Here is a 142,977-nt window from a genome sequence, read left to right as displayed (position 1 = left end):
TCTGCAAAACCACCTCTGCATTTCTGCTCCCATTTAACTCACTGAACAGCTTTAAGTGTTAATACATGTTCTGTGGAAAAGTAGAACATAGTCGGAGCATTTCTAAACAAAAAGGGGCCAAACTGCTTGGATTAATTGCCATTTCAATTCATTTATGTCACCCCTGTGAATACTTTGAAAGCAGCCTGTGTGAGGTTTCATGCAGTTAGACTAAACTTACTGTAATTCATTTTCTAAGATACATATCACAAGATTTCCTTTTCTTAGATTAGAAAGGGTTTTTTAGAGAGGTATGTTTCTGAGGTAGAGCCCAGCCTTGATTTGCCCTCAAAATAATAAACCAAGCCATTTTTGTGAAGGACACACTCTTCTTGCTCAGGTTTGTACATACAGCTAAGCTTTTGGTCTGCTTTCAAAAATTGTTCCACAGCAGCTTGCCAGCTACAACACACACCTGGGTAAACACATGCTCTTGTCCTGTTCGCTCTCTGTCTCTCAGTGTAACCAATGAAGATCACTGGCTGATGCAGGGGCCTTTATTTGTCTTCATTCTTCATTCTGCTCACTGTCAGGCTCACAGGGCTCGGCTCCAACCGCAGATCAATCTGACTTCACCAGCACTGTCCATCTAGACAGCAGAGGGACGCCACAACGAAAGGCCCACCCAAAATCCCTCCAAATCCTCCTCGTGCAGAGCAAGCAGGACTCGCAGCGCTGCGTATTACCTCAGGAGGCTGACATAGCCCAGCCCCTCCGCTCTGGACTGGAGGGCTCGTTTACAACCAGAACTTTGATTGTATCAGCTCTGGTGATGTCAGCCTGCTCTGGTGCTAACAGCTTTTTGCCACTTTCTTTCTCCCAACTCTCCCTCTCACTCTGTATGGAAGTCCTGCCAGCAGATTAATCCATGGCTCCCCACCACACACTCATCACTTTCCCAACAACAGGCACAGACTCGCACTGCCAAGAGCAGGATATAGCCTATTAATGTCACACCTGACTGAAATTTACTTTGTGTAAGCTGCCCTCACCCACTCCAACGTTACTCTTTGGTTTTAGCTATTTATTTCACAGTATTGAAAAAGCCTGCTCCTGCGCTGACCTTCCCTCAATTGCAGCATGGGCCTCCAGATGCTGGTGACTTAACCCCTTGCCTGTAAAACAAGAGTAAGAAAAACACCCTGGTTATGATGACTATATTGGTGGCCTCGTTCTCCCGGGAGCAGAGGCTTGGCTGAGGCTCTGTGCGACTACACAGGGCCAGTGGGTATTAGTGGTTAGTGTAAAGTTTTTTTGAGTCTCATTTAGTTTGGTATTAGACCAGCATGCCTTCACTGACCCTTCCCTCTCTGTTGTACCCCATGCGTTCCCCCCGTGCTATTGCCCCTCAGAGTGGGAAACTCCATGTTAGGGGTTTGTAGATCTCACCGTTATTTATTTATGAGTGTTTAAATGCCACAGCACCCTGGCAAGGACTTTAATGGAGGTGAGACACTCCCATGTCGCACTACTCCCCTCAGTAAAGTTTTACAGCGTCCCACCACACTCTCCAGAGAGGCCAGGGGAAAGTGACGCCATAGCCTAGGAAAATACTCTGTACTCATGCCTGGGCTGACACTCTGGCGTGGTAGAGTCGGGGGCTGTGAGGTATCTTGAAGCTGTGAAAGTGTGGCTTTCAATTGTCGCTTTTCTTTGAAACAACTCCAAATGTAAGCGTTGTCAAATGTCACACCTTAAAAGAAGATGTAAGCTGCTAAAATACAGTCAAAACAAAGGACTGTGGCCCGATAGCAATTATCACAACATAATGTCCCTCATGTAATGCCACCCTCTTGACTTGTGCTAATCAACCCACAAGCCAGTTGTATCTGTCAGGCTTCACCACCACTGCGGCTAATGGATCCGTACTTTATCACATTGATTCTCCTTGTAAAGCCAGCCCCCCTGTCAACCCACCCACCTTTCTCCCTTCCCTCATATGGCCTTGATGAGATCCAGACCCTGTGTGGAAGCATATTAAAGTGGCCCAACAGTGTCAGCAGGAGAGCTAAATGGAAGGTAGTGAAATCTTTTGAACCTCTGTTACATTATAACAGTTCTAAACACATCCAGCTGGGTCCAAAGTTCATGGAAGACATAAAAGCACCGTTGCATGTTACCTTGGAGGATGATAATAGCCGAGCACCACTAAAACTACTAAGACAGTCCACAATCAAAGGGCCCAGAGGAAGGACTCCCCGCACTTCTTACTGGCTGCTAATGGCCTGTGTGTGTCAGAGACAACCAATCTGACAGTCGTTATATCTCCTATAACACACACTACATACACTGTAAACAGAGGGAACTTTTTCGGTGTTAGTGATTAAACTCCATTAACTTTGGGTTAATTAAAACACAAAAGACTTAGAAGACTAGTAATTACCCTGTGCCAGCCTGGTAGGTCACCCTTTAAGAGAGTTCCAGCACACTGATCTTGATGGGAGGCTGCTCATATCGTGACTTCATGGCTGCCAGACGTCTTTGCAGACTCTCTTTTACAGGGGCTGGACTGCTGACATTGACAATATTGCTGATTCTGTCTACAATATGTTATAGAGGAGAGGAGCTGGACAGACATTGCAGAGCGAGGCCAGACAGCATACAGCATGTGTGTGTGTGTGTGTGTGTGTGTGTGTGTGTGTGTGTGTGTGTTCCTTGAGCTATGTGTTGGCTGTGGGCTCCTCTGTGGTGTTTCAACCACACACGATAAATATGAGCTTGTGGCGAGGCCGTGGTGCCCCAGGAATGCTCACATGTGGTGGAGCGGCTCTCACCACCATTGACAAGAGAGTTAGATGGCTTTTGGTCATCAAGATTCCTGGTGGGGAGAGCTACATAGGAGGCCATTCGACTTCAAGAATTGAGGCCGTGGTTGCTGATGCCAGTTTCCTTTATGGCTCAAGTCTCTTAGTAAAGCGTGTTATTTGTTTACTCCAAACTCTGACGAAGCAACCAATTACACTATTGTTTACTGGCTGACTGATCTTGGTTGGGGCCAAAAATGCACTTAATCACCAGTTACCAGCATCTGAAACAAACATGGAATGACATGGCTGACAGCAACATTTCCCAGATCAAGTGTAATTCTATGAACGTCTTTCCATATTTATTTATACAACTCAGAAATTCTCTCACAGCCTCCGTGAGGCCGGAGTTAACTCAGACGTAACTGTCTTTGTCTGCAGTTCAGGATTTGGCCAAAAAATGAGCATGTAAGGAAGTTTAGGAATCGGACTGTAGATCCAAACAAAATATGAGCCACGATAATATCAGTCTTAGCTGTAAAGACATTAATCATTAATTAATAAGACGTTTGAACCCAGAACCAGCTAGACTAACAACACCCGCAGACACAAAGCCCACCAGCTATCCGCACACAATCTTCTTGAGTTTGCTCTCTTCTCATACTTTGATGTAACTGGACAGGACGTGACCTGTCCTTCCTAAGCCATAACAGACTTTAACATGTCCAAACTCATCTACTCCATCAAACAAGTCAGACAATATCTACAACAATGTCTACAATATGTACGATGTGTTAATTGATGCATAGCAGAAACTGTTTTATAGCAGCCTCTCTACCAAAAAGAAAAACATTCATCCTGACTGATGTTGCAGTGATTGGGCCGTCTGTTATTTTAATATCGATAGTCAAGAGAGAGAGAGCCAAAGTCATTTGTTACCCTCAGCAATTGTGCCAAAAATGTTTATATGGGTCTATTATTCATACTGTAAGCGGACATTTTCAGATTCCTTAAACAGCTTTTTGAAACAGAGCTCATTAAACACTGGCATCAATAATACACAAGCTGGAATGTAAAAATTGTTTCACAAGCAACAAGAAGAAAACAATTATCAAAGTGATTTAATTGGGTCAGTTATTCTGTGGTCAAGCCGTTAAATCACTTTTCCACCAAACATCAATAATTTAGGAAAAAGTCTATGTAAATCATGGGACTATGAAATGCCCTCTCCTTCCACTCATCCGTCATCAGAGACCAATCTGTTGTCTCCCATAACTTCATGGCTGACAAGGGTCATTTGCCTGAGGCCCCAACAGAGACTATATCCCCTCTCTGGACAGATGCAGTGGCATAAGGGGGGCCCGGATGCCCCCCTCTCCTCCTGCTGACCTCTCCCTCTCTTCCAGACTCTGAGAAAGAGTCCCGAGGTTGAGAAGGTCCTGGGGACTGGACACATTGCGGCATTAATTACACACTCAGTTACCATTGAGCCTAATGTTTGGCCTCCCCCCCATGGGGTTAACTCCTTCCTGACAAGCAGGGAAAGTAATGGGGCCTCTGTGGCTCGTTTGCCAGCAGTCAGCCAAGACAGCTCCTCTATGTCCTCTTCCGCAGTCCTGTTCTCGCTGACTGACAGCAGCTAAATGCTTCAGCCCTGCGTCGCTGTGCACGGGGATCACACGAAGGGAGGAGGAGACGGAGATAATGGGAGGTGTGAGGCGGTGGGTGACAGGCGGGGCACTTCATCCCATCAAAGGCTTTTTTGCCGGTCGTCTTGTGCAAACAAAGAGGCTTTTTCGGAGCGTTATCTATCAGAGGCTTCTCCTGCTGACATCCTCAGTACACCCGTGACTGTGATTGGCTGAGGAGACAGAGAAAGAAGAAAGAGAGTGTGCACTGACAGGATATCCCCTGTGGTTAACAGCAAAGTAAACACAGTGGAAAGAGAGAGAAAGGAAGTCTACCTCTGTCACACAGACTCGAGGTGAGGTGCTTGCAGATGTCCTGCGATGTATAAAAGATTAGTTCCTGAACTTTGGCAGGGCTGGTGTTCTCCTCCAAGGCGCTGCTGGCTACAACTATAATCACAAGTGTCTCTGCCTATTGCTGAAGTAATCCGATTTCTGTTGACAGGGGCTGTAGTTGGTAATCTGATAGGAGAGTACTTACAATATCAAGGCTAGTGTTTCGTTTGATTAATTCATAGCCTACAGGGTCTGTGAGATAGAGGGAGAGCGCAGCATGAGATCATGACCCTGGAATTCTAAACAATAACCATCTGTGGTGAACCGTGTTGAGCTTGATCTGACTCTGGCTTTTCCCCTCTCACTTCCTTTTTCTCGTCCTCCTTTCTCCTCCCCTGCAAGATAACACGTTAAAACACATACACACCTGCAACAGCCGTTTTGCATGTACAACCAACCAGCCTTGTACCACAAATATGTCACAACATGCACGCTGCTGAAAATAACATACTTGTAGGCCTGAGGCACATATCACCACAACACCTGAGCAGAAGCAGAGCCTCTGTGAAACTCCTGTGAACACACTCCCCTGATTGAAACAGTGTACAAGCCAAGTCCAGGACAAAAATGGTCCTGATTCACTTTCTCTTTTAGAATATCATGTAATTTAACTGTTACTTAAATATAATAATTTTGGCAGCAGTGCTTCTTCCGAAAAGCTGTTAGTGTGAACAGCAAAGTAGAATTATCCCAGCTCCATGTTGGATGTAATGAATTAGTCCACTGCACTGTGCTGGAGAAAATGCTTCTGTGTTGTACTTGCTTGAATCTGACATTTTAAAAGAGGAATGGTCTGAATTAAATGTTTGAAGAATTTCTTTTTCTTTGCTCCACAAAAAAGAAAACAACATCTCTGTAAATGCTGAGAATGATAGATGAAGTGTTACTTTGTGGACTATTTTTAACTTTTCCAAACCAACGTTCAGACGTCCCATCTGGACAGGGTTAGGGGCAAAGGCAGAGCGAGTTCTTTGCCATTAGTTACAGTAACAGACACCGTGAGCTCTCCTCAGAGGTCAGAAAACAAACATTATACTTGTTTATGTGCCATGGCACGATGAGTACTTCTCGGTTAACAATTTTCAAGAGGTGATGCGTGACTGTTCAATGAGCTTGGACAAAGTTGTATTAAATGTAGGGGACGGTTTAAAAAGCTACAGACAGCCCTTTCTGCTCATAAAAATATAGTTGCTCTTCCATAAAGCTAGATAGTCTATTAGATCATATAGTGTATAACATATTGTGTTTATGTTCAGGAATACAGTATATTAGGCTGTACGTAGGTCCGCCAATACGTTTTATACAGCAATGATGCTATAATTTCATAGTATTGCCAATTTTAAAAACCGAAAATCCAGCATCCTGACTGAGAGGCTGTGTCTTCTGTCACATATTTAAAGGGGCTATTTAATTAATATTTTTATTTATATAAGTTTTCTCTGCCATTGAATGTGGTTTCATGCCGGGAGCGGATGGTGGTGATTGTTGCTTGATAAGAGCTTTGGCCACTGTTGCGTTTACAAGGCAAGAGGGGACAATACGCTGTCTGAGCAGTGCCACTTCTTCAGGGCAGACTGGACTGGGCTAGCTGGTTAGCGTGCTAGAAGACAAGAACAGAGTTAACACTGGCGCTTGTTTCCACTGCTGCAGATAACTCTTGGTGAGTAAAGGAATGAAGTTTGATACTGAACTCACAATGTTTCTTTTAGACTGGTGAGTAAACAGCTGTTGATGCTAACAATGGCTATGGAGCAATAGCAAAACTTGCAAATAGCTCCTTTAAATTCAGTCCCAATGCAACTGACCCAAAAGTCACTTTATTTTATGCCACTAAAATATTCATCATGAGAAAGGTGTAGACTGAAAAAACATCATAATAAACCAGTAGAATTGAGACTGGCATACCACAGAGGAATGATCAGCAGCAGGGTTTCTATTTACACTGTAAGGGACGAGGGCATTCACAAGAAACATCAGGCAGGTTTTTCTGTTTAAGTGTAACACATCTGATGATCATCCCACAAAAATATTCTCTTTCCCATCGTAGCAGATGGAAAACATGGACTGGTCAATGATGTGTCATCACAGCACAGGTGACATTATTTAACACTGCATGGAGCTGTGGTCTGCTGCTATGCATGCCTTGAGGGCACATTTTGGGTGGCCACATGGGCATAAAAGGCTGAATGGCTGTGTCTTGAGTCAGTGTCAAAAGATCACTAGATCCTAATATCTCTATTGAGACTGTATTATATTATATAATGGATTTATAGATGTTTACAAAAGCAAGATTTTCTATGCATTCTATCTGAATTTCCAGTGAAATATGACTATTTTTCAGGGGGCTAAAGTACTACTGTCTACTATCTATTGTGGTCAGTGGGTAGGTCAGCATGTTATTAGCATTATTGCTAATAATCCATGTGTCAAGAAAATATTTTCTGTGGCTTACAAAAATAAAATCATTGGTGTTCAGAGACTGAAAGAAAAGATAGTAATTGATCAAAAGTAAATCTGCACCAGAGTCATGTACTCTATTGTACAGGTAGAGTATTTAACAAAAAGGGATTAAATGAGTTGTTAAGTGCCTTTATGTCTCCCAGCCACGCCATGACCTACAACCGGCATCCAAAGGCTTTGCATTCACCTTTGACTGAACAGGATGAATGGACTGTGAGGGATGGCCTTTCCAGAAAAGGACTGTCTAGCTATCAGCCTGGAATCTCCTAATGTTTATGCTTTAAGGGGTGTGTCAGGATGAGAGTGTTCGGCTGAGATGCTTTGAGAGAAAGGGAGGTACACCCTGCCTCGCGGCTAGAGTTGAATGTCAAGTGTAGATACGCTGCAGAACAATGCAGCAACAACACTGTCTCTAATGAAAAATGTCCTCCTGTCTGCAGCTGGGGCACAAGTGGCCCCACAGAGCTGCTGCAATACACTAGGTTTCCAGTCAGTTTTTTTTTTTCTTTGTTTTTACCAACTAACCACAAGGTCCACAAATAACTCTATATTCCATGTAATGCATTTTTACCAGCAGAGGACTCTCACTTCATACCACTATTTTTGACTTTATAGTGAGAAAGGGTGTTCCCGTGATTATGGTTATACAGCGAACAATAACTGGAGTTAAGTTTCCCTCTGTGCCCTGTGAGTCTCAAATAGCGTGTCCACCGCAGAGAGAGCCTTAGGTTTTCAATTACACTCTCAAAGTGGTCCCCGATCACTCCCCCCTGTCACAGGTGGTGGGATGTATGTGGGGGGGCAAGACCTGGTGTTCCATTTAAGAAATATGTGGGAAAAAATTACTCTGAGCCTTATTTGTTTGGAATGTTTTATGGTTACAGATGTGACTCCTACTGCACCAACGTCACTCCGAACTAACAATGTCTCTGCTCTTCCAACCACTAATTACAGCAGTAGTGGGACTAATTAAGACATAATATAACCAAAGTAGAAATACAGTTGGCTGCCATTATACTGCACTTCACACATTACAGTATATTGTAAATATAGAACTTGGGGCAAAGATTCATACTAATTTTCATGATGTTTATAACCTTTGCAAAAGTTAAAGCAGTTGCTATCTTGAATATTGACACAGCTTCAATCATTCCAACTAAACTGCTTAAACACTTTCAGTTTCTGTCACCTTGCGGTTGGTATTTGCCCGGGTGGCCCCAAAATGCTTTGGGGGGGGTCATACATTAATATTGCAAAGTCCCACCCACCCTTTTCTCTCTCCACACTCATCTGTATTACATGTGTTATTTGGTGGGGTGGGGGTGCAGCAAGCCACCAAAGTAGAACACAAACTTCCCTCTCAAGGAGCTTTGTGTTCAAGAGAACAAGAAAGAAAACGAGTAAGAGACAGAGAGAGAGAGAGAGCGCATTGTGTCTCAACTCCTAAACCAGAGAACCATGGTGCTCCACCAGAGGACTCTGAAGGGGAAGCCCACACAGCAGGAATAACAGCACAGTACAGTGTGATGGGAAAACATCCACGGATTGATTTTCATCAGTTATAACAGAAACCCAGGAAAAAAAAAGAAAAACACTGACATGCATATCATGCTTAAATCTGGCCAGCTTCCTTCGCGATATGTCATGTGTAAAGCTATATCCTGTGGTTCTGCCTGGTGGTCAGGCAGAGTGTCTGCGGGGGCCCCAAGTCCCTCACCAAGTCTTGGAAGCAAACTGCAAGCTTTTACCTTGGACACGCAAAGGTCAACGGACAGAGAGTAGATCATTCCTTTGGCTGAGATATCGTTTCCTTGATCTACTTTTAACCACATGAGGGAATGTGTGAAGAGATATGAATGTGCCATGCAGGATCATAAGCTCAGCAATGATCATCTACGGTATACATGCGCATACAGGTCAAAACAGAAATGAGGCTGTGAGTTCTTGCAAAATTTTCTCTCACGTTCTTGACTCTCATGTCTGTCAGATAAGTCTAAAGTTATAGTCACTAGCTTTATATTTAGTGGAAAGACATGAGAGTGGTATCAATCATCTAGCGGCCGTAGTAATCATGACAGGAGCAAAGAAAAAAATCTGCTGACGTAAAACACAGAGTGACAAAGTTCATGTTATGAGGTTGGGATGGATGGACGGATCAACGGAACAAATTAATTTCACACAGGAGCGCAGTGTTCAATTCCCATGTAAAACCAGCAGTTTATGTTGTGTCTTTTATCCATGACCGTAAAGGTTGTTATTATGTTGTTATTATTGTAACCATGACAACAAAATTCATCTAATCTTAAGGAAGTACTTATTTTAACCCAAACCACGATCTTTTCCTAAACCTAACCAATTCATGATTGTGCCTTAACCTAACCAAGCCATGACCATTTATTATGGTAACCATGGTGACTAGGGTCACCTACGGCCACTATTTCAGGAGATATTCCTATGGGTCGTTTCAGAGGGTTGGAACAAACGACCTACTGTATATGGTTGCTCAGTTTATAGGACTTGTTGCTCGAGAAGAAAGCAAATAAGCGCATTTGCCAAAATGTGGAGTTATTCCTTTAAGTAAGTAGTTTAGAATGCAATGAGTTATGATTCACCTCCAACGTTCTGGTCAAGTGCTTCTTTTTTCACATCATTTAAATAGTCTCCCCCACTTGGAGTCATGAATTGAATCCAAAGATATATGTGCTCAGGAATAACCCTACAAATCAAACCTCAGTATTTTTCCAGATGAACAGCAGAGACTATAGAATCAGAGAAAGCAGTCTCAGAAACTGACCCCTTAAAAGGCAGCAGTGCCCTTTGACCCCTTCCATCCTTCCTCGCAGGAACACACTTCCAGACACACACGGAAACACACACTCCAGTTAGGATTCATTAGAAATTGGAAATTTAATTAGTTGTTTCAGTTTGTCATCGGGTAGCATTTCCTCTGTGAAAGCCAACCACACAGGCAGTATGGTTTCTAACGACTGTTAACGAAGAGGAGTCTGAAATGGAAATGCTGTTGTGGCTGACCTCCACACCCTTCTATCATTTGTCTTAACCGAACCCGCCCAGAAATACAATTACTCAAATGCAAAGGGGATTTTCAATTATTTTTGTTCCTCCTTTCTGTCTAACACTCGCACTTCTTTTTTGCAAGTGGAAAAGCAGCACGCTTTGCGGAATTCAGTCGCCCACGCACTCTGTCAGGATACTTGATTCCAATTAGATATTTTTCTTTGCTTTCTTGTTCTAGCCTGTCTGGGCCTCCTGCTTTTATCCCTCCCTCTGCCCTCCCCACTAACTCCCTCACTGTTGAACTCTCCCCTCCTCTCTCCCGTTTCCTCGATCGTGTCCTCATTCTCTCAATCTCTATCACAATATGTAGTTTTGTCAACCACAGTACCCTCCTTCGCTTTCATGTATTCTCTCATAGGCAGATTTCTCACAGCCCGACATCCTGTGACCGATTTTAAACTCTGACACTGTCATACAACACATCAGGGCTGCCAGACACTGTGGCAAAACTATTACAGCAGACAAAGCACAAACAGTTTCCATGATAATAAAGCAGGGATTTAGAAGTAGCTTTAGAAGGTTGCGAACCGCCTTTGTTTTGCTCCCAGGCAGTGAATATTTATTAACCTATGGATCCATTTGATTACAGTGTGAGGTCAGCTCCGTGCTGAGAAGGTTCTCCCACGCATTCACTAATGATAGCCCAGCCATGGAGTGCATACAGTACATTTCACCCAGAGCACAGTAGCCGCATGTAATTCCTCATCCAAATTACTGTAATTAAAACATTCCACAATCCTTTATGTGTTATGTTTGCCTTCATGTGCTGTTGCTTCTTGTCCTTGCCCTTTTATAATTCAACCACGCAAACAGAAGGTATTAGTCTCATCGCAGATGAGAATTGCATTGTGTATTTGGAAATCCCTTTATCGTCTAGCGACATGAATAATTCTCCTGACTCATACAGACTACACACAGCCTTATGACACAGTCTGAATTCAGAGAAGAAATAAATCTCTTTGTGTCATCATTAGCTTAAGAAAGAAAGTCAGTAACATTTCTGCAGGGACGAGAGGGTTAGTAGTCTGAAAGGCTATCGCTGCTAAGCCCATTCCGCCTTTGTTGCGGGCCACAGACAGATGACTTTGAGTGCATCTCTTCAGCCTAAATTGCTTCCAAGCAGGGGGTTCCTCTGCAGCGTCCAGCCCATCACTTCACAACTGAGGCATCAAGTTTCTGCTCCATGCTGCAAGTTTCCAAGATCCAAGCTATTGTATGTGTCATCCACATTTATCATGTACTTATACAACCCTGGAAAATTCTGTGTTACAGTTTGCAATTTCATGGCTAACCATAATAATAGAATAATAAGAATATCTAGTATATTTGATATTTCCAGAGTTGTATCATTAGTGTTTTGGAGATGGGAAGCTTGCAATTGAATTTGTTATTGAACTGGCAAGGTTGTGTTTCTTATTATGCAATTGCCTGATGGTGGGCTAAATCAATTTGTATTGGAAAAGCTCAGCTTCAGAGTCACCCCTGGTCACCCAACTTCAATTAGTCGTGATTCTGGATGGGATTATGTTACTGATTTGCCACCTGAGGTAGTGAGCTCTAATTAGGACTGATACTCAGGGGAGAGATTGGTACTGAAAATGCATGAGGGGGGAGGCATATATGCGTGCTTGTGTATCCTTCACCTTCAGTTGAACATACAGACTGTAGAATAGCTGTTGTTTGGCAATAACAGCTAGACTTGGCTCTGCTGTATGTACCGTGCATCGCCTTCAGCAATGACAAGAACTTACTGCTCACTTGGGGCCAGACCACTCATCACACAGAAAAGACAGACGGATGAAAACATACCCCGTGGTCAAGGAGAGAATACATTCAATAAGTCAAAAAATCATCAGATTGCCTCCAAACCAAAAACACATCCACCTCATCCGGAAGATAGTATCTAATGTCGTGCATGGGCTGGATGTAGATAGCAGATGGACCTGCAGATGGACTTCTATTATGTACTTTCCAGATGACAAGACTTACCCACAGATTCAAAACTCTCAATTTCACAGCGAAGCAACCCATGTTTAGTAAAATTACATTTAGAAGATGGCAGGCTAAATGATATAAGACAAATTCATTCTGCCAAAGTCTGTGGCCACTAGATTTAAGATGAAAACCTAACCTGCATCACAGATATGCGCAAGGGAAACTGAAATCAAATTACAGTAATCTATGCAATATTTAAACCACTTTCTTTTCTTTCTGCTTGCTCAAAGAAAATGAAATACATAACAAACTAAAACTAATATAAATGTCCTCCTGCAGCTCTTTATGTAAATAACTGAAGTTAAAAAGGAAATAAAATACTTTCCAAGTCGCTCTGAGAAGTCTTTGAGGATTTCGGAAGTGCCAGAAGGTGGGATTCTGACTATCACTGAATATCATCTAATCTAAATGAGGAACATGTTCTTTTAGCCAACCATTAATTTAAATAGTTTTAAAAATTTTGCCCCAAGAATCATGTTTAGATGGACTTGAAGGAACTTACAGATTAAGGTTGCATTGACAGACTTGTCATCAGGGAAAGTTTGGACCACACAGAATAATCCTTCATGGCTCTTCAAGGCTGGAGCCATGGAGGCATAAAAGATCTACAACTGGAAGAGAAGCCTAGCCTTGCTCCCTGCCTTTTAAAAAGCACTCGCTCTCCTTGAGTGTCTCCAGAGTGGGACAGATGCAACAAGGCAAGGCGACCTCTTGAAAGGGTCAAGGAAAAACACAGGGACACTTTGGGGGTGGGGGAGTGTTGACTTTACTGGAGGTATCTATCATTCACTGAAGATGTTGACACTTTACCAGACACACACACACACACACACACACATGCACACACACACACACACACACACACATATACAGATGCCCTAACATGCAAAAAAAAATAACCCACACACACATGCACACACACACACACACATATATACAGATGCCCTAACATGCACAAAGAAATAACCCCCCCACACACACACACATACACACTTGTCTATCCTCTTTTCATGACAGGAGGTCTCAAATGAATGTGACTCTCAGAAGACCCTTGAGAGGAAGCAAGGCCACTCTCACTCCTACCACTGACTTTGCAGGGCACAGAGAGGCCCTCGCACGTCTGCATTTCACTAGATAACCAGATTGAAAAGCTGTCCCCAGACAAGTGCGCTCTGTCAAGGGCTGAGGGCCGTTTTTATGTCTCCCTGACGCTGTCTCACGGAGACGTGGAAGGTCGGCTCTGAAGGAGTGCTTGTTCACGGCTATTACAGTCACTGGTGCAGTGATGGGTCTCTTTGACTTGACAATACCCACATTATCTGTCTTTATTAGTTATCTGTGCACCAGGCACTCTGTCTTGATATCCAACACACACTGTCAGCGTGTTATGGCCCCACTCAAGTAACTGTATAAATTCAGATTATGGAAGAATTATTCTGGTCTGTCTGGCAATTAAATACACTCATGTGTGGCTTTCCAGGGCAGCCAGCCAAGCTCTCATCGGCACCAGTCCCAGTCCGATCTAATTCTACCAAGCACCTCCCTTTGTCTGTGGTAATACATTTTTATCAGAAGGGAATGTGTCTCATAGGATTGAAATATCCCTTTCTACTCACGCTTCCTAAAACCTTCAGTGCAACAGCAGAGGCATCAAGGATTTCTTTTGGTCTGCGGCTGCAATGGTAAATTCAAACAAGATGAGACTGTCTCACTGTCAACTGAAGTTTGTGCGACAAAAAGGGATGTCTGACTCATTTAATTGTTATTTAATACTCATGGTGGCTTGTTCCCCTGAGTGATAAAACGTAAAGTTCTCCATCTTGACTCCTCTGTTGCAGTATACTGTCTGGAGAGTGTAATGAGCAGCTGGCGGTAGATAAAGCACAGTAAAAATCTATTAAAGGGCCAAGTGGATATTCTGAGACATGGTGCAGGTTACCCGCGGTCTCTGGGTGTACAGAAGATACTGTACATGTTTATTTTGGAGTTGAGTGACAGTGAACACAGCACAAGGGCCCAAACTTCAGAGACAGGAGACATCACGTCAGAGCGCTCCTCACCACAATGCGAGCCACTAACGAATGGTCGACCTCACCAACATGCTCGTAACGCACCCACACTCTCACACCATCACCTTCAGAGGGGACCCACCACCCTGTAGCAGAGCCTGGCACCTCGCCAGTGGAGATGGAAGAGGGTGGGGGGTTTAAGTGCGGAGCCTGGCCTGGCCTCATCCAAAACGCACAGACCACTTAAAACACATTCCTGCAGCTATTTAACACAGCAGCTCAACACAGCTCAATAGCTGAGGTCTTCCAAACTGCAAGAGCAGTTGAACTGGTTGGGGTCGGGGTGCAGGGGCCTGATACAGTGTGGGGGACTCTGGGATTAAGCTATTACCTTAACCACAGGAAGTAGATGAAATATGAAACCTAGTAATTTCCCCAAACCTTCTGTTGAGCTGTGAGTTCCTCCGTAGGTATTCTAGCTAAACTCTTAAAACTTTAATTCTTTGGACACCATTAGTTATCACTGTCAGCTCATTACAAAGGCTTGAAAGAAACATCATGTGGGGAAAAACAGAGGGGCACAGTGGCTTATTATCAGTAGAAACTATGATTACAAACCAAGAAGCCATCCCTCTGGCACATGGTGTCCTCATCCTTAAAATTGCAGAGGTAAGTAATACGAATAAAATAATAAAACGCTTATGTGTATAACAAGTAGAAGCCTGTCACATTTGGAGCCATGTGTACTCAGCTTTCAGCTATGTACAGTACATTGACACACCTATAGAAAAACATCATGATTCACTCATTTGTGTTCTTTTTTTAGAGGACAGTGCCACAGTAACGCCTCAGACAAACAGATGCCTCAGTTAGGCTATGTACAGCTTCATGAATGGGCATGTTGTTTCTCTTTTCTTTTTTTTATTTAAGTCATTTTTTGGGGCAGTTTTTGCCTTTATTGTGATAGAAACAGTGAGCGATTGACAGGAAAGTTGGCGAGAGAGAGTAGAAGACATGCATCAAAAGGCCCAGGCTGGATTCAAACCCATGTCACTGTGGCAAGGACCAAGCTTATGTGATATGCGCTCTACTAGGTGAGCCACCAGGGCATCCCAGCATAGTGTTTCTTAATATAGACACAAGTTCAAGAGTCTACAGCCATGCTAGCATGGTAAAGGCATAATGTTTACCATGCTCATCATTTCATTTTAAAGTGTTGGCATGGTAACATTTACTAATTGTTACCAACCACAAAGTGATGATGTCATTAGTTTTGCAGGTGTTTGGTTAGAAATTAAAATATTGAGCAAATTGAAATTTTTAACTGATGATGGGCCTAGATCAAAATTTAAGGGATCACCAAGTTATTACGGCTCATCCTGAGGGGGATATTAATGTCTGTACCAAATTTCATGGCAATTCATCCAATCGATGGCTGTGACTAATAGCTTTTGCAAAAAAGCAAAAAAATACAAGCTCACGGTGGTGCTAAAGATAATGTCGGGGGACCACTGCGATCGTTGGGATTTACGCTCCTGGGACCAGGATTGTCTGTACGAAATTTCATGGCAATCCATCTAATAGACAGACAGACCTATACTGAGCTATGCCACTAGCATGGGTTGTCCATCATAAGACTTAAAATATCTTCAGTGGGACGATGCCTTAGTTTTAGATTCATTGCTTTTGCTGTGATGATGATGCATGTCTGGAGACAGTACAATTTTAAGTTCAACACTTAAAGAGCTATTACTTTTGGCCAGTTTTCCTGAAAGACTAAATCATTCCTCTGAACTGTTTTTGTGCAGAAAAGACACCAATACTTAATTTCTCTCAGGGACGCTTTGGATCAAACTCTGCATTATTCACGGTTTGATGGACTCAAGAAATGTTTTTATTCCTCTGCAGATGCATGTAGACTTCAGAGTAAAGTTTTCCAACGTACACACAGTTACAGCAAGTTTAGACCGCAAATGACTCTAAATGAAAGCGTACAACACTCATGTGAAAAACATTCCAGTGAAACACCTCTACAGGCACTGTTATTTTACTTCCTTATAAAACATCTGGTCTCACTTTGCAGTTGATTATTATAGAGCATTACTTGTAGTGTCATGTCACACGATTAAGTCACATGTGGACGCACAGAGAGGAGAGTACATAATCTCCATCTTGTTAGGGAACCAATCTAATGATCTGGTGTGTCCACAGGCTTTTAATAGTCTTGATGATTCCTCATATGAATTCAAAGTACATTAAGTGTGTGAAAGAATCCTTTAGAAGAAAGCATAAGAGGCATTCAACCTTGATGTTAGCAGAAAAAGGAGTAACTAAGGTCACTAGAGGAAAAAAGAAGGAGAGAAAGTCCCTGTAGTTAATCTGACAGAGGTGGTAGTTATTACGAGGAGGACAGATAACACATGAGAGCATGTGGAAAGAATCACAATCAAAGACTCAAACACACGCAAGTGCAGGCACACAAACTTCCTGTCACAAACATTTCTTCCACATACTTAAACACATGCAATATGAAATTCAATCCATCCAAACATAACCATGTACACCAGCATTTATATAATCTGTTTTACCACACAACTCGCCTCCTACACAAGTCATGTCACGTCAATTTTATTTATATAGTGCCAAATTGAAACTGACATAACAAACTTTTCATATAGAGCAGGCATTCTGAACTCTTTGCAGTATTATTTACAGAGACCCAACATTCCACTATGAGCAAGCACTTGGTGACAGTAGCAAGAAAAAACTTCCTTTCAACGGGAAGAAACCTCAAGCAGAACTGGGCTCTGGGTGTTTGGGTGGAGAAAGAGAGAGAGAGAGGGAGCGGGAGGAAAGAAAACATAACACAATGCAAGTTCCACATAGAATTGTGTAGAAATAATAATAAGAGTAAACTTGTAGCAGTGGGTGTTGGGCAGGATCATGGGGGCAGTAGGTGGCCTGCAGTCATGGATCGAGAGGCAGAAATACCTGCAGAATGCAACATGAAGCGAGAGAGAGGAGAAAACACAACATTACAGGAGACAGGAGAAGCCAAGTTAGTAACATCTGTTAATGGGATGGAGATGGAGAGGAGGAGGAAGGAGCTCTGTGCATCATGGGAAGTCACCTGACCGTCTAGGTCGTTAGCAGCAGAACTAAAGGATGGTTCAAGACAAGCCTCAGACGGCCCGAACTATAAGCTTTATCAAGAAGAGAAGTTTTAAGGCTTATCTTCAACGTGGAAAAACTGTCTTCCAAACTGGAAGATGGTTACAGAGAGAGTTCCTGACAGCTGAAGGCTCTGCAGCCTTTTCTACTGTTTGAGACTTTAGAAGTCAGCTTGCATAGTGGGTAACAGTGTACTATGAGCTCTTTAAGATATGAGGGCTTTGTAGGTGAGGAGAAGGGATTTTAAATTCTATTCTGGGTTTTACAGGGAGCCAATAACAGAGAAGTTAATATGGGAGAAATATGATCTCTTTTCCTAGCTCCTGTGAATACACGCAGCAGCATCCTGGATCAGATGGAGAGTCTCGAGAGACTTGTTGAAGCAGCCTGACAATAAGGAATTGCAATAATCCAGCCTGGAAGTAACAAATGCTCTAGTTTTTCTGCATCTTTTTGAGACAGGATATGCCTGATTTTCACAGTGTTAGATAGGTGAAAAAAGTTTTATGTGCAAATTAAAGGACACATCCTGATATGATATAACTCGCAGATTCCTTACGGTTGTGCTGGAGGGCAAGCCGAGTCATTATACTGTAACATAATTTGTTTCTGGGACCAAGTTCAATAAGTTCAGTTTTGCATGAGTTTAATAACAGAAAAATGTGGGTAATCCAGGTCTTTATGTCGGTAATGCATACTTGAATTTAATATAACTTATTGGTTTAGTCTGGCTTCATTGATTAACATAGTTCCGCATCATCTGCATAACAATGGAAGTTTATTGAGTGTTTCCTAATAACATTGCCTAAAGGAAGCATATATATCGTGACTAGAACCCTGCAAAGCTCTGTGACTAACTTTTGCGTGCATGGAGGATTCACAGTTTATGTGTACAAACTGAAAACGATCTGATAAATAGGACTTAAACCAGCTTAGTGCAGTTCCTTTAATGCCAATTAAATGTTCCAGTCTCTTTAATAGGATGTGATGGTCAATGGTATCAAATGCAGCACTAAGATTTAAGAGGACAAGTGCAGAGACAAGTCCTTTGTCCGACACAATTAGGAGGTCATTTTTAACTTTCACCAATGCTGTCTCTGTGCGCTGATGCACCCTAAATCCTGGCTGATTGTTCTGTGGAAAGTAACACATCTGATTGGCCACTATTTTCTCAAGGATCTTAGATAGAAAGGGAAGGTTAGATATAGGCCTATAGTTGGCTAAACCTCCTGGATCAATAATTGGCTTTTTAAGAGCAGGTTTAATTACAGCTACTTCAAAGGACTGTGGAACACAGCTTGTTAATAAAGACAGATTGATCAATCTCGTAAAGAGGTGCTAACTAAGGGTAAAACTTCCTTTAACAGCCTTGTTATCATGGGGCCTAAGAGACAGCTTGAGGATTTAAAAGGAAATCGTTGAAGTTAGTTCATGAAGGTCGATGGGAGAAAAACTGTCTAAATATATATCTGGTTTTACAGCTCTATCTAAGGTTCCTGTGTTCGAAGATAAAACAGTGCCAGTTGAGGGCAGAATTTTGTCTCATAGAATTTTATCATTAAAGAAGCTCATTGAAGTCATTACTACTGTGAGCTATAGGAATACATGGAGCAATAGAGCTATCACTCTTTTTTCAACCTGGCCAAAGTGCTGATAAGAAACTGAGGGCGATTTTTATTTTCGTCTATTAACGATGAGTAATACGCTGCTCTGGCAGTACAGAGGGGCTTCTTGTATGTTTTAAGACCATCTTTCGAGCCTGAGCGAGATTCTTCCAGTTTGGTGGAATTTGATTTTGCAAACAAACCCCTAACTCTTTCTATAAGATGACTCTTTACATAGCGTATGGTCATTTGCACACACATAGATGTAATGGCCAGTTTTTTCCCTTACCGCACTGGAGCATGGACGGGCCCAAGCTCACTTTTCAAGAGGGGATGCTTTGAGTTCCAGAGGGGTGCACATGAAAGAGCAGCAGAATATAAAGGAGTGCCCAAGGATACACTGCAGCGCTCAATGTGAGGACAATTTAGCCCTGATGGAAAACCTGGATCAAAGGCCTGGCCTCCATAATTGCACATTCCCCAACAAACACTGTGCCATTTGAAGAGTGGGCCAGACCTCCGGACTCCTGAGACCTGTTCCTGTGCACAGACACAGGCAGCCCCATTCCTTTCACCTTGCTATGTTCTCTATCTCAATGTCTTGCTAAAAGATTAGAGAAATGCTTTCATTCCAAAAGTGCTCACGATTTCTCTTTGAATGTCAAGATATGGGCTGAAGCTGAGGCAAACAGCCCTCAAAGTTTCTCCCCCTTTTGTTCAAGGTCACAAAGTCATGGTTATCACCATGGCGAGTCGAACTCCGAAGACTCGTACTCACGGACTCGTCAGATGCACTTTATTTGTAGAATAATCTCTTTTCTCTTTTGTAAGGTGAACTTCAGGTTCGAATGTGACAACATCATCAAAAAGTTGACAAGCATTTACATTACATAAGAAGCTCACAAATTAATTACTGCAGCGTTTCCTGAGACTCCGAAATAAGCTCCTCCTTTCTGGACTAATTCTAATGATATTAGGATGATCTGTTTAAACTCTGAGAGAATCCGTTGTGCGGAGGATACAGCTCTCCGTGCCCTCACCTGTAGGAGATGGTGGGACAGGAAATTATTTTAAAACCAAAGGTTTCTTTCTCCCTTGAACCCTGCCTGCAGGTTTATTTTTCTCTGCATGCAGGTTCAGCCATGAAAATGCAGTTTCAGAGCTTGTAAATCTAGCTTGGATAGCTTCACGGTGCTGCAGGTGGGAGACCTCTGGATATTGTGGAATGTCTTGGCTCTGCTGCAAAGTAAATTATCAGTAAAAAACTATGCGTTAAGAGTTGTAAATAGCACAAGTCAACTTGGGCAAGCCTCAAAAAAAGTTGTTTTATGCTTCCAAAGCAGCAGAAAAGCAACGTGGCTGAGCAGACACTGACAGTCCTGTCCATGAGAGCCTGTGAGTGCTTACTCCAAGACTTCTGATGGTTTTATGTTGCGTCTAGACTTTAATAAGTGGTTGTGTTTTCCTGAAAGCACACCCCAAATCTCCCCTGAAAGTCCTATGGCGATGCCTTAGTAATAAAATACTGTATGTATGTGTTGTTGAGCTGGACTCAAATAAACATGCTCCTAATACAGCTGAATGTGGGAAACCTACAGAAAGTGCCTTGTCATCAGAAATATCACTCAGTTTGTGTGAGTTTTTCTGTGGTCCTACATCTTTGCACATACTTTGACAAGGTTTTTATGGAGCAGACATCACATATGGTAATACTGCAATACAGACAACATAAAAAACATGACATCTTTCTTCAAAAATGTGTGTTTTTAACTTTTGAAGTGACTTTGGTTACATGGGGCTGCATAAACAAATCTGTAATTAATATTGAGCCACTGAAATTTGACCATAGTAGCTCTGATCTATTGTTTAGCTTTTTAGCTTTAAAGTGAAACCATGTAAAATTTGAAAGAAGAAACAAAACATTCTTCCTCTTACAGATGAAAAGTTTAATTCATAAGTAATAAAACGCACCTTTGATCAATTTAATGAACTCATGGGTGCATCTACAGCCTTACATGGCCTTGTATGACTGTTAGCTAATGGTGGCAACTGTTAGCAAACTTTAGACAGATATTGCAGTGTAACTCTTCTCCACTTGTGCTACCGTTACTGTAGGTTTTAGCATTTAGCATTATCACATGATTGCCACTTGTTACTGTAGTGGCTGCTGTTCAGGAAAAGTTACATTCTTGCTTTAAGGACCATTTCAATGCGGCTTTGGAAGAAGAATGACACAGATTTTTGTTGACTAGGGCAATGGTTTTAGTATCTCTTTTTCTCTCCAAGGCACCACAGATATCAGAGACACTGAAAACCTTTCACCTTTGAGATCAGACAAATCAACTTCTCATTTATGGGCTGCATGTAAGAGTTGTATGAATTCCATATAAGCATTTAAATCAGAATCTAAATCTGATTAGGGTTGTGTGTTTTACTTTAAAATTAGCTGGAACTCTGCAATCATAAACAATGTATGGTACATGTGGAAATTAAGAAAGTTAAGAACTGTAAGTCACCTGTTTCTGTGAAATATAAGCCTCCAGAACTTCAACAGTAGTTTATGAATCACTGGGACCATTAAGATCTAGACACACTGATACACAAGCATGTACCATCTGTGGCTCACCTGTGACCCAGTCCTATTATACCTGCTAGCCAGATGAACCATCAGATAGCCCCTCTCTCGGGACTCTGTAAATGTATAGGCCTAAGTCCTTCATTCAGTGCTGACCTATCATTAACCTGGGAGGATTTTCTTCAGTTGTCAGTGAAAAGCATTTGAGTGGATCAGATTCAATTTCTCTTTTTTTGACAATCAAGTTCAAAGCAATCATGTTGAGTAGATAGAAAGGTAAAAAAAAATAACCGAATTTAAGAGCTGGTTTGAATGTTTTTCAAAAGAACCACAATGGGGTTATGATGAAGCATGATGATCATTTCCTTGCCGCTGTGAGCTTTGAGGAGAAATGGGGGGAAGAAAACACAGACGACTGAGCATGCCTAAGTTTTATTCCTTCTTGGCTTCAGTAAAACCTGTTGAGGTGCTAATAACAAGATGCAGACTGTCCACAGACTCGGTTTTGACAAGTCCACAGTCTCCATTTCACTCAGAGGGTAGATGACTGTAGAGATGAAAGCAGGGAGGGGAAATGGAGAGGCCTTTGGTGTTAATCAGGTGCTGATTGGCAGCTTGGGAGCCTTTAAGAGATCTGAAAATCTGTAGAGAAAAGGGTCATTATCCCTGAACAACAGTGCATTTCCTCCTTTTCTGGTTAGGGTTGGCACTAAGATCAGGTCAAAGATGTAGTTTCATCCTTATCCTGTGTTGTTCAGCAACACCCGGGGGAGAAGGTGCATCTGTCATTTACTGTTTTATGTTTCTTTAAAGTCAGAATTAAATTAAAATTCACTTATACAAACAAAAAGTAATATCTAGTGGGAATCAGCAATAATGTGCACTGAGGGGATGCTAGTTAGCCTAGATTGCTGGCTTCCACTTTGCCATGATATGCATGACGCCAATGCTTTCCATAAGCCAGCTAGCGATCGCAACATGATGTGTTACTTACACATCAACGAGGAGAAAAGACAGTTCCGGTTCAAGCTGAGTTCCCACACAGTGACTGGGAAAGAAATTCAGGTTTCGACTTATCCGCTGGGACCAGCCGCACAAGTGACACTGAAGGAAACAGTAAAGACACTGATGGAGTCGGTACTTGCAAAAACTTAATGGATGTTTTGGCTGTCCACCAGCTCAGGAGGAAGGTAGTTCCCATAGCTACTCTGCCTGTGCTCTGGTCTTATCTCTTGGGTGTGTTTGTTGCAATGCTATGTGTGTTTGTTGGCAAAACATCTTATATCAGCATTCATAGGGTAGATATTATAGCATTGTCCAGTCAGCATAACACCATGAAAGTAGACAGTGTGTCTCCTAGCAACATCAACCTCCAGATGTAAAGCATAAATCTTAGAAGCTGTTTCCACAAATATGTCCAAAAACAGTTTTATACTGTTTTGAAAAATGCAAAAAATATAGTTGCACTATCATTATTGTTTATATTGTCCTACTTAAAAAGTGATGACAATTAAGGGGTTAAGTTTTTCTTTTCTTTACTAGCCCAAACCTGAAGATTGAAACCTAAACCCTACCCTATCCTAAACCATCCAGCTAAACACTGTGACTGAGCCCAAATAAAGCCCCACTCCAATAAATATGTTCTCAAGATCCTTTAGGAAATGGGACACAAGGTGGTTCATTTGAGGGGTGGCAGGGGTTAAACACTTTCCTCAGCATTTCAATCTGTCACTCCACACTGCTGCATGCTGGGACTGAGGCCTGGGCATGAATGTGGGAGTCCAGCTGAGCCTTTCCAAGGACACTAGACCGTAGACACCCCAGAGAGGCTGCCGCTGCTGCCTTAGGAAACACACCAACCAGCTGTGTGCCACACACACCCAATCCATCACCTCAGTCTACACTACACTAAAATCTTTAATAACAATGTGATTTCTTAATCCAAACACCTCTCAAACCGAAAACCCCACAAACTGTAACGAACACATTTTCTCAATAATTGCTGCTCCACGTCCGTCTAAACTAATGTCATTCACGAACGACTGCCAGCAGCGAATTCTCCTCTGTATCTTGATGGTGCCTCACAGTGACTGAAGTCTCCCTCATGTAGCTTAAGTCTGCCTGTTTAACTTGAGGCCCTCGCAGGATATGGCATGAATTACACGCACACACCGCACAGCTTAGATTGTAATCTTTTGATAATATACAGCCAATTTCCACCCAGTAACATACAGCCGATTGGTGCAGAGTTAGTGGAGTAGTTCACGCCTCCTTCAGTGTCCACCTACTTCATGAAAAATACAGTTTGTGACAAGTCCCAGTGGTACAGTATATACAATCAAAGAAGGTTTTATCGAGATGCTCTGCATAGTTTGCTCCTCGCCCCTTCTTTGTGTCACACATTAATCACAGTTCTTCGTATACACAATTGCGCATTTGTAAATTACAGCTTGATTAGTTTTCTCATTGAGATGTTGCAAGATAGCAATGAAGATGGGAGGGAGCTGTCACATATTTGCTGCTGACTTTCAACACTAAATGAGGGGTGTTCTAGGTCTTTGGCGGGTTGTTTAACCACGTATATGATTGGATTGCTCATTAATTCTCATGCTGACACATCCGTGCATTAATCATTTTTTAAGTGTGCTTTTAAACTGCCACCCTCAACATCTGTCTAATGATTTAATGTTGACATATTACATGGTGACTTGTTTTTCTGCCACTGATATATTCTGATGCTTTGATGCAATGAAGCATTGTAATTCATTTTAACCAAATTAGTGCTCCATGTCGTATTAGATTTGATATGGTGGAGCTCGGGCACATTCTGTGTGGAGTGCGTCTGGAAAGTCAGTGCACTAAAATATGTTTGCAGTCACAATAATGGGGAGGTTGGTTTTTGTGTTTTAATGTACTAAAATGTGTAAAGTTATATTCAAAATCTTTGTAGCAAAGTACTTTTTATTTATATGAAACATAATGATAAGCTGCTTAATAAGACGTAAGAATGTCCAATTTTTGACTGTCCATCAGCAAGATCCTTATCATTATTATCATTAGTTCTCCTCCTCTTCTTTCCCACCCCAACGTCCCGCTTATCTTGATAAGCTGTCAACCTTGAATTAGCATGAGGCATGAGGCCTCATGTTAAAGAAACGCCGGTCTTTGCTGTTTTTTCTTTTTTGCTTCACACTGCTTTCTGCATGTGTTACTGTGCTATGATTTCCCAACATTGCGGCCACTAGCCTCAACAGCCACAACCCATCTGTCTGCTGGTCACCACACCTATAGGAAATCCAGCCACAGGACATGGTTTATACCTCAAAATGTGAAAGCATTCTTCACATCCGTGTGTCGGGTAAACAAATATTTCACTGGCCAAAAAAAAATCCATCAACTTCCGTTAAACATTCAGAGGCTGGGGCGTCGTGTGGCGTAGTGGTCTAAGCAGGCGCCCCATGTGTAGAGGCTACAATCCTCGCTGCAGTCGGCCCCAGCTCGAGTCCCGCATCGGACGGCCTTTACTGCATGTCATTCCCCCTCTCTGCCTCCCCATTTCCTGTCTCTCTACTGTCCTGTCAAATAAAGGCATAAAAAAAAGCCCAAAAAAATATACTTTAAAAAAAAAAAAAAAAACATTCAGAGGCTCCTGCAACAAAATTGACAAAATGAGCACCACTAGCTTTGCTGTGACTTTGGAATGAAGATCTTACATTCTGCAAATCTTTGTTTTTGCAAATGCAGATTTCTTATCCTCGCAACCTGAATGGCATTTCCAGTCAAGTTTTCTTACAAAAAATTTAAAAAGCTCATAAAACAGGTGGAAACTTGCTCATTCAAAAGCCATGTTGTGGCTGACAGGGGAATTAGAAATGTACACACTGAGGCACGAGGCATTAATGTCAAGTCTCCTTAAAATTTTGTTCATAACCATCTAATTTGCATTGGCGTTTTATCCTGGCAACACTGCAATTACACGTTTTATTGTCATGCTGAATTCTCAGTGGTATATGAATGTTACCTCCTCCTGCATGAGAGCAAAACATTGCCAGTGAACATAAATCAGATGACAAAAACATGTTTTCTCGTATATATTTGGCAAGGGTTGATGATGTATAGTAAATCTTGTTTATTTGTTCATGTATAACTACTTAACACATGAATGTTCCAGCTTTAACACTGGTGTATGAATGGTTTTACACAGTGGACGGACACAGGCCAGCTGTGGTTCTGATCCAGCCGTTCACTTGTATGGGTCCAGACAGATCAGTGTGAGGGAGGGTTTGCTGCTGTGAGGCTGCTCCACCTAATCCCAGGCTGCATTACTCAACCAGTCCAGTCAAACAGCACACAGACGTGGGGACTTCCCCTTCCCTCCAAAGACGTAGAGGAATACTGTATTGCCTCATGCACCACTGAGGTAATACCATTACTTCAACCACATGCTCCAAGATCTAACCTGAATATCATGTTAAGTGTGCAAACCACATTGTGTGCGAGTAAATGCAAAGACCAATTTGTCCTATGAAATTTCAAAGCAATAATATTCCCATAATTCTTTATCGTTGCATCTGAATACATCTCAACAGCATTTTCTCTGGTTGTAACATTAGTCTGCTGAGAGTTCTCCAGCAGAAAGCTTTACCTTGATTCCTGCCAAGAGTATTGAACAATGCTTTTAGTCATTTTCGTGTTTTCCCCACTAATAGATACCAATCAAACCTTCTTGAGGGGAAATCCATCACATGGGTGAGCAGCAGCCCCACAAGGTATTGTCTCTTGCACGCAACTCTAAAATTACTGCTTTCTACTGTTACTGGCACTTTTTCAACACCTTCAGGGTGTCGAGGGGTGTCATTTTTATACAGCGCAGAACACTGTAGGTTATATGATCATATCTTTGGAACATGGCTCATAAAATCCAGCACCTCTAATCATATGCAGTTCACAGGGAGATAACTGTGTGTAATTAAGGCGCTTTTGCTCTGTTTTTACCTTAAATAATGTGAAGAAAGATGTTTGAACAGAATGTGATATATAATCCTTTTCATTAAGAAGAATGGCACTTAGCTAAACCTTTGAATGTAATAAAAACACATGCAGGTTCATTCTTTTTTAGTAGCAGAATGAGGAGAAGCGGCTGTGTAAAAAGTACAAACTGGATCTGCACTGACATATTTCCCTCGATAGATAAATATAAACTTGAAGCAAAGCATTGGGTCTATCTCTGAAAACAAACAGGGCCATATATTTCACTTGGAATAACAGAGATCAGCTGTATCAACACTGATCCTCCTACTGCAGCCAGCCACCTCAAGTGAGAAACTATCGACTCTGCAAACCGTCCTCTGAGTGCATTTGAGCAGACATGAGGCAAAGCCATTGTCATTCAGCTGAGTGGGATATTCAACTAATCAGGGTTTGTTACCGAGGACTACAATCTGGTTTAATGAACAATCTCAATCCAATACAACTGTCAACTCTTGAAAAATGCAGAAGAAGAATAAAAATACCAAATCTATATAGAGACACAGCTGGAGAGCACTTTATGGCTGCTATGATTTGATGGCAGTATTATGTTAGCGCAGCCTGCCTAACTTTTCACTCGCAAATAATCTGACTGTTGTTTGCACTGGCACAGCTGTTTGCATTGCCTTTGTTCAGCTGTCGGTGCACTCCCTCCCTTTTCCCAGTTTGATAACATAATACTCTTGAGCATGTTTCAAAAGGGTAATAAAATGAGAGGTAGCCGCTATCTGCTCTTTGACTGAGCAACAGCAGATTAACACACATCCCATGAACCTGGAACATTTTGCCATCCAGTGTTTTCTCTCTCTCTTACTTCCTGAAGACGTGAAGTTGAAAGTGTCATTCTCTTTTTTCTCTTTAACCATCAAGGAGATCCAGATTTGTTGAACCTTTGATATTGAACATTAGAACATTAGTCATTTAATAACAGGGCATATACTGCAACCATGTCAAAGAGTTACAATTCAGAAAAGCAAAATTCAGATTGGTGATACCTTTGAGAAAAATTGTGTTGATATCATTTGTTTGCACAAACATCATGCTGCCCAGATGTTTCTTTTATTCACATAACAAGGAAGCATTTATATTGAAAACATCTGCGAACTGTTCACTTCCAACACTGAATTTTCAACCAACTGACTGACTACCAACAGTCAACCTTTGCCTTAAGATAGGCATTGTTCTCAGTCCATTACTAACTTTAACCAAGTTGGGTTTTTTTTAAAGGAGCTTTTTGTAAGTTTTGCGATTGCTATAAAGCCAACGTTAGCATTAACAGCTGTTTATTTACTGGTCTAGAAGAAATGTTCGAGTTCAGCATCAAACTTCATTCCTTTACTCACCAAGAGCTGTCTCCATTGGTGGAAAGCACCACCGATGTTAACTCTTGTCTCTATCAGCTCTTTTCTTCTACAGAAGTTAGCACGCTAACCAGCTAGCCCTGTCTCGTCACTTTCCGATAGCGACCCACTGCAGCCTCCAATCTGCCCTGAAGACAAAGCGCTGCTCAGAGGGCATATTATAACCTCTTGTATTATAAAGACAACGATGGCTGAAGCTCTTGTCAAGCGACCATCACCACCACTCCCGGCAGCAGAGAAAACGTACAATTAGCCCCTTTAAACTCAAAGCTCACCAAAGCTTAAATGTAATGATGGCAGATCATAAAACAGTCATATAAATAATCTCTGTAAAGATCAATGCAATCTTGAGGTCTCAACACTGTTATATTGCGTGTTTTTTCTACCTTACATGACCAAAAAATGATAAAAGTAAAGTAAAAGTGTATTTTTTCTGTAGGGAACACAATTGTTTTTTGAGACTGCTCAACATAAAGAATATTCAACTTTTCACTGTGAGTCAGCAAGATCCTTATCACTATTACCATTATGTCTCCCCCCTCCCCCTTCCACCTATGTGGATAAGGTGTATACTTTGAATGAACATGCAGCATGAGTCAGAGGTAAAGACATGCAACACTGCTTTTTTTTTTTTCTCGGTACTGCTTTTTCTTGGTAATGCTTTTATTATGGTGTTATGATTTCCAAACATTGCGGCCACTTGCCTCAACAGCCACAACCAGCTGACTACTGGTCGCCACACCTATGGGAAACACACCCACAGGACATGGTTTATGGCTCAAAATATTGAAAACATTATTCACATCCATGTGTTGGGTAAACAAATATTTCACTGGCCAAAAAAATGCATCAACTATACTGTTAAATATTCAGAGGGAGTTGCAACAAAATTACAAAAGATCATCATATTAGTTTTCTCTAACTCTGGTGCATCATGACAATCTGTTGCTGTCATGAAGTAACTGAAACTGACAAATTATCATCCTGCTTTTAAGGGACCTGTTTTGTTGGACTGAAACTTTCACAGTAAGCTTGCAAATTGTGTTACATTCTTTCCCTAACTAAGGTTTTAATGACTTGGTTTACGCACTTGGTTACGGTTAGGGAAAGATCATGGTCTTGGTTAAATAGAAAAAACATCAACACTGATTTGACGCATGACTAACCTTTTTAGCTTAAACTAAACTTAACAGCACGTGGCAACACAAGGCACCAACCCCAGCCACCTGTGTCATAGTGATTTGCACCACCTCACTATGGATTCTGTGGGTATAAGAACACCACACTCCCTGGATTGGAGAGGAGACAAGGAATGAATGGAGATGATGGAGCTGATTCACAAAAAGAGCATTTTATTTCATAGAAGGTCAAATAATTGTGACCCAGCAGATTCACCTTTGGCCTCGCAAAATCACTGTCATCGTCAAGACTGTCTGGTCTTCTCCTCGTTGTCAATGAGGCAACTGCAGCTAATGTTGATTGATGATAGTGGACTCTATATTAGAGCCTGTCAAGTTTCCAGTTTTCTAGTTTCTAAGTACACAAATCTAGACTAAACACGCAGGGTAAGAAAAGGTGCACATACAGTATACTCAAACTTTGGAGGCTGCAACCCTCATGCAAGCATGACGGCGTGCTTAGTCACAGCCCTGCAGGCTATAGTCTGGGGGGACTCTGTGTTTTGTTTCAATCATCAAAGCTATTGGGTTTAGGGTCTGCTCTCTCTGCCTATCACTCAGCAACACTCATGGCCACTTGGACCCTGAAATTTTACTCCAGGCTGCTGAGGGGAGCGGGCGGTGGGGCTGAAGAAACGTCTTCCTGGCCTTGCTCTGCTCTGCCGGGGGTCACTTTGCCATTCTTCTGTTACACAAAAGACTTCTTCAAGTGCCTGTCTGACAATGGCCTTTAGATCATTGGAGCGTAATGATTGCTGGTTAACATGAATGCACTCTGTATTAATTGAGCCAGAATTAATATGAAGTTTTTGTGTGTGTGTGTTTTTTTTTTTTTTATAAGTTGGCAAGGAAACTTGCTAGTAGCGTCCAGTTGCCATGACTAAATGCTCATGTTGTCCTTAATTCATTTATTTTTTGCATGGCAGACAGGATTGTGAAGGCTTAGTGTCAGGACTGGACAGACTGGTCCCAGAGCGGGACTCATTCTGAGCCTGCTAATGAGCACAACCTCTCACTTTCAACCCTAAGAGCTAACATCATGTCACTCGCAAGCTCCTCATAATGAACGTGTACAAGCCACATGTCCACAATAGCGGTGAAGCATGATTTCACGAGACAAGCCTTTAAGTTAGCACAAAGGAGTGTCAGATGTGCTGACACAAAAGATTCCCTTTTTTTCCCTCCTTGATTTACATAAAGCATAATGCACCGAGGGAGATTTGCACACCACATTAAAATGTATTCAGGGATTCTGATTGGGTCACAATGAAAAACATTATCAAATAAAAATAATTAAAACAAGATTTGGAGTCTATGGTTTCCAGACTGTTTTTGTTTAGCCGTCATCATAAACAGAGTTAGCTGTGTCTGTCAGTGAATCAAGAAAACACTGGGCCCCTTCTGCTGTGCTGACCTTGATTCACAGATCCAGCGAGACTTGCCAGCGGTTCGCTCTCTTTCAGCACAAGTCGACTCAGCCAGTGACAGACAGGCACCCTCATGTCAAAACACTGTCTGCCTCTGCCAGCCTGGCTATAGCCCCAGACATCATGCAGTAAGCCACAGCTACACTGTCACACTCGACATTGTTCACGTATATGTGTATGAAAACATATGCAATATATTAAAAGAGCAATATGTCTCATCAGTGTAGGGCATTACAGCAGCCAAGCCTTTTCAGAAGTCATATATTTACACTGTTAAATGGTTTGTGAAGCTCCTCCATGCACTGTCCTCTATGTGATCTACAGCCCCCATCTTTTAGCTTCTCTTCCCAAAACTACTTTCACTTAAAAGTTTAATGTGCGTAACCTGAAACTTTGAATCATCCTTTTAGTAGGTCCAGACTTGTCAGATTTTGAATTTGCTGACTGTTATTTCTGCTTATCAATAGTTTAATATATTTTTTTTTTTTGCTGCCAATGGGAACATTTTGCTTTGTTGTTTTGGATCATTTAATGTGGAGTAACAGCAAGAGGACTGAACCAGGCAGAGATGCCAGTTTGTTGCAAACCGACACCTCTTCAAAGGGCCGCGGGTCTGCCAACCATGCAGAGGTATCCTCTTTCTGACCTGAGTTCAAAAGGCAAGACTTGTTCTCACACTTAAAGCTGATTGGATGTTTAGTCTGACAGTGCTATAAATAAAGAAATAGCAACATGTTTCAGGCTTTTAAACACATTCAAGTGTCTATATTTGGCTTAATTCAAGAGAGCAGGATATTGGCAAACTTTGCAGCTCTCCACCTTTTTTTTTTTTTTTTGTACCTGTGTAGGCAGCCTAACCAGCTTCTTTTCTGGGTGTCTACTTTATTCCCACCCACAACCACTGGAATGCCCTGAGGTATAAGAAGAAGGAAATTATGAGCTTGAACATCCCCATTTCTCACTTTTCCTGATTTCTTGGAGGCAGTGCTGTTGTGCACAGAATTTCCCTGCCTTCACGTGATGTAGGAAACAAAATCATGACGCCAACATGTTCAGCTGCAGACAACATGGAGGGTTTCAAAATACTTCAAGAGTGAGAGTTAAAGCCAAAGAAGAACTGGTAACAAGATAGGAGCGGGGGGATAATTTTTTTATTCTTCATTGTGCAGATTGTTTTTTCCCCAGTATCTTCTGTTTACCTAGTTATATTAACATCTAACTAGCTCTTTGAGCACATGCCTTTTGAACTCAACTTGTGTGTAACTGACTGATTAAAACCTTTGACTCTATTCAGGTTTAGCTCAGATAAACAAAAACAGGAAGACAACAGCAAGAAAACTGTAGAAGTGTAATCCTCCATGCAGTCTAACGAGATCATTTGTTTATTTGTTACTTTTCTACATTTCCACACCGACAACACAAGCAGCCTTCAGTTTTGGATCCAATGAGCCAAACTGATAATTAGAAAAAGTATTACACGTTACAGTATGTTGTCTGTATGACACCCACGCATACATTGCCTACATGCTTTTTATCATCGTGCTGTGTGGAAAATATTTCTCCCACTGACAGCTTTATGACTACTTCACACAGCATATTGAGAGTCACGGCCAAGAAAAAAAAAAGAGATGGCAATAAAACACTCCTGCTGCCTATTAAACCATAGTGAAATTTAACCATACTGAGGTTTATCATTGATCATGTGTCACTGCTCCTTTTGTACAGACAGAACAGAAGCGTAACATTTTCTTTGTCTTTACAAACTGTCTGAAAAATATGTAATTTGTCTACAATGCAGGATGAAGTTAAAGTCTATCAGCTCAAGCCAAAAAAATTAACAGTCACGTTAGTATTGCAGCTTTCTAAAACTTGGCCGAGGCTGCATATCAATTCAGCTGCAAGTTTGTTTAATAGCTCACCCTTGTGTGTGTGTGTGTGTGTGTGTGTGTGTGTGTGTGTGTGTGTGTGTGTGTGTGCGTGTGTGTGCAGACACAAAATAGAATGAAAAAAAAAAAGTGTTACACATGGTGATTTACATCATGTGTCAGATCTTTTAAACTAGCAGCACAGCCACAATGGGAATGAAAGTAGACTCATTAGTTCAACATTAACAGGTAGTTGACATGCTCCAGTGAAGTGGACCCGTCCAATATTCAGCTTTGCCGTGTGTCTTGTAAGTGAGCTGTTCCCACATATTTCCACTCTGTGTGCCTGTTCCCCTTCTCCTGCAGCGCAGTCACACACATGTCTATAAACAAACTGAATATTGTCCTTCCCTTGTTAGTTGACACTGTATAATCTAATTGTCCGTATATTGACTCACTAAATGTTGGCATTGGGTCTAAGCCCAGCACTAAATATGACAAGAAAAAAGGTTTATTGTCGTATAAAATTAACAAAGCACACTTGGACTATGTTTTAATTTATTACCGTGAGGAAAAGTGTAAAGTAAACATTCTGACAGGCCTCTTCTATTGAATTTAAAACTCATATTGTTCATCTTTTTTTTTCCTACCACCAAATACTAGTTTTTACTGTCATATCATGGAATTACATCCAGTTTCCTGAAATAACACTGTGGCCTACAATCTGCAAACTTACAAAAACCACATCAATTCAAACTGCCTCATTTAAGAGTGAGAAGATTGAACATGAAAACATATATCAGCGAGCAAATGCCTGTTCTATCTCAAGACTCATTCCTGGTGTGTGATCACACATTCTGTGTGTGTGTGTGTGTGTGTGTGTGTGTGGGAGAGCTGGTGGATTTTGTTTACTTTAGAGGAAAGTGAAATGCAGGGTCGCCTATATTAAAACTGACAGGCCCATTTGGAAGCAATCATCAAATGTGTCATGGAAAAACCGCTACGTCATGGTGCAAGGGACGTCAAGACTTTGCCAGCATCAATATTTTCCTTCAAGGCTGGCAATGGACATGGTTTTGACTGGGCTTATGGACTTGTTCTCTTCTTCAAGTCTACAGGTCATTCTTCTGAGAGTTTGCAATAAGAGGAATGATCGTCTCTCTTTCTTTCCTCTGACACTCGCCTGCATGATCCGGTGTATGTATCCATGATACAGTGTAATGTGATCAACAAACAGGGACAAAAGAGAGGAAGAGTTTTATCAGTGTCACCTCCTCCACATAGGAAGTTCAGGTAATTAGCCACACTCACCTCTAGTGAGGGCCAATATCCTCTTTGAGGAGAGCACTGTTCTAACTCACTGATCCTGAGGCCCTCCTAACTTTGGGAGACCACCTCGGATGCTGTGATGGGCAAAGGATCTAATCTCCCTGCCTGAATAGTTTGCATCCTCCCACCTGAGAGATTGTCTCGTTGATCAATGATTTAAGCTGTAAACATTCCTCACCATTCCACTTTAGTCTCAGAGTACCTTTTCCACTGCGAGGACAAATCTAATCAAACACAGATCTGACTCTCCTCCGCTATGACATATTGTACACTTACACACAAATCACTTAATCACATGATCACAAGGGACAGCTCAGCAGTATGAGACCTGGTATTGTTAGCCAGGTGGAAATGCTACGCTGATGAGTAGTAGGCTACTAGCCTAAGCAGGGATAATCTGATTTGTTTCACTGACCGCAGCCCTCAGGCCTCCCCTCCCCTCAGAGGATCAAACACCTCCCTGGCCATTAAGGATGTGCGAGGACACACACAGACTGATGATCCATTCACAGCTTCTTAACCTGACACATGTGCGCTTTCTCAGAGTGCTGGTCCAGTCGGTTCTTATGATGCTGTTGACGTGAAAAGTAACCGTGTACAAATCCCTGTAGCTCCTCGGTGTCACTGACATACACAGCACCACTTTGGGAAGAAAAAAAAGAAAGAAAGAAAGACAACTAGAATAAACATGACATAAATGAGTCACCCACAGCATCACCACAGCAATTAAGCACAGTTTGAACCAATGAAAATCAAAACCCATGCTCTCAACCTAACCCTCTATAATCCAATTTTTACTTAACCTCCACATAGCAGCTGGACTCCCTGTGCACTAACCACATTGAGGTACTTTCCACATCCACACTCAGACATCAAAATACCATCACCTCACAGTACAGGCTTTCGAATAAATGTTGAAAATAACAAAGCGGCCACCTTTAACAGCGGAAAATAATATTTATCCGAGTGACGATTGTTGATACCATCTGTAACACGTTCTGTAAAAGCAGCTCCCATAAACACACCGTGTAAACACTGTGATACTCTTAAATGGACTGTACACTGAAATCCTCCCTTTCTGCTCCGTAGTGGCTTGAACACCCATCTCCTCCTCACATGTGCTTTTTCATCCCACACGTCGTTCACTCACACACAGATAGACAAGCTTTACTTTGTAAATTCATTAACTCATCATATTTTTTTTTTTATGCTCACACATCTCTGGCTTTCCGGCTGTGTAGCGGTCCATCGCCGTAGCGCCACCACAGCACCAGATAGATGAGTTGAACAGTACAGGGCCGAGTGCATTCACTGTAAAGCTTTACATGCTTTCATTCGCTTTGTGATTGAGAGATGCAAATGTGGTGAGGATGGAGCTTTCACTGGAAATGTCACAAAAATCACAAAATATACCGTGTATTTGCTTCACTTCAGTAGAAGTACTAATTTTACATTGTAAAAAAATATGCCATTAAAAGTAAAAATGTTGTATTTAAAGTCCTGCTAAGTAAAAGTACATAAGTATTATCAGCTAAATTTACTTAAAGTGTTAAAAGTAAAACTACTCAGTAAATTTGCCCATGATGCATTGCAATAAATTACATTATTAATACCAATATATCAATGTGTATGCAGCATTTTACCGTTGTAGTTGGTGGAGCTAGTTTTAAGTACTGTATACACAGAGTAGTTTAGTCCAGTGGTTCACAACTTGGGGGTTGGGCCCCTCCAAAGGGTCAAGATGAATCTGACATGAGATGATGAATGGGAGATGAAAGTGGAGAAAACAAGTGGAAAGTAACTGTAAGTAATCTGTTTTTATTTTTTGGACTTTTCTCTAACCTTAGTTTTTTAAATAATATTTAGACTTTTACCCTTTAGGCCTCAAATAATAATTTAAATGAAACCATGTAGAGAGAAGTTTAGAGGGAAAATGTCTCCTAACTAACTTGAGAACTACTTGTTTACTTTTTAACAACACATTGTATTTTATACATTATTTTAGCAATATTTTGAATTTTTTAATGTTAGCATTAACAGCTGTTCACTTACCAGTCTTGCCAAGAGCTACAGCCATTGTTGCGTTTACAGGAGGTTATAACACGTCCTCAGAGCAGTGCTACTTCTTCGCGGCAGACTGGACACTATGATTGAAAAGTGATGAGACAGGCAGACCAGGCTGGAGCTAGCTGGTTAGCATGCTAACTTCAGTAGAAGAAAAGAAGTGATAGAAATAGAAGCAAAACAAAAGCAGTGGTAGAGGCTGCTCTTGGCAAGTAAAGGAATGAAGTTTGATAGAGAACTTGTAACATTTCTTCTAGACTGGTAAGAAAACAGTTGTTAACGCTAATGTTGGCTATGTTGTAACAGCAAAAACTTACAAATAGCTCCTTTAAGGTGAGCACAGATAAACTTCAGCAGATGCATGTGAAAACAGCCTTCTAGTGTCAAACTCTGCACACATTATTGTGCACAGTGAAGGTCAAACATCCAGATGAAACAACAATAAGCAAACCACATTTCTGATTGGAGGCAGACTTTAAACTAGCTCCACATTGTCTTCACTATCAACAACCTCAACCGGAAGCAGAAACAAGTAGGAGAATACTCAAGTGGCCCCAGCTGACAGACCACAGCTCCTGTGGTCGCCCTGATGTGTGGATACATTTTTGAAAAGGTGTGGCGGCTGATACATACGTCACTTCCGCCACGCCCTGACGCAGAAGAGTAAATCCATCTTTACTCTGTCACACGGTGCTTTCTAGTCTCTCGCTGTTGACTGTCCACAATAGAAGTCCTTGTTGAAACAACACAACCACGTCACTTTTGGCCATACAACAATGCAGTGGGAAATTTGTTCTGTTCTCTGTCTTTGGGAACCAGACAGTAATGACATTAAAACAAATGGGATAAGATTTTAAATAGATGGCTGGTAGTTCTAAATCTTTTTAGGGGAGAGTGCTCCACAGAGTTTAGTAAATGTAGGGGGGAAGGGAATGCTCTCACTAAGCACCTAATCCACCACATTCTTGTTAGGGGTCCGAGTCTGAATTCAGGCAGGCTTCAATGCCATGCACTGCGATAGCAGGGGTTGCAAAAGGCTGAGGTAATTGGATTGGAATACGGCATTGGGTGTCAGACAACAAAAGATATCCATCTCTCTCATGGCCGTTCAGCTCTTTTGTTGGCGGCTGGAATTTATTTGGTCATTCACTCCACTCTTCCAAGCCCAGCGAGGACAGAAGAACAGGAGCAGGCCACCAGGACTGGCTCAGTCTGGTGGTCTCGTATGCAGGCCAGTGGAGTCACAGTGCCTGTGCAGCCTGTGTGTGAGAATGTGTGAACCATGGATCCCCCAAAGCCAAGGGGTCATTTGTGTGATCATTACCATAATCACATTAAGGCTGCAGGAGATTAGCACCATGGCCTCAGAGGAGAAACCGTGTCTGTGCTCCATGACAACTATAGGTCATGCTTATAGGGAACAGTGAACACGCTGCTTAGATACCTATTAGCTGTACGATAGACAGGGAGAATCAAGGGGAAGAGCTGCATAAAGCATGGAGGCATCCGTCCTTAGCCTATCCTAGACAACATGTTATCTGCAAATGCAAAATAAGGTTTTTCCAAAGATATAGACAGAGGATATCTGTCTTAAAACACATTTTAATTTGTGTGCACGTTATGGACATCATGTGTAAACACGGACATATGGACATTTTCCCTCAGAAAAACATGACATAAAAATTATTTGTTCTCTTGATTAGAATAATCCATTTGGATCATATATCTATCTCATGGTTTCTTTTCATTGAACTTCAGTACCACGACTGCTCTCCCCCACCTCAGTCATCTTCTCAACACAAGCATCACCTCTGGGCAGGTCATGGGGGCACGGCAGACGGGATCCTTTCACATCCCCCCACCCCAAAGCATCTACAATCTCTAGACTCAATTTTAGCTTTTGCCATCAAGGCAACAAAAAAAATGCTCCCTTGGGTTAAAAAATTCTCCAATTAACCCTAATTACCCAGAGAGAGCATTTCAGTGAGGCCTGTAACCTGAGATCCCTATCAGTTCAGCGGCTGAGGCGGGCGGGGAGGAAGCGGTACCTTTCATCTTGAAGTTCAACCACAGGAAACGTGACGTCTGAATTTTGACAGCAGTGATTTAAGATGGTGGAAATAACACTCAGTAGCTTCCCTCTTTGAATATGAATACACTTTACCCTAATACTACACCTACTACTACATCTACTAAACAATCTGAGCTATCCCTGCAGAAGTTACCATCCACATCTTGGTGTCACTGAGGCGCCTGAGCTAAAGATAAGATAAGCTTTGCTGCTTCAGTGGAAAAAAAACGAACTGCACCTTAGTTGCTTATATGGCTTCTAACAAAAATAGTGAGCTGCTTATCCGATTCAAATGCATACAAGTGAGACGTGTGACAGCCTCATAAACGGCAATTAAAGTGTGATGGTGAAACGTTACATAGTTACTGATTGATACACTCCTCTTTCTACAGTGCCGCAGTTCCCGACTGTGTTTCCTTGATTGTGACCCATTGAATGACCTGTGTAATTGGTCCACACAAATCACTAACCACAGGGGCTGAGGGCGGTTCTCATCCTCTCCTGTGAATGTGTGTGTGCAGTCGCTGATCCACTTCACAGATTACCTTCTTGCAGAGATACACCTGGTCGCAATTGCCCTTCGACACCATAAGGATACTGGGGGAAATTATATCTTTCAGCAGTCTGTCAGTGTATTTTCTGTGGCCACATCAATAAAATAATCTGGTCTGCAGGGCTTTCACTCACACCAACATCAGACCTGGTACATCCATTATGTTTAACCATAAACTAGAGTTTGATTGTTGGAAACGGCAGTAGATTGCAAGTCATTTAAAATGCGTGACATTCCTCAAGCAGGCATAAAACCTGCAGGGCTGCCACTCTGGGGCACTGTTGTGTGCACTCCTGACACCATCATGTTGTTGGCTTTCACATTCAGAGTGTATTTAGATTTCAGATATAAAAAAAAATAGATTAAAATAAAATAATAAACATTTTTAAATCAGAAAAAATATGCAGACAATGTGTAGATATACTGAACATTCTTGACTCTGGAATTTAATGCTCATTCTCCAAGGCTTGCACTACATGAAGAAAGATGTCTAACATACCATGCATTTGACTAAATGCCCTTGGCTCAGCGACTGGCCTTGATGCAAGCTCATTTTGTAATCTAGATGATTTAGAGCGTTACCCAATGGCACAAATGTAGAGGAGAGTAAAACCCGTTACACTTGGTCTATCAACCTTTTAAGCTGCCATAAATCTTTATGAGGTAAAATAATAGTATAAATTGTGGTGAGTATAGTATGCAACTAATGCAGGATGCAGGATGATGGGATCTCTTAAAGGAGGGGAGAGGTATAAATTGATGCTTGTCTGAAAATATAATTCATTTATGTTTGGGTTTGTGGTTGTGATGACTTATGATTATCAATATGACTGCAGGCCATAGTTTAGTTCCACTGTTATTTTCCAACACATCACTGCCAAAGAGTCTTTAGAAAGCAATCTTGAGAGTATGATGATTATCCTCATATCGTGAGAGGGGCGGGCTCACTGCGCTCTGCTCATGAATATGGAGGCACATGGCTCCGGAGACACTCCCCTCTCTGTTGAACTTGTGTAGCCAGCTCCTGCTCGGCCCAACAGTCAGTCAGTCAGTCAGTCAGTCAGTCAGCAGTGGGCTCCGCTGCCGCATGGCTACTGTGTAAACTTTCTTCAGCAACAAGTGGAAACTGTCGGATAAGGAAGAAGAGCAGACGCTCAGAGAGGTTGCGGGACATACGAGGAAGAGGTCTCCTATGAATCGGGAACCTGTGCTCCGCTGATCAAAGTGTTGTTTCCCACTCGTGCATGTTTAAAGCAGAGGAGAGCTCTGGTGCCGTGTGTCGGCCAGACGACTAGTACAAACGAGTGGCAACAGCAGTCCGGAGGCATGATTTTGAGACGGGGCTCAGTCGTTGCTGCCTTTTTACTCTGCTTTCTCGTGAAGGTACGTGGACTACATGGGGGGGAAGCGGCGGGAAGGGTCGCTCTCTTCAGCTGTCTGGATGTACTTTGATTACATGTGTGCCGCGTTGTATGTGCACGGCTATGCTAACGTTACATGTAACCCTGCCTCATGCAAAGTTGTGTCCACAGTTAGCCTGTTGCAAGTGCAAATAATGTAGAGTGACCAGCGGCAAAACAGCCCCTGTAATATTAAACATTATTTAAAAAAAATATCTATATATATCTATAATATAATGAGGTCAAAGTTGTTCATTGCATTCACTGTTCTTTCTCCAACAGGTGTCAGAGGGATCTGGACAATTCGAGCTGCAAATCTTATCGATGCACAATGTGAACGGAGGGTTGCTGAACGGCATGTGTTGTGACGGCTCACGGAACACGGCGGATAGAAAATGCACACAGGACGAGTGCGATACGTTTTTTAAAGTTTGCCTGAAGGAATACCAGTCGAGAGTTTCTGCTGCAGGGCCCTGCAGCTTCGGAATGGGATCTACGCCTGTCCTGGGAGGGAATACCTTTTCTTTCAAGAGCTCTGTCAGGAATGACAAATCCAGGATAGTTTTGCCCTTCAGTTTTGCCTGGCCGGTGAGTTGGAGAGTTAGAAAAAACAAAAAAAAAACAACTTTCTGTTATTCCCGACGCGCTTCTCCAAATGGAAAAAAAAAATGAGAGAAAATGTCTGTTTGCAGGGCAATTCTGTGCAATTACTGTCCGTCAGTCATTCTCGCCCCCCAAAACGCGGATAGAAAGCACAACAAAGAAAGAATGCGTTTCTCTTTTGGTTGTTAGCTCTCTGTGAATTATCCTTTTGAGGGAGGACCCCCTGGTCTCCTCATTATCTGCGCCAATTAACCAGCTGCAGGTATTTTTCTCCATCAGACCCAGAGCTGTCTGTTCTGTCTAAATAATGTGCTGAAACTACTCTGCATACATATTTAATCATTGTAAAACCTCAGTTCTCAGAAATAGGCTTGTGTAACCATGCAATGGAAAAAAAGAAAAAAAAAAAGTGGGTAAATTATGAGCTACATTTAATTTAAACCACCAGAAACCGATCAGTTTCAATAAAGTCAAATATTTTCGAGAGATACATTTTTAGTTCGTTCCCCTTTAAAAACTCCATTATCTTGTATAAATTGGTTGGATACTGCTTTATACAAAGCCTTCTTGAAATGTTCCTCCATAAATATTTTCCCCTTGCCTGGCACGATTCAACAGATAAAAAGTTGGATGAGCTGCAGTCTCACAGACTTTCTCCTCCTCTGCCTCCCTGGCAGCTGCTCATGTTGCACAGTACAGTAACTCCAAAGCGAAACCCTACTTTCTGGTTTCCTCAAGTGTCAGCTCTTCTTCATAGAGTAAATAAATTGGCCGGACAGGCCTGTGGGAGTGTTGTAGCTCTGCAAGAGATATGATTTGTCGTGCTGGAGCACATTTCGATGGAGTGAAAAAAGTAGGACTGTGCACAGACTGACTGGCCCCACAGCTTGGCCCGCAAACTCCTCCACTGTGCCTGATGGGTGAAAGGCACAGTCTACTGGTATGTGTGTGTCCAATTACATCAAGGCTATTTTTACCTCAATCTTGATGGAAGTTCTTTTGCAGCGATGGCTTCAAACAGCCAGAATAAGTGAAAGAACTGGAAGATCATAATTTCCTTTCACATCATACATTTCTCTCTCTCTCTCTCTCTCTCTCTCTCTCTCTCTCTCTCTCTCTCTCTCTCTCTCTGTGTGTGTTACTTTTGTTACCTGTGGGGCAGAGTAGATCATTTGGATTTGTGTTTTCCCTATGATCTGATAGCCAGTAAAACAATGTTCTCAGCAGGGTAGCATGCAATTTGATATGGTCCATATTTTTTTATTTACCCTCCACTTAGACACTGGCGCCTCCACCTTTTTTAAAAGACAAAGGTTTCTGTTTATGTTCACACTATGGCAACACTAAGTTGGCATGAACGCTCACAGCCAGATTAGTTTCATCTTATTGGGTTGAAAATCATTCCTACTTGAAAACAGCACTTGTTGACATTGAAATGAAAACTGGTGCCATTTCAAGTTTGAGGTCTGTTCTAGCTTCACTCAGATGTCTTTTCTTACACGCTGATAATTTGGATACTTCCCTCTAAAAATGGCCTTTAAGCCAGTGAAGAATGTTATTGTCAACAGCAGATGCATTGAAACTAGCCAATGAAATGTAGTAAAGTAAAAGTTTTGCAGCATTACATTTTTTCTGTTCAACTTCTGTTTAGTTAGTGGGTCAGCTAAGATATCTCAGGTTTAGATGAACTCATTTTAATACAAGTGCCGGGCCCAGGCTGGGATTTGGTAAAAGACAGAGCCGCTCGTTAAGTTCTCTCATCCTTCACTCCAAGTGCTTTACTTCAGTGCACATTAACAATCGTCAGGTTAGGTATGATATCACTCTTTGTCCTTTTCATAAGTTGATTGGCTGTTGTGGACAGATGGCAGTGTGGTGCAACTGGGTTGTTGGGTACTCCGAGTTCATGAAGCCCCCCCCCCACCATCCTCTCTTGTGAGCTGCATGAAGTTGGCCTCTTGTCCAGGCCAAGGGCTTTGTTTAAGTCACGCTCGGTTGGACCCCAGGCATTTCATCGCTTTAACCTTGCCACCCACAGTAACTGCTGCACTTAATGAGGCTACACACATGTGCTTAGATCAGGTAGGGCAAGAGCCCGGCGTCTAGCCGAATGCCGTCGGCTGGGGGCATCTTTAACATGAGCACATCTGCGTTTTAGAGCGCTGTATGGATTCAACCGTCTGCTTCGTGCTTTTATTCCACAGAGAAGTGAGGGCCCAGCTACCCAGGCTCACACAGTGTATCAAGCAGGGACAATAGTGTGCCCTCAGTGACTACAGTGAGGATTACAGAGCATAATAGAGGCAGTGCAGCTGTAATGCCAGTGCAGGGCAAGCAACAGGAAGCAGTTGTAGTAGACTCAGCACTGATGAAGTTGGCTCTCGGGCAAGCTGTGACCTAGCCTCTGTGGCCACCTCAGCATATTTGCCCATGTCACACCGATACAAGAAAAGAGAAGACCTTTTTTTAATTGGATCGGGTCGATCCTTTATAAGCACTAATCTGCTCCCTTGACAACTATCCTCTTTCTTGGGCAATTCATCTCAAGCTTTAGTTGATCTGGCAGCCTAACTATCCCCGTATCTGATTTCATTATGCCTCTGTTTTATAGCATTACTTTCCTCCATCTTTCCCTTAACACAATGCTGGCATGTCCTCTCTGACCCGGGATGTGTTGGAATGATTGATTTGTTGACAAGTCGGAGCTGTCTGAGAACTTGGATCAGGTGAGTCGCAGAACAATAGTCAGCTCAGCCTTGAGGGTAAGCGCTGCCGGCAGCTGCGGGAGTAATGACATGTTTGTTTTATATAGTCTCCTCTGATGTGGCAGTTAAGTGCAAATTACTTCAGTGAAAGGGAAAAGAAATGTGTTCTCTCTCTCTCTCTCTCTCTCTGTCTGTCTTCTGCTTTAACAAGAACTTTCTCAGTGTACTTGTTGTGTCAGTGTGACGTTACATAATGTTCTCATGCTTTGCTGCTTATCAGACTTGTTTCAAGCTCTATGGAAACGTGACATGCATCGAAAATACATTTAATTGGGATCACCTGTGCCTTGTTTTTGTTTCCCTTAATGGCCAGTGACCCTTGCAAGGCACAGATGACTGGCTGCTTGTTTAGTTAAATGCTTGATATGACTTTCATTCCTGGTCCCGGGTTCATGTTTTGATCTTGTTTGCCTTGTGAGAGATCCAAAATCTGTTTGCTTTGTCTTTTGTTTTAGTTGGCAAAAGGTGAGATTCTTTCCTCGGGCTGAGGTTCTGTTGTATCACAGGCTGATGTACCTTTTACAGGATATTTAATAAGCTGTTGATTGTACAACAGTCTTTCTTCATCTCGTGTTGAGATGGAAATCTCTTGGCAAACACTGCAATGCTTCCTTCCAGTCCATCATTGCATTAAGTGGGTTTGAAGGTGATTGTGTGAGTCGTCTTTTCGTGACTGAGCCTCGGGTTTTATAGCAAACAGGGTGTGCTACTTAGCTCTCCCAATCATTGGATAGATCTCAGTTTGATACTATTGAAGTGATTGACTCAGGAAAACTGATACAGAAGGTCAACATCTCTTTGACTAGACTGTTTACATTTCCTCTGTGCTGAGTGGAGGCCTACACCGGTCTAATCTGTTGTGCCTTGCCTTTATTTAGACCTTTGGCTTTTGCCTGTTATTCTGTGAGACATACCTCTCCTTTTATTTTGTAAGATTTCCTTGTAATGATACATCAGAGGGCTCCATTTTCATTTGAGGGCAGGCTGAGAAGCGTGTGTGTGTGTGTGTGTGTGTGTGTGTGTGTGTGTGTGTGTGTGTGTATTGGGAAAATTCCCCTACTGAGAAGATTCAGTAGTGTTTTTTGGCAAGTCATTGTGATTCGAACTGGAATGATCTTTATCGCTTATGTTGCTTGTCTGTTGGACAGTGTCTACTTGGCCAAGAAAGATAAGAAGACATATGGCCACACTTATTGCACTTGGACGTGTGTGTGTGTGTGTGTGCGTGCGTGCTCGTGCACATGTGCGTGTGTGTGTGTGTGGGAGAGTGTGTGAGAATGTGCTCTGTAGTTCAAAGAGAAGTTGTGAGTCAGCTGGGAGCCTGGGAAAAGTGAACCTGGCAGTGGCAGACGTTTCCAAGTTGATAACTGCAGAGGAGTTATGGAGTGTTAGTGAATGAGGAGTCGGGCAGTATCTCACTCTCTGGGAGCAGTTATTTGGTCTGGAACTAAACATCCCAATAATGGCGAGGCTACTTGTTAGATCAAGCCATTATGACATTTTACTTGATGTCCTGTGATACAGGAACATTGAGTGTGCCAGTCTTTTTTTATGTTCTTTGGTGTGGTCCTTTAATCATGGGAATATGGGACAAATGCATGATTAGTCAGTGGCGATGATGATCACAGTGCTGCAATAGCTTCCATGTTGAGGCAAGTCCAAATCATGCAAGAAATGGGTGTGTTGTTGTGTTTTTGTAGATCTACTTTTATAGGAATCGGCCAATAACTCATTAAACTTTATCCCTCTTGACAACAATCCACCACAAAGTGATTTAGTGATTGTTTTTTCCCCACCAGTCCTGGACACAGTGTGAAGTCTTGCTGTGTAGCAGGTGGACCAGACTTGTTGTCTTATTGTAGCCGCCTGTTAAATGATAATGTTCTGTTCAAAAATGTTCCGATTGTTCAAGAGGTCACTGAAGGGTGATTTAACTGGAGTAGAGTACAAATTCTAGCAGTTATAAGTTGTTTTTGTGGTTTGTTTTTTTTACTTAGTTTCTCATATTAGTCACAACCATTTCAATGAAATGTTGCATTGATGACTAATTTAAGACATTTTAAGAGAAAGATAATACACTGAGTTCATGTGACCACAGTGATGTTGCATTTGAGTTCCTATTTTTTGGATTAGCTCGTGGCTGAAACCGCTCTGTGACATATATGTGGGGTTTTTTTTCTCAAATAGATTTGCCCCAAACAAAAATGTTTCAAAAGTCTAAGTGGACATGCAGTTGGGAGTGCAGATACTAGGGTGATGCATTCAAGTGCAGTTGTACAAGCTGGAAAAACACCAAAGCATTAACATGATACTGCTTAATGGACTCTTGATCCTAGTATTAATATAACTAGCTGTAGGTTGGGTTTTAGTAATAGATGATTAGGTATCACATTACCACTGACTTAAGTTCCATGTCAAGTGATTGCAGCCATTTCTGAGTGAGAATCTACTTCCCTGCCTGTGTTGGTGATGAGCACTGCATTTCAAATAATAGCTTCCCTGATTGCAGTGAAGTCCTGGCACAGGATGAGACAAATAGTTCCTGGGAAGATGGCTGACAAAACAAGGTAAAGCCATGAAAAAAAAAGCTTCAGGAGTGAGTCATACCCTCCTCATTCTTTCTGTAGAAAGCGAACAGGGGTTTTCCTTTTGAGCAGATTTGTTTACCATGAAGCCATCGCAGTGAAGAGTGGCACAGGAGCAATGCAGAATTTCTGAAATGCCTCCAAGCAGTGCTGCTAGGTGTTTCTAGTGGATGCTCCAACACTGTAAGTGGATTACACTTTCTCACAATCGCATACTTTCCCTCTGAGTCCGTCGTTCGCGCTCGCAGACACATTGTTCGCTCCCTCATGACTGTGGCACAGGCCACTGTGAATGTGTAAGCTGATATTGGTGTGAGCGCTACCGACCCTGAATCAGACAAAGCGTTTTCGGGAGTGCTGAAATCAAGACAGGCCCTCCAGAGTGTAGCACTCATTCAGTCTCTCGCTGTCTCTCCTTTCCCGCAAATTTTATTCTGTCTCACCATCCGTCACATACACTCCTGTTCTTTTTCTTCTGCCCGTCTTGAGTTTGCCTAAAAGGCACTTGAGCCGCCTGAACTGTTCACAGCATTCATAGCACTCAGTTAGAGGTTTATAAATTAGCGTGAAATTGAAAATCCCATATACATTGCAAAACAAAAACCAACTATGTGCTTTCTCAGAACATTGGAAATCATCCACTGACTTCACTCGCCACATTTTCTAAACATGTGGAAAAACTGTATTGGGAGGGAAAGCTGTTTCTAAAGAGCGCAAGGTTACCATGGCTGAGATGAAGACACATTTTTGGCATTGTGGGGTGAAAGTATCCTTTTCTATGTGCTATTCTTTATTTTGACTTATTCCAGTCATTACTCGACAGTCTGCCCTGTGCAGGCCCGCTCTGCTAGCCTCGTTTTTCTGTGCATCAGACGCCCTCCTGCTGGGTGGGTGTCCAGCTAGACCACACCACTGCCCATGTCTGTCATCCTAATCGCTGCGATGCAGAGACCTCTGCCCCACCGCAAGCTTATCCTCTCTTAATCAGATCAACGGGACCATTGTTATAGGTTAACAGTTAGCAGCTCCTATGCTAGGCCTTATTGTAAGCTAACTCAATGAGAGGGAGATGAAACCTCATTGGCAACGCTGGTGAAGTCACTGGAAAGGGGGGAAAGTCTTGGCTTTGTATTCTCTTTTTTTTTTTTTTTTTTTTTTTTTTTCCTGTGGCTTAAAGTATTGAAAACTAGGAAAATAAGCTCTTCCCTTTGCTCGTTAAACAGCAAGTCTGACTGTTGATAAGGTGATTTATGTTTATGTGATATTTGTTAAAGGGGAAACATGTGCGAGAACCCCCTACAAGTTAGTTTGCATTGTTCCTAACAAACAATGGACTGTCAACTGCAGTTCTCTGCACAGTCAATAAGTTTTACAGAATATTTATCACCTAATCATTGACTGTTAATGTTTGTAGTTTTGTTTTATGATGCAGTGATTGCTTGATGATCCTGCTCTTGGCTAACACTTCTGCCTTGTCTTCCTCAGAGATCCTACACATTGATAGTGGAAGCCTTGGACTTCAACAATGAAACCAGTGGTGAGTATTGAGTGTGGCATCTCCATCCTGCCTTCACCTCTCTTTTCTCCTTCCCCCTTCTTCAAGGCAACGTCTGGGAGGAGTAGTGTTGAGGGTCAGAAAAGGAAGTTTATTCTTCCTGTTGACAGGTGCCTGTAAGGCGGGAGAGCAGGACATGGAAGTGAAGGGGAGGAAGAAGCAGCAGAAGTGGGGACAGGGAAGACGGGTGGCGGGGCAGACAGAGAGAAGGAAGTCTGGCGAGGTAGAGGACTATGAAAATGTTTTCATTTGGCCGATGACTGATGGCAGGTGCTGCCAGCCGGGGTCGGGGTCACACCGTCTCACTGTCACTGAAGCGTGAAACACAGAGTTCATCCGGCCGCCCCGCCCGACCCTGCAACCAGCCTGCTGTCACAATGCGGGGTGCTGCAGCCTCTGCGCCATGCTGTCCCTTAGGTTAAAGCCACCTCTGGTACAGGTGGGCTGCAGTCTGAGCTCACAGTCTGTGCGGTGGAAGACATTTTAGGTTACTGTTTGAAGACTGGCCATGAATGTGGGGAGAACATGGTGGCAACATGCTGAATCTAAATTCTGGTTGCCAGGTTTGGTTTCTACCCTTAACTATGCCGGGGTTCCTGCTGGTCGGTGCTCCGATTGGCGACAGCACGATGATTCCAGCTGAGGGAGGGCCTTATCCCATGCTTGTTTATGCAGGTCTGTTCGAGGTCAGCAAGGTTTCGGCCTTTTCTGCTGTATTTGCCGCTCCCCAGAGAGCTATTAGGGCATTGGTGTGAAAAGCCCCCTGAATGTACACAGTCAATGCTGGTTAAGCCCCTCTGAGCTCCACCAGGCTAGCTCACAGCTTTGCTACCTTTTATATGTTGTGACCATCCTGACTGATATTTGATTTACTTTGACTCCTCATCAAAGTAAAAAGCCTGGTTTTAGTTTTTTATACTTTAGTTGTAAATTCGCAAGCCCCAACATTTTTGAAGTTCTGCTCCAGAATACTTTATCAGTGTCTGTCCAGTGTTCGAGAAAAGTAGTCCCTTTTGTGCGGCTTAAAAGTTTGGATTTTCTCTGTATAAAATTAATTTAATGCTTGACGATGACCTCTCTGATCTCTGTAAAGCTCGTCTGATTTATGTTTAGCCCCGAGCTCGGCAGCAGGTAGTAAGGATGTGCTACTCCTGACACTGCAGGCCAGCAGTTGGTAGAGAAATGCTACACAGTTCAGATCTGGATTCCAGACCACTGCGAAAAGTTACCAGGCACTGTGATTTCAGTGCCCCCCCCCAACCCCTCTTTACACACCACAGCACAGTAAATAAATGACAGCGGGTCCATCCCGTACTGCATTGCATTGCATCATACTACACAGAGGAGCGATTCACCCAACGGTCAGCCACCTCTGCTCGTGTCAGCACAGTAAATAACGGCTGTGACACATTTTTCATTCTCTCCCAGGTGGAAGATTTAGATATCAAGTAGCGAGTGCTACATGTGCGGGTGAATGAGTGGTGTTAAAGCGCAGGGCTTGTATGTATGTATGTATGTATGTGAACAGTGTAGTGTCTGGAGATTGGGCTGAGCGTGTTTGCTCAGTTCGAGTGTGTTTGCTCTGTGTGTGAAGCTCATTACAGGCCTTGGCTCCCAGGTCAGTCCTTGCCCATTTGACAGAGGCTTGACCTCTTCATGTTTGACATGAAAATAAGTCTGTTTCTGGGTCCAAGTCTGTGTGTTTGTAAGTGTAAGTGTTGCACAATCACAGCGTCAGCTGGGCCTTTGCTCCCCTTCTGAAGTGTAGATAGATTCTTGTGAGTGTGTGACAAAGAGTTGACTTGCTGTTAGTACAAGAATGTATGTGAGAAAGGCAGCTTGAAAAAAAAGTGCTGATGGCACACTGGCAGGCTTCCCAGCAGTGACTGTGGCATCGGTGTCCACACAGTGTAATTTATGGTGGCTGCGGTTCTGTCCTCGCCTGAGCAGATGCGAAAGGCAGCATCTGAGACCAGTAATGTCCTCAAGCTGTAAACCTGAGAATCAGAAGCCATCCAGGGAGAGTTGGAGAGGGAGCGTGAGAAAAAAAGCAGTTCAGAGTGCTCATTACAGGCAGTCTTATCCTTTTTTCTGCATTTCCTCCTTGTACTTTTCTTCCTCTCTTGCACACAAAGTTGATTTTAATTATATACAATGTGCTATCTCAGAGATCTTCTGCAATTTGTGTAAGCATTTTTTGGTTCCCACTGTATGATCATGGAGAACATCGCAACTCCCAAATGTGCAATGTAGGATGCTGCATTCCACTCTCCTCTCCCCAGCTCAAACTTTCTACAAAAATTTCTGATTTCTTAAAAGAATTTTTACAGAGAAGGTTGATCTTGTTCTTTGATCTCTGATGTTTCAGGTGCAGATGGGAAGTTGATAGAGAAAGCCTCTCATTCTGGCATGATCAACCCCAGCCCACACTGGCAGAAGCTGACTCACAACGGCCCCGTGGGCCAGTTTGAGTACCAGATCCGTGTCAGCTGTGACGAGCACTACTATGGCTTCGGCTGCAACAAGTTTTGCCGGCCCAGGGATGAGTTCTTTGGCCATTACACATGCGACTACAATGGAAACAAGACCTGTCTGGAAGGCTGGTCCGGACCTGACTGCAACACAGGTAAGCCCTGCTGAGACCACAGATCCGTTTGAGACAGTCTGAGTATTTATGAGTACGAGTGAGTCTTCTAGCCAGACTGTAATCTGTGATTCATGCTGATACAGTGTCTGTCGTGTGTTTTGCATTGAATGGAAGACTTTGTCTCTGAACTCTCATGTTTTCCTCTTTCCCTTTCCATTCAAATAAATCTCATTGCCTGTGTGACCTAGAAGAAACCATCATCAACAGGGCCTCAGCTTCTTAAATATTTTACTGTGTTTTATGGCGGGGCCAGCTTCTTTGTTTGTCACCAGCTGTATTTATTCTCACAGGCTGAAATGTCATAGAGGGTAGTAATTATATCATTTACTGCTATAATTAAAATGTGCTAGAAAACGGAGCTAAGTTTGAATCTAGTTACCAGGCAGTAAAATTCTTCTTCTTCCTCTTCTAGCTATATGTCGACAAGGCTGCAGCACTGAACATGGATCATGTAAGGAGCCAGGTGGATGCAAGTAAGTGAGGCTGCTCTGTATGATTTATTAGTCTGGTATCAATGGTTTTATTGTATTTTTATCCCGTGAAATGTCAAACATGCTTTATTCAAGTGCCTTCACTTACTATGGAGGCCAGTGCCAGAAGCCTGTGGTGTGGATCATTCAGATATGTAGTGTTTGTGTCCAAGCACCGTTTCTGTCATGGCACAGATCTTTCCCTGTACGTGCTTGGCTTACTGGCCAAGAGACTTATCAGCATGCAGGCTTCAGCAGAGATGCAGTCTGAGCTGCTTGTAAATCTCTTGTGGGGCTTTTGACTGGAGCTGCCAGTCTGGAGAAAGGAGAGGCTCATACTGCCAAGGCTCCATGTTTGAAATGTAGCCTATGCGTTTCCCTCCAATGAGGCGAGCGTTATCAGTCAAATCGTGTGTAACATACGGATGAGCCTTAAAGTGTATTGTTTGTGCAGCTAATGGCTTCCTAATGCTGTTTATGCACACAGCCAGAGGAAAGGCCAGGCGTAGATGGATATCAGAGTTGGGGCATTGTGTGCAGTCACGGTTGTATCTCTTCCTCATCCTGGAGCAGGTCCTGCACTGTCCGACTCTTCCCACAGCTCAGGCTTTGGTTGCTTTCTTAGTTGTCTGATTTGGCCATAAATCAAGCACAAGGACGATCAGGTTTGTTCATTCTGTGCACCAGCTTTGTTTTTTTTCCCAAGCTTTTGACATCATCAGGTTTCTTGTAAGTGCTTGTGTGGCCACTGGCAGAACAAGAGGTTGAATTGCTTTAGTCTCTGCACAGGTGTGGCTATATTTAAAGCTCTGGGTTTAACTGTTTATATGTTGTGTGCCAACAAACTCTCCAAGCAAGCTCTGCTACTGTTGTAGTCAGTGAGTACTTTCCCATCATTGGGCTGTTGTGTTTTAAACAACAGCAGTACATGGCAACGTTGGCTGCATGCTAGGGCAGCCTAGCCGAGCCTCTGCTGACTTTATGGCAGCAGAACCACAGCTAATGATGCACCGTGGGATTTCCTTTTTTAGCTGCAGTTTTTAATGTTGGCCACAGCTTTCATTTTTACTAATAGAGTAATAACAGTGCACCTGTGGACCAGGATTGCCACAGTAGAGACCTGCATTGAAAAGCATTAACTGCACAGCCACAACATACAGATTTTTAAAAGAGGCCTGTTTTCATATTGAGGGTTAAAATCTTTATGTGCATCAGCAGTGCTGCACAATGTAATGTCACATTCCCCAGTAATTTGGCTGTGTAATAACTGTAAATGATTTGGGATCCTGCTGGGGAATCTTGCTCTGCTTCTCATGGAAGGGATTAGCACACTTTTAAGAATAGCCTCTTTAATCACAGACTGAGGTTTACTTAACCACCGCGTTTATTTTTACAGTCCATCCGTTTCTTGGGGCTAATCAGCCTGCTGCTCCCCCAGAGGGACACTATGTTTCCTGTCGCTCGGCTCCACAGCAGCAACTGTATCGCCACTTCACCACCTTTTAAAGAGCAGACTTATCAGTCAGGCTGGATTGCCGTCCTAATTATGGAGCCCAGGAAGAAAAGGGCAGCATTATCAGTGTAATTATGGACCTGGACATTTCGGTGGTCAGCAGGCTGTGTTCCCCTCCTCGGCCTTGGGGCACAGGCCTGACTCTTGCCTCATGGGAACCAGGATGATCAGCAGTGTAATAGCTGAGAGGAGGGCTGAACACTCCTCTCTGCAAGGATGTTGCCAGTGCCAAGCCACAGGCAGAGTGTTGTTAAAGGGAGCGTCTGGCCGCATGCTAATGTTAGCCGTGCTAAAGGTCCCATTGGAACTGTAATTTAGTGTTTTGTTTTTTTTTTGTTTGGTAAAATGCTAAATACTCCTCTGTTTCCCTGTCCCCGAGTATTGTTTAAAAGCTGTTGCATAAACACCCTGCTACTTAAGATTCATTTGTGGTCTTTTAAGATGCAGCCCAGTTGAGTGCAAGAATACTGCCTCTTTGTTTGTTTCATTTGTGCAGCACCATGCTGTATACACCGATGTGTACTTCATTAAGTTCAGATTATCGCTGTACTGCTTGTGAAGGAATTTGGAATAAACAGAAGATTAAGATATTAGCATTTTCAGATACCACAGGGATTATCAGACTTCAGTCTTTTTTGTTGTGAATTATCCTGAATGTTGTGCACGTGTCACTGTGGAGTGTGTTTTTGTATTTGGGCTCAATTTTAATTAAAGACCCACTTCTGTGGCTGATGTGGCTTGGCTCTCTCTGTGTCTTCCAGGTGTCTCTATGGCTGGCAGGGCCAGTACTGTGACAAGTGCATCCCCCACCCAGGCTGTGTACATGGCACCTGTGTAGAGCCCTGGCAGTGCCTGTGCGACACCAACTGGGGCGGCCACCTTTGTGATAAAGGTTCATTCCTTTCTCTTATTTCAGTTGCTGTCGGTGTAGGAGTGGCCCGTGTTGTGTCAAAACAAACTAAAGCTTTGTGAAACACTCCTTTCCCAGATCTGAACTACTGTGGCACTCACCAGCCATGCCTGAATGGAGGGACATGTATCAACACAGGACCTGACAAATACCAATGTACCTGCGCTGAAGGTTACTCTGGTGCCAACTGTGAGAGAGGTGAGTGGCAGTGATGCTCAGTAAGATAACTCCTAGCTCTCTTTTTCCATGCTAAGTTATTGCTATTGTTATTGCTCTTTAAAAAGGCACTTAATTTTACAGATGAAGTTCAGTTTACTCATCATGAGGAGCATGATTTGTTTAATATCTCGGATTGATCTTAAAGCTTTAAGTCTTTAATGAACTGCGATTTGGAGTTGAACTTTCCAACTCCAAATCCCAGTTGTGGAGGGTTTAGTACAAGATGCTATTGAGGTGCATTGTGGGAAGTATAGGATCCAATGAGCTTGACTCATAAAATGGAATAAAAGTCAGGATATTTTGGCCACTGCTGCTTCACTTTTGACCATTCTTTGTTTTAACTGCCCACCGCAAGTCCCCACATTTGTTGAAGTGCAACACTAAATTGTCAGTCTACCCCGTTAAGGCTACTTGAATTTTTAGGTCAGTGACCGGAGGAATTCAAGTGGCTAAGGCTGAATCTTAGTTTGAATAATTTTTGTCAAACAAAATGAAGCAAAGCAGCTCCAAGATTCCCAAACTCATGCTTGCAGTATGGTCGAGGGCTCACTGAGGCAGCAGACAAAAGGTCAGAGGTGCCTTCAGTTTGTAATCAGAGGAGGTGGTAACTTGGCAATAATCGGTTTCCACTCCAGCATGAGTGGCCCCCAAGTCAGGTAATCCACCAATTTGATCTCCAGGGGCAGGTCATCCCTTCACTCCTCAGGCACTCCAGACATATGGGTGTGGTGCTAAGGTTCAGCTGCTGCGAACACTTGCCATGGAGATGATGGTTTTTTCCTCATTAAATCTGAGCCTCGCATGGTGCTGACAGCTTAACTGCAGAGATGTCAGGAAACCGTGCCCTTCGTAACAGGAGGTCTGCAGACCAGGGGATACGCTGGGCTATTGTAACACAGAGGCCCCAGGGTGCAGCGCTGCATCCTCTCCGCTCCCCTCCTCCCCATGGCATACAAAGAGCTGTCCACTGATCACCTCCAACCGCCCACTTATTCCCAGTCAATCATTCATTTTTGATTCATTTGGGACCCACTCATCCTTGACTCATCCATAAAGGAGAAACTCCAATGCTGAGCCCCCCCCCCCTTTCCCTCTCCCTCCCGCCACTCTCTCATCTTGTGCCGCCTCTCAGAAGAAGAATGGCGGGGAGTCAGAGGGAAGTCACGGTGCGTTGGTCAGGTCAACTTAGCATGAAAGATGATTTCCTGGTGGTGTGGTCTGCCGGGCGGGTAATGCGAGGGGGGGGTGGGGGGGGCGGATTTGAGCGGGCTTTTGGGTAGAGGAGAAGGAAAGGGGGGGGGTGATGGGTGAGGGAAGGAGTTGAGGAGTTGACCCCTTGGTGTATTCTGCCGACAGAGTGGTCCCGGGGAGAGGAATGAGAGCTTCTTCCAGGGATGAGTCGGAAGCTGAAATGCATTCTTACATCTGATTTTGTTTTCTTGTGAAGAGTAAGGCAAATGTCAGGCAGTTTGTTCAACACAAGATATGTTTTGTAGTTAAGATTTAATCACGAAATAAGTGACAGCATTATCCAAGAGCGGTTTTTCCTTCTTAAAATGACTCTCGAGGTTGTGTGTGCATGATCTGTTTGTAAAACTGTCTTTCTCGTTCCAGCGGAACATGCCTGTCTGTCAAATCCATGCTCTAATGGAGGGAGCTGCTCAGAAACAAGTCAAGGCTACGAATGTCAGTGTGCGCCTGGGTGGAGCGGCCCGTCCTGCACTATCAGTAAGAATCGACTCAACCTGCACCCATTAAATGTCAGCACTCTCATAGAAAATATATTGAATAACCACGGTTGAATTCTCTCGCACAGATGTTGACGACTGCTCTCCAAACCCCTGTAACCACGGAGGCACCTGCCAGGATCAGGTCAACAGTTACCGGTGTCACTGTCCCTCGCAGTGGACAGGGAAGACATGTTTGATAGGTGAGCCACCCCGACCATTTCCCACCACGTCCCGTCCGTCAACCGCTCATGCAAATGCCGCAAATGCCGCTAACCCCCTTCTCTCCCTCTCTAGATGCCAATGAGTGTGATAGCAAGCCCTGTGTCAATGCCAACTCGTGCCGCAACCTGATTGGTGGATACTTCTGTGAGTGCGTCCCTGGTTGGACGGGGCAGAACTGCGACATCAGTGAGTTGAAGGCCATCAGCAGCAGCTGTGGAGCGGGACACCTGTCCGGCTCCAGCCTCCTTTTATTTCGTTGCCTTCTTTGTGTCCTTTCAGTGCAGCCTGAATTAAAGCCTGTAACATGAAGACGTAAAGCAAACAAGTTGGACGAATCTGCTGTATCATTATTAGCCCTGTGTGTGGCCAAGCTGTGGTGATTAGAGGCGGTTCAAAACAATCCCAGCACTAGTTTCACTTGGCAGCAGACAGGATTGCTCAATACTCTGTGTTGCACTGATTCTGCAGCCACGTTATCCAACTCTTGCAGGGCGCTCTCTAGCTCCGACAATGTTTTTAAAGGCCCCTAGCATGGGAAACATAAAGCACAGACTTGTTTTCAAAGACAGACTATTTAGTCAAGCTGTTCAGAATTAATCCTCAGATTTGTTTTCCCGTGCAGATATAAACGACTGCAAGGACCAGTGCCAGAATGGGGGAACTTGCAAGGTACGTGTCGGGTCAAAAACCGACCAGCTTTATCTGGTATCACTGCTTGTTTGTTTGCTTAATGGTGTTCTTTTTCTTTTGTTGTTGTTGAAGTCTGAGACATTTACAGCGGTTGTATAAATAGCTGCAGTAAACTGTTCCCTGTAAACTGACAGAGGAGTTGTTGTGGAATTCCTCTCTGAAATCAAATCTGAGGGGAGTGGGTTCAGAGGGGTTTCTAAGGGAGGGACACACAAGTTCTTTGACCACACCAGATTAAATTACCATAAACATTATTGTGTTGAGCCCGTGCCAGGAAAATGTGTTGAAATAAATGCAAAGCTGTGATAACTTGTCGCACCCCCCCACCCCCCCTCTCTCAGCCTCACTCTTCGTTCTGTTCCCTGGTTTGACAGTTATTGTTTGGACCCCACCCTGTCAAAACCGTTAATTAAATTTGTGGCTGCATGAGGTTAACCCTGGTTCCCCTCTCTCTCTTTCTCTCCCTCCCTTCCTCCCTCCCTCCCTCCCAGGACTTGGTAAACGGCTACCGTTGCATGTGCCCCCCTGGCTTCTCCGGCGAGCACTGTGAAAGAGATATCGATGAGTGTGCGAGCTCGCCATGTCTGAACGGCGGCCGCTGTCAGGACGAAGTGAACGGCTTCCAGTGCCTGTGTCTTGCCGGCTTCTCAGGAAATCTCTGCCAGGTGAGACACGATCTCCCCCCACCCCACCCCACCATCCCACACATAATTAAGGACACATTCATGCATCCTCCCTGCTATCGTTTAGCATCTTCAGCCCTTACCCCCACCCCACCACCGCCAGCTCCCTGTCTGCCAGCATTGCTGTATCTTTGGGTTCGTTGTAAAGTTTCCCTGCCCCACCCTCTTAAATCGCTGTTGTTCCACAGTCTTCCTTCTTAAAAGGGAGTGCTTTGTTGAAGCTGCTCCTGGCTACAGCGGGATACATTCCTCAGTGCTGAAGCCCAGACTCAGAGGACGGCTCCTATGTCTCTGCCTTGTTTTTCCCCTTCCTCCAAGCACTGTGCGTGTGTTATTTCCTGGCACAGCCTGTAGGGAGGATGCTGTGGGTTCTGCTCTGTTTAGTGTAGCTGAAACTATGTCAGCTATCAGGTTCACTCTCTCTATTCAATACCTTTCTGCCCTAGCTGGATATCGATTACTGCTCGCCCAACCCGTGTCAGAATGGCGCACCCTGCTTCAACCTGGCCACTGACTACTACTGCGCTTGCCCGGAGGACTACGAGGGCAAAAACTGCTCTCACCTCAAAGACCACTGTCGCACCACCACGTGTAAAGGTACGTCTCCTGCAGGCAGCAACCACAAGCTTTTCACTCTTTTTCCAGAACATTTTCTGAAAGGTGATCTGTGCTGCGTGCTGTAGTGAAATGCTGAATAAGCCCAGGTCTTCACCGTTTCCCTGAGCATTTTGCCCACACTTTTCCCATGAGGGCGATACCTATATTTTAGTTTTGTGCGCTGAAGTTTCTTGGCCAAGGTGAACAGTTTTTTTTGAGTGTAGCTCCCTTGAAGAATGCCCCCCTCCATCTCCTCAGCAAAGCTTTTCCAGTGATTCTCCCCTCCTCTGAGTTCGCTGAAAATCTGGCAAAAGGCTGATAGCACTGTGTGTGTTCTTGGTAATGACTTGGTGGGCTACCTCTTCTTTTTCCCCCTCAATGAGTGCGCACATTTTTGTGTGTGTGTGTGTGTGTGTGTGTGTGTGTGTGTGTAACTGAGTGAGTGGACCAACCACGGAGTCAGATATACCAGACGGTGAGATTCTCTCTGCTCTTGGCAAGAATTAAGTGATTACAGGGGAGAAAATTCACCCTGCGCTGTTAACCTGATCAGACAGGGGGAAAGGAAGGGATTTCAGTGCAGAGTGAAAAAGATCGCTCTGAATTGCTTATGAAAGCATAACAGCATATCACTGTTTATCCTATCATTCAATGTTTTTTCACATTCTTACACCGATACTGTTTTCCTCAGGGAATGGGAAGTTTTCACTGACTTGTTGGCATTATTATCTGTAAAGGACTTTTACTCATCCTCTCTCTTGCTCACTGTCTATTATGCTCCTTATTTAGTATTGACAAGTAGATTGTTGAATAACTCTTAATTTGAATACAAGCAATGAGCTACATTCCCATTCCTACTTATCATCTGGAAGACACAAACCGCAGTTTATGATTTGGAAAGTGTTTTTACAAACAGGCTTCACCAGTTGTTTGTAACTGCCTCTTATTTCCGCAGTGATTGACAGCTGCACAGTTGCAGTGGCATCCAACAGCACGCCGGGAGGAGAGCGCTACATTTCGTCGAATGTGTGTGGACCTCACGGTCGGTGCCGGAGCCAGGCCGGAGGCCAGTTCAGCTGCGAATGCCAGGAGGGTTTCAGAGGCACTTACTGTCATGAGAGTAAGTATTTCACACACAGTACAGAATACAAGGCACAACTGATCACGATATATCAAGAAACATTCTCAATCTTACATCTTTCTCGTCTCTTCCGCCCTCTTTTTTTTTTTTTTTTTTTTTTTTTTTTTTTTTACAAAAAATAATTTCAGACATCAACGACTGTGAGAGTAACCCATGCCACAATGGAGGCACCTGCATCGACAAAGTCAGTGTGTACCAGTGCATTTGCGGGGACGGCTGGGAGGGCGACCACTGCGAGATCAGTGAGTAGGACTGCTGCTTCACGGCTCTGTTCAATCCATGCTCCAACATCAGTCATAAAAGTGTTTGATATGTGATGTGTAAATCACCCAACCATGTCTCCACCAGACATTGATGACTGCAGCACCAACCCCTGTCATAATGGAGGGACGTGTCGAGACCTGGTGACTGATTTCTTCTGCGAGTGCAAGAATGGCTGGAAGGGAAAGACGTGCCACTCCCGTAAGAGATTAATTTTTTCCATTTTTTTTTTTTTTTTTCACATGTGTAGTCTGTCTGTGCAGGCTGATGGTATGTGCTGTATATAATTACCCAATCCTCTATATAGTGTGTGTTTATTAAGAGTCACGTGAGTGCACATTTGAAACAACCCTAAGATTTCAAATTGTCCCTCCCAGGCGAAAGTCAGTGCGATGAAGCCACATGCAACAATGGAGGCACCTGCCACGATGAAGTCGACACATTCCAGTGCACATGTTCTCCAGGGTGGGAGGGTACAACGTGTAACATAGGTGAGTCACACACTGTCACTGTTTTGGTTCAATCTTTCATATATACACACAGAAAATAACTTTGTGGGAGAGCCCTTGTCTTGTCTCAGATATTAATCAGATCTGTCAGATCCATGATGTCCGTAAACAGTTTTTATCCCTTCAGTCTGTCAGCGCTCCCTCCTCACCCATTTCTCCCTCTCCTGTGAGCGCTGACAGATATCCACTTAAAATTACTGATTGCACTGACAATGCACTTGCAAGTCGTGGAATGCAGATCCTCCTTGGAGGAAGCGGAAATCCAAAAGCCAAACCAACAGCCGTCTCCTGTGGCTATTTTTTAAGGTTTCTTATTGCGCTGATAATTCTCTGCAATGCTGGAGAAAAGTCACTGACAAAAGCTATACTTTTCTGTTTCTCTGTTTCTCTCTCTCAGCCAAAAACTCCAGCTGTCTGCCGAACCCGTGTGAGAACGGCGGTACCTGTGTGGTGGCCGGGGAGTCGTTCACCTGTGTGTGCAAGGAAGGCTGGGAGGGTCCCACGTGCACCCAGAGTAAGTGCTCTTTAAGGGAGAGTGATGGAAAGGATAACAGTGGACAGTTATGGCTATTAAATGATGATAAACATCTTGCTACCTAGTGCAGAGGTGAAGTCCTGCATCTGATTAAATCTGACTCTCATCCTTTCTTGAATCTGTACCTTTTTTTTTTAATTTTTTTTTTTAATTTCTTTTCTCCCTGCCGGCCATGAGAGGAGGAGGAGGAGGAGGAGGAGGGAGAAAGGGGCTCAGGAAAGTGGAGACAGATGTTTCCCCCCTCCCCACTCCTCCTCCTACTCCTCCTCCTTCTCCTCTTCATCCAACACACACCCCTCTCTCCCCTCTCGTCGTCACATTCCTGTCCAAACAGTGACATGTCGGCTTGTTCTACAGCCCTCCTCCATTTCCCTGGCTTCACTGGGATCCCTGCCCTGTACACATGTACTCCAAAACATAAATTCCCCCGACTTTTTTAAGGGAGAAACACCGAGGCCGGGAATGTGGGTGTGGAGGTGTTGTAGGTGGGGGCGGCAGGGGTGATGGTGGTTGTGGGGGGGGGCTGGAACTCTTTCTTCTTTTTTTTTTTTTTTTTTTTTTTTATAAAGAGTGCAAGTTGACTCGGTTGTCTGCTCTGTGTTGTTAATAAGGCAGAGTAATCAGTCCAGGCCTGACCAGCCCAACACGCCTCTGCACACGCAAGCTCAGACGTGCTCTGTGCTGTCATCTGCACTAAACACTCATACATGAGAGAGAAAACACACACACTGACTACTCTCTGTCTCTTTCTCTCTTTTTTTTTTTTTTCTCTTTCAGATACCAATGACTGCAGTCCCCACCCATGGTAAGTGGAAGCTTAACATTTCCTGTAGATTTAGTTAGATACATGTAAACAGGCTTCTCCTCCTGCGTCGTGGTTTCTCACCTGCAGGCTTTCTCTCTCAGCGGCTCTCTGCTGAGAACCAGGCACACGCCCTTCCATGTCATTCCTGGGATGCAATCAGCTAACCCTCTTTTGTGAACTCCCAGGCTTCACTCCTATTTAACCACACACCACTGGAGCTCACTCCCAACCCCATACAAACTTGTCCAATAAAAAGAACAAGTCTGATTGCCTTAATTGCCTTTGAGAATGGTCATTATATGTTGACTGGTGAGAAAATTCCAGCCTGAAATGGCTCGATATAAAAAAAAAACAAAAAAACATGGATAGACGTCAGTCTGTAAGCCGGGGGGTATCCTGAGATACAAACTGAAGTCTCGCTCTCTCTTTTTTCTTTTTCTTTTTCTTCCTGCAGCTACAACAGCGGAACATGCGTGGATGGGGATAACTGGTACCGCTGCGAGTGCGCCCCAGGCTTCGCGGGTCCAGACTGTCGGATCAGTGAGTATTAACCCTGCCTCCCGCTCCTCCCTGATCCCTGTTTGAGCCGTCAGTTAGAGCAGGCCTGGGCCGCGGGACCGTCCCAGTCGCTCTAAATGGAAGGTCTAGTCAGCCAATTATCTGTGCACTGGGCTGCGGGCCAGGCCGAGCCATTTCGGTGTCACCTCACTGGGCCCTGCTGCTGTCCCCGGGGGAAACCGGCTTAGCAGGCCAACAGCTAATCAGCCATGCTCTCTGACACTGATTACACAGATTGTTTTCCCTCTTAAAGGCTTTCAGATGGCCACATTCTTTCCCATTGCAAACCCTTTGTTCTGCTAAGTCCAGCCTTTAGCTCCTGCATACCTGCTAATGATGCTGCTTTTAATAAAGCTGCATGGGGCAAAATGTCCAGGGCTGATTTAAAGCATGTTTGCTTGTTTTTTATTAACTGGTGCGTATGTGTACGCACTGTTCAAATGACACATGACCTCAGTGAATTTAGCCCAGGAATTAGATTTGTGTGCTGACTGCTTAACCCAATATTTGTGTGCTGTCTGGCTGTGCTCTTTATTTCATAAAGGAGCCATTTCTTACCTCTCGCTCTCCCCCTGACAGATATTAATGAGTGCCAGTCCTCTCCATGTGCCTTTGGCTCCACTTGTGTGGATGAGATCAACGGATATCGCTGCTTGTGTCCATCAGACAGGACGGGGCCCCACTGTCAAGAAGGTACAAGTCCTCAAGAGTCCATATGGGACACCCTGATAACAAACACACCATTTCTGGTATATTTCTAACACTGTGGTTGTATTTAACAGTGACAAGAAGACCTTGCTCTGTCAACGGACAATTCAGGCTTGATGGAGTCAAATGGGACGAAGACTGCAACACTTGCCACTGTTCCAATGGGAAAGTTGTGTGCACAAAGGTTTGTCTAAACGAACTAACTAAATGTATTACTGCAAAAGTGAAGTGTTTATGATGGCTCTGTACAGCTGTGAAGCACATGATGTCATTGTTTACTAATGGGAGTAGGGCTGTGGAGAATAACTGTAACAAACAGCGACAGACTCAATGGCTGCGTGGGTGGTTGCGTATTAGACTCCTAAATCCAGATCTCAGGTAGGGCCATGTTGGGCCACAACACACGTCACAGGGTGGAGTCAAATTCTGTACTGACATGATGCAATTTGTTTTGAAAAGAAACACAATGACACTGTGTGAAAATAGGGGTCAGAGGCCGGCTCAGAAGTCGCATTGAAGATGAGATACAGTAAAGGCCTGAAGTAGTGCTGTCATTATCATGCTTGTTTAACCCACCAGATGAACAATGGGGCCTCACTGATACAGCTCCCCCAGGAAGAAAAGGCTTTCATGGGGTGAAAATGATCTAGTCCTGTAAGGTCTAGGCTGCCATGCTAAACATAGTCTGATATGGGAACAAACATATGTGGGTTTTGCCATACTTTTTTTTTTAACTGTAGCTCATGTGTTTCATGCAGATTATAGAAGCATGTCCCTTGACGTGCAATGGAGAAAAATGAATCTTTACAAAGCTTCTAATATCCTTGACTGGGAAAAACTGGTGTCACTGATTCCATTCCAGTCAACAGTCCTGTTCAGGGCTAGGGTTGTTAAACTCTGGTGCTCAGTGCTACAGACACATGTCAGTTGGTACCATAGAAGTGTGAACTATCAAATGCCAAAATCTGGTTTTAAACGTCTGGACAAATGAGTGTGTGTGAGAGTGTCGAAGATTTTAATGTGTTTGGCTGCAGATTTTCATGAGTTGACAGATAATAATCAACAACACACAACAGCTACTAACTGATTTGTATGTACAGTAAATCGTTGTGTGGCTTCTTTATTTGTCAGAACATGACAAGTGTCCACAGCCATGCCAGTGGGACTGAGGGAATGTAATTAGACACTGGTGCTTTGAAGTAAATGCTAACGTCAGCACTGACTTTGCTAACATGCTAGCGCTATTTAGTTTAGCATTTTAGTTTAAGAGGTATTTCATCATCAACCAAAGAATGGGGCAAACAGAATCCCAATCCCAACAGAAGTCAAGGCATCACTAACAATCACCACTGTGAATTATCCTGTGGGAACCATGAATGTCTGCACAAAATTCTATGGAAATCAATTCCTTAGCTGTTGAGATATTTTAGTCTGGACCAAAGTGGCATCTCTAGAGCCGCGCTGTTAGAAGGCTTAAGAGTATCATCAGCCCCTAGTCCTGTTTGTTTTTGTTTCATTTAAAGAACAGTCTGTGACATTATCTCAACACTGTTATGTGTTTCTCTCCAGATGTGGTGTGGCCCTACGTCATGCAAACTGGGTGCCAAAGGTCGAGGCGGGTGTCCTTCAGGTCAGAGCTGCATCCCCATCAAGGAGAGCCACTGCTTTGTGAAGCCCTGCCCCGACTTTGGAGAGTGCTGGCGCTCCAACCCTCCCCCGACTCCCACCAAATGCCACCCTAGCTCCAGTTACCAGGACAACAGCTGCGCCAACATCACCTTCACCTTCAACAAGGAGATCATGCCTCGAGTGAGTTACCTAGGCACCAGGAAGGGGGAAGTTGAATTAAAGGGGTCCTGGGGTCATTTTTCATGCCTCTCCTCCACCACCACCCTGAAATGTATGGGAGCATCAAACTGTGAATGATCAGGTCCTCAGACGTGCTCAACCGTCTCTCCTGGGCTAAAAGATTTCTTGTCTCCTTGTCTCTGAAACAATTCACTCATGTATTTAAATGTGCTCCAGGATGAAAAAATGGTGGATATTTCTATCTGCATCCAAGTTTTGGTCTTCCTGAAAATCATGCATTCATGACTTTGCAGCTCATGCCAACCCCCTCTTAACCCCACCGCACTGCGAGATTAATTTGAAGATCATATGGATTTGAGCTAAACAGGACCACTGGCGACTCTGTCGCCGCACAGGATCACCACTCGCCAGTTGCTTAACAAGCATGACAGCAGATAGTGACAAGCATAAGAGCCTGTGGTCTTTAATCTAAATGAGGTGGATCCCAAACCAGATAGCATGTTAAACCTTCTGCCAAAATCCAGTCCTAGCTCTTCCTTTTTCTCCTTGATTGCTCTCCATTTTTCCATGTGTGCTAACATTTGCTTCATTTCTTCTTCCTGTCCAGGGCCTGACTGTGGAGGAAGTGTGCAAGCAGCTGAGGCACTTGTACGTAGTGAAGAATTTCTCCTTGGAGCATTCTGTGTCCATAGCCTGTGACCCCTCATTCTCAGCCAGCAACGAGATCCACGTCTGCATCGTAAGTGCCTCCTCCCTCACTCAGTCTGCCATGTGTTTGTCTGCCGCTATTAATGCTCACTCAAAGAAAAAAATTCCTTGTTGATTTATAGCCTGCAGCGTGCAGTCTTAGCAGCACTAAGACGTGCTCTAATAAGTGATATGTGGTGATTTAGGTTTGGATGTTTTGTGTCATCAGTTTGACAGCATGTAAACACAATCAGTGGCAGACGAGATGCAACTTGAACCAAATCTGATTTGACATTTCGAACCTCTCTTTCTTCCTGGCACTTCCAGTCCACTGACGACCGTCGCTTGGACCGGAGCCCCATTAAAGAGATCACAGACAGGATAATCGACCTTGTTAGCAAACGCAACGGGAACAACACCATCATCTCCGCCATTGCAGAAGTGCGCGTGCCAAGCCCCAGCAAAACTGGTATGAACCACCTCCAAACTCTGGTTGCTGCTTTTGAAGTTTTCCAGACTTGCACACACTTGCATGAGTAGAAATAGGTGGGAGGATTTGCTTTTTTTCCGCTTTTGAAAGGATCAGATGAGATAGAGCCAAGGCCTGAAAACGACAGAAAAGCACCAAAGAAAAATATGCATGTATGAAAAATAATTCCTAACCCTCCCACACAAATCGGGCCGTCCAGGTCTGCCATCTCATGGCAGTTGCAATGGAGCTTAAAAAGAGCCGAGCCAGGAATTCAATGGAAAAGAGCAGAGCTGCTTGGCTACGTGGCTTCAGATTGGCTCGTACTGAGACTGGCTGGACTCTTAGTATGACTCCCAAATGTGTCCGCCATTCATCAACACGGTGACAGCAGACTGCCGCCATGGCCAAATAGAAGCAGCCTCCTCCCTTGTTCAGGGCTCAGAGGTCAGGTTGCACTGGCAAAAGCATGCTAATGACTTAGCAAGCTTGACGTAGTAATATAATAAAACCTATTGTGAATTGTATAACTGGGGCCTAATTCTTTTCCATTTGAGGCATCTCTTTAACCTGTGACTGTCTTCTTCCATCAGACTACCTTGTGCCCCTCCTCAGCTCCGTCTTTATTGTCATCTGGGTCCTCGTGCTGGTCTCCATTTTGCTGTGGTGCATGCGCCGCCGGCGGAAACAGAGCAACCACAACGGGACGTCGCCCGCTGGCTCAGAGGACAACACGACCAACAACGTGCGGGAGCAGCTCAACCAGATCAAGAACCCTATAGAGAAGCATGTGGGTCTCACGGTGGCCATCAAAGACTACGAAAACAAGAACTCCATCATTGCCAAAATAAGGACAAATCATCCCGAGGGGGATGAGGACGACAAGGAGAGGCACTTGCAGAAGGGCCGCTTTGCCAAACAGCCAGCATACACACTGGTGGAGAGGGACGAGAAGACGCCCATCTCCAACCCCAACTCCACATCCAAACATCCTAATTGGACTAATAAACAGGACAACAGAGACTTGGAGACAGCAAACAGCATAAACAGGATGGACTACATTGTATAGCAGACAGCTGTGTTGCTGTGCAACCAAGCCTTACGCCTTCACACCCCGGTGGTGGGTGAAACAGGGGAGCTTTGGCATGTGTAGTTAGTAAACTGTCATGTCAGTCGAGACCCCACAGTATTTTCAGATATTCCCCGTGTTAATTTAAGTTTTGACAAGCTGGCTTACACTGGCAGTGACAGTTGCTTTGGTTGGCTGGAAACACAAGGCACTGGTATACATTTCACTGTAGAACTAGCTGCAAAAGTGTCTTCCTATGCATTTCATTTCCCTTTTTCTTTTTTTTTCTCTTTTTTTTTTTTTTTAATTAGTGGACACATGGAAGGGGCTCCTGGTGTAATTGTTGTACAATGACTAAAACTACCCGACGTGTTCAACACTAGAGCTAATTATTTTTAGTATGTGTTTGAATTCTTTCTAGTTCCGTTTGGAGAAAGTGCCTTTTCAGCTTTAGACTTCAGCAACTGTCAAATGAGAAAAAAAGATCAACTTTATTATTTATTTTTATTTTTTGGGTGGGGTGGGGGAGGGGGAGGGAAGGGTTCAATGTCAGCAGTTGCTGCCGATATGAAGAATTTATGTGTCGATTTAGAATGTGTAGATATGTACATTTTTTTTTTATTAATCATTGTGTATATTTGATTTATTAACTTAATAATCAAGAGCCTTAAGATATCATTCCTTTTTATTTATGTCTAGTTTGAAGGTTTTGATAGCTGTGGAAGCCTACCATTTCTTTCAGTGACTTAATTCTTTTTTTTTTCCAACACATTTTATAAAAGCCAAATTTCAAAGAAGACAAAAGATAGGCACTTGGGGCCTGAAAGAAATCCTTTTGTTTGTTTTCCACACATTTGACATTTCATTACTTGTTGCCAGGACCTTGATTGAAGGCAAGTGAGGTTAGGACAACAAAAGATCACGGCTGCTGCGAGGGATGGACATGGTGGCAGACATATTGCTTGCCACTAATGGATAAACACGTAAGGGAACAAAAATCCTTCAGCAGCTTCAGTTTAACCCATTGACATTTCAAAGGCTGTCACAATCCACCAACTTGCAATGCAAGTCACATCAATACAGACACGCCAAAATTCCCATCTGCTTTAGTCAGCGTACTATCATAAGCTAGACCATGAGTACTTGAAACAGTAGGGGGGCAATGGGAACACTGTAGAATCAGACAATATACACTGCCTTGCTCTGCAAGAGTCTGCTCTGTTTCTGTGCACATTTGTTTCTTTAAAAAAAAAAAAAAAAATGAGGCTCTTAAAGACAAACATGTTTTATCTCATTTGTAAACCCTTTGAGATCATGGCAACATTTTGTCCTATTTTTGACTTTGTGTTATGAACTTGAGAATTATGTGTTGATCTGGCAATATATTTTTGAAAGTCATATTTATTAAATATTTTGTATGAAAAGAGAATTAAAGTTGTCTTTGTTCTGGAGAGCGAGTGCAGAGTCTGTCTGTGACACATCAAGCCAAACATGTCTGAGCATTTGAAAGGTTTCTCATGCAGCTGGCGTGGGAACTGCTGCTGGAGAGGCATCATAGACTTGAGCAAGGTCTCTGTCCAAATGTGTTTACAGCTAATTACATTGTAGCAAGCCGTCCTCATATTAAGTCAATCCAGGAGACAAAAATACTGTTTCTCCTCATGATGCACAGACAATGTTTCCCTTGTTTGGTCTGGTTTAAGTAGCAGGCTTAACTAAAACCTTTCAAGTTGTGGAGTTGAACTGATTTTAAGATGTACTCTTCTGCAGAATCTGTTAAAAAGGATTAGAGCCAATGCAGGAGGTTATCAACACCTCTTGAGACTGACCTTAAACATATTAGGACTTAAAACATTGGGGTCAGTTTCAAGAATCCACCATATTGTCCCTGCCTTGATAAGAACAGAACTGGCTTCAGCGGGGACTCATCTCAGGTTACTATGATGATGAGCTGATTTATTAGAAACATCACTTGTTGGACAGACTTTCACTGTCATCAGCCAGTCTGGACTGTATGAATAAAACAATGCTCGGGGATCTACATGTTACTTCATGCTGGCTGCTTACAGAGTCTTCAGCCTGTTTTCATATTTCCACAAATATTCAGAGATTTTTTTTTTTCCTGGGAAAAAAAACATTTATTTATATGATAAAATGTCTTCTCAGTAAAATAAAAATAAACTAGGATTCATGTATTCAGGCAACATTATGTTATCATACATCATCCTACAAATGATTGTTGGCCCCTAGTTGCCCCATACTCTCTCCAGGCCTGGGCCAGCTGAGAGACGAGAACAGCCCCGTCGAGTGTTGGGGCGACGACAGCAGCTCCACTTTAACCTGTGATACTGTAGACGTCCCGGATAAAACCACTAATACTTCAATGCTGCTCATATACCCACACATATTTGGTTCAAGTTCAATATAAAAGCTGCATAATAGCCTCAAATTTAAATATACATTTCAGGTACTTAGCGACTAAGCATTGAGCAAATTGCATATGAATGAAATCTAACTACGAAAAGACATATTTGAGAACAGAGTGATGAAATAAATCTGGAAACAGCAATCAATCACACCAGAGCTTCAGTGGGGAAACTGGACAGTTTTCAGACACATAGGAGCCAGTATTTCAGACTGAAAGCCATGACGTACTGCATGGCTCCTGCCTGTCTGAAATCCCCAATCTTTAACACAAAACCAAATCTAAACTCCAATTAAAGGTTTTTGACTTTCATTTGCAAGCCTCTCTTGACCACCACTACTTATGGGTGGAGGCAAAGTCTGTTTCAAGTATTTGACAAAGCGTAACTCAAACGCTTGTGTATCAATTGCCATAATATGTGTTCATTTGATCTCTCCGTGTGTGTGTGTGTGTGTGCGTGTGCGTGCGTGCGTGCGTGCGTGCGTGCGTGCGTGCGTGCGTGTACACAGCACATGTGAAAACACCAGATATTGTAGTAAAATGTGACATGTACAAATGCAAGTCATCTGAGGAGTCTGCATGGGGTAAACGTGTAGCCTGACACAATATCATCTCTATCTGTGTGGCGTCAGGCATCTTTACTGTAGCTCGTCTCTCCCCCTCAGGACCTCTTCAGCCGTCGTAATCTAGAGGTTCTGGGCACATTTTCTCTCCCCTCCTCTCCGAGTGTGGATCTGGAACTAATAGAGGAGCCTGAGGATGCAGGGTTGACAGATAGGCCCCTCAGACTTGCGGCCAGCCTGTTTTGGTTTGTCTGTGCCGTGTTATTGCTTGTGAGGGGGAGCCTCTGGGCCCGTTTCCCTGGAGTAAGCAGCTCTACTTCCAGTGTGGTTTTCTTACACTTGGAGACTGGGAAAGCCTTGGACTCAGCCTTGGCTTCGACTGGAGGAAGGGGCGGCGGAGGAAGAAGGTCATGCTTGGATGTTTGTGTGGAGCACTCGGTGGAGTGAGTTTGCATTGTGGCTGGAGGTCTTCCAAGGCACGTCCCGTTGGCCCTCTGTGGGTGAGGGTCTTCCCCTGCGTTGCTCAGCTTGCACCTCTTGCTGGTCTCCTGACTGATTTCTTGTTGCCAGAAAACTGCTGAGGCCCCATTTGGGTTGATGTTGTCTGGAGGACTATTCTCAGTCTGCTGCTCCTGCGTCAGGCCATGCTTTCGAGTAGTCCTAATCTGAGCCATGGCTTCAGCTAAGGCACTGGGACAAGGCACCTCGTAGTCTGCCTCTGGGGGGGGCTTCTGTCCAGAACTGGACTCTGTTGGGGTTGATTCAGCTTTAAGTTCCCCTCTTTGGTCTTTGGGACAGGCTCTCTGGTCAATTTGCTGCTCCCCCATACTGGAACCACGGAGCTGTTGCTGGACACTAGCTTGTTTGGCTCTGAAAAAGTTAAAAGGAGAAGCGGATATGAACAGATACTTGAGTGTCCTCTCTGACTGGTGGGGCTGGAAAGTTCTGCATTAGATCATACTTACATCTTTTGAAGCACAGTCTTCTTTGTTTTTGTGGGGCTGTTTAAAGCCTCTTGGGTTTCTCCCACTCTGGAAAAATATTCTGATCTGCTTAGTTCACTCAGCTCAGTCTGGAGAGGACAAACAGAATCGGTGTAAACAAAAAATATTATTCCTGGCATCCAATGCAAAGGTTTGGATCCACAGCAGACTGCTGTCATCATCTAGCATTACTAAACATTAAAAAACAATCCCCACACTGCTGTAAAAATACTATAATCAATACATTTAAAAGTTAAAATTTGATAGTGATATACATTTATTCTTTTCTGACTCTCCTGAATTCTATATAGTGATTGCCCCCCCTATTTGAACTATGAGACAGTACAAGAAGAATGCTTCTTATAATGAATCAGAGACACTTAGTAACTCCCCAGATGGTGCAAAGAATTAGTCCCCCACTTAATACTATCCAGAGCAACCACCTCAAAGGCTTCAGAAAATAATCACCGACTTGTCATAGTGTGATGTGTGTTTCATAGTCACTGCTGTCTGACGCTTGGAGTGATGCTTTCAGCCTGAGGCAGAATTACTAAACGGTGAAACCACGTTGACAAGTTAAAACAGTGATTAAAGAAGGCTCATTATTAAGACGATGGAGCAAAGCAGAGGAAAAATGCAGTGGAGGCATGGGAATGGAAACATGCAAAAATAGAGTAAGAAGCATCTCAGAGGACTACGGACAAGATATAAACAAGTTAGTGGAAGTAGCCTCATGGTTGGTAGACTGCAGCAGCACTTTGAGTTGCAGGTTCACTGGTTTACACACAAATAGACTGGAAAAATCTGGACAGGAAGAATCCCTCGCTTCACTCTCAACAACCACCATTCTGACAATGTCATTGAACATCATCATCGAGGTGTAAAAGCTTTACTCCATATGCCACTATACACTTAAGCTTCTGTGAAAAAAGCAAGTCAGCTAATATGGTTGAAATTTCAACACAGACACATATTAACGGGAGCCTCTGAGGCAGAACGAGGAACGGGCAAAAGATTGGATCTCACCAACGTGTGCCCTCAACAGGCCACTAACGAAGGTTAATCACAGGTCTTTTCCTTGGCAGACCTAGAACAGACTCTGGGTTTATGAGAGAACAAGAGACGCTGGTGGTCAATTGAGCAGAACCTAAAGGTTGAGAGTCTGCCAATTTATTGTAAATTAACTGCATCAAAAAGTTGCTGGGGCAGTTTCAGGGTAGTTCTGGTTCAGAGACTGAGCCGAAGTCAAAGTACACTTTAAACAGCATGAGCAGCATACAGGTGAAGAGCGTCATGACTGAAGACTCTACAGTGATGCTAGCAGCTCTATGCTCAAGCTGTACTGAAACATAGTGGTGGGCATCAGCATGCTAACATGCTCACAATGACAACACTAACATGCTGATGTTTAGCAGGCATGGTGTTTACTAATGTAACTATCATTAGCACGTTAGCACACTAATTGGCACTGAACGCAATGTTACAGCTGAGGCTTGTGTAAATGTCACTAGTTTTGAAGGGATTTGGCCATGGACCAATGTGTTGGACAAACTGAAATTTTGACCTGATCACTAGGTGAAAAGTCAAGGCATTTTTAGTTCACTCTGAGGAGGACATGAACGTGTATACTAAGTTTCATGGCAATCTATCCCATAGTTATTGAGACAGTTCACTCAAATATCAACGTCATGGTGCAGCTGGAAGAAGTGAGGCCAGCACCACTTTGTTTGTAGGATTCATACTCTGAGGACTTGAGTGTCTGTACAAAAGATTGTTCCAATCCATAATGTAGATGTTGTGATATTTCACTGATAAGTGAAAACTTTGACCTGCTGGTGGTGCGAGATGAAAGGTCAGGGGTTCACTAAAGTGAATCCTAATCATCCTCTGGCCACCATGAATGTGTATACCAAATTCTGTGCCAATCACCCCAGTAGTTGTTAAGATATTTCAATCTGAATCAAAGTGAACTGAATGACACTGCCGTCCATAGAGCCATGCCGCTAGCATGGCTAAAAACTCTATAGACTGCTGCAGTGGGAAAATACAACCAGACAGAAGTTAAATCTTGGAAAATTCGAGGCTGTGGCCACTATGTTTATTTAATATCAGCCATTTTTCAGATCATTACTATTCTATAAACTGGTTGGTAAAATGATCAATGTGTACTCTAAGTCAGGGAAAGCCAATGTGGTAAGTTCTGGCATCCACCAGTTGCTGTGAACACAGAGGAAAAAAATCATTAATATCCTCTCCCGCATGTCATGATACCAGTGACAACGCATGACCCGACACACAAGGCGGAAGGAGTAATTGTCCCAAGCTGCAAGGGCAAGCTGGGGTATTGTGGCTTTGCGCTGGGTGTTGAGACGTAGAAACAGCACTCTGGTCTGTGGTGTGGTGGACGGATAAAGAGGCCAGACTAAGGGAGGGGAGTGAATAAGGAGGCTGGGCAGCAGGGAAGGAGGCGGAGACGACAAGAAACAAGGGACAAGATACTACAGAATGAATAAGAGAAAGCGTTTAGGGGGGAGCACAACAAAAGAGGAGGTACCCCCCAGTGTCATATTGCCTGACCTCAACGGTCTCTCCAGCATGCCCACAAACACAAGAATCCTCACACAGGAAGTCCTCCACAGGCCGCCCTTTGTGTAGAGATGGAGTCACGCTCCAGTGTGGGCAGAGGTTCAGTCTTTACTCTGTTATACCCAGAGCTACAGCTGGCCGTGGATTTGGAATTGGGACAGTGACACACATACAAACTTGCATTTGCCTACGCAGTCACACACCCACCCCAAAGACAACAATTCTGTGAAAGATGTGGGTGCCATTCATTTGCATTGTAATGCCTTGAGATGTATTTTTCATCTGCTTAATATGAATAAATGCTGTTTGAAAATGAACTTGAAAGAAAAATCAACAAGAAGCCGATGGGAGGTTCTCTGGGAAAGTTTAGTTCCTTTCTGTCCCTGTCGGCACAACTTCAAAAGAGTGAAAAAGAGAGTGAAGGAACAGAGGGATGGAAAGTTGTAAGCATGGAGAAAGGAAGAGGCTGGACATGCATAGCTAGTAGAAAAAGAAATATAGATAGAACGCGATGTTGCATAAATTATTATCATTGGGGGGTCCGGGGGTCCAGGGGTCCAGAGGTCGGACATTCTGTGTATAGCGACCAGAGAAGAAAGTTGAGGGATTGATGATAGAGAGGGGGAGAAAGAGAGGCGGTGTATGAACATTAGTATTATCACAAGCTATGTGGATAAAACAGTAAGTATTGTGTGGGAACGAGGTGGCCTAATCTTGTGCAGAATGATGCAAACTGCAACTGGCTGGAGAAAGTCCCATGGAAAAGGAGGGAGGGATGGTGGTAAATAAGAACGTCTACCCACCACCGCTACCACCTCTCCCTCAGCTACGAGGATTTAACCCCCCCACCGCCAGTCAGTCTGCTCGCCCCCACACAAAGCTGCAAAACACTTCTCATGATGCAACATGTAGAGTAGACTAACAGTGCCCTCCCCAGCTCCGGAGCCTCCAAAACAACATGGTTCCACCACAGGAGCTGCAACAAGACAGCACATCTGGATGTCAGATTATAGAGATAAGCCTGGCATAAGGGCAGAAAGAACAGAGAGAATGAATCATCTGGTTTAAGAGGATACCAGTACAGAATCTCATAGCTTGCCCCAACTCTGAATGACTCCTGGAAACAACTTCAAAAAGATAACCAACTACAGGCTCCATAAAATACAGGGAATGAACACAGATAGGAAGATTATGTAGGTTATCTTTTAATGCAGCTGTACTTGAAAGTAATGCAATGATACAGCCAAACGGTCTCTGAGTGGTCTAAAATACTCCACTTTTGCAGGATGACAGACTCTCTTTAAGACATTGTTTACTGTATTTTACTATCTTAAGCTATATTGGCATATAGTGGAGTTTTTCCATATAAAATCTATAAAACAATAACAACTCTCGTGAGTGAAAACATTCTGTTTTTTTAAAGAATCAAGAAGAAAAAAAGCTTTTTGCAGTTTAATGACCATGCATTTTTCAGTTTATCCAATGGGTTTTGCAAGGATTTTCAAAAGCCAAAAAAGGTCAGAGACCTTTCTCAACCCATCATGGAGACTGCAAACTTTTAATTGAAAATGTCAATAGGGAAAGCTCCAATCAACCATCAACTCATATTTGCTGCCACAGTAGAAGTCGGATTGTTTGTTCTTGGATTACTCCTAATACTTATGACTTTGTATCTCACCTAACTCACAAAGCCAGTGAGATGCCATCAAGCCGGTTATTCATTCATCTGTCACAAAAATAATGATTTATACCACTTGAAATGCTTGAATCCCTCAAACTACTCAAGTTATAACAAATAGAATAATTCTTTCCACTCAAAAGCCTTTGAACAGCTTTATGATGGCATAACTAAGTATAAAAAACCCTCTAACAGGCACCAAAAAAAGCAACTCTATTTAACTGTCAGGACTGAAATACCTCCTGCAGAGATGTTCGTGAAACGAGTCCACAAATTCCACCCCTCACCCTCCAACCACCCTACTCCCACAGAGGAAACATGCCCTGTTTGTCTAAGCTCACCACATCTTCCCTGCAACAAAGTCAACAAACATGCATGGGCACATACTTGTCTAAAATAGACAAGAGTTCTTATCCATGACCAATGACAAAAGTCTTTGGATCCACCCATGTGTAAGGATTAAGACAAGCTGTTGACTGTTTTGACTCAGTTCATGCAAATGAGTGAAAGCAGCTTAAAACAGGTTGTAGTGAAGGGACATGATCATGTAGTGTAAGAGATTATAGCCATGTATTTGGCCTAGGTGCAGGGGAGATCAGCAGACACACTGGACGCTTGGGAAAGCGCTGCTGCTAGCTGTTGCGAGCTGTGAAGAACAGAGGCGTGCTGAGGTCATGAGTAAACACACAGGCTTGTCCAGATCTCAGAAGGGGGGGGGGGGGGGGGGGGGGACTGGAAACACATCTGCTCTGCCTTTGATCCAAACTTCTGCGGCCCAGCACGCCACTCACCTCAGCTGCCCACTCTGTGCCTGACTAGAAAACAACGGCCACAATCCTAAACACTAGCTCTTCCTTCCCATGCTGCCCTCCTCACTGTTGGTGCTGACTCGCAGTAGGAGCAGCTTTTTATGAAGGACACGAATCTTCAAATGTCAAGAAAAAAAGATAACATTGCCTAAGAGATGCCTTTTGTTTGCTTCCCACTGTCTCATGCAAACATAGTAGTTTAAATGGCCTTACCTCTGCAGACCAGCAGTCAGTTCTAGGTTTCTAGGTTGTAAAAGACCAAGAACATCAGGCAGATTATATATATATATATATATATATATATATATATATATATATATATATATATTATAACAGTTATAATGCTGAAAATGGCACTGATGAAAGCTGTGAGAAATAAAACCAAAACAATGTGCTGAAAGACACTTCATCAGACAAATACTTTGTAGAGTTGAGGGGTACTGCAGAGTTGGGTGAGCAACCCCCCACACATTACAGGTGTTCATTTGATGATGAAACAAAAATAATTAATTGTAACGACAAATTCGATTGCTCTGTGTTAGCATTCAGAGTTTCATTTTAATTTGATGGTTCTTAAAGGGGCTATTTGTAAGTTGTCTCTGCCACTGAACATGGTTTCTTGCCAGGAGGTGGTGGTGATTGTCGCCTTACAAGAGTTTCAGTCATTGTTGCGTTTACAAGACAAGAGGTTATAAAACGCCCTTTAAGCAGCACTATGTCTTTAGGACAGACTGGAGGCTACAGTGAGTCGCTATAGGAAAGTTATGAGACGGGCCAGGGCTAGCTGGTTAGCATGCTAACTTTCTAAGAGTTTTGCTAAGAGTTAACATTTGTGTTGAAGTTTGACGTTGAACCTCCAATGTTTCATCTAGACTAGTAACTAAACAGCTGTTAATGCTAACGCAGGCTATGTTGCAATTGCAAAACTTACAAATAGATCCTTTAATGCTGTTTCAGATGAGATGTGGTAAATCTGCACAAAACATCTACCGTACAAACTGTAGTCTCAACACCAATATGTAACTTTGTGTATTGACTTTAAGTATTGCAACTCAATAATAAATGTCATCCTAGTTCCTTCTACACTCTGTACTGGAAATGACTAAATCTCACCATCTCCTCTTCTAACTAAACCACAGCTGAAAATATGACTAATAAGGGAACACAGTATACAAGAAACATACAGCACACTCAAGTGTGGGAGTGAGACACTGGTTTTCACAGGACATAAGGCCAACCATGATGTCACCTTAGTTCCCTCACAACATAACCCCTTGACCTTATAAGAAGTGCTAATTTGATGAGTCTACATTTCCACTGCGGTTAAGAATTTTTGTTCAACAAGTCACACAAACTGAATCCTAACAACAAAACCGAAACCTCCCTAAATACAGGGAAACGTGGCATTTTGCTGGGACTAGCAGGCTCGTGCTGTCAAGACTTGTGGGATAAAAGACCCCTTCTTTAACATATGACCAACTTTGACAAAGAACTCCAAAAACCCCATTATTTTTAGACAGCAACATTATTATGACTTACATCAGCTGTGACTCACCATAAACTTTTTTCATTTAGATTTCTGACTTTCTTGGCAACATTAAAATGGCAAAAACTCCCTAACTGACAAATTAAAACAGAGCAAGGGATGTAAACAAATAATTGTTTTTGTCATGTGAAAAACTTCAGCCTTGCCGTCTGGTATCTTTCCCTTACAAACCGCGCTCGAGGCTGGGCTAGTGAGAGCTCCACCGCAAGACTCCCACCCTCCAATTCCCAGTGCTTGTACTGTATGAGCCCAAAGAACCACATCCTGAAGAGAGGAACGCAATCGACAGCAATGCCTCCTTGAACTGGAAAATTGGTTACACAATCTGAACTTTTCACTGACGACTGTGTTGCTCCACTAAAAATATTACAATCGCTGCTTTCATTGGAAGCCAAACTGTGGAGAGTGCAGAGACATTTCAAAGGGAAACAATAGCTAAAACCCCATAGAAAAACAGCGGGTCACTGATCATGGGATGTGATGGGAGAGTTGTCTGTCCTTGATGTGAGTGCCAAGGTGAGAGGCTCCACCACTATTTCCCAGAATACTCTTGGGAGTTTGGGATCAAGTGAGCACTGACCAAAGGATAGTTGTCTGTAATATGGAAGGAGAAAAAAGAACTACAGTAGTAGGTCTTATGCCATGGGCAAGAATACAGCATGATATACACAGCAAGGACTCTTAGAGGGAAATACCCACTGACCCCAACTTTATCCAATAAATCAAGGCTTATGACATCTGACAGCAAACAAACATATTAAAAACCCAAACAATGAACTTAAAACAAAATGATGAAGAGTGTTGTAGTTTTCTTGAACGATGAAATGCTGTGTAATGGAGATTATGATATATTAATGATATATTACATTAACCGTATATTGTGTTTACATGTAGAGTGAGGTGGTTAAAGATTAGACAAAACCATGACTTTAATATAAGCCACAATGAGCTTATATAAATGTAGGAAAAAATCTGCTTTTTGCTGTTTCCTGCCACATCTTTTCAAAACTGATCTTGAGTGTGTGAAACTTCTAGAAGTATCTGGACTTTCCCCAGAGCTAAAGTGTACAAAATAACTCTTGGCTAAATTTTCTGTCTAATCAATAACTGAGGTTTACAACAATCCAATGTTTGAGTTTGACAAATAAAAAACTACTAAAACTATAGCTGGGGTGAATTTGGAGAATCTGGGAGCAGAGGGTGACTCTGCAGCTTTGGACCCCACCTCAGTCGACCCAGCCCCCTGTCATCCTCTTTCCCTCTCACTCACTAGGCGCCCACCCCCTCACATAAAGAGGATCAGCATATATACAGTGAGAGCACAATTTGGCAACACATCCCTATAATAACACACAGACCCATGCAGGACTTTTTGCCAGGCGACTGGAAGAGGAAATAGAGGAGTATAAACAGCACTCACTGCGGCCAGGCTCGGGTTTCCATGGTGTGCTGAGGCATCCTCTGGACAGCTCACACACACAACATATCGCTCAGGAAACACGTGCAAATCTGAAGGCAGGCAAAGAAACAGTACAGGCCATGCTAGTTAATAACGTGGGCTCACCTCTAATTATGAATCAAAATCAGACAGAGGGATTTGTGGTGGAGGATTGACAATACATCTACAAACACCAAGTATTTACTATCCCTCAGACCAAGAAAGAAAATGGCCATTTACAGATAACTGCTGACCTTTATGAGCCGTGTAAACACCATGAAATATTCCAAAATTTTATATTAACAATGGCTCCTGGGAAGAATGACTGTTTCATCGGGTTCAAAAGCAAGGATCATTTACAACAATAAAAGGACTAAATTATTGTAATAAATCTAATAATCCGTAAACTCTTCAGATGAACTGAGCTCAACACATCATCTCAACTGGACAACCACACTGGCCAATATCTGACCTATGGCCTGTTACATAGACTCGTATGTGTAAAGAAAACAAATCCAAAATTTAATTTCACTTCATGAAAAATACTGATGCAGTAGAAACTACTGATGAAGAAGTAACTTCCTGCATGACCAAGCGAACAGGAACATTGTCAAAATACGAAAACACTTCATCTTGCATCCTTGAACCACTTCAAAGGTTTTGCAGCAGTGTTGACTTTAGTCTGTAAAAGCTCATATTCCTCCACAGTGGCCATTTTTTTTAAATACACTGGTTTTGGTTCAGTTGTGTGGATTAGTGGTTTATAAACACAGCCAATGCATGCACACAACTCACCACACACTTGTATTAATGTATGTATACCTTGTGCGTAGCATGTAATGAAGAAGACTACAGATGTCTGTGTCACTGGGTGGGTGTGGATGGTGACTGATTGTTCAACAACTACTTGACAGATGGAATTTACTGTGGAAATTCTTGGCCTCTGAAGATGAATTCTCAGGCCACTATCAGACCACACTTTTCACTCTTACACTTAAAAATACATAGAAACCTCACAGAAGGCTGCAATATAATATACTTAGCAAATTCATGCTTTACACGAGTTTACACAAATTAGATCTCATAATCTAATGGGCAGATGTAACCACCAAATTGTATTAACTGTTTTGATCTTGATAAAACAGTGGCCCTTTTTGTAGTTGGCCTCAGAACAAACTTTACAGTTTTCTGCCCCATTGGTTATGGAGTGAGAACAGAAAAACTACTCGAGTTTTGTTCATTTCTTTCAACATTTTGTTTTGAGGTGAAATGAAAATAAGATAAATCAGATAATAAACCAGTATTCCGACCATAATAAAAAAGTTTTTAAAAGTCCCATTGTGTTTTAGCCTTGTAGTCTTAAAACATCTGAAATATATAACTGGCCAATTAGAATAAAGATCCGTTTTATTGCTTTTTAAATTTTTACATGACCTGACCACTACGTACTGTTAACTCAGTGGACCACATTACACAACCTTTGTCCCCAGGAGACTGGGTCTAATTTGATGTGTAACGGACCTGCTGAGAGAAGCCATCATCTCAGTCTGCAGCAGGTCAGCATTGCTTTAACATCCAGGCCCCCAGGGAGCAGATATTAACTTTACTGACAGGAAGGGAGCCATGTTGGTCCCATGAAAAGGTGGCCAAGGGTCACAGGCACTAGATGGGCCATGGAGATAGATTCTCACTGCCCTCCATAGACAGCCCTCCAATCTCTCTCTCTCCCACTCTCAGTAGCCTCTCAAGGGAACCACTTAATGGCTGCCTGTTCTCAACAACACCCCGAGCAGGTAGGGACAGGACATAAAAACAAGTGAGGGGGAGAAAAATCAACATGCAAACCACAGATGACTTGCTCTTTCTGTGGGAAATTTGGCTGAGTATGAGCCATAGAGATGTCTATTTCTGATTCATTTTACTGGGAATTGATTCACTGAAAACATGTAGGTTACATACCTCCATAGAGCTGCTTGACAATACATCTGAGGTTGTAGTGCCGCTTCAGAAAATTGGCAACCAGGTTGAACTTTTTCCCTAAAAAAACCCCCAACAAAGCAGAAATACAGATGGCAGTGAGGAAGAGCAGGAAGAGCTGTACATGTGACACCATTTCAAAGGCTTAATCAGTGCCACCACAGACACTGTGTCCACTGTCATTCCCTGATACACTGATTACAATTTATTCAATTTACCATCATGACACAAAACAGCCGCTGTTGCCATTCAAATCATTTTCTGGTCATGCAAATGTTATTCCTACAATGAGATAAAGTGGTTAATCAAAGGGCACAGTATGCAAATATTTTGATCCAGTATAAAGCCCTTCATGTGAGTTCCAGCACTGGCACTCCACCACATACTGCAGAAGCAGGACAGACATACTGACAGCTGAATGTTCATGGTAAGGGCCCTGCATACTACAAAAGCAGCTAACTGGTTTATAGAGTGAGAAACTGTTCGTTCTGTTTTAATTTAACTGACCTCCCAGTTTGACGCAAGCAGAGAAACTATGGCCCGAGCCTCTGCTCTGTTTGTCATGGAATGTTTGTCATGGTATGTCAGATGTGCTGGGCAGAAGAAGTGGCCTGTTGCCTAATCTGGTAGGAATTTGTTGACTAAAAGCAAGGGTCTGGCTAACACGCTATCGAGTTGTTCTTTGTAAACAAGACAACAGTGCTGGGAAGCTGACAGAGCCTGCTCACCCATTGGTACCTTTTTTGTACCTTTTTCCTCTTCTTGATACAGTGACTGTAAAACTATACATGACTTAACCACCTTTCTATTATTTCTTATTCTTATTTGGTGTTCTCATATTGCTGTTGTCGTGTGAACACCTCATTAAATGCTAACTATGGGGATTTTTTGTATTTAACTTCAATTAAAGGATTACATGTCATCCATAGTTTGAGAACATCCTGACCTCTTGCACTCAAGGCTCTTTCAGAACTTCCTGGATAATGTCAGATGTAAACTGTCATCAAGTCAAAGACAAGTCTGTCTTGGTTTTTGAAAAGCTGACATTTTGGAAGAGGGGAGGTTTTCACCCATTGGCAACAACACTGACAAGACACAAAAAAACTTTGCAAAAGTCTCCTCCAAAAGTTGATCTATAACTGGGACGAGTATGTGGTGTGTTCAGGTGAACGTAGACCACACAGAGCAGAACAAGTGTGAAGGTGCTTGTGTGAATTTTTTCCCCTTTCTCTGTTCGCTGATGTCATCTCAACTTCAACTCGAAGCATCTAATTATCGTCTTCAAAAAGGAGCCGTCTTGTGATTCCTTGGATAATGACATGCAATTACAGAGACGGTTTGCCACAAAACTGTCACAGGTATACAGTTAAGTTCACTGACCAGTGATTAATGGCACCATCGCTGCTTTTGTTTTCTCTGTTCTTGTGGCTGAATTCGCTACCAGGGTCAATATTTCAGTTAACAAAATAGCTGCAAACATAAATGAATGAACAAATGAATTAATGAAACAATCAGTCACTCAAATCAGTCTCTCAAGTAAGGATACATCCTAAACTCCATTAAAATGAAAGGCTTTTGAAATATGGATACCTGTTTGCTTCTATGCCACTATCAATTACAATCAACGTTTTTGTGAAGCTTATAGGATTAGTACTTTTACCCAAGTGAGAGGCTGTAACACTTTTAGCCTCTGGCAAAATTGACAAGTTCAACAGTTTTGTCAAGATTTGTGAACATACATTAAAATCTTCCAGCAAGACACATCACGAACGGTAACAGTGCTTGTCAGTGACTGTTAGTCTTCTTCTTCAGGTCCTATTATTTTCAATTGTAGGGGCTAATTATTATGCCTGGGATATAAAATCAAAGCATTTAACCAGTTGTGACGGCAGAAAATCAGTCTGGCTCCAAGAGCTGTGGCCTGGGATTAAGATCCCCTGTCTTGCAACAGAGGGGCCACGTGACAGTGTTTGGTGGATGATAAATGGGAAACAAGAATAATTATGTTATGAATAAAAGTGTTTTGTCAAACGAGGCGCCAGGTATCCCTGTAAGTCTGTAAGTACAGCGCAGTCTGCACAGATAATAACAATGACACATTTTTTGTTGTACCCCATCAAAATGGATTTGCAAGAAAACAATGATTATGATGATAAAGTTCTAACTCTCAGCTTAAATTTGAGGGTGTTTACATCCATGTTTGATTCGTGTTTTTAGTATTTTGGTAACAAATCCGTTGCAGTCAGTGTTACCTGAAGGGTATTAGACACTGAAATCAACTTAGTACCTTCCATAGTGAAGCTCTTCAAGCCCCTAATGCACCCATCTTCAGTTTTTGGTTGTTTGGTGGGCTTTGGGGGCTTAAGTCTTGTCTTCAGCGAGTGAGACACATGTTGGAATGAGGTCAGGTGATTGACATGGCCACTCATAAACATTCCACTGTTAAGCTCTAAAAACCACCCTTAGGTTGTTTGGCTGTAAGTTTAAGATCAATGTCCTGCTGCAGGATGACCAACAACAGCAGATGTAAAATCATTAACTTTTGTTCGCAGTGTGCAAAAAAACAATCAAATGAAACGCAATTTCTCAAGACACATTTGAGCAGCCAATTACAAAATTAGTTTGACCCCGTAAAACTGGGGGGTAGTAAGTGTAAAGTGGCTACAATTACTATACAGTTGTTCTAAGCTGGATGTAAACACCTTGAATTTAAAGCTGCATGTTGGTACTTTAAGTTCATGGTCATTATTTTACTACAGATCCAATGTATTGGATTACAGAGACAAAACAACTAAAAGGTTGTCATTTTAATGCACTGGACAGGATGGACCAGGAGACGCATGTTAACGTTAATGAGCACATTTATTACTGTAGCACCTCACTGGTCTGTCTTCAGAGCTGGGGTCTTTGGAGTTTTGTCCCATTAATACTTGATGTACATGAAGTATGTTATAATAATGGAAAAGCCAACAAGCTTCAAATAGATTGCTTCATTAATCCCAAAGGGAAATTGCACAAACACACTTTATTGGTATGTAGAGCATGGTTGTAGTTAACAATAGCAGCATTCCTTTATTGGAAAAACATTTCGATATTTTGTCATTCTTTAAATAGCAAAGCAGTGGTCATGTATCGTCCATTCTGGATGTCTACCCAGAGAGGAATGCAGATCCGTATCGCTGTTTTGTATTCCCTGCCCATTCTAGTGCAGGAATCCAGCATCTTTCATTGCACACTCATGGCTTTCTATGTTTTTAGAAGCTTTGATTTAGTCTGTTGGACTCTTTAGCCTCATATCTAGCTCTACAACTATTCTCATTGCTTTCCCTGGTGGGTTGAGCTTGCCAATTCCCAGGACAACTTTGACAGGGATGTCTGGATACAGAGTTGGGAACCAGTGCAACACCATGGCCTGAGACATCAGCTGTTGCTCCAACTTTATAACGTCCTGCACAGCGCAGAGTTGCTCTTGGCCCTCTGCCCAGGTTCTCTCGTGCTAAGCTTACATTCATGTTTCTCTCTAACAAACAGTTTGCCGGTGCCTCCCCTGGGAATGAGTGGCCCCTTTCTGTGGCAACTGTGGCCCACAGTGGTGCAATACACAAATCTGCAGAGAAGAGACTTTCAAGAGTTTCATTTGTATTACCTTCAAGAGAGGATGTTCCTGCTTAATTGCTTTGAAACCCAATGCACAACAATATTATGACAGGTCAAATCAAACAGTAAACAAGCTAGCTCGCCATGTTTTCAGAAATGTGGTAGATAATATTGTAACTGCTTATATAGAGTGACTTCTACGATCTTGTAAAATACCGCAGTACAACTATAGAAAAAAGAAACTCCAGAGGGCTGGTGCCAAGGCTGGAATACTGTACTTTTGAGAGACACACACACACGCACACACACACACACATCCCTGCAGCTTTCACCACTTCCTGGGAAAACAATGAGAGGAAAGAAAAGTCAACAAACCAAAAGGCATCCAGAGTGACTAGAACTGTAAAATGGAAAAGACAGGGGTGAGAAGCATTCAGACCAGGGTCAAAGGTAAGTCCCCATGGAAAAGACTTCATTAACTTCAGTCATATCCTGAGGAGATCATTAAAAAAGCTATAGAAAACAGAACCTCTCACAACCTGCATTCCTGGCGGCCTGTGCTGTTGTGACTCATGCAGGAATCCATAAGCATTTCTGCTCTGACTTACGCAGGTCCCGGCCATGGAGAGGTCTGACCAGAGAGGTGGTAACTAAACGAGGTGTTCTCTCCGTGCTTTTATACGCACTTAAGTTACCTTGTTACCCTAAGCTTAAGCTAACTAAGTAGTAACCTGATTTCATTGAAGTCATGTCAAAGAGAAATCAGATTTCTATAATAGGGGTAAGGTATGAAAAGAAACCAGTTTAACACAGTGCAGGGAAAGATGATAACTTGCAGCCATGTCTCCTTGTATACAATATAGTTAAATCCAAAGTCTGACTAAAATCAAAACTGCAGTAAATAAGTCTAAATAAGACAGTTTCCACAGATGAACAGAGGATTCTTTTTCAAATTTAGGCTTGTGCACAATAAGGAAAAAATGAGAGGCCTTTCACTCAGTTAGTCCAAATGTTTCCACCAAAAATGAAAAAAAAAAAAAAAAAAAAAAACTCAGCAGTAGTATTATATATCATTATTACACAAAAATTATGGCAACACTGGTTCAAAAACATGGCGAGAAAACAAGAGGAGAAATCTGAATACCCACCAGCTGCATGTAAACGCAGACTTTACTGTAACCGGGTTATTGCAGTGCATGTAAGGCATTCTCCAATTTCCTGCAGTAACCTGACTTCTCTCATTAACCGTGCTTCTAGTGTGCATGTAAATGTGGTGACTGTATGTCAGGAGAAGTGCAATTCCCACGCAAACCCCTTTATGAACAGGAGTCGAATCAGCAGGACAGTCAGACATCAGTGCCTGAGACTTCTGCTCTTTTGACATCTCTGCTTTGATGTGGACCCCCTCCCTCTGTCCTCAAGTGTGGGTGGAGAGTTGGGGCTTAGAGCGAGAGAGAGGGGTGGAGTGGTGAAGGATGAGAGAGCATGAGGAAGTTACCCATATGTAAGTGGGGGCTTTCCTGGAAGGACATCACTCTCTGTGTGTAACTGTAACTACGGCCGTAGCAGAGCACTGTGCCTTATCATCCTGCACAACGTCCACCTGAAACAATATTTGCACATGAGTGTTCAATTTAACATTTGGGTGACCCCTTCATCGCAGTTACAAAATACGCCGCAGCATGGTAGCTCAGGCCAACCCATAATGCAGCATGTGACTAAAGTGGTGGGGAGCATTTTGGAGCGCAGAACAATTATCAAGGGAAAAAAATCTATTTCTCAGAAACATAATCTGATGAGAGAAAATGCAGTCACAATACAAAATGTCACATTCAATCATCATTATATCTTAATTAGCCCAAGAGGCCACAAATCTCTCTCTCAAAGTGCTGCCTCTGTTTATATTAAAGAACAATCAGAATGAGGAAGATGCAAACTGCTTATTCTGCATTGAGCTCCTTTGGATTAATGTAATGCAGAGCAGTTTGTGGACTTGAGCTATGCACTGTGCTGGCCCTTTAAAACTCAGATGTCTCATTGGAAGCAGGCTGTCTCTGCTTGCTGGGTCCTCTGTAAATCTGCTAGCCTGTGTTTATAAATCCAAACACATGAACCATGGCACACATGGCGATTCTATCTAGGATTTGCTACCTGTGTCTAATAATAATGGGCGAGTAAGACGATGAGGAAAAGAGGGAAAAAAAGTTCGGAATTTTATTGTTATTTTTAAAAGATGTAACACACTGTCCTTGTGCAAACAAAAGGCCTGGAAAACATTAATGACTACAATTAAACTGTGCTGCTTTTGTTGCCTTCCTAGGCCTTTCCTGACAACACAAGGCAAATTTGGCAGTCTGCACTAGGATGACACCTGCCCACAGGAAAACCATACAGCTCACAAGAGCATGTGACAAAGGCCCATTTCTTTTGAAGTGAAGGAAAGGGCAGAGAAAAACAACAATATCCTCGGAAATGTTTCAGTAATTCCTGAAACAAGGCACTCTGGTCATGCTGAACACTTAGCATGAGTTCAAGAGAGTGTGTGCCGTCTCCCAGACCAGATTGTGGTAAAGGGGAACAGTCACATGAATGTGATCCGTGCTCAGGCTCAGGCTGAGGCCCTAATTATATGGGAACAGAGTGTGGTGTGACAGCTATGGCGGGGATTGCGGTTGTGTCCTAAGAGACTGCAGCTGACCCTGCGGAGAGGGAGAAGGAGAGAAAGTGAGAAAACATGAAGAGACGACATGAGGAGAGCAGAGACGAGCAGACATGGAGGGCACAGGAGAGGAGAGGAGAGTGGAGAGAGGAGAGGAGAGGAGAGGAGAGGAGAGAGGAGAGAGGAAAGGAGAGGAGAAGAGAGGAGAGGAAAGGAGAGGAGAGGAGAGGAGAGGAGAGGAGAGGGTGCATAAATGCGCAAAAATGTAAAGGACAAAAAAGAGAAGGGGGGTTAACAGTGGAGTCAGACTGTCCTATGTGTTGCTGCTGAGTAAGGACGGGGGCTTACAGCAAGGATTTAAAGAGCCACAGCAACACCACAAAGCACCAGGGGGTAGGGGGTTGCCCAGCAGGGGCAAGGGGAGGGAGGGCGAGCAGGGAGAGGGGCAGGCTGGCTGGAGCGGCTACTCTGATCAGGATCCATTTCCAGCCTGGGCCTTGGAATTCCTTTGTTCCTGTCACAGGTCTCCATTTCCCACTCGCCTTAATCCCAGCCTGCCTCACGCCCAGTAACACAGAGCAGGGCAGGTAACTCTGCCACAGGCATGCCTCTCTATTTACAGATCAGTCCCCACATAACAGCCACTCTCATAAATAGGAATAGCTACGGTAGCACTGAGAAGGAACAAGGTGGGTTAATACAGGTTGTCACTACAAAATGATCAGAAAGTTGCTGTGAACTGTCACAGCAGGAGGCTGAAAAGTTGCCATAATTGATTCTCCCTAAAATGTAATGTAATGGTTTATATGTTTGTGTGTTTTGTACACAGAAAGACTCATTCGCATTTCGACTGAACAGCTTTTCCAAATTTGATAAACTGTTTTAGCCTGGGGCTGCAGGCCCTCAAAGTGCCAGAGAAGCCAAACAAAGCTAAATCTATGACAGGGCAAAGCAAAAATTAACCATCTCCCTTTTAGTCTCTACACATCCTCCGCATTCTTCATTGGGAGGGAGATGGTCATTCGTAAACACATTCTCCAACAGTAAAGCAATCCAGCAACACTTGTGCTTTTCCCGCAATGGCCATGGCCAGGCTGCCTTAAGCCCCCTTCATGGGGCTGCCAAGAGGAGTCAGTGGTACACTGTGCAGCACTCGCAAAGCCCTCTCCCACGGCTATTAGTGACCATTCATCTGGGGAGCCTGGGAAAATGCCTCTCCAGCCTGCCGTGGCCATGGGGAAACAGGCTGGCAGGTGTTCCCTCCCTGTAAGCCCTGGCACCTGTGCAGGGAGAGGAAGAAGGAACCAACTCTGCCATGGGCTAAAATGGACTCTAGGTACCACTTCGCCAGGGCTCCTCTAACTCTTGACTGGTAGGAGGACTCTCAAAACCCAGGTTCAACAATACCCAAGCTCAGCATAAGATGGAGAGATCCATGTGGCTGTATCAATACCAACAGTAGACGTAAGACATCTGGTAATGTGCTTTGGCAGTTTGAAATGGCATGTTAACTAAATCCATGTAAAATGGACCTTCTCAGTTTACACTCTACACATACACACAAATATATAGCCCATTATGAACTGCCATATTAATTTCTCCTCGAGTTAAAGCAACACTAGAGCAAATTAAAATCAAGATAGTGCACAATCAGCACTGGAAATACACAAGAGCTAATCTAATGCAAAAATCAAAAGTATACTGGTAATGTCTAACAACATACACAATAAACAACAATCTCTTGGGCAGCCTGTGCAGCATGTTGTGTTGTCCAAGAGGACCGTGTCTGACATGAACAGGTCTTCTGCAGAGCACTGGCCTTTTCAAGAAGATAACTGTGACACTCTTTTTGTCGTAAAGGATAAAATGTATATTTGTCAAAGCACAGAGAACCTATTATCCGCTTATTTTCAATCTGTAATTACTCTGAGAAATGTGGGTGTGTTCAACACGGTCTACCAGGGAGAATGCAAGAGGCCTCTCCCAAGCTTCTAAAGTCTAGCATGTCCACTCTGCTTGTCCAGAGCCAAAATATTTGGTGGGAAAAGTTCCCTCTGTTCATCTCTCTAAAAACATAAATAAATCACATCACTATGAGCTAATCATGAAGTCTCAAGTAGCCTGGGTAAAAAAAAAAATTAGAGGGGGGGGTTCGGGGCTGGCAGTTGGAAATTGGCCTCTGCAGCTAAGATTTGAAGAAATGACTTGGATTTATGTTGGCAGAAGACATGGGATAAGCCCGTCTCTGACATGTTCACTGGGTGCTATACACACACATATACACCCAACACACCATAAGTACATAAATACAATAACCCATAGAGATAACTCAGATACAAACACTTGCACTGAAGGGCCTTGGAATGTTAAAAGCTGTTGATGGCTCATTTGAAGTGCCAACAGCTGAGGCTGTTACGCTGTTCTTACGGCTGTCTGTTGGCGGAAGCCCCTGTGATTTCACACTGGCACCAGCTCAAACACCGCCTCATTCAAGACCCACAGTCCCCCTCCCATACCATCCCACACATAGCACCACACTCCATCCGCCTATTCTTGGCCTAGACAACCAGCAGTATCCTGCCTGACACCTTTCTCTATATGCAACAATATACACGTGTTCCAGCACATGCATGTCTCTCTCCAGGATATCCAGCTTTATTCTGCTCTCAAATAACATAAAGCTGCACACAGACACACAGATGCAAAAAGGTCTTCTGTCGAAGCAGATACATGCAGAAAGCCAGCTTCCACTCACTGCTATGGACAGTCTGAAAGTCCTGTGAGGATTAGCAGGTTAGCATTTGACCTGCTTGCAGAACAGATGACCCCAATACTTAATACCCACCCTGAGGTTTGCTGTGCTTCCCTCCCTAAGCCTATAGTCTGTCCTCCTCTTTTTATGGCTCCTGCCTGCCTGCCTGCTCTCTTCTCACAGTCACAGTCTCCACCTTTACTGCTCTGCTGCCTCCCTCACATGGGACAATGAAAAGACCAAGAATGTCATTACACTCACTTAAGACTTTAATAGGACTACAGCACATGAACTGTGTAGGCCTGTTTGAGGCACTATACCTTTTCATGTTCTGAGAGGGGGAAATTTCATCGATATGGTATGGAGTCATGTTCCACTGGTTACATTCCTTTTGGCAGAGTTGCAAGGAGCTTAATCATTTTTACATGCATATTTCACTGCTGAAACACTGATAGTCCCCTTGTTCATGCAGCAGTGGAGTGTATGTGTATGTGTGCGTGTAAGTGTGTATGTGGAGCCTCAGTCTGTGATCTCCATCATTAGAGATGTCTGTCTATCCTCAGTCTGTCATGGGGAATATGCGTCAGGCTTTTCAGTAACCTTACACTGTCAGCCTGTTCACACCTAGCCCAAGGGGAGGATATATCCCTCCAACACACTATCGCTCCTTTTGATTCTCACTGGTTCGGATGTGCATGAGCCCCTGCTTTCATGCATGTGTACCCGCTTATATTGACTATTTGTTTATTAAGAAAATGACAAAAGTTGGGTAACGTGTATAAGTGCATCTGTGTATGAAGTAAAAATTGGAATACACTGTTTAAGAGGATGAGAGGACTTAAGTGGAGGGGAGTAGCGTGAGAGGCAGAGCTGCAGCCATAGGAGAAACTTTATGAGGCCGACTGCCCTGTAATCCCACTCTCACAGTCAGGCCTGCCCCGCTGAGTGGGCCCAGTTTAACTGCCCTTAAGTGCTACCTGTGACAAACCTTTCTGCCTTACAACACACAGCTGGGGGTTCCTGTGAAACTAGGCTTACAGTGCTTCAAAGACATGTGTGTGGGTGGCTGGGGAATGTGCTCTTATTGGACAAATAAAATAAATAAATAAATAAAAAATTCAATCAACTTATTCCCACTGGCACCTAATGTATTGATATTTCTCTGTGTGTGTATTGGTTGCATGTGTGTATGTGTGTATGTGTCAGGGCGACTTTTTTTTAGTGTCATCCAGTTGAGCACAAGTGCAGATCAACACAGGTGTGCCAACACCATATTAACTGGAAGCGTAACAAACATTAACAATATTTGCATGTACAAATGAATCCAAGACGTGCCAAGTTTAACAGTGCAACACAATATGAAAACCTGTATCAACTCTTGGCGTCACAGGCCACACCCTGGGCGTAGATAGTCACCATGTCCCAACTAGTTCTGTTGTCTTTCCACCCACACTCCCCTCAAAAAGGTAGCCTTGAAATATTTTTTTGACCGTTTTATAACTCCATTCCCATCCTGCTCACAGAGCTCAATGGCTCAACTCCATGCACACAGCCATATCTCTGCACTGACTGCCAAGTGAATAAATAATGGTTTTGAGTTCATAGCCAAAGTAAATCATTTTACTTATTCAGGAGTTGATGACAGACACACCTAAGACAAGGAAAGGGGAGACAAAGATGACTGCATTCCACAGGAATGAGCAACAGGGAATTCAAAACAGAATAAACATAACTTGTAGTCATTACCAAATAACAATTTGAATTAATGCTTCAAGTAAACACACAGAGAAGCCAATGTTATACACAATAATGGATCACACAGAAATAAAGCATATCACAATAAATATCCAGAATACTTGGCTCTGGTGCAGTGTAATGGGGGTCACAAGATGGTGTGTTACCTTTCACAAAAAAGGCTGAGGCAGGTGCCAGATCCTTCTTCTGTTTGAGCTGTCTTCTATTGTGGAGGGACTCTGTGTACTGCTTAACCCTCTGGTCAACAGCATCTCGAACCAGGGCTGTAACCTCCTACAAACAGTGTGGAGATATTTCAGTACAGTGACATGTTGTTGGACCGTTAAGAGAACAAAAGCTTTGATCTGACTTTAAAAATAAATATTAATGATGAGCACAGGAAAACAACAGGACAAGTCCTTGTAAGGCAACTAACTCCACAAGAGGCTAGGTGGAGAGATGGGAACAGTTTTGCAACAATGAAACCCCCTAAGAAGAAAAGACAGAAAGCTCAAAGTCATTTTAGATTCCACGCTATTGCTGTCTTTTGAAAAGGCCCCCAGCAGAACAGAAGCCATATATTCACTCACACACTTATTCACACACACGCCCTTCTGCCTGTGTCTGTACCTCGATGTGGCCCGTAGTAAACCAGCTGGCGTCCTCTTGGCCGCCCAGGGGCAGAACGTGGAGATCCACCAGCACAGCAAAGTTCCCACACTGTAACACAAAGAGGAAGGACAGCCACAGGTTGCTGAGGGGCATTGAGCTCAAAGACAACAAAGGAAATCAGAGTGTGGGTGATTGACAGCGAGACAAACCGCAACGACCCCCTATGTCCCCAAACATCACCCCAGGCCTCTCACAGCAAGTCCCCTCCCTCCTGTTCCTCTGTCTAGCCATCTTTCTACCAATCTCTTTACAAAATAGTATGGTCCTGCCTGTCTCCTCACATTTCCCCTCTCTCAGCGTAAAAAGTATTTTCTTGTTCTATAAGCTTTGCGATGCAATCACTGCCCTCAGGTCACAAAAAGTCTAGAGATGTACCACATAAATGAGGATTATGCCACTTTGTACAAGAGAAGTGATAAAACTCAGATCTACCCTAAAGCACTCCATGCCTCTGCACTTCTGCACTACAACTTTTGAGTGGTGTAGAAAGCTGAGTAGCTGCAGAGTGGATTCCTGAAGCACTACGTCATCGTGTCAGCGACAATAAGCTACAAGGGACAGGGAGGCCAGAAATGCCGTGGCTGGTTAAGTTGCTGTTACATCTTTCTCAGGCTAGCCTGATTATGGTTTACACATGAGTGCAAAAGCTGCCCGCTGCAGAGAGCAAATGGATGTGGGTCTCGTGTGAACTTCGCCTCTCCCTGGACAAGGAAGTAATGGATGGACTGAGACCACCCACAACATGACACAGAGGAGCAACAAGTACTGCCCAAAAACCCAGAGTGATAATGAACCAAAAAGCATTCAACTGAATGGGGCAAAAAACACAGAGTCTTACAAAGACAAAGCCAGACACTGATTTCAGGCTCACAGTGTAGAACTGGAATAGAGGTTGTACAAACAGAAGGGGTTATTCATTTAGTAATAGGGAATACTTATACACACTAAAAGCTTTGTTTTGAGTCTCGTCCCCTGGGCTGAAGTATTACAGACAGAATGACTAAATTCTACAACCCAGACTTGAGGGACGTTCCTACGGCCTCGCTCTGAGGATGACACGAGAGAATGAATGAACAGGGTGTGTAGGGAAAGGCCGCTGCTACTTAGGTCCTAATTCTGGACACAAGTCTATACCTCCCAAATCCAAAAACTGTCCAGCTGTCTGCCCCTCATCTTTGGAATGAGTTAGCTTAGCTCCTTCCTTTAAAGCAGGATATTAAAGGTTTTAATAACTGTTCACTGACATTAAAAACCTATGTGCTGGCTCAGAGCAAATCATTTTTTTTTCTCCCATAAAAGCATTTCCCTTTCTCATTGTCTTTCTGTAAATAATAATTGAAGTGAAGCTGCTTCCTTGCTTCTACTTGCAGGTCAACTAGAGGAGAGGGCGCCACCATATGACTGATGAGGGAATGTTTCAGTCAATTTTAGTCCCAGCCTTTTCTGCAGAACATGTCAAGTCCTCACCAGCTAATGTGTGTCAACTTATACTAAAGTATGTCTCAGCATCAGTGTCACCAAGACTAATGGGAAATTAATGTTATTCTAAGTCTCTTACGAAAACAATGCATTAGTCTGTGATCCTCTGACTCATCTGTCCCTTATGTGAGAATGAGTCAAGAGATTACAAGAGTCCAAAAGTCCAAACAATCAAGATGCGTTAACCACAAAAATAGAAAAATTGCTTAACAGTAAATATTCTCTGTACAAAACACAGTGGCACTTTGCGTAAAGATTATTGTAAAGGAAAGAATTGCAAACATTGTTGTACAAAAACATTTTCACAAAAGCAGAAATGGCAAGGACCAGAACAGAGCCCCCCTTTATGCGCCAGCTCCTCGTGTATAAAATATGTGCATGTTGCCTGTCAGTATCAGCTCATCCTTATAAGTATTCTCTCCATCCTCCTGCCCTTTGTCTCACTTCAGTCCACGGATGACTGGTGGCCTCAGCTGACTGCCTCCAACAATTACCAGTGTGTGGGAAAGCCTAGCAACAGAGGGTCAAGACCTTGTCAATCCAAACAGGGACGAATAAGAAGACAAGCCCCCACAGTGGTTTCTTGGGGTTGGACTTGACACATGCTGGATGTGTGTTGGTATCCTGACTTGAGTTTTTGTCTTTTGGGACCTAAGAATGGCTTTACAGATGGATATAGGAAATATACCACTGTGCCTGAGATACCAGTTCATCAGGTATAATGACCCCTACGATGAATCCTTAACTTGTAATGTTCAGTTTTGGTCGACAGTGTGTCGGGGAAAGGTTAATTCACTTCCACGGTGAATATGTAGTCATCGGTAACGGTGGTGTGGCATCTGACTACAGTGAGGGCCGTTTCTAATATTCTGCTCCCAACATGCGTGAAAATCCTGACCACAAGATCAGTCTTCGAGGGTACTGTACATGGCTCACAATTACACAACCTAATGTGAGCTCTGAAGAGCAACACAAGGTTAATTTGATCAGTATCTTGGAACAAAGGGGGCAGTATAAGGTTTAGAGCGCGGTCCTTACGGAGAGGCACAGCAGGGTGAATCTCCTGAAGTGGTTTCTGAGCTTCTGATTGAGTGTGCTTTGGGCTGAAAGCCAGACATCTAGCGAGCCTTAGACTAACTTCCTTTTATCACATTAGAACAGCAGACAAGACTCGACTGGGAACGGAACCTAAATGACAAACATTGGTCTGCCCCAAAAACAGCATGTGATGCCCTGAGCTTCCCGGGAATGGGGAATTTTGTCAGGAATGCAAAGTAATGCAATCACACTAATGAGAAAACAATTAATTTGCCCAGCAAAATTCGCAGCTTGCTGGAGGTGCAAATTTCCCTCTAAAGTGTCAATCCTCGAGTCCAGGCTGTGCTGTTTAGGTGCAGCTACCAGAGCTTTTACAAAGGCCATATGTGTCGAGTGTGGCAGATAAGACAAAAAAAGCAGGAGAATCTAATTTTACACAAAGGCTCTGACCACATTCACATCATGTGGTCTAAATTCGTCAACTCCCAGCACAAAGAGTGACCAGTGGATCTCTAAGCTGAACTCTGCCATGAACTATGACCTCCTCGTATCCCCCCCATATAGCCCAGCTATGGTCCCTCTTTAGTGAGATCTCTGCAGGCGGCCTAATACTTTGTAGAGGCAGCAATACAGACCACAAGAACCCTGTCTTCCTTGAGCAAAGTAATCTGAAAGTATCTAAAAATCCAGTGTGCTCATTGAAGCTATCCTATTTTGTGTACTTTACTTTGACACATTTAAGGCGATACTCTGAGCAACTGTCGCTGTTGTTGGAAAGAAAGGTTTGATAAAGGGCCAAGTTCTAGAGGAAGTTATTCTTTTCATACATAGTAAAGTGGGCCAGCACTGTTTTGTTCTCCGTCTTGCACAGGGCTTTTAGAGTTATGAACAGAAGCTGAAGGCTGAATGAGAGGCAGCAAGGAGTGCTACTTAATACCAAATCCTTTATTGTGCCATCTTTTGTGTGCTGTCACACACTGAATGAATGGGACTGAGTCTTCCTGCAGGCTAAGCTCAACTTCTCTATCCTAATTCTCCCCACTGCCCCACTCCGATCACTATGGCCTGCAGTAAAAAAAAAAAAAAAAAAAAAAAAAAAAAAAAGGGTTAACAAAGACAAAAACATTTTGAGAGAGAAGTTGCCCACAATCCACAGCACATTAAAATAATCCTCTATATATACTTTATATTGCCTGTCTGCAAATAAGCAACTCCTGACTCAGACTCACTGATGGCTTCTTTTCCTTTTCTGGTCTTCAGAGCTCTGGTCTATATCACTCTCAGTTCCCAAAACACTCTCTACCTTCCCTTATCTCTCTCCCAGACCCAGCTCTCCATCCTCCCGCCTGTGCTGCTCCAAGTTGGGCACGGGGCCCAAACTATATGAGGAGCTTCACCCGCCTCCCCACCTCGCTGCCCTTTGCCATTGCTATCGCGCCGTATAAGAACCAGACCTGCTCGGACTGCACTTAGCTCAGAGGCTAACACTAACCAGCCACAGATGTTTACATTGGGAGAGAAGGGGCAGCAGATGCGGTCTCACTCAATAAAACTTGCATCTCTCCCACTCTCCCTTTGTCTCTCTCTTTTTCTGACTTTCTCTCTTTCCTGCAAGTCTGCAAAGAACCCAGGGGAGCTCTTTAGTTCTGTGGGTGTGACAACCTTGCTCTCAGGCTTTATTTGCCTCGTTCCCTGCTCTCTCTGTGCTGTGAGTCACCTGGGTTTCCCCTTTAAAAAAAAAAAAAAAGAAATTTCTGTTTTCCAATTTTTCAAACTGCCAGACACTGAGCAGTGAAGCTTGAGACTTGATTATTACTGAGGCGAATGTTATTTACAGATAGTGCGCGGAAGTGTTTTTTGTGCAAAGCTCCCTTCATTCAGGTGAATGTTAGCACACCTGAGTCTTCTTTATTTGATGATAAAAAAAGAGACACAACCCAGGAGAGGAATTCCAGCAGCAAGAACAGACAGGAATATCTCCAGGTAACACACGGCAAACAAAACTCAGGCGGTCCAACCCTTGAGAAACTGGTAGACAGTCAGAAATAGCAGGCTTGAGAAGTGTTTGGCCTCATTAGGAAATGTGAATTCTGTATGCCAATGTAGGGCAGAGCTGACATGAAAGGGAGATTTTCTTTTTTTACACCCGTCACCTACTCATGTGAAAGATTCCCCAAGTTGGAAAGTGTCAAAATGCTTCTAATCAGACTGCAATGATTTTGTACAGAAGCATGATGTGTGGTCCGATATGAGCTCATCTACAGAGTGACAACAACACTAAACAGCACATAAACCTCTGACATTAAACTGCTCTGTGATACCTCAAAATTTTTTATTCTTAAAAAACACTTTGGTCTCTGTCTCAGCCTACAACATTAGATGGTTAGAAAGTCAGCAGTGCATGTTGCTAATAGAAGGCAGATTGCAGGGGTCTGCAGCGGTAATGTCTTGGCAGAAAGCAAGCGCTTCAGTGGATCAGTGTTTTAGCCTGCGGGCCCTTTTCAGGAGGTCTGAGAAGTGGCAGGTCACTATACAGTCTAAGCCTATTTAAGAAGGAGCATACCAGCACCTCCTGCAGTTCCACAGAACAGGGAGGGAGCTGCTTTGAAAACATTTTAGGAGAAAGGATCATAAAACAAACTGCTGCACAGCCTACTAAACATGGCATGGTGAATCCAAAAACATTACTCATAATTGCTTTAATAATCCTCGCTCCCTGTGTAAGCTGGCAAACACAATTTGCAACATGTCTTTGTGACATCAGTGTTTCTGTGCAAATTTCTGTTCCTCAATATTCTGAGAAGTTAATTCATTCATTACAAAACATGGGGGATGGTGGTGTTTGTTTTGCAAAAGACGAGCCCAGGGTAGCGCCTTAAATGCAATTGTTTGGAATGATCCCTTCTAACATAATTGTTTGTGGTTAGCTGGTTAAACATGGTAGAGGCTGTGTGCATTTTCTCAGGCAGCGTGACACAACAGTATCATTATGTGCCCAGTGGGAAGGAACCGTCCGTGAACCTCCAGGGTTTTACTCTCCCACAACCAACTGAGGGGGTTGGTGTAGTAGCCTGTATGAAGGCATGCATATGAAACAAATAAAGGGAGTGAATGCAATATCTGGTCAACTAGGCACACATGGCATTATGGAGGATGTGAGAGATCAGCGCAAATGTCTGCAGCCCTCGTCCAAAACTCTCAATAAATGAAACATCAACAAAAGAGAGACCAGCGGCTTTCCCTGCACTTAACAAAAACATCTGATGTGCATTATTCCTGACAGAGCATCAGACTCAGGATGAACAGCTTGGCTTTTTAATAGAATGAGTTTCCTCTGTTCTGTGTCAGCGTCCATTGACAAAAGGCTCTGAGGGAGGCAGTCAGTCGAGATTTGCAAAAGGTGACTAGAAACGTCTTCTAAAGGATGAATAACAACATTAGAATGTGGAGGTAAGACAGTTGACATGTGTCTGTACCTCCCCCTAGTGGCCAAATCATTTGCTACTGAGGAGGACAAAAGCATGAAGATAGGCAACACTGTAAATGTTACAGAAGCAAGCATATATTCCCCAACTGCACAACAGCTTTTCAGAGTTTTAAGACCATAATAACTTGCAGGAAGTAGTGTGTGAAGCAGTTCTACTGTCTGGGAGAAGCACAAACATACTTGTTTATCATGAATGCTGAAAATAGAAGCTGAAAAGCCTTAATGAAATGCAGATTCATCTTACTCTTTATTCTTCAGCATCTTGTGCGTAAGTGGTAAAACATTTTTCTTAAAAGTAATTATGAGGTTTTGTGGTCAGTTAAAGGCACCCAAAAGCCCCATTTGCTCAGACACAAGATATTTTATAGCATATGACATATGTACATGTTCACAAGATACTAAAGAATATGATTAACAGATGTTTGGATGATAAGCTTTTACTCTTGTTAAGTCAACATTTTTTGTGTGATTAGACCATCCCCCTTTGCTGGATGTGGCCATGCCAAACTGGAATAGCTAAATAACTCTAACTTAACACCGGGTTTTATGAGGTAACAAGGGTACAGCTTGGAAAACTTAAAAGTCTTACAGAACTTGTCCAAAACACTTCAAAAAGACAAATATGTTACATATGATAACTCAACATATTTTCTTGGATACATATCGAACGTTTTAATATAACACAATACTATTTAACACTATGATACACCGTATATGAATCTAATACAACACTGCATTACAAGGGCCAAGGGACTCGTTTTCACTTACCTTAATGACAACTTTGAGAGGAGCCATCCCTGCGAAGAACACAGCAGTCTGAGTTTCACCTGAAACAAGAGTATAGTCATGGATTACACATGGTAGCCTACAAACAACTCTCTCCAATGATCATTCATCAAAGGCAACATATAATAATTGGAGACTTAGTTTACCGCCCTGCTAAGAAAATAACACTCTCTGGTTTATCATAGACACATATGCAGTGTCTGTGGTGCTCCACACTTAACCTAGTTAATAGCGATCTTACCTTTATATTCATATGTTGCATTAATTACTTAGTAGGACACAGTATTCAGTTTCTCATAGGTATTTATTAGGGTTCTTCTAAACGCAATATACTGTAATGTTAGTCATTTTGATGGTGAAACAATTATCAGCTAACAATTGTTAGTTAATGTTAACATAATATGCTTTGACATTACTTCACTCTACTATAGACAAGTTGAGCGGATCGACATGATTTAAATGGTTGTTGCTACGTGATGTTTTAATAGTATCGAGAAGTTTAGCAGTCATCTTAACAGCTGAGCTTGATTTACTGCTAAGAAACACCAGGGTAGCGCTAACGTTAAGACACAAATGCCACATTAATTACACTACAATAGCATTATATACAACTATGTTCGGTATATCGTTGTGTAAGTTCATTAAAATTAAAAAGACTTTTCATACCGCCAAGAGTTTTGAATGTTTGTCAAGCGAGAGGGTTGCAGGAGATGACGTCACATTCCGTTTGTAGTCCTACAACTGCAAAGCCCCCAAGTCTGAGTCGGAGCTTTCAGCGGCAGGCTTCTGTCAAAAAATACTTCAGAAACACTGAGTTGTGAATTTGTCGTCCATCTGGAGCCTGAAGTTATAAAGTTTTTGGTTTTCTGTCTTGACAGCAACAATTTCTAGAGATTTGTGAGAGAATGCGACTCTTGATTGAATAGGCCCCCGCTAGGACCGAACGCTCTGACCACTACCATGGAAACGAGTTGCATATTGAAAAAGCCTGTATTAATCTCGAAATTATACGTTGCCGAATCGTACCTAAATATTACTTCAGCGAAAAATAGCTACTATAAATGAAATTAATATTGATTGGTTTGTTTTATTATACTACATATAGGTTTAATGTGAATAAAAGTGTGTCATTTTAGTCAGGCAATGGTGTAAGTATCACTATCAGAGTGTTGGCGAGCAAAGGCGCTTAACATTGAAGCACCAAACGTAGCGTTTTCTATCGAATTTCGCAGAAGATTCCAAAATGACACCATGGTCGCTTATATTTCGTTTCAAGTAAACTCAGTGTTTAACGTTATGCCAAGCGATTTAAAATGCTCCAAAACTGAACCTGCTTTGCCATGCTTCAGGAAATTACTGCGTAAGTGATGTCTCGACTTGTCAAGAAATCTCCATCTCTTTGTACGGATCTACCACTGGACAACACTGATATTTGTAACAAACTTAATTTGCTGAGGAAGCTTCTGACATCTTGCTTTGGTCCGACAGGTAGACTAAAACAGGTTCATAACAACATTGGAGGGCACGTCGTTACCACCTCGTCCTCCTCAGTTCTCCTTCCAGCCATCTCCTCCTCACAGCCTTTTGTCAATCTGATAAAAACCTCGATTCTCAACCACGTTTCTCGTTTCAGTGACTGTGGTTTATTTGCTGCTGTTCTTTGTTTGGCTCTTATTGAGCAAGCAAAGCAATCTGGTATCAGAGGAAATGTGGCTATCAGACTGAACAAGCACTTGCTGGGTCTGTGCGTCAGTTACCTACAAGAAGACGACTGTGGTTGCAAAGTGAAGCTTGACTTCTGCAGCAGCCAGAACCTGGTCACATTAGCTCGCAGTATTATATCCAGCAAACCAGCATGTGTGTTAACACAGCAGGAGACACTTCACATCAGCAAGTTGGCTGTGCAAGCTTTTTTGCTCACAGTTCCTTGTGGCAGCCCAGGTACAGTCACACTGGGCAAGACAGTGACTGTCTCTGTTGAAGGCCATTCTGTGCTAAACTCTACAGTGTTTCCAGGTTTACTGTTGGACATTACGGATGTGCTTTGCCTCAACAAGGCAGAGAACCTGAATGCAAATCCACTGTGTACAGTGTTGTTCAGTGCATCCCTTGCCGGAGACCTTTCTGAACTAGGAGATGGGATAATTGAGGTGCATTTGGGAGCAGACACAGACTCACTGATCCTGGATCAACTCCTGGAGCTCGGCAAGCAGGTGGTTAAAGATGAGGTGAAGCTCTTTGTATGCCAGAAGGTCATCCACCCAGTCCTACAGCAATACTTGAGGAGTCAAGGCATCATTGTGATAGAGAGACTGGGAATCACTCTCATGGAGCCACTTATTCAGCTGACAGGTAGGCCTCCATGTAGGCATCAACCTGTCAGCAGATTTATCATTGCAGATTCATGTTGTACAGACAAAAGTTAATTTGTAATAGTGGTCAAGGTCATTACAAAGAGTATAATGTTGCAGTAATTTATCTGATGTAATATTACAGCAATGAAAATAGTTATTTCACTTTATATATGTGTGATGAACATTAACTTTAGCCAAGGAAACACTGGAATAAGCAAATGTTATATCAATGTAAAAGAATTTTCCAACTTTGAAGCTACTTGAGGGGAATGTGTGCTACATGAGTATAGTCTAACTTGTACTTTAATTACTCTGCTCTGTATCTGAGATCGTGTTTCATATCTATTTTAACAAATAGGTGCTCAACCTGTGGCCACATTACATGCCACACTCCCAGCCAAGGCGTACGGGAAAGTGAGGGATCTCACTATTAGGCAGTTTGGATCCAAGACAATGCTGCATTTACATGCTCCTGGGGAGTCAGCAATCTGCACAATGGTCCTCTGCCACAGGAACGAGACAATGCTAAGTGAGCTGAAGGTAAAATAAAGTGTGGAGTATTCAATTCATATCATCATGTGTATCTCCTTCCCACTAAAATCTACTATCTGCACCAAATATTATTCAGTAAAGATGAAATATAATTAATAATATATGGCCCCATAAAGCACAGTTGGTAAAGTCTTTAACTAACTGAACCAGGGGAAGAAGAGATTACATTCTTCTACAGCATTTTTGATAAAAGCATCCATCAACTTGCCTCAGATATTTTTTAAACGTATTTTAAAACGCCTACAAATGCTTGTCAATTCAATAAACTTTATTTGTCCCCACGGGGGAATTATTACACACAGATATCAGCTTGCAATGTCCATTAATGAGTAATGTCCATTTATGTGTCTGTTAAAGGTGGTGTGCCAGAAGACGGAACATGTGTTGAGGCTCACCCTAAGGGAGCCCTCTGCATTACTTGGAGGTGGGTGTACCGAGACCCACTTAGCTGCTTACGTCAGACACAAGGTGAGATCCAATAAAACCAGTCTGAATTTATTGATTTCACATATTTTCACAGCAATCTCATTATAACATGTCTTGATTATGCAATATTTTCATCTTAGAGCTTGAATGAAGTAACAGAGACAGCATCGGTATTAGGATGCACACAGACAGAGTACCTTCGTGGCATGGAGGGATTCTGCCGCTCTCTGGAGTCTGTAGCCACAGCGCTGGAGCACAATGGCGAGAGTTCTTTAATCGATCTGATTTATGCTCATCACTGGACCCTCCCTGCAGATGCCATGACAGGATGCGTGGAGGATAGCTTGGGCTTCTGTGGCTGTGGCCTGATGGAAAGTAGCCCAAGTAAGAAGTGGACTTATCTAAACACTAAATACTCAGAGTTCTCACCTGCATCCCTGTGTAGAGACACTACTGTGCAGCCGTGTGTGCTGGACTCCTTCACAGCTAAACTCAATGCATTGCAAGTGGCTGTAGAAACTGCTAATCTTGCACTAGATGTAAGATATATAATTCAAGATGTGAACTAGTAGAAATTTTGTCTAGTGATGGATTTGGGTTTAAAGAGGGGAATGAATGCTGTTTTACTTTTCAAAGGCATAATACAGATTAGACAGTAGCCACTGGGAATGTCTTGTCTCTATCCTTTGGTGTGGTCTTATGCTTAACCTTTATGTTAAGTCACTGACCATTTTGTCAGTAATGTTACTAATAAATGCAGATTTCTATTCACTGATTACTGTCACTGTTTTGTGAATTTGGTAGTCGATACAGGCTATCCAAAACTACATTTCTAATTCACCACTCATCTCATCTACACTGCCAACCAATTACACTTTAACAATTTAAAATTACCTTTAAATGATTTCTGAGGGATTATGCAAGTGTAATGAATCAAAAGACTTCAGCTTCTATGGAACAATTCATCAACCCTTCACCATTACAAGTCAGAATGTCTCTGCTGCAGTGGCCTTTGTTCAGCACCAGGGGGTGCTGCAACAGATGCTGACACATATTTTGTTGCCAGTACAGCACCAACAAACTACCAGCATTTTTCTGTTGTAATTTTCCGCCCTTTTTTTCCATTACATTTTGCTGAATCCAAAAAATTACCAGTCTGAACTTGCTGACTGGTAAGATAAACTGACAGATAAACAGCTATGTAAATAAAAAGTCTAACCACAGGCAATCAAATGTTCCACCCTAACACCATAACTGTTCACAGTGCTCTATGACATGGTGTAGACACTGTGACAGACCACATCTGGTGATTTCTGAACCAACTTACAGTCACTGTACAGAGATGTGTTATTTGTTATATATGTTATTTTGATTATTGCACATCTACTATTTGGATAACTTTATTTCTCCTCACAAAATCTCTTCTTGTGTGCACCAAGTTCACCAAGTGAGAAGTAAAATGAGTGCAGATTCCTTCTGCTGTTGGTTCAATCATTGTCTGCCCTTACAAGATGACCGCCAGGTGCTTTTTCTCTCAGAAGATGAATGGAATTAAAGCCTTTCGTAACTTGGGATAGTCTTTGAATTTCTTTTGATAAAACCTGTAACAGAGGGGGAGATGAAAACTATCACTCAGAAATTGAATATGGCAAAGTTGGATAAGTTTGACAGGGGAGTATTAATGTACTGTGACAGGACTGCTCAGCGTTTTGGGAATGTCTTAGGCACCTGTGATGGTAATAGGCTCTTGGTCCAATGAAACTCAGGCTAAAGACAGCAAATGAGAGGGCTGGAAGAGACCAGGTGGCCACAGCAAAGCCAAACCACTCCACGATCTCTCCTAAGTAGTTGGCACCAGACACATATTCAAACAGACCTCCTGCAGGAGAGGAAGAAGACCGCAGGTCACTATGAGTACAGAACCAATGGAAGTTAACTGATGTGTCATCTCTGGTTTCTTACCTGTAGGAATCTTGTAACTTACTTCTCCTGGTTTCCTCAGGTTACGAAGAATATAGTCACTGTGTATATTGATGGCCATTCCAACGTAAAACAGCACTAAACCTAGAAGAAACACTGACTTGTACATGGCTGGCTTAATGTATAAAGCACACAAATGGACTGAAACAGTTCCTCTGGAAAGAATAGATACTGCTCCTACCAGTTTTACAGCGATAGTCAGCTGACCATTCTTCATCAAAGTGAGCACAGTGCAGCAGGTAGTGTCCCTGCAGGAAACCATTCAGAGTGCAGAAGAAACCTGCTGCCACCATCACACCCAGTGGGAAAGGCCTTCCTCTGGTCAGTAGGGAATAGACAAATGTCCTATGATTGGAAAGGAAATAGTAGGTACAGTAGGTGGTAAGAGGACAGAATAATTGTGCTTTTCCTCCTATGCTCTATAGCATTGGCAAAGAACATATTTTACAACCAGGTGGAGGTATTCTGAAAAAATCGTTTTGCATTTAAGTGCAGGCAAAAAGGTTCCATTAAGCCCAACTCGTCATGGGTGGTTACGAATGCATTCCTCACAGCACTTTAGCCTTCAGATTATAACAACAGGAGATCTCATTTTCAAAGCTCCTTTTTCCAGTGGCCACCTGAAAGTGTTTGGCTCTTGCTTTCACTTAAAAAGTGGCTGAATAGGCTACATCTAGTAGCTGTAGGTACACTGGCAGAATAATGATAAAAGATGGTAGTAACACATTTTGTTGTTTTCTGTCAGAAACACAAAATGATGGACTGCAACTGTCCATTAAAAATAGGAGTTATAACTAAGAAAATGTATAGTTTGTTTCATGTTACACTGGTGGATCAATAAATAAATATATGAATACAGTGAACAGTAGCCAAACAATACAATACCCTGTACTCAAACAGGCTGAGTAAATTTAAGACAAATATAACAAAATAACTCAATCTGAAATATGTATGATATTATTGTGTAGGCACAAGACAATATAAAGCTAAATACATCAATAAATGAGAAAAACTATGAACCTCATCAAATCAGTGCGTTAAACTGAAACAGCAAAATGAAATTTGTAAGTCAAATGTGAAAAACCGGACATTTTAATCTTTCTTTTGTATTTTGATTGAATGGGGGGTGTGCATAACTCCAAAAACACTGATCACTCTCATGTATCTTAAAGTACATTATCACACTTCCCTTCACATACACATCAAACCACCCCAACCCCAGGCTCATGTCTCTGCGTTTACCTTTGAAAGTAGTGCGTGCAAAAGGTCCCAAGCAGCAGGTGCTTCCCCGTAATGGAGGGTTTGTGTGAGGTAAACATTAAAAGTAGGGGCGCCAGGAGAGCTGGTATCTCCTGGAGGAACCAGGCTAGTCTGGCTGGGACTGTCCTTGCTGGAGGAGAGAGTACCATATGGCGCCCATAGGAGGTTTGCGTCTTCCTGTGATGGACCAAGTGCCCGAGTCCTATCAGGATGATCCCACAGCTGAGACAGTTGACCAAGTCCTCATAGCAGTGCATCTTGCAGGTCCTCGCCTCAGGGCCAGTGAGTGTTGCAGTGATTTGTTCTGCTCATAAACTAATCTTTAAGCGTCTGTATAAAGTTAAATGGCTCTAAAAAGCCTCTCTGACTCCTCCCAAAGCAAAGAGAGAGGAGTGTCAGCCTGCTGAAACATGAGACTGCTCTCTTTGTCACAGCCTTGGTACTAATACTGAGAGAGGTGAGGTTATGATTATCTTCTCCACCTTGTAATGCAAGCCCTGATGCAAATACTGAATTTCCCTACAATCGGAGCCATAGTCCGTTGCTACATACCTGCTCTGCCTGTCAATCTTGTTTACAGACACACAGCAGCATCTGCACCAATATCAAACTGTGTGGCTTTACTTGTCAATAGATTTGCATGTGCACATGCATGTGCATGTACTACATAATCCATAGATAATTGTTTGGTACAGTGCTCAAACAAGTTCTTTAATTTCTTTGTGGTTTGAAATGTACAACCCAGTGTAATTGGGAGTACAATAGTGAAATGAATGTGATTCAGTCAAATTGGGCCACAGTAAAGGCAAAACTATTAGCTTTACTCATCAAGACAGTAACCTGTTCTTCCTGATCTGAGCACTGCCTTTCCTGGATGACTCACTGAAAACATTACACAGCAACTGAATATAGATTGAACAATGAATGTACAGGCATTTGTAACAATCTGATAATTACTACAGGGAGATTCTGTATCTTGTGACCTGTGTTTATGCATTATATGAAAACAAACTGAACTATTTTATTGATTTTTTTTTTTCCTTTTTGAGTTTTTCTTGTCAACCTCAGCTTATACAGCCTCCTGCCTCCAGCTGATGCTGGTCTGTCTGAAGAGAGAAAGTCATTTTGAAGGCAGCGGCATTTGGGTGGACTTATTGTGTATTGTATCCTTATGTATGGATGTCCCAGCGTCCAAATTCATTATTGTCAGTTGCAATACACAGAAGTCAGTTATACTGATTGTTATTTGATGTCAGTGGTCAGATTTAATTTTTTTAAGAGATGAAATAAACTGTTTGTAAAGGTGTTGATTCAGCTTGTTTGTTATATTTAACCCTCACTGATATAGATGGGGTAGACAAAATTACAAACTCCTCTCCGTATAACACAGATCAACAGCACTGTAAACAACATCCTCCAAAATGACCATACAGTTGAGTCAACACTTCTCTAAAATAGTTGGAACAAAAACTGAACATTATAATCTTCATGAAGGGAGGACTTATTGCAGGACTGTTGTATTAGCCTGCATTAATATTAGCTAGGTGTACCTAATAATAAATAATAAAAACCAATATTCCTCCAGCCACGAAGCTCCCTCTGCTGGTGATGTTTCCACTGTGTCTCCACTGTAAATTGACACTGGATAAAAATAGTAAATATTTATCCTAACCAGGATGTCTACTTTAGCAGTATACAATATGCAGCACTGCACTGTTTACAACCAAACGCCCATGTCCAAACTTCTGCAGTGCTAAAAAATATATTTGGTTATTAATCTTTTGCACCTTTGGAGGAGTAAACATATTGATTGAAGACAGTGATTAAAAACCAAGTCAATATTTTGTGTGATTGTAAATACTTGAAGAACAAGACACCAGAGCACACATGCTTTCAGTACATTTTACTTGTTTTGTAACATGAATCCTCGGCCTTATCTGAAGAGCCTTTTGGGATGCTTTGTCAGTGGAACCTGAGATCAAAACAACTCCATTTAGGGAGTAGTTAAGTAGTATATTTTAGGTTTGTGACGTGTAAGTTCCCATTCTCTAAGCAAGAAAAAAGAAGATAATACAAAAACCATTTCTAAAAGACAAACAAAGATCCATAAACACAAAATGAACAGTGTTGAGGTTCAGCCTTTGTCTCTCTCTCTCTCTACAGGAATGAGGTGAGGTGGAGAAAACTGAACACCACTCCCTGCTGGAGAAAGGAGATAACAGTTGGTGCCATTTCAGACCAACAGATGAGGGACAGGTCACACACTCCTGGAGTGCTGGGTGAGCTGGAGACATTGTTGGGTACTCGGCAAGGGAGAGGGTACATGTGGAAAAACAAAGAACTGAAAGTACACATTCTAAAATAAGACTAAAAGTGAGAATACGTTTTAAATGTATATGTGCAACAGTGATAAAAGGCACAATAGCACAGTGTGTCATGCTTTACTAGTTTCCTTTAAATTAACGTCAGAGGTCAAGTGAGTCGGGGGATTCATCTTTCAGTCTGTGCTCACTCGATGCAACCAGATATTAACAGTTGCTTAATGCTTATGGTGCCGAGAGAGGGGGACCGATGTTAAAGGACTGCATCATTTCAATGGGAATACTTGTATTCAGCAGCAAAAGTCAGTCAGTGATAAGTGATGTTCAAATCTCAAACGACAGGACAGCAGACATCGTGTGCTGCCTATATCATACTGTCACCGAAAGCCTATACTGCCACTATGAATCATCAGGTTTTTGCATTCAGGTTTTGTACATCATCATCACACATATTACAGGAGTATTTCAGGCAGCGTACTACACAGCAAATAACTTGGAAAAAGACAGTAAAATTTTCTTTTCTTTTGTTAATAACTGCAATTTTTTTGCTTGACATTTCATAATGGAAATATTAATGTTTCTTAACATATTCACATCCATTTAATCCAAAATAGAGCAAGGAGCAACATCTGTCACTTTTCTGGGTAGATAATCAAACCTTAAATCATTATGACTTTGTGCTGATCTTAAAACATGGGCCATCTCTAGCTCACCTCATCTAATTAATCATCCTACTGCCAACCATAATTTTGAAGTGAATTCTCATTCACAGAGAAGTAACAAAACTGGGGAACAAACCTGTAAATAAGGATGAAGGCTTAAATCTTCCCAATAACATTTGGCATTCTTCAAAACATATTAACAAAAAGAGCTGTAAATTACTCCCAAGTGAATAGATTTAGTAACAGTTCCTACCATTTAAGCAGACCATCTAGGCCTTTACCACCAAAAAAAAAACCCCAAAAAAAAAACCCAAAACTTGCTCTCACAGAACTGAATGTGTAACAAAAGACATTTTCTACCAGTCTAGCATCAGTCTTCTATACTGACAATTCAATAACTACAGGGATTCATGGTGGTGGTGTAAACAAAGACTAAAGTGTTAGTCATTTACACAGTATCCAGCTTAGATTACATTTCTGTGGCACCCATAACTGCAGTCTAGCCCCAGCAAAACATATCTATAATGCTACAAGCACATAACTGGAATCTGGGAGCAGTGTTGCATACACTAATTTAACAGGCAAACCATGTTACTGGCTTTCGAGCTTAACTGACAACACTGCTTCTGTTCAAATCTACACACTACTTGAGTAAATACTATCAAGTATAATAACACTACTAAAGGGAGAAATAAAAAGGAACAGAATATGAATAAAAGATAATATTTAATAAACTAATATAAGAGTAATAATGTTTTTGGTTTGTACAGGGGGTTAGTGAACGTTGTTGGGTGTAGCCCTTTGTTAGCAACTACAATATATGTTAGCGACGGTAGTATGACACTGTTCTCAAAATTTTAATTGCATGTAGCTTAAAGCAATCAATCAAAACACTCATTTCATTTTCATCTGGCAACATTTCAGTATTCTCCATCAAGATCTGCAGTTTTATTTTTCTTTCCTTTTCTGAGGCGAATTACATGAGCACAGATTGCCAAGAGTCCAAACGTAAAGATTGCATTACAACTCAAATCCATCGTTTGTCAGGAAAAACAAAAAGGGACTAAGAGGACAGCTACAGTCCTTGCAAAAACCCCAATAAGATTTCCCCTTCCCGACGCATACGCTGAGCCAAATGAATGCGCACTCGTCCTATCTCCTCAAACCATTTGCTCCAACATACTCTCAAAACTGCACTTCAAGCAAAATGTATCAACCAAAAGCTCTGAGACACACTTCAAACCGAGAGGAGGGTGGAGAAAGGCGGAGGAGAGTTGAGGGAGAGACAGAGAAAGAAGACTGTATTGGCTTCGAGTGTCTAGGTCCTTCCTGCAAATAGTGGGCGTAACTTGGGGTTGGGTGAGAGGGATGGTGTCTGGGTCAGGTTATGGCGATAGATAGTAAGGACATGGCGGTGGCGCTGCTGTGGCCCCTGCCTCAATGTCAACCTCAATGAACGATGAGTGCCCCGGCAGCGTAACTCACAGAGCTGTCCTGCCAGTTCCTGCACTCACTTGACTGGGCGTAGTTCAGGAAAGTGAAGTTCATTTCTAAACCAGACTTCCTCAGCTCAGCCACAGCCTGCAAAATAAAAACATCCACTTGGTCATTGATTCATACCTTGTGTCACGCCAAGCGTAATTACACACACAGATAAGGACAGCGTCCCATTGTCATGACACAGGCTACAGGTTATCTTAAATAAAATAACAGTTTCCTTTTCATACTTAAAATACTAGGACTAACTAACTATACATTGAAATACATGATCAATTCTAATTCTTTATTTTTTGCTTTGGACATGCAGCTTTAGCCTCAGTCTTTTAGCAGAATGTAGTGAATGTTACAGATGGAAGAATAATCTTGCAACAGCTGTCATTTCTGCCAGCCAAATGACAGAAATGAGAGAAGTAAACAAGAAGCTGCTTTTTTTGACCACCGTCTGAAATCAAGGACCCGTTGTATCGAAAATTACAAATAATTCTGGGTCTTCAATATGCCACCGTTGTCATTACAAGCTTTTGCACTGTATGAGAACAGAAGGCTTGATGCTGAAGCCTAGCAACTTAGTTACTACGTTCAGTCAACTGAACCACCATCAACCATGTTAAGTACTTATAAACATCAGTCTCTTCTTCTGTGGTACGTACATTTAGCAGCACTCCAATTGGGTGACGCCCACAGATGGTGTTGCGGTACTTCTTCAAGTAGTTGGTGAAAGACATGGGATCCAGCTGCTCTATAATACCCATCCCCTTCACAAGCAGAGAGAAAAAGTGGAACATACATTTATATATCTTAGATAAAGACATGACTATCCTAAAACTTATTATTTTATAGGTAGGTTATTTTCAAAGAGAAATTACATTAAAACTAATTATTTTTCAAATTTTGAATCTGCTGTTCTATGCCATTATAGATAAAGGAGGACAACTACTTCCCATGTTTTAAAACTGTTTTGTTGTTATATTGCATGTGTCAATGAATTTATGTTTACTTTACGTTCAAGTATTTTGTAATATAATAGCAGTACTTCCTGGAAGCTGTGTGTTCAAGAAAAAAAGCCTTATCACAAGAATTATAATAATCACATTTTCTCTGTGCCTCTCTGTATTTTAAACTTCCTGAAAAATGATATATTTGTAGCAGCTACATTGAAGTATACAGTCACATTAAGGGCACACGAAGTATTTAAAATGCCAATGCTATTGTTCGTACAAGTATTATGGGTGTCATGGTAACATTAATGTCATATTAATATGTCCTGCACTGCATTATCATAACAGTTGTGCATGTGGCTGATGACAGTCACACATATCTCTGTGGTTACCATTTTATCAAGATGCTCAATAGACCTGTAGATCTCCCCTTGAGATTCATCGTAGTATGTGTAACGGAACCGTTGACCTTCAAAAGAGAAATGGACATCAGAACAAAGCTGGACACAGGTATGTCACATTTATGACATTTGGGGCAGAATTATCCTGAGATCACAAACTATACTTTTATTAACAGGATAATCTCAGAGAGTGGGTGTTATTTTCATTGATTTTTATTCATCAGTACCTACCCCAGTGGCAGAAGTCAGATGAGATGATGAAAAGGTTGGAGGGGTCTGCCAGATACTTGCTGAGCAGCTTCCCATATTCCTGTTCCTTAGATTCGCTCAGGGCTCCCACAAGCACAGGCACGATGCTAAACTCGTCTTTGTGGCTGCAACATCAGATTATTGAATTAAAAACTATGGTACAACTGCACCTCTCTGTCAAAATTGTGTCCAAGGGGCACAGGTGGAAATAAAATCAGCATTAATACAATAAGAGCATCCATCAGTGAAAAGTAATGGGAAAACTCACTAGTGAGTTGCACCTTTATACCCTTCATACATCTACATTACTAATGTTTTTCAACGGGTTTTAGTGAAAGTCGTAAGGACAATATGTCTTGAGCTAATGAACTTCACCTCATATTACCTCATCCCTGCTTTTCTGAACCAAGAAATTGCCTCTGACTCCTTCCAACCTAACAGAAGGCTATATCAATTATGCATATCATACTTTCTATGAGTCCCTGCACCAGTATGGGTTTACAGAATGTATAGAAAGATCTTTTGCACTGTTTTCTTGTTTGGTCAATGATAATGATAAAAGCTTCATTCTGTGAAACCAGTTTATAGTAAGTGTATAGTTTCACTCCTATGTGCGTTACCTCTCCATGGCTTTAGCAGTGTAAGGCAAGTGCATTTCAATACTGTGCTCATCTTCATCTGTCTGCAGAGTCATCCGCTCAAACAACCCAGTTTTCCAGAGGTCAGCATAAACTGTAAAACACAGGTGAGTTTCACTTTAATTTTTGCATGTTATCATGGCCATGTCTTCTGATAAAGACCCTTTTGGAGATCATTTAAATTGGGAATCCTGACAAGTGCCTAGCTGAGTGAAACCTCATCATTGAGAAAGCCTTTTATCCTAAGAGTCAGGGAACTGTCTGGTCCCTCGAGGATCATTAAAAGTGTATCACCTCCCAAGACTGCTTGAGGTCAGCATGTTAGAGCTCTATTTAGGCTAGACTAGAACAATCAAGATAAAGAAAGGGCCTAACAAACCTCTATGGTTGTATTTTTACACCTTTTTTAAGTACAGGGTTCTAAAATGACTGAAAAACACTAAAACCTAGACCGAACTGTGGTTATGTCACTCCCTCACATCACAATTGAAATACCCTCCTAAATAACTGACCGGTTATAATGTGTTTACATGTGGGACTGAGCAACAAACACAGAAAAAAGTAAAAATCAAATTGCAAGGAGTGAAAACAGTAAATACCCTTCTGGTCGATTCTCAGGTCATAGAGAGGTGTTCTATAGATGTCTGCAGGTGACAGGGCACAGCGGGAGAGGGGCACATGGTGTGAAGGTCCCAGGATGAACACCCTACGACTGAAGGGCAACAGGACTTTATCTCACTCCTTTCAGAAACACCGCTGGTACTATATTCTACTATCTAAACTAACATCTGTTCATTCTGTGGAAGTTAATGTAAGATAAGAAACAGTCATACAAAGCATTTTCTTGAGTAAGGAAAAGAGACAAAAAACAGAATGACTCACGTAATAGAAGGATCAACCTGCTTGTAGGCATATGCTGCACAAGCACCACAGTAGGTATAACCAGCATGTCTGCAAACATAAACATGTCAAAGTGGAATGAGATGGCATCACAGATGCCATTTGACATGCTCATTTTATCTTTCCTTCCAATTGTCAACATGTGCTTACGGCGCTATGATGGCTCTAGCAGGTCTGATCGTGGACTGTGCTTGGGACAGCCAGCCCTCTAGTTGTGCATTCAGCTGGGATCCTGAATAGGTAGAATTTAAAAAGAAAACAAACAAAAAAAACAATTTAAAAAATAATTTTATTTCTGATCATTAAAGGTTATTAAAGATGAGCCAGCAACTCATACTGCTCTCTCTACGCCTCCCCACAAGACTAAGAATGACATAGTGGGTCAGCACTAACCAATAACACTAAAAACATAATTGTCTGATCAATACAAATAGGATTTGATAGATACAGGACAGCCACAAGCATAGAACACTAAGATCAAGGTAATTTTGGTATCATTATGTCACTGTAATAATTCCAATGGAGTGAGATTATAAACATGCTACTGTGGTTGTAATGGAACACACTGCCCGGTTTTACTGTACAAACCACCAGTGTTACTCTCTACCAGTGTCCACAGCTGCTGACATTATGTCAACATCAATCAAAGGTAGCTTTATGATTCTATAATTAAATCTGAAGGAAAAACAAACAACTGATATAATTAGTGTTGTAAAAAAAAAAAAAAAAAAAAATGAACAAGGACATCGAGGGGGGGAGGTTACGTTAGCGCAACCTTTAGATGAGTTTATGGACATATTATTGTTTATATAAAGCTTTCTGTAGTGTTTTAACTAATGTATGTGGTCTGTTGAAAACGATTTTTACTAACAACGCCGTGAGGTAAGCTTATAAATGACAGCCAGACAGCCTTGCAGGGTTTAAAAGAAAGAAACTAGCGGCTAGCCAGTGAAATGGGGGAAGGGGTGCAACACGAACCAATTTTCTGCCCTGCCCTACTCAGTCCTTTGTTTCATGGCAGGTAGTATTTCTACACTAAGGAGAGTCAGGGTCAGAGACCACCAAGAAGACCATAACAATAATGGCAGCTTCAGTTAAAACAGTTCCTGTCAAGCTGTTACGGAAATGTATAATCTGGTCAGACAGCAGGTAGGCCAGGAAGTTCTGCATTATTAGCCAAGTTAGCTATTGTTGAGATGATTGCTTGTCAAAAATGCTGAGCAGCAGATGTCAGTTTGTTTAGAAACATTTCAATCGACTACCCGAGGAGGAAAAGCTGAATAAGCTCAAACCAACCCTGCACCAAATGGGATAACAGACGAGGCAGTCAATACAAGCTATATTTTAGCTAGCCGACTTTTCATCAACTGGATTACCGTTACAACCCTAACGTTTGTTATCACCGTCCCCTATGGCAAGACATGAACTCGACCGTTTTTCATCTCAAGATAATGAAGGTTATACAAAATAAAAACAACAAAAACAATTCAATACACTGCCATGAGAAAAAACACCAGCCAGCTAGCATACAGCGTGCTAACGCCGACGGTGCTCTGTTGACAGTTACCCGAAGCAGAGTACCAGCTCCCGGCGTGACTTGCTTCTCTGCACACAGCTCGGTTCGACATCTTGGTTCCCAAGCCGCCTATCTTGGTCTGCTTAACCCTTGTCAGGCGAAAAATAAAATTGCAAGAGCCGGCGTTCGCTAACCCAGAGAAGAAACAACGCCTGCCAGCTCACTTGCTTGTAAAGACAAAGGGCAGTCCGACTGGAGAGACAGCTGGGAAAGCAGGCTAACAAGATCAGTGCTCCGTCAGCTGGCTTCTGTGTTGTTACCGGTTATGAAGTTAGCCAGAGAGAGCAGCTAACGGTGAGTTTGTTAGACAGTTAGACACTGGCAAAGGTATCATGCAAATTTGAAAAGGCACAAACTACAAATATTGTATGTGCTAACACTGAACAGCCAGGAGAGCAAAACCAAGAGCAGTAGCTGTCACAGCCAGATCTGAGGATTACTGGGTTGTCTGTCGAGCCAGGTATGGGGCGTCTCTGATACGGTAATCACAGTCACGTCAGAGCGTTTTGATTGGTTGTTGGATTAGCAAACACAAATTGATTCGTTTAAAAATCCAGGAGGCGTGGCCGTTACTAAGATGATAGTTTGGTCATGAAATTGCTCTGCCCGCCAGGTGAGCGGGTACAGTCTGCCAATGGAAGCAGGGCTGTCCGTGTGCTGTCAACCAAATGTCATCTGCGTGCTCCTCTCACAAGAGAAAAGTGGTGTTTGCCATTACATTAAAATGATGACAGAAGCAACTTAGTACTGAGTAGCCGGACAACTAAGCCCTTGTTTTCTCTATTTAGAAAGACCATTAATCATCTTTTAACATCGTTGAAAATGAAAATCTCTCCTCACAGTTTATTCTTTGTAATCTATGAACATATTAACTGTGATTATTCGAAATCGATCTTTTTGCAATACACAAAAAACTTATAAACTAGGATGGGAAAAGTGAGATAGGAAAACATAACAGTCAAAGGCCCACTATATGTCAAATCTCTATAGAGATGGTCAATATATTATCACCGATCATTTTAGTAGATGGGGGTTCTATTATTTAATGCAAATCTGTTCCAGAAAATTATAACTTTTCAAGGGTTATTCCAGTCCACTTTATTGTGGACAAGGCTGAGTCACACAACTCCACAACTTCCCACTGCAAAACATCATAGACCAAAAGTCTAAAAACACACTAATAAGGCTATCTTATGTGGCAGTTGTTTTTTTTTTTTTTACATGGGAGAAGACCACAGTTTGCCTTTTGTGTCTATATAAATGGTTTATGCTTTTCACTCATCATTTTGGAGCACTGTCTTAGTCCCTTGTGTTTTTCTTTGCTGTACAAAGAATAGTGTTGGGAGAAGGAAGTTGTCAAGTGCCATAGACAATGAACTGTTTAAATAGGGGAGGACCTCTGATCCCCAAAAAAGATTTTTCTGCATTGTGTAAAAGTGAATATTTGTTAGTCTGTTTCTTAGAAAACCATGTCTCCTGGTGTTCATTTGTGCAAAATAAATTATTGCGGTATTTCCTGTTTTATTTATTTTTCACTTAACTCTCCTGTCGTTTCACATCACCATTTCCAGCCCTTGTGTGTCTTCCAGTCACATCTCCTCCAATGTTAGTACTTGTGGTTTACTTACTTCTTTAGTTTCTTTTGACCTAACCTTTGTCCAGCCCTTCTGGACTAGTTTGCCTGCACCTCTGTCTGCCTGTGCACCTGAACATGAAAGATGTCTGTATTCTAACACAATATCTAGGTTAATTTAGATTTTTGGCAACTGAGGATGCAGTGTAAGTGCTGAGAGTCATATACATTTTTTTTTTTTAAATCCATGTGGTGCTACTTCACAGAAAAAGACTAAGACCTGCTGAGGTCATATGATTTCCTGCAGGTTTCCGGTACGGCTCAGGCAGTGACAGCAGTGCCTGTTGTGGCTGCCTGCCATGGTGTCTGCAGCCAGGTACTCTTCAGGGAGAGAGGTTAGGGAACGTTACCAAGAAACACTCTTTTCAGAGATATGGTTTAATCAAAGAAATTTCATGGGTTGTACATGTTCAGAAAGTTGTTGACAAATGTACGAAATTACTAGAGCAGATGGAACTGCTTTGAAGGCCATATACAGTGGATTAATTGGATCAATATTATATTATGGTTGTGTGGTGTGAGATCAGCAGCAAGCACCATTGGAAATGAGGACACAGCTATCACTGAATTACTGGGTTCATTTACAAGACCATATAGTCATGATCACCCAACACAAAGCGATGCAGTGGACTGAAAGGAGGAGGAGGGGAAAGGATGGTAATTTTATAGAGGTCAAAGAAAGGTGGGAGAAATGAAGTGTGTAGGAAGGCCCAGGAGAGATGAGACCATTATATCAAGACTTAGATTTGGACACACTGGACTAAACAGTACACTATTCAAATATAAAACAGTAAACATAATACAGGCGTTTGTGACTGTGGGCAAGAAGAAACAGTAGAGCATGTTATACTCAGGAATATGAGGCAGAACCAAAGCGGCTGAGTCAAATCATTTTCCATATTCCCCCCCCCCCCCTTTATATTGTAAATATTAGACATTGTGATTCACACTCCACACCAGTTGGTGGCGGTAATGCAACTGTTCATTGTTTGCTCACCGCCATTAAACCTCAAACAAGAAGACTGTCATCGAGCGTACGGCGAACACACGGAATTGCGGAAGTTGGCGTTGGAAATGTTTGTGTAGTGATGAGGAGCCATTATTATTGTTACATATGTGACAAAAAGACTGACTAGGTACATTTCACCGTATCCTTTTTTTATAGGTGGCTTACTCTGAGAATAAGGAGACAGTATCGCGATGTCGGTCAAAATGAACGCAAGTAAAGGCAAAGACAGCGGCGAAGTTATCAGAAACTACCATAAGCAGGCGTTTGAATATATATCGAAAGCATTAAGGATCGACGAAGATGATACAGGTTTGTTTGCTGCGTTTCTGAGCGATTAGCCGATGTGTTGTGTGTGACAGCTCTTCATAAACACCCCGTCCCCTCTGATGACAGGTGAGAAGGAGGAGGCTGTGCAGTGGTACAAGAGAGGTATTTCTGAGCTTGAAAAGGGTATTGCAGTGGAGATCACGCCACAAGGTAACAAAAAAAACAACAACAAAACACCCAGATGTATATGATGTGCACTGTTGACATGCCTTAGCCCAATTCTCCATGTTTTGTTAGTAGGAGATCGAGAGCGAGCAAAGAGACTTCAAGACAAAATGGTCAACAATCTCACCATGGCAAAAGACAGGCTCGCCCTTTTAGGTAGGTGGCATCTTGGTTGTCTGACATCTTAAAGTCTAGACCACATTAGTGTTGTTCATGTCATACAAACTGGGGATATCAATACTGTCCTTGTTTCACAGAGGCAACACTTGCATCTAAAAGGAGGAATAATCCACAACCAAAACCTGTACCTAAAAGCCAGCCTGCAGTACCTGGTAACATCAGGCCCTCCTCTGCTGTCAGACCTAGATCCACTGATCCAAAGGTGTGTGTGTGTGTGTGTGTGTGTGTGTGTGTGTGTGTGTGGCGCATCTTCTTGTCCAGTTGTATGTTCTTTCAAGATGTCTGCTTCTGCTGAAGTGTATAATGCTTTGGGGATATTTTTGTTCCTGCGAAGGTGACCCCACGAATGTCAAAGGTTCAAAATGGAAAACCTGCAGCGGCGAAACAGCCACCAAAGAGGGATTTGAAAAACTTCAAGAATGTGGACAGCAAACTGGCCAACTTGATTCTGAATGAAATTGTTGACAGGTATTTAAAAGCAATACTGTAACTCTTGTAAATTCTGCCATCATTGACATGTGGAAAAAAAAAAAAGAAAGAAACGTGCTGCAGTTAAAGAAGTTTGCTCTGTTCATTGTAGTGGAGCGTCTGTATCCTTTGGAGACATTGCTGGACAGGATCTGGCCAAGCAAGCATTACAAGAGATTGTGATCCTACCTGCCTTAAGACCAGAGGTGATCACTTATAAAAATTTTGTCCCTGCTATTTCAGATTTTCCTGTTATACTGTTATTCACATGCCATTTGCCTTTTAGCTCTTTACTGGCCTGAGAGCTCCGGCACGTGGTTTGCTTTTATTTGGCCCGCCTGGAAATGGGAAAACCATGCTGGTAAGTTGAGCATTCTTTCCAACACAACAAACCACTTCACTCAGACCAAACTGTGCTTTATCATTTGCCTATAGCTCTTGATAGTCTTGTCTCAGTGATATCGACTGAATCACGGCCTTTTCTTCCTCTTACAAGGCCAGAGCAGTTGCCGCTGAGTCAAATGCAACATTCTTCAACATCAGCGCTGCCAGTTTGACCTCTAAATATGTAAGAAAACACTTTCTCTTTAGGTCTTGACACTACACTAAATTTAGTGTTGTGTGTGTGTGTGTGTGTTTTTTTTAACCTTTCTTGTGATCTCCATCACAGGTGGGAGAAGGTGAAAAGCTTGTACGAGCACTTTTTGCAGTTGCCAGAGAATTACAGCCCTCTGTCATCTTTATCGGTTTGTATGACTCTATTATAGAGTAGATGTGCCCCAAACAGTAATTTACCCCCGGATTTCAGCTCATAAAGAGACCTCTCAATTTTTATTTGACACTCAGATGAAGTGGACAGCTTGCTTTGTGAAAGGAGGGAGGGAGAAAATGATGCCTCTCGTCGACTAAAAACTGAGTTCCTCATTGAGTTTGATGGGGTAAGTGCAGCCTCTGAAATCTGATAATGAACCATCTTTGAGGTGTGTAAGTCACTTATTTCATAGAGCACTGGTGGTGTTTTCACAACAGTACCTCTTGGTTTTAGGTGCAGTCAGGGGGGGATGAAAGGGTCCTCGTAATGGGCGCAACCAACAGGCCTCAGGAGCTCGATGAAGCAGTACTGAGGTATATTATACCATCCTACATGCATAGTAGTAACAATACAGTCATTGTTTTTTGTTTTGTTTTTTTATACAAGGTTACCACCATTTTCCTCTTGTTTCTATCTACAGGCGCTTTGCAAAGAGAGTCTATGTGGGATTGCCAGATGAGCAGGTATTTACTGTAGAGGATTTAATACATTACAGTCTTTTGTTAGCTTCGAAATGTGATCTTTCCCTATTTTTATCCCATTTCATTAAGTTATATTATGTAACTCTTGTTCCTCCAGACAAGATTCACACTGATGAAAAATCTTTTGGGAAAGCATGGGAATCCACTGAGCAAAAATGAGCTGTCCAGTCTTGCAAAGTGAGTTCATATTTACACACCACACAGCCTTTACAAAGTCATTTTAATGTGACTTTGCATTAATTCCTGGATATGCAACTTGACAGACTGACTGCAGGATACTCAGGAAGTGATTTGACCTCATTAGCCAAAGATGCTGCACTCGGGCCGATTAGAGGTACGATCTATTTGTCACATTATTGTATTGATCATGTACTCATACTTTGGCCTCCATGATGGGCTCGATCGGATTGATTTTTATTGTGAAATCTCTCACAGAGTTGGGACCAGACCAAGTCCGGTATATGGCTGCTAATGAGGTGAGATAATGCCGATAAATTACTCGCAATATTGCAGATATATCTCCTTTATACTCATTTACCATTATTTAATTGTGTTATCCATATAATTATGCTCTTGTGTTCATTCACAGATGCGTAACATAAAGATGAAAGACTTTGAGGATTCCCTGAAGCGCATCAAGCCCAGTGTTAACCCAGCTACTCTTAGCATGTATACTAAATGGAACAAAGATTTTGGTGACACAACAGCTTTTTGAACTTTATTGTTCATCGACTATTTAAAAAAACAAACGAACAAAAAAAACACTGAAAATAAATCAATAAGTGGATTCCTATCTTTTATATGGGAAAGGATTAGGGTCGCACGAAAAGAAAATTTTCACGTCCCAATTTGGGACCAATAAATTAAATTTTTCGAACCCTTTGTCGGTTGGTAAAGCCTTATGGATATAATGTATAAATATTATGACATTTGAAAGCATTATGGGTAAATTTCCTCTTTTCTGGAAAGGCTTTGCTAATACGTTTCTTTACTGTATTATTGAACTCCTAAAACACTGTCTTTCTACTTGAAATTACATTATTTATTCTCAAGAATGTCCTGCAAAATTTCCAAATCATCTTTCTCTTGCCTCAAGAGGGCAGCAAGTTTCTGTAAATCCTGACATAACCTCACCGGTTTAGATTACTTCACACATCCATTCATTACCTGATGTAATGACTTGTTGATGGTATTGATCACCAAGTGCTCTCTGTACTTGTACACATGCAAGAGTGACAATAATTGGGAGAATATTTGCCATATGGTGCTTTTGTATTATAAAGGTTTTTCCATTTGCACTCCTTGTTTGTAGATACAAAAACTTGTATTTGAAAGTTGGAACTAATTATTTTTACCTCATTTTTTTTTCAGAAATAATTATGACATTTAGTTAAAAGTATTTCATTGAGCAGAAGTAATGATCTCCCAGTTTCCTCATGCATCAATAAATGAACTCATTAAAGTGTACACTTAATGGCTGCTTTTATTGCTATTCCCATAAAATAATATTGGTAAGGGTTGTCGCTTTGAGGTATCCCAGAAAAGAAAGAAGAAAAGCTCTATGAGTATATTCTCATTTGCTTTTGATAAAGACAAACACATACAAGATAAACATTTTTTTAGAGAGAAAAAGAAAGTTCCAAAACACATATTTCCTAATTTACATCTGGGACAGACCTGGGAAGACTTGGTGTTTCTCTGACTCGTTCACTCTTGTAGGCAGATGGTGCTGCAGTGTGGGTTTTGCATTTCATGTGCACTTCCTGTGGCTTCAAGTTGAAGATTTATTTATTTATTTTTTTTTTTAAGAGTTATTTAGCCTGCAACCACAGATGTGTGTAATGCAATAAATTGCTATTAATGAAAATAAAGGCTGTGTTCTGCTGTGTTGACTGTCAAGTTGAATGATGGATTAAATTAAGTTTGAAGTTTTGAGTATGTCATGGTCGTGAGGGTTGGGGTTAGTCAGAGCCTCGGGGAAAAAAGTCACAGCGTTGATAAGTGAAGTTACATTATGCAGCACTATGGTCAAGGTCGGAGACTCAGCTCGGACAGGGGTCACCAGCTGTCGGGGCATGGGTAATTCAAGCTTAGTGAATGCTTCTGGTCAGTCATTCATCTTTATTTCAGTGCACTAAAAAATTTCACTGAAATTCCACCTCTTCTCCAAAGGCCCTTCCTATGGTCAGCTGGTGGTGTTGCCTGTGGTTTATGTGGCCCAGCAGCTGCATCATCTGTTCCTACAGATGTTTACAGACTCTGCAGATGCAAACATTTTCTGCAATTAAAGTTTTTCAAGCTTGTCCTCCAAGCTTGAAGTTATCACGAGAATAAATAAAGAAAAAAGTCTCTATCCCGGAGCTGCAACCACACCTAGGACTACTCTCTTTCCCTCAGGGGAGAGATGTTGGCTGGAGTGTGTTTTTTAACTTGTCACGACTGAAGAGTCTCTTTCATGACGCCAGACAGGAATGGAGAGTGTTAGGGGTTAGGGTTTAGTCATCACCTTTTTTTTCTCTGTTTGCTCCTGACTGAACGCATCCTGCACAGTCAACAAATGGTCTTTATGACAGGCCATTTATTTAGTCATGTTATTTTCCCACCTTTCACCTTACATGTCTGAGTATAAAATATGTGCCTACAGGTGGTAAAGTGAACTAATCACCTCATATCAGCATTCCTACAAGCAATTTCTTTTAATACAACCTGTAATTACAGTCAAGATTACTTATCATATGTACACAATGTGCATTAAATTTTATAACTGACAGAAGACAGTATTATTGAGGTGGTTCAAACCTTGTTTTTGATTGACAGCTTCCCTTTTTGGTTGCGTGTCAGAGTCCTGCACCTCCACAGTGGCTCATTGATGCTCTGACCACTACATCCACTCAAGGGAAAACAGAATAGGTGATCATTTGATACCTCCAGTGAAATAGCCCGCCCTGTAGAGAGTAAAATAATAGTCAACACAGTGAAGACCTCTCACTGACTGAGCAAACAGTCTGTGAGTGTTTCTTCAAGTGGCCCATTATGAAAACAGTATGTGGATGAGAGGGTTTTGTTATACTGAGCGCACGTGTCTCACTTTAAGGCTGCAGGGATTATTCTTTGAGTTTGTGGAGGTATTAATTGTAAACTGGATATAATTTGTGAGTTGTTCTACCTTACAGTGTTACATTAGATGGTAAAAGACCAAAAGACACTGCACTGACTGTGTGCAGCACCATGTTGGAGATTGGCTCTGCAGCTTAAGTATTTTTAAGAAAAGCCTGATTGTAAATTGTTGAGCTGGTGGAAAGGGATTTCCTTCAAAATTTGGGATTTGGCCCTTTTATCACCCTTGGTTTAAATATGTTATTCAGGGCTTACACAGTGGAAAGCCTTCAGGGTTGAGTTGGGTCCACTTTCCAGCACTGGCTGCTACTGTTCCACTGGCCTGCACACCCAGTACATAAGTTCATTTACCATGGGAGTGTTATCTTTCTCTCTCATGGGAGGCAAGAAGCCAAGTCTAATCATGTATCCAATGGCAACATCTGTCTTTTATGAGCAAATTTATTTTTCTTACTCACTGTTTATTTAGGGTGTGTGTATCAGTGGGTGTGTGTGAGTGGAAAAAATGGGGTGTTGGTATTCATATATGTACATATATATGTATGTGAACATGGGCTTGTTGCTGGATCAGCCTCAGCTTTGAGGAAGGTTTATAGGAATAGTTCAGTGTTTTGGAAAATAAGCTCTTTCGCTTTCTTGCCAAGAGTTTGACAAGAACATCATTACCACTGTCATGTCTGTTCAGTAAATATGACGCTACAGCCAGCAGCCGGTTAGATTAGCTCAGTATAGAGCCTGTATCCTGAGGGAAACAGCTAGCCTGGCTCTGTCCAAAGGTAACACTGTAAAACAACATGTTGTTGTTTCATTTCATTTTTGGGGGGTTTTCCCATCTTAATGCTAAACAAAGGATGGTTAACTGTACAGACATGAGAGTGTAGTCAATCTTCTCATTCAGCTTTTCCCCAAAAGTATCACACAGCTCTTTGTCTAAAATCATTGACATCATCATATTCCTGAGGAAGTTAGCAGACTCTCATTACTTTTTTTTTTATCACTTAATCAGTGGGCTTTAGTTAGTGCTCTTAGCTAGTGCTACATAATTTTAAATCGAAATGATGGTCAGATGTGAGACGTGTAAGCAATGGGAATTGTGAAAGTATGCCATCCACTCTCAGCTCACGAGGCAATCTAGTGAAGCTAAAATGAGAGTAGTATACATGCATCTGGCTCATGAGGAGCCCCGAGGAGATGTTTGTTTTTGCTTCCTATTTGTATTCGTGGAAAGCGTTTACGGTAACCACCTGACTGTTAAATTTTCATTCTAGCAGAGAGATAGGTCTGTGGTAAGGTCAGTAATAGCTGGTCTTACAGCTTCACTATCTAATTTGGGAGGCCAACACCTTTTTCACAAGGTGTAGGAAGGAAACAGCTTGCGGAAAAGCAGCAGTTTTAAAAAAGGTTGTAGCATGTATGTAGATGATTGATCAACAGAGGGATAAGGTTGCTTGAGCCCATGGGGGATTTTGGATAAAGTGGGGCTTTTTTTCTCTTTAAATGCTCTTTGCAGATTTATCTTATGTCTGCATGCCTTGAAATGAACCAAGTTAAGCTCATGTATTTCTCTCCCATTGTAGCCTGCAGCCACAAAGCTGTAAAAGACAGAGGTGGACAGAGGAGAGTGAACTCTGTCAAGCCTGCACATGACCTGCAAAGCCATTCATCTCAGTTACCTCCTTGAGGTTACAGGAGCCAAGCCCTTGTCTTTGACTTCATAGATATTGTGCAGATGTATTAGACTTGACATCAGTCAATTCAGTTCATCAACATGTCTCTAAAAACGTCTCACATCTGGATGGCCCTCTAGACAAAACATCACATATGATTTGCGTAAAAAACTAAATAAGGCAACATGCATCTATTAATGGAGGAGAACATTGATGGGCAAATATCCTCCTTAGATGATGCTCAGGATACATATTGAATTTGGACTGAGGTGTACATGTTAGGACGTGGTCTTGATGCGGGGAGGGGTAGAGAGACGATGCTGAGGGGAATGGTGCGCTGTCAGGGTGAGCTGCAGGCTGCCCCGCGGTGCATTCCTTCAACTCATGTGCAGCCAAAACACTTGATGAAAAGTGAAAGTGCAGTGAGGACTGAGTTTTCACAAGAATAATGTCTGTCTGTTTGTCATTCTGCTTCCCCACTAACCTTGTCCTCCCCTTTTTATCTCTTTTTTGCCCTTCCCTTGGGTCATTCATGTGAGGACAAGAGTGGTGGTTAAGCTCCACCTCTGACCCCGGTCAGGTTCACTGTGCAGACAACCGGCCCATTCCTGTCTCACACTTCTTGATTAGTGTAAACCCTGCCCTTAGAGTCCAGGATTACATTTAATACTTCAAAAAAGGTGATCGGATGATGATCATATTATATATTATATTATAGGTGGTGTTTGTCATAGCCTTTGTTATAGTCACTTGGCAGGTGTGTTCAACTGACAGTGATGATGACCTTCAGTTGCACTTTTAGTGAACTCACACAGGACAGTGCCAAGAGTCCCAAATTATCACCTCTTTATAGCCATGTCCACTTAAAGCACTAAAAGGCCAGACTGTGAGAACATGCTCACAAAAACAGTGCTAAAATGCCACCGTTTAGCAGGTAATGCTCACCATGTTCGCCATCTGAGTTAACAGTGACATTCGCTAATGATCACTAAACACAAAGTAAGGCTAAAATGTTATCACTGCAGGTATTCATAAATCAAATGATTGGACAAATTGAAATGTTGGCCTGATGATAGCACTAGATGAAAAGGATCATCAAAGTCATTAGAATTTATTGTGTAGATGTATTTATTAGTGTATATTTGGTATACTTTTGTTGTATATTTCCATAGATGTTTTATTCTATAGATGTTTATTTTTCTGCTGTGGTAAATGAATTTCCCAGTTGTGGGATAAATAAAGTTTATCTAATCTAATCTAATCTAATCTAATCTAATCTAATCTAATCTAATCTAATCTAATGTCAAGATATTTCACTGAAAACCAAAAATATCAACCTTATGAAGGCACACGAGGAAAGATCAGGGCCTCTAGGGACCATGAATGCCTCTATAAAACCTCATGTGAATCAATATTTAATAGTCACTGACTCAATAGTTGTCAATCAGGACCACAGTAGTGGACCAACCAACTGATGTTGCCGTCCCTAGAGCCGCAAAGCTACCATGGCTAAAAACTGAACCTGATCACACCAAACTGACTGAGCTGGAACAGAAGCACCATCAATAAACAAATCTGCTCTTCTTGACAAAATAATATCTTGAGATCCTTGCTAATGTGTTTCTAAGTCTATAAACTTAGGATCACAAAACACGCACAGCTGCTCTTATCAAAACACGCTTTTGTATGTGGTGGGATAGGTATGTGTACAAAGATGAAAGCAATTAAATGTAGGTCTTTTGAATATAATTTGCTGTGGCAGGTATTGAGAGCGTTAAGCACACATTTAAAACACACATTCCTGCCTTGGTATTAGCAATAGACCTGAAAGGACTAAAGCAGTTTGCAGAGTCACAGGTTTGCAGATCTGAACATGTTGACGTGCACTCTGTAAGCCTCCTTCAGCGACTTGAATAAAACATACTGTACTTAGGGAGCTTATTTATACATGTGAAATGTGCAATACAACTTCGCTTCAATGAAATTAACATCAATAAAACCTTAAGAACAAAGACACAGAAGCTCAGACTTTTAACACTGTGTATTCCCTCTGATAGAAGCCAATTTTAATGTCACTGGAAGATGTCATTTGTCCCTGTTTATCTTGTTATGAAGCTTTTGATCCATTTTTGTGGAAAATCAAAATCTATCAAAGACGTCCTGATGAAATGACTTTACTGGGAGGTTTAGTTCCATCAGGATGTTTCAAAACAGATTTTCTTGGCCACACGCCCAGGAACAGGCCCGGAGCTCTTTCATCTCTCTGTGTCCTACAGCATCTCGCAGGGTCTCACAGCACTACTCACGACATAACACACACATCACACAATTTGTGGTGTTTTGTAAATCTTTACTTTGTGGTATCCTGTTGCATTTCGTGGCTCTCACTTGAAGTTATTAAGACGATTCTCTTGGGGTCAACATTCATGACTTACACATGCAAACATATTTATATTCCTGGCCCCACTGCTTTGAAGAACTTGTATTACCAGGACTGGCTGCCATAATAGAAAGTCTTACTGCTGGATCATACTGTGATGTAGCCGGGGCCTTGAAGCTGTTCTTGTTCCCTAGGAGCGCCCAGTCAAGGAGCAGACCTTGACCTCTGTCACATGACCTGTAAAACAGAGGTCTCCTTATTCACAGCACACGACCATGATGAGTCTGCTGGGGGGATGGGTCGGGCAAGGGGGTGTCACTTTGAGGATGGTGTTTTGGAAATCCATCACATCAACTTACATGGTGATTTTCTGAGAAACACTGAATTTCTCCTGCGCTGCATATGTCAGGGAGAAAACTGAACACATACTGTATGTCACTGAACAGAAATGTACGAGCACTGACTCACAGGAAAAGCTGCATCTGGAAATTACTTTCAAATTGATGCCATTTGAGAAATTACCTCATACAGAGCAGGAAGAAAACCTGGGCCAGTAAATGACTGCAGTGATTATTAGATGCTTCAGATGGAGATTTTGAGATATCATAGGGTAGCACAGCACCAAGGGTTATAAAGTTTAATGTGCACCATTGCAGCATCCTGTGTAAATCACTGTATAATTTACAGTAGAGTGTTATTAATTAACTGCTGCAATGCAACCGGCGCTGCTACTGATAACTGACATCATATTGCACAGCCATCCAAGCTTGGAAGCCACAAAACGTGTTATTACAGCATTAAAAAACATGGAAGAGGGAACGCTTGTGTCATGTGTGGCTATTTTCTGTGATAATTAGATTAGATTAGATTGGATTTGATTAACTTTATTAATGAAGATATTTTTAACACCTTTAACAATGTGACAGTTTGAATAGGCGTCGCTTGCAGTGATGAACAACCTGAGATTCATCACCAGAATCTACAGCTGGCTTCATGGAGCTACATAGAGTCTTTCAGCTCATTGTTTGAACCTCTCTCACTGCTCTCACAGTGTTGCAAATAGCGAAAAAGCTCCAAACCCTTTCTACATCAACTGCTCAGCACGAAACAGCAGACACAGTTTGTATGTAGCTGGTGAACATAGTGGAGCATTTAGCAGCTAAAGAGTCAGATATTTCCCTCAGGAGTGGCAAGAGACAAAAAAAAGAACTATAAGAGAGCTAATATTCGCTAGGTGTCCAGAAGCATGACTCCAAACGGATGATAATGTTACTCAGTAAGTGGCCTAAATTCAGTTATTGCAGGTTTAAGAAGCTGCAGCAGCTAATTGCCCTCTATTGCACCCAGGCTCAAGCTGTTAGCATGCTGCTATCACTCTTTCACATGTGCAATGCTAGGAGAAACAAAGAGAATAAGTTGCTAACCTATGATCAGATTAGTGTGATGTAATATCAGGAAGCGTTATTTATGGGACATGTCACCGGCATCCTCAAAGGATGAGTAAATTTATTGTTTCATTCCTCACTCTCCTTTTATCACTCAGATTTATGGCAGTCCAGGTTTTTATGTGGTGTTGCTTCTCTGATTAATGAGACAGGTAAATTTTTGCTGCATTTCAAAACAGACTGTAATGAGAGACGGTTAGACAGATTTTAATTGAGATAGGGGGGATCAGCACAGTGTCTGTTTTTATCTATTGGCTCAGCTGTTGTATGAAGCACACACACTGTTAACATACACTACCATGTGACTGGTATTTTAAGTGGAAGCCCAGATCTTGCCAGGTGTTCTGCAGCTGGACGTTGAACGGCTGAGTGAGTCACTATACGGACTGTCTGGTATGTTGTCCAGGTGGTCAGGGAAACCCTTCAATTTAAGTGAGAGCAGGCCTCAGAAGGTTGAACTCCCACACATAGAGCTGAGTTGGCGAGAAAAGACTTTGACTCTGGGCATCTGTCCATCTCTGTGCATCATGCGCATTTTTAACTTGTTTTTAAGGACATACAACATGAGCAAGGACATACTGAAAAGTAATCTTACATCCATGTTTAAACACATTTTCATGACTAAAGCTTTAAGACATCTAGTAAGTATTGTATATAGTATGTGATACTCCATAAAGCCAGTCACAATGTGAACAGCTAGTGCTGCAGCCTTGAATGCACTTTTTCTGCACTGGTCTGTATCCCTCTACTATCTATCTCTGTCACTGCAATGACCTATTTTATCCAGGGGGATCAGTAGAGCTTTGTGAAATCAATAAACAGTAGGCAACATGTATTGGGTTTTCCATGATGCGGCACAATGGCCTCATGATTTGTATGTCCTGATTTTCATTTGCTAGACGATTAAAACGTAGAAAAGTCTGACATTTTGGGATATAAGCTCATTCATTTCCTTGGTGAAGGTTACATGAGAAGATATTTCTCTCATGCCTGTGTAAATATGAAGCTATCTTAGCTTAGGATAAAGACTGGAAACAGAGGGAAACAGCTAGCCTGAGTTGCTTCGAGGACGAAATAAATCTGCCAACCAGCACCTCTTAAGTTCACAAATTAACACATTATATGTCATTTATTTAATCTTTACAAAAAAGTGCAAAATCAACGACATATGAGGGGGTTTTGTGCCACACTATATCTTGGCTGGGAATAATAACTTTGTTGAGGGTCCACTGATTGTCTGGCAACTATTTATCTTAGGACAGTGCTAAGATGACTGTTTCCACTCTTTATGCTAAGCTAATAAGCTAACCAGCTGCTGGCAATAGATTCATATTTACCAAAAAGATATAAAAGTTCTCAGAAAGAAAGTGTATTAGTATGTCTCCTAAAATGTTGAGCTATTGCTTTAAATCACCTGTTGTTATGAGTAGCAACCTGTGTTAATCAGGGATTTGCTGCCTGACATCTAAAGCATGCAGGGATATGTGCATGATAAGTGCAATGCATCATTCAATGGACTTTCCAGTAGCATGAGTGAGGGGATTCAGTTGGTCTAGTGCATTCACATTTCATAATGTTCTACATCCCTGAAACATTTAAAACTACATCTGAAATTCAATAACTGATAACCAAGGGCTTTAAAGGGGCCTTGAAGGGGCCACATTCAGCCAGCGGGCAGCAGGTCATTTTAAAAGTTGCCTTCTTCCTTCTTAATGAGGCCCAAACAAGCATGTGTCACGGGTCATCAGGAGTAGTGAGAGAGTGTTATCGTTAAGGATAACAAGTTTTTGCCGAGGGAGAGGATGATGGCGCAGCCCACTAACCTCCTGTCACACTCGGGTCACCTCACCGACCCTGATAGTGTGTCAGGACAGCACATAACATCTTTGCTGTTAATGGGGTCACGCTTTTTTAAGGGGATTTGAAATGCTCGTTTGATGTGACTTTGATCCTGACTGACAGTTTCAAGCTTGTTTACTCCTTTCCACCATCGGCAGAGACGCCCCCATGTGTTGCAACACATCAGGTTGGGGGACAGGTGGACTTCCCTCGAGATGTCCAAAGAGAGCTGCAGTGTGATAGGTTGTCAGTTTGTCAGGCTCCTGCAGCTGTAGCTTCTCAGAGGAGCAAGGTCACTAATCTCCTCAGTCCCCGGAAGGCCTGAGGAGTATATCCAGGGTCCAGTGTCAGAGCACAAACCTTTCACTCAAACCAAAGAGGCCAGAGCTAAGAGCTATCTATACTCTCCCAACTGTGCCAAACAGTGCTTTAAGGCTGCCAGCTACTTCAGGTAAGCTCCACTGGAAGCAAAAGCCACAGACTAGACATCAGACAGTTGGCCAGGCAGAAAGGGTGTCAATTTAAAGATCCTTGGAAATCCTTGGAAGGTGTGAGTGTGCTTTAGTTTGCCCTTGCAAACGATCAATTTTTTCTGCATCCGATTGTGTCCATATCCCAACAGGATGTAGTGTTTTATTTGCGGATTTTACATTTCCGCATCTATATTTTGGCAAAATATCTCCTCATGTCAAGACTGATGTGCAGACCCCTGCGGGAAAGGTGTGTATTCAACCCTAAATGAGACCTACTTACATAAGTTACCTGCTTAAACAAACACACTCTGGAGGAGAAATTGCAAAGTGGACCCAGTGCCCAAATAAATGTTTGCAAGTGGTTCTGAGCCAAAGATCTTGAGCCACAAAACCAATCCACATCGCTCGACACAGAGGCTGTGTTCATTTGCTTTTAAATGCATACTGAACCATTCATCTTCTGTTCCTATGGGGTTTATTATAAGGTATTATCCAAAAAGCATTTCAAACAACAGTGCAGCCCCTTTCTCCTGAATATAATAGTTGCAGATAAGACCAGTAATATAAAGTGCTCTTTTCCTGTGAGCAATTTCATAAAGCTCAACTGGACAGAAAAACTAAAGCTCTGTAACGCCGCGCACTTGCTTTTAAATAATTATATTTAAGCAACAATCTCTGTGACTGCAAGCTTTCCTTGTCAAGGCACAGAACTGTTTTGGTGCAAGAGGGAAGAGGAAAAACAGTCCAGTCTTTGTACCTGTGGTAAAGTCACTGCATGAACTGTGGGCTTCACTGAGGGATTTCAGAAAACTTTGCCTCACGAGGAACATTTCACAAGTCCAAGAGCTGTACCACGAATCTGTGGAGTGGAGTTATCACACTGTCCTGGTCTTACTTGACAATGTTGGTGTTTAATATCCATCTCATTCAAATTATATCTGCAGACCCATCAGCTCACAGGAATGTGGAGTTTTCCTGTGGACCTCCAATGTGCTATGATGTATCATCAAGCTTACACAGTAACATGAAAGGTTGTCCTGTGGTGAATAACAATGAATTCCTCACTATTGTGAACTGATAGCCCAAAGAGTTTCAAACCCTTTGAGAATGAGGTGTGAACATGTTGTAGGCAGGCAGCGGTGGTTTATAGAGTTTTGTTACTGGACCTTTGCCGTGTTCACCTGTCGGCCAGCTGGACGTTCCTTGTTGAAATTAGCTTCCCTGTTTATAAAAATGAGCAAAAAGTTGATGAGTGTATTGTTAACGTTCACCAGCTATTTCCGGAACAGCATACTAAAAGCCAGATTCATGTCAAATTTCCTGTAGACAACTGTGGACTAAGTTGGCTGACATTCTGTGTCTTTCAATAGCTGTAATGGCTACAAGGAGGCATAGAAAAATGCATTGCTGTGAGAGACGTCCTTTACCAAAATCATGCACAGATTGACCCAAAAAATGACAGGCAAGCCATTTACCTCCACACTGTGTAGAGCCTTCATACAAGTGGTCCCTGTGCCTCTCGCTCAGTGACAGGGAGAGAGAAAGTGTGTAGACCTTTTTTAAAGCAGATTCTGTATTGGTCTCTTGACCTGGTGTATGTCCTCTGTGAAGAGAGGCTTTGTTGCCCTCAGACAGCTCGTAGCCTTTAACACACACCTCCATAATAGTATCTGTGTCTGTGATTTTCCATTTGGAAAATTGTGAGCTTTTGACCTCACATCCCAGACTTCACTTGACACAGAGAGAGAGTGCGAGAGAGAGAGAGAGAGAGAAGGAAAGTGTAATCATCATAAGCCTAATGATACAGTGGCCTACTGTGGCTGCACCGTGATCGCCAAGCTTCACACACATACATGCCAAAGCATACGAGCAAGAACTAAGCCAATCTTGATGTCTTCCTGTAATGTGTTGACACCTGAGCGTTGTACAGTGTGCAGTACACGTCACTGCTTTACACTTAGCTGAGCAAACCTCATAATGTAAAAATGTGTAAGGCTGCATTTTCTCATGTCGGCTCGTCACAGACCTGCTGAATGCAGGTTCTTATCTGGCCTTCGACCAGTTAGCTTAGCCGCAGTGTAATCTCAGTAGTAGCTGTCCTCAACACTGACAGCACGACAAACGCTGCTCGCGTGCTGCCAAACAGTCTAATCTCCTAACTTTCTCTGTGAGATGATGGCATGCCAGATTCCTGTAGGTATGAAGACCATTCATGAAAATTACATTAACAACAATTTCAAGACTTTGCATTACAAACAATAAAACCTGTCATGCAGCGAAGACTAACACCTCAACATCTGGCACTATCGCTTGTGAGCAGCGTCATTGTACCGTGACGTTTCTGCATGATGCCTCCCACAACCATTATCACATTATTTTGCTTTAACCAGAAGACTCATACCACAGAGGCATCAGAAAACCTCTGTGTCACTGTGGGCAGCACACACAGGGCTCACTGCTGAGCCGAACCTGCGTTATGTGGCGTCTCTGGGATGAAGGTGGGGGTGAGCGATGACTGGGTTCAGTGTTTGCTGCTGGACGGGTGACAGTTGAGGTCAGGGGTTCACTTTTCCCTCAGCTTCGTCTCTCTCTTTCCCTCTCTCTCTCTCTCTCTCTCCGGACTGGCTTTCAGAGGCTGAAAGAAAGGGCTTGATGAGGAGGACTCGGAAGCACAGAGGCATCTGGCAGCAGGAGCAACCCTTCCCTCCACATCCTGAGGGCCAGCAGAGCGGCTCTGTGGCAGCCAGAGGAGAGAAACAAGGTGCACACTGTGATCTAAACACAGACTGAGGGGGGCGGTTCGGGTTACCCCTTCAGTAGGTGTGTTGCCACAGAAAAGCTCACTGTGAAGAGGAGAGGGATGGAGGAAGGGGGGTGTTGTGCTAGTGTACATTTACACAGAACAAAAGGATTATAATTAATAAAATTGTATCAACATGTGTTGCCACAATTCCCATAAACCCTCCTATTTCTTAGTTGGCCTTCTTTGTTCCTGCGTGTTCTACTGTAAATCATATTGGACACTGTAAAAGTGCCAGATGCTCTCACACTGGCATCAGAGCACAGTGAAAATGTCAGTGCACACATTAGGTCACTAACTTAATTATACTTAATATGATACCTCTGGCCTCAGTGTGCAGTTAGACGAATGAGCTTTGCATTGAAGCTAAGTGCAGTCAGGACTGAAGTAATCACCTGCATGACCTTTTCTAAATGGAAGTGATTAGTGAAAACTAGAACATGTCTCTGGAGAGGAGGTGCCGGCTCACTGTCATTGGTGCAGGAGTTATGTTCAAAGTACAAAGGGATATTTTTTGAACGGCTAGGATGATGTAAATTGTTGCCAGACCATATATAGTACAGCAACACTGCACACATGCTTCCATAATTTTTGTGTGAATCCTGTATTGAAACAGGTAGTCTCATTGAGATCGGGATCTTTTTTTCAAGAGAGACCTGAGTGAAAAAAAAACATATAAAGTTTAAGCACAGATCCAGATAATTCACAGACATAGATTATATTTTTTTACATTAAGAAAAGTGTTTGCAAGTGTGATTGCTATTACATAAGTACAACCTTTTAAAATGTTCCAGTGAAATAAGAGAATGAAACTTAGTGACATATTTAGTAGTGTAGTAGTTGTTTTGGACTGTGCCGAGAGCCCTATGGTGTCTTCATATGAGATGAGTCGTATAGGACATTATTTAATTTGAGCTAAATGAAACCCCTGCAAAAATGATTTCCATTAGCTGACTGGACATTTCCCTGTTGGTTAGGATTTCCACCCAAAATCTCTATCTGCTTAGTTGTTAAGAAATAGATAGGATTACAGCTGCAATCATTTGGACAGTGAGTTGTGGGGTATTAGTGACTGTGTCTAAGCTGGATTTAACATGAAGTGACCGGTCATCCCTACTGGTGTAACAGGAGTGTCTGTCGAGAGCCGAAGAGAGCAGAGCCACTGTAGACGACAGCAAGGATTCATGCATCGAAACTCAGGCCATGGAAATAACATTGAAGGGTTTTCCTCTGAAGGTTGTGAATATTCCATGGAGGAATAATAACCTCAGTACTCTGCATACAGACCCTCCTCTGTCCGAACAAGGAGAGACTATCATTGGAGTCTACCTGTTAGTGTTGGGTAAGTCGACCATCATATACTGGACTGCAGTAAAACTTGAATTGTAGGGTCGGAGTGTTGCATTTTCATAATTTTACTATACTTTGGAGGAGAAATATTGTAGTGCACACATGGGAATATAAGGAATAACGTCTGAATTCTCCTTGAGAATGACCATGTCAAAAACATTATAACATCCATTTATACCACTGCAAACGGTGGAATGCCATACTGTACATGGTCTACTGACAAAATACTTGAAATAGTGCCCCTCAAAATTGTTCTGACTTCCAAAACTCTGTAGTGAAAAATAACAATACACCCTCGGAAATGAATTTGTCCTTTAAATCCCTAAGGTCAAATAGTAACAGGAAAAAGTCACACATTGTTTAAGTCTTGTCAACAAAAACAGCTGTTGTTCCTCCTGTTTCCAAAGGCCAGTCCACCGCTCACTCAGACAGTTTGGTTTGTGTTGGCGACACTGTTTCTCTGTCGGCCCAATGCAGTCGTGGGAATCAGTCAGTAACACACACTGAGTTATAAAAGGGGAAGGTATTCTCTTGGCTTATTGCCACTGTTATCTAACTCCAGAGAAAGATGATTTAACTCTGAACTTACTCTATTCTAGTCTCTGTACTATTATTATTACATTTTGCCCAGTACTTTAGCAGCTAGCACAATGATCAAGATCAGGAACCAGCAACAGTACAACCCAACACCTTATAACACTCTGTAATTTAAAATGCTTTTCTCTTCTCTACTATATTCTACTCTACCACTCACCTGTACTGCTCACCTCTGCTCTACTGTGCTACTCTAATCTTCTCTACTGCTGAACTGTGCTGCACTCTCCTCTACTACACTCCACTCTGTTAACTTTACTATACCATCCACAATACTATCTGCTCTGTACTACTATACTATACTATACTATACTATACTATACTATACTATACTATACTATACTATACTGTACTATACTATACTATACTATACTATACTATACTATACTATACTATACTGTACTATACTGTACTATACTGTACTATACTATACTATACTTTACTATACTTTACTATACTATACTATACTGTACTATACTGTACTATACTGTACTATACTGTAATATACTATACTAAACTTTACTATACTGTACTATACTATACTATACTATACTGTACTATACTGTACTATACTATACTATACTTTACTATACTTTACTATACTATACTTTACTATACTGTACTATACTGTACTATACTATACTATACTATACTGTACTTTACTATACTATACTATACTATACTATACTATACTATGCTATACTTTACTATACTTTACTATACTATACTATACTATACTTTACTATACTATACTATACTATACTTTACTAAATGACACTATATGATAGATTCCACTCGTGAATACTAAACTTTAAAATGATGTGGTTCACACTGCTACAATCTACTATACTATACTTACTCTTATAGCACTACTATTACTAACATAACATAACATAAGATGACATCTCTGCTGATATGAAATGTGTGGTCTGTGTGTATGTCTCTCCATAGGATGGCTGTCCTGGTTTGGAAACAGTTTGGTGATGTTTGTGCTGTACAGACAGCGAGCCTCACTTCAGCCAACAGACTTCCTCACTTTAAATCTTGCCATCTCTGATGCCAGTATCTCAGTATTCGGCTACTCCAGAGGGATCCTAGAAATATTCAATATCTTCAAGGATGATGGATATTTGATCACCTGGATCTGGACCTGCCAGGTAAAAGCCACACCAAGACAATACTTGATGTAAAAGAATTTCATTTAAAAGAGTCATTTGTTTACTTTTTAATAATATTGTATATATCCTATCACATTTCCCACCAAATCTTAAACTGTGGTACAATTTGCAGCATTAATAATTAATCAAATCCCAGTAATGTTGGTTTGAAAAGGTTTGAAAGTGATGACGGTGCAGAGTTGCAAAAAACATGCATGTAGCTATGCATCTGCTCTCTTTGGCCAATCCCAATTACTGAAGTACTTTAAAAGAATCTGTGGAAGTCTCACAGTAAAGTGAGTATGCGTGTGAATGTGTATCTGCAAGGGATTATGCTGGAAGCCATGTGGGCTGGAGGTTAAATCTATAATAAGATTACCACTGTGGAGGCCTTTAAATGGGAGAAACTAGCAGCGTGGCACCTGTCAACATCCAAACAGGAATCAAATGAGAGCTGCAGGTCAGAAATTTGTTGCATTATTTAATCAGATGCTCATATGTTGCTGATTTATAACATATAATTTGCATTAAATTCAAAGATGAGCTATTGTGTGTAATTCCTAAGATGTACTGTTCATTTCTGTTTTCCTCCTCCTGCAGCCTCATCTTGAAATGAAATAGTTGTCATACTTGAGCTTGGAATTCATCCAGGGTATTTTTCTTGCTCAAGGTTAGCTGTGGTGGAAACCGTGATATCCGTGCTGCAGTCAGTGAACTCTCTGAGGAATCATGCGAAAACAAGCTGGTGTAACCAAAACACTTTCAGTCTCAGAAGCGAAACCCCAAAATCTGAGCGGTCGAGACACTGTAAACGGAGCTCTGCCGCTCTTAGACTTCAGTACACCAACTGAGGTGATCTCATCTCTCAGACATCCAATCTCAGGTGAAGGAGAGATATTGGGATAGCAGTACGTCCCTCTCATTTCACCTTCTTCTGAGAGAGGGAGGGAAGTAAATGAGGGAAAAGTGAGAAATGACAGAAATAGAGGAGGGAAGGAAAAGAAAGGTGAAGGAGACAGGCATGTGAGAAGCATTAGCAGATTACCACACAGAGCATGATGGGACACGAACAGTTGCAAGTTGGGCCAGATCCTGGTGTTTTGCACCCTATGGGACAGGATATTATTGAATATGATAGAGCCTTATGCAACCCTTTGATGTTGCAAAGGGGAATACAGAAAGAGAACTGCCAAACCAGTGTACAAGGTGTATAAATATACTCTTCTTCTTTTCTGATGCTTGTTCAAAATCCACGTCCTTTTCTGTGAGCCAAGCCAGAGGCAGAGGTGAAACACTATTCTGCAAGATGAGCCGTGAAGATCAAATCACATCATTTCAAAAAAGTCGTCGTCTTTTTGTGCCTAGTCCTAAATTCTTATGAGAACAGAAAATGTACGATAGACGAGTGCTGAATTCAAAATCATATTGATCTAGACATTGGCAGTCCAGTAATCTGCCAAATGTGAGGGCGAAAAAACGTGATGAGTGACAGTAATAGGATTAAGGACTAAGGAAGCTCAAGAAAGTAATCAGTGAGAGACCTTAAGTGATGCATGTCACCTGGAAACGGCACAGCAGGGAGCTGGGTGTCACACAGTTGGAGCCAGAATGAAACAAAGCAGTATAATTCCCTTTAAGGAGAGCTGGTATTAAAAGCTTGTCTTCCCAAATAATGAACTGAATGCTAAAAGGCTTCCTGGTTTAACGTATTAGGCAGTCATTCAAAGTAAAATCTATCAACAGCTTTAGTGAGTTTCCATTTTAATGCAAGTTTTGTTTTTTAAATAAAGGGAAATGCTTTTGGGCAGGAACATATTGGCCAGAAGGCAGGAAGAGCTCTCCATCTCGTCTCTATCTGATAAAGTCCAAGGCAAAGCAAACGGAACAGACAAAGGTCTGGAACAATTAGGCAGGCAATCAATACACACCCTGAGGCTTGATTGACATTTTAAAGAAGTCACGTCATGATTCACCACTCTCTCTCTCTCATTCCTTCTCTCTCTCTCTCTGTCTGCTTCCAGGTAGACGGCTTCTTCACGCTGCTCTTCGGCCTCGCGAGCATCAACACCTTGACCGTTATCAGCGTCACCAGATACATAAAGGGATGCCACCCAAACAAAGGTCAGACCGAACCCCCGTGAATTCAAGTGAGAGAACATAAAGCAAACGTCAGACCAGCGTTTCTGCCTTCCTCACATTCCAGCAGCTCTTATCTGACAGAAAAAAGTGTGTTTTTCAGTGCTAATGAAACCTTATTACTGACTTCAGCTGTGGAAATAACTACCACTTGTCTCCAGCAATTTCATTTACATTTCACCAACATGTCATTAAGTTAATTTGAGGTGACATTTTCTATTTTGGGTGCAACAGGGATGTCTTAATTATATGGAAATTAGGTTGAGCAACTGTGTCTGTTGTCAGTGTGTGAGAAGAATGTTTACCATGTTTGTGGTTTTTCATAAAACACAAACTATATAAAGCTGTGTAGGTTGTTTTTTTTACATTGGCAGTTAAACATGAACATCGGTGGGACGTGGGGTATCATTAACTGTTGCAACTACTGCAGATGGCAACAGATATTGATCCACATGCAGAAGAAATTGCTGTGTTGGTTTTAGGTCCAAATTAAATTAATTAAGGCCAGTAAAACCTTCAGGTTAACCAGTGCAGGTAAAGCAATACTAAGGTAAAGCAGCTAGTAACCCATAGCAACAAAGGTATTGTATACTGGCTGTCATCCTTGTACAGCACGTAGTGTATGTTATATTGACATAAGATATGCCAGCAGTCCTTGGAAATAGAGCAGACTGACTGATTTTTTTTTTTTTCGTGCCGTGAACACAAAGCTATGTGTGCTTTGTCAATAGAGGTTCTTTTCAGTCACAGAAGTTCTCAAAGGCTGTCAATATAAGAAAAGACCTCATTGTTCAATGAATGTCACAGTCTTGACATTCATAACAAGTCAAGAATGCTGGATCTTTAAGTGCCTCTCACTTTTTCTGTCCCGTGTTTGCCAAAGTCAGAACACTTAACCTTTTTAAAGTGAAGACAATCAAACAGCTGTTTCAGGAATATGGGAATATTATATTGTATTCATGTTCCTTGTTGTGTGTTCATGCAGCTTTCTGCATCAGCATAAACACCATCGCTGTGTCACTCATCTGCATTTGGACTGGAGCGATGTTTTGGTCTGCTGCTCCACTGCTGGGCTGGGGCAGCTACACAGGTCTGTTCTCAAACACTGACCAAATAGAGGACAGAAGAAGAAGACTTACAGCTTTTGGTCTGACTTCTGTGTCTTCTCTTCCTTAGATCGAGGTTACGGCACCTGCGAGGTGGACTGGTCCAAAGCCAATTACTCCACCATCTACAAGTCCTACATCATCTCCATCCTCATCTTTTGCTTTTTCATCCCTGTGATGATCATGCTCTTCTCCTACGTCTCCATCATCAAGACAGTGAAAAGCACTAATGCCATGTCAGCTGACGGTTTCCTCACCACCCGCCAAAGGAAGGTGGAGAGAGATGTCACAAGGGTAGGCGACTAGGAGAGAAAAAAGTTGATTTCTGAGGTTGTTATTGGAAAGACTTGATTGTAAAAGTAAAATGAGACCTAATGCCACTCCTAACAAGTGTTCCCTCATGTTCCTCTCTAGATTTCCATTGTAATCTGCACTGCTTTCATCATGGCCTGGTCGCCATATGCAGTGGTGTCTATGTGGTCGGCCTGGGGCTTCCATGTGCCAAGCACAACCAGCATCATCACCCGTCTCTTCGCCAAGTCTGCCAGCTTCTACAACCCGCTCATCTACTTCGGCATGAGCTCCAAATTCCGCCAGGACATCTCTGTGCTGCTGCCGTGCACGAGAGAGCGCAGGGAGGTGGTGCGTCTGCAGCACTTTAAAAACATCAAACCCAAGGCCGAGGCCACGCCCTCACCCGCAGCACTTCCAGTGAAGAAGCTGGAGGCGAAATACGCAGTGGGAGAGCTGAACAAATCGAATCCTGACAGTGACTCAGGGGTCAACAGCCCCCCTCAGACCCCTCCATCCAACACACAGGGGGTCTTCCACATCAATGTGCCCTCACACATCGAGACATCAGAGTACTGGTGTGACAGGCTATGAGGACTGTTCCCATACTGGAATTACAAGGGGAGATTGAGAGTATTTTTGTATTTTTTGGTCTTACCCATGTTAATGAACTTTTCGTGTGACCTGTGTTAATAAATTATTTTCTGTTTCACATGTGTTGAAAAGAGTTTTCATTTCCAGCTCTTACAAAGACTCATACAATCCGAATTAGTAACGGCAACATACTGTATAGTGTGGAGCAGTGCGATGTCTGAATCTTGTCAGAGTGTATCTAGCTGATGAAATGTGCAGTCAGTGATGTAGCGAGACTAGAGATTCACAATAACATCTGGAAATGCTGAAATGTCCTTGACTCAGCTGAAGCGTGTGATGGCACAGATTTCTGCCATTTCCCCTGCTGCCCATGAGAGCGCTCATGCCATCAGATCTCCCGCATATCCCACATTGGCAGACTGTAGAAATGGGTCATTTTACATCTTCATCCATCAGGCTGGTCAGTGAAAAGCAGGCAGGAGCAGTGGCAGCGAGGCAGCTTTATTTTTTTTTACTGAAAACTGTGAAAACTCTTCCATCAGTTCATGGGTGTGCTAAATCAGGGCAACTTTTCTCTCTCGACAAGCTTTCAGGCTAAGGGCACTGTTGAAAGAAAAATGAGCAACCCTGAAATAGCACCTGATCTTTTTTTTTCAAGCAACATCAATAGGCAATTATCTACTTGAGCCATGAAGGTTTAAGCTTTAAAAAAGTTCCTGAGGTGAGTTTTTTTTTTTTTTTGCTTTTCTACAAAGACCATAATCGCACACACAATGAGCTCCTTTTACAGCAGCCCTTAAGACCTTTAAATCAAAATGGCAGGCAGCTTCAGCAGAACCATCCACATAGTGGATAATAGCAGCAGCTTGGGTGCCAATCTGCATAAACCAACAGGCTCTCCCTGTAAGAGTAGCAGAGGTGGAAGTAGGATTGTGGTTGTGGTTGTGTGCATGTGTGTGTGTGTGTGTGTGTGTATTAGGAGAGGCTGTGGGGGGTGCACATGTACTGTAGACCACAGCAGCAGCAGACAAAAGCCACAAACCCCAAAGTGACAGTGGATGTGACTTGCAGTGTCTGTTTCCCAAACAGGTGTTTATTGGTTTATTTGGTGGAGGAGGAGTGATTGCTGTGGAGAGAGTTGACTTGAGAGACTTGGTTGTTTTATTCCTCAGTCAGAGGATGGGATGAGTGAGTTGCAGAGCAGATAAACAGAACCATAGCTTGTTTTTCCTCCCTTACATAACAGAAAAGATGCAGCTTAAAGTACCAATGTGAAGCTTATCTTTCTTTTGGACATACTAAACAATATGAAAGTGTGTGTTGGCTTTTTCTATCATAAAAAAACACACACAAATATGTTTGCACCGCTCCGCTACAATGTGCCAGCTCCTTGCATCCTCTCCTGATGGCCCCGGGGTACTGATCTTCTTCTGCCTGGGTGAAGAGCTGGGAGTCTGAAGTGGGACGGGCAAAGAGGGGAAACTCTGGCCCCGTCCCGTTCTCCACTTTTAATGAGCGCTCCGATCATGCAGGAGTAAAAGTCCAGGTGGAACAGCTCAGTGCTCGCACACACACACACCCTGGTCCGTGCTGCTTTCAATGAAAGAGTGAGGAGAAACTGCGCAGGGAATTACTTTTTTCTAACGCCTGGAGGATTATTTTCCCTTCTCAGGTAAGTTCACCTTCACTGCCTCACGGAGATGATGGTTCTGAGCAGAGAAGCTCCTCACGTGAACTGGAGGATTTTGTGTTTGCTGCTGCGTGGCGTGAATGAATTATTCACTTTTTAAATGATGCGTAATTGCGCGTAATTGGTGTCCATGGCGTATAAGCGCATTTTAGTTTTAATGGTCAGGGGTGTGGGGAATTTTAATCAACGCCACATTAGAATTTTGCGTTTTTACTTTTAGTTCTCTTTTTTCTTTTAAAAATGTATGGCTCTGGTTCATTTCAGCTGAGCTTGTGAGATGTGACAGGCTGATCAAACAAGCGCACTGTTGCTTATATTCAGTGTTTGTTTAACTTTCTGTTTATTTAACTTTTTTTTTTTCCTTTTTAGTAAACAGCGCCTTCCTCTTTCCTTAAGTGAAGGATTTCTCTGAATGAATTTGGTCTTGTCATACTCATTCATGCTGTAGGGTACTTCTGATTAAAAAAAAAAAAAAAAATGATCCGTGGACAATGAGCCAGCTTTTCCATCAGGTTGCCTAAGCCTTTATTTTGAAATGTCTCATTTTCCCAGTGTACTAAGCAGGAAGCCCTAGAGTTGAATTCCTCCACTTTGGCTTTAATTTCTTGTACATTATGTTTGACATTTTCTGTGTATTCTCCCTGACATTACTGTATGGTTTGAAAGAGCCTAATTAAGCACAGGTGGTGTACATACAATATGTCCAGCAGCAGACTACAGGCTCTGGCTTGCACTGAAGCTGGTGCCAAGAATTAAAGCAATTCAGCCTGTTCTGTGCTTGATAAACAAATAGTGTCCCAGCAGCAGCAAAAAGGTTATGGGACTGACCTTGTAGAGACATGTTGGCTCTCCTGTGTCTGATCTCTCCAGTGGTTCTTTAGTCGGCTTGTTATAACATTTGGCACATCTACCGTGCTTACAGTATGACTCTGACACCTGTGAAAGCTGGGATTTAACACTCCCTGGCACAGGGTGTGTAAACACTGTCTCGCTTCAGGCACGCCATCTCTCCGGACCAAGGCGAAACAAAGCTCACAGCTGGTTATGATACTCAAATAAAGCCTCAGTCCCCTTCAGTTCTTTGCCTCATTGCATTTACAGTGGCCACCCCAGACAAGGAATGTGTGTGTGTGTGTATGTGCTGCTGAAATGCAGGGAGCTTGATGGAAGCAAAACATTTTAGGGGTAAAAATGTGAAATAATGTTATACTTCAGCATATTATCAGTGCTTATTTGAGACTGCTCTTAAGAACCTCTCAGACTAGGGTGCAGCAGTCACAAGTGTGTGTGGTCTGCCCATGCTTTGAGAACCCACAGTGTGCTGGCCTTTGAAATAGGCACAGGCAGCCACTGTACATCCTGTTTGCATTATAGCCACTCTATACCTGTGACACTCCTTCCAGGTGGGATTCTCATCCGCCATTATCAGATTTCTGGTGCTTATGCATCAGAAACAATTTGCCCGCAGGGGCTGAAAATGTTCATTTCGCTGTAGGCTCCTTTGTGCAAGACAGCTTGGCCTTGTGTAATCGTAGTTAACATTGTTTTGTGTGTGTAATCCACGTTGTAGTGAGAATGTTAT

The 142,977-nt window shown here is 42.4% G+C and overlaps 8 protein-coding genes across 19 annotated transcripts in view; 5 read left to right on the top strand and 3 right to left on the bottom strand.

Moving 5' to 3' along the window:
* The first annotated feature begins 39,612 nt into the window (after window positions 1-39,612).
* jag1b (jagged canonical Notch ligand 1b) lies at window positions 39,613-67,166 on the top strand. Its single transcript, XM_023411716.2, has 26 exons — window positions 39,613-39,958; window positions 40,258-40,563; window positions 47,414-47,465; window positions 49,852-50,109; window positions 50,543-50,603; window positions 52,875-53,005; window positions 53,102-53,221; window positions 54,857-54,970; window positions 55,059-55,172; window positions 55,267-55,380; window positions 55,817-55,863; window positions 56,376-56,549; window positions 57,014-57,164; window positions 58,120-58,284; window positions 58,434-58,547; window positions 58,654-58,767; window positions 58,944-59,057; window positions 59,473-59,589; window positions 60,388-60,415; window positions 60,870-60,955; window positions 61,553-61,666; window positions 61,756-61,865; window positions 63,251-63,490; window positions 64,098-64,229; window positions 64,505-64,646; window positions 65,240-67,166. Exons 1-26 carry the CDS (start codon window positions 39,902-39,904, stop codon window positions 65,713-65,715), a joined length of 3,651 nt encoding a protein of 1,216 aa, XP_023267484.1. The 5' UTR covers window positions 39,613-39,901; the 3' UTR covers window positions 65,716-67,166.
* A 430-nt stretch (window positions 67,167-67,596) lies between these two features.
* On the bottom strand, window positions 67,597-98,964 carry slx4ip (SLX4 interacting protein). 2 transcript variants are annotated; one of them, XM_023411825.2, is made up of 8 exons: window positions 98,591-98,964; window positions 97,907-97,965; window positions 91,093-91,182; window positions 90,630-90,756; window positions 79,703-79,780; window positions 77,726-77,814; window positions 69,669-69,775; window positions 67,597-69,573 (listed from the first exon to the last, which is right to left on the bottom strand). In XM_023411825.2, the coding sequence occupies exons 2-8, from the start codon at window positions 97,931-97,933 to the stop codon at window positions 68,802-68,804; spliced, it is 1,290 nt and encodes a 429-aa protein (XP_023267593.1). In that variant the 5' UTR covers window positions 97,934-97,965; window positions 98,591-98,964; the 3' UTR covers window positions 67,597-68,801. The 2 variants fall into 2 exon arrangements, with proteins under 2 accessions (XP_023267593.1, XP_087031614.1); XM_087175488.1 differs by lacking the exons at window positions 97,907-97,965; window positions 98,591-98,964 and having other exon boundaries at window positions 91,093-91,227.
* A 139-nt stretch (window positions 98,965-99,103) lies between these two features.
* Window positions 99,104-102,031, top strand: mkks (MKKS centrosomal shuttling protein). Its single transcript, XM_023411642.2, has 4 exons — window positions 99,104-100,276; window positions 100,637-100,818; window positions 101,188-101,298; window positions 101,397-102,031. Exons 1-4 carry the CDS (start codon window positions 99,292-99,294, stop codon window positions 101,823-101,825), a joined length of 1,707 nt encoding a protein of 568 aa, XP_023267410.1. The 5' UTR covers window positions 99,104-99,291; the 3' UTR covers window positions 101,826-102,031.
* Window positions 101,081-104,953, bottom strand: srd5a2b (steroid-5-alpha-reductase, alpha polypeptide 2b). Of its 2 annotated transcripts, XM_023411643.2 has the most exons (5): window positions 104,479-104,947; window positions 103,418-103,581; window positions 103,219-103,320; window positions 102,985-103,135; window positions 101,081-102,857 (listed from the first exon to the last, which is right to left on the bottom strand). In XM_023411643.2, the coding sequence occupies exons 1-5, from the start codon at window positions 104,751-104,753 to the stop codon at window positions 102,791-102,793; spliced, it is 759 nt and encodes a 252-aa protein (XP_023267411.1). In that variant the 5' UTR covers window positions 104,754-104,947; the 3' UTR covers window positions 101,081-102,790. The 2 variants fall into 2 exon arrangements, with proteins under 2 accessions (XP_023267411.1, XP_087031613.1); XM_087175487.1 differs by having other exon boundaries at window positions 101,081-103,135; window positions 104,479-104,953.
* Window positions 104,954-106,384: 1,431 nt separating this feature from the next.
* memo1 (mediator of cell motility 1) lies at window positions 106,385-114,109 on the bottom strand. Its single transcript, XM_023411717.2, has 9 exons — window positions 113,673-114,109; window positions 112,256-112,337; window positions 112,088-112,156; window positions 111,805-111,917; window positions 111,188-111,299; window positions 110,550-110,692; window positions 110,310-110,386; window positions 109,630-109,734; window positions 106,385-109,060 (listed from the first exon to the last, which is right to left on the bottom strand). The coding sequence occupies exons 1-9, from the start codon at window positions 113,731-113,733 to the stop codon at window positions 108,929-108,931; spliced, it is 894 nt and encodes a 297-aa protein (XP_023267485.1). The 5' UTR covers window positions 113,734-114,109; the 3' UTR covers window positions 106,385-108,928.
* A 2,233-nt stretch (window positions 114,110-116,342) lies between these two features.
* Window positions 116,343-120,223, top strand: spast (spastin). Of its 2 annotated transcripts, none has more exons than XM_023411594.2 (16): window positions 116,343-116,632; window positions 116,717-116,800; window positions 116,891-116,971; window positions 117,073-117,197; window positions 117,330-117,463; window positions 117,576-117,669; window positions 117,750-117,824; window positions 117,960-118,031; window positions 118,134-118,209; window positions 118,310-118,401; window positions 118,509-118,588; window positions 118,696-118,738; window positions 118,854-118,933; window positions 119,020-119,090; window positions 119,192-119,232; window positions 119,346-120,223. In XM_023411594.2, exons 1-16 carry the CDS (start codon window positions 116,515-116,517, stop codon window positions 119,469-119,471), a joined length of 1,392 nt encoding a protein of 463 aa, XP_023267362.1. In that variant the 5' UTR covers window positions 116,343-116,514; the 3' UTR covers window positions 119,472-120,223. The 2 variants fall into 2 exon arrangements, with proteins under 2 accessions (XP_023267362.1, XP_023267361.1); XM_023411593.2 differs by having other exon boundaries at window positions 116,888-116,971.
* Window positions 120,224-133,631: 13,408 nt separating this feature from the next.
* On the top strand, window positions 133,632-139,823 carry LOC111658923 (opsin-5-like). The gene is made up of 6 exons (XM_023411640.2): window positions 133,632-133,819; window positions 135,373-135,578; window positions 137,600-137,699; window positions 138,700-138,804; window positions 138,891-139,114; window positions 139,235-139,823. Exons 1-6 carry the CDS (start codon window positions 133,681-133,683, stop codon window positions 139,703-139,705), a joined length of 1,245 nt encoding a protein of 414 aa, XP_023267408.1. The 5' UTR covers window positions 133,632-133,680; the 3' UTR covers window positions 139,706-139,823.
* A 1,070-nt stretch (window positions 139,824-140,893) lies between these two features.
* The window catches only part of vit (vitrin), a 19,747-nt gene continuing 17,663 nt past the window's right edge, over window positions 140,894-142,977 (top strand). For 3 of the 9 annotated variants that reach the window (XM_023411722.2, XM_087175485.1, XM_023411720.2), the window contains exon 1: window positions 140,896-141,377. The gene's annotated coding sequence lies outside the window, so the exon portion shown is untranslated. Of the gene's footprint in view, window positions 141,378-142,977 lie in introns of all 9 variants that reach the window. The other 6 variants (XM_087175484.1, XM_023411718.2, XM_023411719.2 and 3 more) reach the window with 4 other exon arrangements.

This window comes from Seriola lalandi, unplaced genomic scaffold (genome assembly GCF_002814215.2).
Source record: "Seriola lalandi dorsalis isolate HSWRI2012SDOR001 ecotype SW California unplaced genomic scaffold, Sedor1 jcf7180002054470, whole genome shotgun sequence".
Lineage (NCBI taxonomy): Eukaryota > Metazoa > Chordata > Actinopteri > Carangiformes > Carangidae > Seriola > Seriola lalandi.
Note: the sequence above shows the minus strand (reverse complement) of the source record. Positions and strands in the feature narration are given on the sequence as shown.

Coding starts and splice junctions, on each gene's coding strand:
- jag1b (XM_023411716.2), top strand. CDS start 39,902: ATGATTTTGAGACGGGGCTCAGTCGTTGCTGCCTTTTTACTCTGCTTT. Junction 58,285..58,433: donor AGGCACTTACTGTCATGAGA/GTAAGTATTTCA, acceptor AAATAATTTCAG/ACATCAACGACTGTGAGAGT. Junction 58,768..58,943: donor GGGAAAGACGTGCCACTCCC/GTAAGAGATTAA, acceptor TGTCCCTCCCAG/GCGAAAGTCAGTGCGATGAA.
- slx4ip (XM_087175488.1), bottom strand. CDS start 91,227: ATGCCCCTCAGCAACCTGTGGCTGTCCTTCCTCTTTGTGTTACAGTGT. Junction 90,757..91,092: donor TTACTACGGGCCACATCGAG/GTACAGACACAG, acceptor CACTGTTTGTAG/GAGGTTACAGCCCTGGTTCG. Junction 69,776..77,725: donor GAAACCCGAGCCTGGCCGCA/GTGAGTGCTGTT, acceptor TGTCCTCTCCAG/ACTGAGCTGAGTGAACTAAG.
- mkks (XM_023411642.2), top strand. CDS start 99,292: ATGTCTCGACTTGTCAAGAAATCTCCATCTCTTTGTACGGATCTACCA. Junction 100,819..101,187: donor CAATGCTAAGTGAGCTGAAG/GTAAAATAAAGT, acceptor TGTCTGTTAAAG/GTGGTGTGCCAGAAGACGGA. Junction 101,299..101,396: donor CTGCTTACGTCAGACACAAG/GTGAGATCCAAT, acceptor TTTTCATCTTAG/AGCTTGAATGAAGTAACAGA.
- srd5a2b (XM_087175487.1), bottom strand. CDS start 104,753: ATGCACTGCTATGAGGACTTGGTCAACTGTCTCAGCTGTGGGATCATC. Junction 103,321..103,417: donor TGACTATCGCTGTAAAACTG/GTAGGAGCAGTA, acceptor TGTTTCTTCTAG/GTTTAGTGCTGTTTTACGTT. Junction 103,136..103,218: donor AAGTTACAAGATTCCTACAG/GTAAGAAACCAG, acceptor CCTCTCCTGCAG/GAGGTCTGTTTGAATATGTG.
- memo1 (XM_023411717.2), bottom strand. CDS start 113,733: ATGTCGAACCGAGCTGTGTGCAGAGAAGCAAGTCACGCCGGGAGCTGG. Junction 111,300..111,804: donor CCTGAGAATCGACCAGAAGG/GTATTTACTGTT, acceptor TGTGTTTTACAG/TTTATGCTGACCTCTGGAAA. Junction 110,387..110,549: donor ATCTGACTTCTGCCACTGGG/GTAGGTACTGAT, acceptor TCTCTTTTGAAG/GTCAACGGTTCCGTTACACA.
- spast (XM_023411593.2), top strand. CDS start 116,515: ATGTCGGTCAAAATGAACGCAAGTAAAGGCAAAGACAGCGGCGAAGTT. Junction 116,801..116,887: donor AGTGGAGATCACGCCACAAG/GTAACAAAAAAA, acceptor ATGTTTTGTTAG/TAGGAGATCGAGAGCGAGCA. Junction 117,198..117,329: donor CTAGATCCACTGATCCAAAG/GTGTGTGTGTGT, acceptor GTTCCTGCGAAG/GTGACCCCACGAATGTCAAA.
- LOC111658923 (XM_023411640.2), top strand. CDS start 133,681: ATGGAAATAACATTGAAGGGTTTTCCTCTGAAGGTTGTGAATATTCCA. Junction 135,579..137,599: donor CCTGGATCTGGACCTGCCAG/GTAAAAGCCACA, acceptor GTCTGCTTCCAG/GTAGACGGCTTCTTCACGCT. Junction 139,115..139,234: donor TGGAGAGAGATGTCACAAGG/GTAGGCGACTAG, acceptor GTTCCTCTCTAG/ATTTCCATTGTAATCTGCAC.